The 108215-nt window shown below is 40.3% G+C and overlaps 6 protein-coding genes across 15 annotated transcripts in view; 4 read left to right on the top strand and 2 right to left on the bottom strand.

Annotated features, from left to right (window-relative positions):
* Positions 27398–38539, top strand: LOC109846554 (polypyrimidine tract-binding protein homolog 1-like). Of its 4 annotated transcripts, XR_002248553.1 has the most exons (13): positions 27398–27768; positions 28542–28751; positions 29659–29721; positions 29805–29878; positions 29973–30068; positions 34516–34573; positions 34649–34753; positions 34839–34920; positions 35768–35880; positions 36111–36510; positions 36596–36677; positions 37525–37590; positions 37868–37937. XR_002248553.1 is itself a non-coding variant. In XM_020415799.1 (12 exons), exons 1-11 carry the CDS (start codon positions 27583–27585, stop codon positions 36637–36639), a joined length of 1431 nt encoding a protein of 476 aa, XP_020271388.1. In that variant the 5' UTR covers positions 27398–27582; the 3' UTR covers positions 36640–36677; positions 37525–37637. The 4 variants fall into 4 exon arrangements, 3 of the variants coding, with proteins under 3 accessions (XP_020271388.1, XP_020271390.1, XP_020271389.1); XM_020415799.1 differs by lacking the exon at positions 37868–37937 and having other exon boundaries at positions 37525–37637; XM_020415801.1 differs by lacking the exons at positions 36111–36510; positions 36596–36677; positions 37525–37590 and having other exon boundaries at positions 37868–38539.
* Positions 39792–42445, top strand: LOC109849101 (soluble inorganic pyrophosphatase 1). The gene is made up of 9 exons (XM_020418896.1): positions 39792–39817; positions 40309–40438; positions 40533–40561; positions 40711–40776; positions 40908–41015; positions 41149–41214; positions 41489–41609; positions 41708–41789; positions 42166–42445. The coding sequence occupies exons 2-9, from the start codon at positions 40315–40317 to the stop codon at positions 42206–42208; spliced, it is 639 nt and encodes a 212-aa protein (XP_020274485.1). The 5' UTR covers positions 39792–39817; positions 40309–40314; the 3' UTR covers positions 42209–42445.
* LOC109850713 lies at positions 42992–46397 on the bottom strand. Of its 3 annotated transcripts, none has more exons than XM_020420776.1 (5): positions 46278–46397; positions 45326–45486; positions 45013–45224; positions 44318–44466; positions 42992–43459 (listed from the first exon to the last, which is right to left on the bottom strand). In XM_020420776.1, the coding sequence occupies exons 2-5, from the start codon at positions 45478–45480 to the stop codon at positions 43211–43213; spliced, it is 765 nt and encodes a 254-aa protein (XP_020276365.1). In that variant the 5' UTR covers positions 45481–45486; positions 46278–46397; the 3' UTR covers positions 42992–43210. The 3 variants fall into 3 exon arrangements, with proteins under 3 accessions (XP_020276365.1, XP_020276364.1, XP_020276363.1); XM_020420775.1 differs by having other exon boundaries at positions 45326–45482; positions 46277–46396; XM_020420774.1 differs by lacking the exon at positions 46278–46397 and having other exon boundaries at positions 45326–45519.
* Positions 48348–49128, bottom strand: LOC109849177 (probable calcium-binding protein CML30). The gene has a single exon (XM_020418990.1). The coding sequence runs from the start codon at positions 49005–49007 to the stop codon at positions 48495–48497; it is 513 nt and encodes a 170-aa protein (XP_020274579.1). The 5' UTR covers positions 49008–49128; the 3' UTR covers positions 48348–48494.
* On the top strand, positions 51646–68492 carry LOC109849097. 3 transcript variants are annotated; one of them, XR_002248990.1, is made up of 6 exons: positions 51646–52073; positions 62801–62839; positions 64923–65007; positions 65086–65178; positions 67886–67938; positions 68126–68492. XR_002248990.1 is itself a non-coding variant. In XM_020418890.1 (5 exons), the coding sequence occupies exons 1-4, from the start codon at positions 51714–51716 to the stop codon at positions 65166–65168; spliced, it is 567 nt and encodes a 188-aa protein (XP_020274479.1). In that variant the 5' UTR covers positions 51646–51713; the 3' UTR covers positions 65169–65178; positions 66364–66676. The 3 variants fall into 3 exon arrangements, 2 of the variants coding, with proteins under 2 accessions (XP_020274479.1, XP_020274478.1); XM_020418890.1 differs by lacking the exons at positions 67886–67938; positions 68126–68492 and adding an exon at positions 66364–66676; XM_020418889.1 differs by lacking the exons at positions 67886–67938; positions 68126–68492 and having other exon boundaries at positions 51648–52073; positions 65086–65322.
* The window catches only part of LOC109847171, a 21701-nt gene continuing 14834 nt past the window's right edge, over positions 101349–108215 (top strand). Inside the window, exons 1-7 of one of the 3 annotated variants that reach the window (XM_020416414.1) lie at positions 101349–101553; positions 102681–102765; positions 103177–103228; positions 103362–103437; positions 103533–103615; positions 104294–104390; positions 104515–104560. In XM_020416414.1, coding sequence (XP_020272003.1) covers positions 101505–101553; positions 102681–102765; positions 103177–103228; positions 103362–103437; positions 103533–103615; positions 104294–104390; positions 104515–104560 — 488 coding nt within the window. In that variant the 5' untranslated portion in view covers positions 101349–101504. Of the gene's footprint in view, positions 101554–102680; positions 102766–103176; positions 103233–103344; positions 103438–103532; positions 103616–104293; positions 104391–104514; positions 104561–108215 lie in introns of all 3 variants that reach the window. The other 2 variants (XM_020416413.1, XM_020416415.1) reach the window with 2 other exon arrangements.

The following is a 108215-nucleotide window of genomic DNA, read 5'->3' as shown; positions in this document are numbered from 1 at the left end:
TATGTACAATATATATATATATATATAGGGAGAGGTTCAAATAAAAACCTCACTATCCTAAAAACTAAAAACCAATCCTCTCCATTGGATCTAGATTCATCCAATGGCTGAGATTAAAGCTGCATAAGGGTAATTAGGTAAAATAAACAGCCCACTAAAGAGAGGTAATTAATGCTTCTCTGTTGAGTTCTCCATTTCCCCATTTCTCTCTCTAACTCACTTCCTGCTCTCTGTAACTCACTTCCATCTTCTATCAAGCTTTGATCTTCCATCTTCGCATGAAGAACACAACAACAATTCATTAAAAATGATCCTAACCATCCAAGCTTTCGCTGGAGTGAATCTGGATTCACTCCATTGAATCTGGATTCACTCCATTGAATCTGGATTCACTCCATTGAATCTGGATTATATTGAAGCTCGATTCATTGGAGTGAATCCAGATTCACTGAATTGAATCCAGATTCAGTGAACTGAAACTCGTTATCAAACAATAGCAAATCTGCAAAAATAAAAATCAAAAAGAATAAGAAACTTATGGTAAAAAACAAGCTATAAAATTTTAAACTATGATAAGATTTCACATTTTACAGCAAAAAGTTACGATTTTTATGGTAAAAAACAAACACCTCACATAACTGAATCTGACTTCACTGTAGTGAATCTAGATTCACTCATGCGTTTATTTCTTCGAAATTACAGCACATGCATTTATTTCTTCAACAATTCATTAAAAACCATCCTAACCATCCAAGCTTTCGCTGGAGTGAATCTGGATTCACTCCATTGAATCTGGATTATATTGCTCCAGTGAATCTGGATTCACTCCATTGAATCTGGATTATATTGAAGAATAAGAAACTTATGGTAAAAACAAGCTATAAAATTTTAAACAAAAAGAATAAGAAACTTAGGGTAAAAAACAAGCTATAAAATTTTAAACTATGAAAAGATTTCACCTTTTACAGCAAAAAAATACGATTTTTATGGTAAAAAACAAACACCTCACATACTGAATCTGGATTCACTACTGTGAATCTAGATTCACTTATGCGTGTCTTCGTTTTTTAACTGGTTTCTTCAAAAAACAAAAAACTTTTCAGACTAAAAGGTAAAATATTTCACCTTTTACAACAAAAAGCTACGATCTTTAAGGTTAAAACTAAACTTTTAGACGAAAAATCAAACAAATTTTATAAACTTACCATTAAAGCGTCAAAATAATTTAACAACGACAAAGGTTGAAGACAGTGGTTGAAGATGAAGGTTGAAGACGAAGGTTGAAGAAGACCGTGGATAGGGAGATGTTGAAGGCAGAGAGAGATTTGCTGTGATTTTGGACGAAAGAGAGAGAGAGTTGCTGTGATTTTGGAGAGAGAGAGAGAGTTTCATGGGGAAATGGAGAACTCAACAAGAAGCATTAATTACCTCTCTTTTAGTGGGCTGTTTATTTTACCTTATTACCCTTATGCAGCTTTAATCTCAGCCATTGGATGAATCTAGATCCAATGGAGATGATTGATTTTTAGTTTTTAGTATAGTGAGGTTTTTATTTGAACCTCTCCCTACACACACACACACACACACACACACACACACACACACCATTCGTTAATGTGGTTTTTTTGTTACAAACTTTAGAACAAATAGATATGCTTTACTTGGAAGCACAATTTCTCCAATAACTTATCAGTTAACAAATACACACACACACACACACATTGTACTAATCACAATTTTTTGTACTTAGTAGTGATATGACTCATTCTCATCCACTCTCAAGTGGGGGATCACATTCGCATCGGTTAGAAAGTGGATAGGAAAGTGACACCTCACTACTAAATTACCAATCATAAAACTTGTGCTTGGTACCAAGTTCTTACATTTTTCTCATATATATGCGTGTGTATACACACACACACATATATATGAGAAAAATGTAGGAACTTGGTACCAAGCACAAGTTTTGTGCATGGTAGGAATCTTGGTACCAAGCACGAAAACTTATGTTCGGTACAACTCTATGATATATACATTTATAATATATTAGGTATTATATAAATAATATATATATATATATTTATATAGTATAATAATATTCATATATTATATTATACTAATATATATATAAATTAGTCATATATATATATATATATTTATACAGAGAGAGAGAGAGAGCGAGACGAGAGAGAATTAATGGGTTCCTTCATAGCGAGGAGGATTTGCCTCTTGGATGCTCTAAGTAACATGATTGAGCGACATTATGGATGATCCGCTCCCGTTGGAATTTGTCTACCATATTCATAAAATCCTACAACACCAGGACTTTGGGGTGAATCCGGTCACGTTTGACCCTCACATCGAGCCATGTGAAAAGTTTATTCAATTCAAAACCGTTAAAATTGATACCGAATGGATGAAGGGGTCAAACGAACGATGGGTTCACCCCAACTTTGGTGTGGTGGGTTGTATAGAATTATTGTAGATCACAGTTCACGGAGCGGATCTCACAATGTCGACTCGAATATGTGATTCTTAAAAGGGGCGTACAAGGAGGAAATCCCTCTCAGACAATGAATAACCCATTAATCTATTACACACACACAACACACACACCAACACCACCACAACACATATATAATATATATATATATATAGTAGTATATATATATATATATGTATATATATATTATATATATATATATATATTATTAATGTATATATATATATAATATATAATATAGTAATATATAGTATATATATATATGAGAATATGGATTATGTTTGGTACGCAAGCATCAAAAAAAGTTGTGTTTGGTAGTGAGGGTGTTCGTATCCCCCTCCACTCATTCAATTTGGAACCGGCACAAATCACCATTTTTGGGTAGGGAGTGTGATGGGGTTGTGGACACATTAGCTACAAGGATGATATGCATATATAGTATATATCATATATATACTTATATATATATATATATTATAGTATGGATATATATACTATTATATAAGTATATATATATATATATAGAGGAGAGGAGAGAAACGAGAGAGAGAGAGAGAGAGAGAGAGAGAGAATAAAAATAAAAAATAAAATAAAATTTTTGTGGGATTGATCATCAACTCAATAATCTCTCTCTTAAATAAAATATTGTCATTATTTCCTTCAACCTAGACCGTGGCCACATGATCTACTGTTTGTGAGTTATAAACACATTGATCTTGTACAACATCTTCGTTTATTAGTATCTTAAAGTCTTCAAAAGATGGGTGATCATTCAATTCACAAAGGAATTTTATATATGAATTTACTTGTAATATATCCATTAAACTTTTAGTTATGGTTTGACTCATATTCACATTAACTTTTAGTTGTAGTTTCACTCATATTTATATTATTTTTAGTCAATTTTATAGCACATTCTCCATATCATAGAAGTAAAACTGAAAATGTGAAGAATTATTTTCTTGTGAAATTAAAGCAGGGAGATTATAATGTATTTCACCATGTGCTCTAGTTATAAAATTTTCTTTTTTCTTTGATGCAATGACCCTATCAAATCTTGCCACAAATAATATGAATAAAAAATGATATTATAACTCATTTGTATAGGGCAAGTGTGTTGTATATAAGATATATAACTCATCTGAAATATCCACATCTGCTAAGTTGATTTTGCTGTTGTGAGGGGAAAATGTTATAGGCTCATGCTCAAACTTTTTGGCTCTATAAAAGACACATGATTTTGAAGTGCATAGCTTATATATCATAAAGAACATACTGGTTCATGAAAAAAAATCCTAGTAATAATATTATTACTATTCAATATTAAATCAATTTTATTATATAAGATTATATGATCCTTTTTAATAAATTTTATATATATATATATATCACAAAATAGGTTAACTTTATATTGTAGTTTGTTATTGGTAGTACTATTGGCAACACCATTATATTTCCTCTTTATCTTATTATTCATGCTTCTGATGTACTAGGTTTTATGCATGTGTAATGCACATAGTTAAATACCATAATTTAGTATATTTGGCTTATTTCCTAAATAAAATTTGTTTCTTAGTTTCATTTTGATGGTTTTTGCTCATTTATGTCTCCAAACTTTAGCATTGTGATTATTTTTTTTAATATTTGTTTAAATAAGCAACATCCAATTTAAATTTTCAGGTGCCTAATGGTAAGCCCTTGAATTCATATTTGTTGTTTACAAGTTTTTAAATTTTAGAAATTTAGGGTGTTTTTTATTATTTAAACTTTGGAGGTGTTTTTATAATTTTTGAAACATTGATGATGTTATTTGCAAATATTAAATTCTTTGGAGGTTGCTGTTAAATTTTAAATTTCATGTTTGTTGTTTTCATTTTTAGAACGTCAGTATGTTTTGTGTAATTTTAAACTTCTGAGGGAATTCTGTATAATTTTTAAAACTTTTTGAGTTTTTTATTATACTTTATACATTATAGTATCTTAGTTCTTTACCTTCACAAACTAATATGGTGGAGCCATTTCATGCATTTTATTAATCTTATTTTTTAAAAACTTATAAGGTATAGACAATTCACATGAGATTAAGATAGTATATAATTATGATTAGGGTAGATTAAGATTTAAATAAAATATTCAATATAATGAAGGGTAATATTGACCATAAAAAGCTTTTTCGTAAGTCATACGTTTAAAGGGAGTATGAAGTTCTCTTTTGCTAATCACTCAATTTGTTATATTTAGTTTTTATAACATCAGATGCTAGAATATTCTCTTCTGGTTAAAAAGTGTTGACATACTTTTCTTAAGAAATATATACACATAGTATCATTAGTATATTTTTCAGTTCAACTCAAAAATATTGACTTGAAGCCATTTAGAGTAAGGTCCTTTCTACGCTAGGATGATGATAATCCAAAAGTCAAAAAAGAAATTTCTAGAAAGGAAAAATAATTTAATATATCAAATTAACAGTAATTTATAAAATATAAATGGGCAGTGCAGATAGCTACATAAAGTAAGGTATATATCTTTACGAAAATTTTATAGTAAGTGACTAACTACAATCATCCTAATTTAAGCATAAATAATTGTTATTTTATTTACTAATTTGATACGCATAACTATGAAAGAAATCTTAAGCAAAAAACAGGAATTGGGATTGTATTATCCTATAGGTAAAGAAATAAACGTTATTAGAGCTTCTATTTATATTAAGTTTGAAAGTAATAATTTAAATTATTAAGCGCCAAATATTAGTTCATATGAGAAAGTAAAGTAATCTACAATCTGTATACCTATATAATCAATCAATTAATCAAACGTATTAAAATTATGATGACCACAATCAAAATTATATGATGGATTCACATTAAGTACAAATTATAAAAAATAGCACACTAAGGTCAAAATCCTTTTAACCACTATATAGATTGTCTGAAATTTTTTACATATATAAATTATAGTGCCTAGGAATAGTGATGTGCATACTTAACTATGGCCTAATACATCTTACGAATAACTTACTTTTCAATATCATCATTAATTGATGTAACCATGTATTACACTGAAAATACAATAAAAATTTAGAAAATTACCAAAAAAACACCCTCAAAAGTTTTTAAAAATGTAAAAAACACCCTAGAATTTTGTAATTTACAAATACACAAAACTATTAAAAATTACATTAAAATCAAGGAATTATAAAAAATCATAAAAAATTTCAAACTTTGGAGGGGTCATTTGCAATGTACTAAACTTTAAGGGTGTTTTCTTAAAAATTTCGAATTTAATATATTTTTAATTAGTTATGTTCTTTTCAAAAAGTTATGGGTAATATTGACCATGAAAAGTTTTTCCTAGACCTATACTTTTGGAAGGACTATAATATTTTTTTTACAAATTTTTAATTTTCTAGGGGTTGTTAGTAATTTGTATATTCATTTTAGTGTCTAAAGGTTAGAAATTCTTATGACATTTTTTTATAAATTGTGAATTTTAGGGGTTTTTTTGCAATTTTTTAAACTTATAGACCTTTTCTACAGTTTATAAATTGTTTGTAGACTGTTTATAATTCCTATATTTTAAATTTACTAATGAGTTTGAAATTCTCAAGGTGTTTTTTTGTAAAAAATAAATTTTGAGTGTTTATTTGTAATTTTTAAAACTTTAAGAGTATTTTTTTATAAATTATGAATTATGTAGGGGTTATTTATAATTCTTATATTTTTAATGTGCTGTTAGGTTGAAAATTATCACGATTTTTGTATATTTTATAATTTTGAGGGTTTTATTTTGCGATTTGTAAAAACTTCAGTGTTTATTGTAATTTCCATAAATTTTTGGGGGTTGTTTGTGTTGTTCGTAGGTTTTTAGTGTGTTTATAGGTTTGAAATTTTCAAGATGATTTTTATAAATTTTGAACTTTTAGGGGTGTTTTTGTAATTTTTAAAACTTACAAAATACTTTCTCCAAAGTCAAAAAACTTTTAGTTTTTAGCTAGCATATGTTTTTCAGATTTCTCACTGAATTGAAATAAGTAAATTTAATAAATTTTAAGATGTTTTTATAAAAATTTTTAATTTGTAGGGGTGTTTTTGCAATATAAAAAATTTGGAGGATGTTTTTTTACAAAGTTCAAAAACTTTTAGGTGCTAGCTAGCATATTTTTTTATATTTTTTCTACGAACTGAAATAAGTAAAGGATTTGAATTATATCAAATGTATCTTCTTTATCCAATTATATGTTAACTCTCATAATGAATATGATAAATCATTTAACTATCAATTCAAAGAAGATATGATAATTCGAATAGATTAGAATAACAATGTAGTTTTCAAAAAAAGTGAACGGTAATATTGACCATAAAAAGATTTTTCTGAACTCGTACTTTAAAAGGGAGCATGAAATACACATACTAAAGTGTAAAATAAATCAATTATCATATCCGTTGTCATCTTTGAGGATGGAAAAAGAATAAACTTTACTTTTACATTTCTGTTTGCGTCAAAAGTTGATCTCGTTGTGGAATTCATTATATCTTCAATCGATTACAACAAATTCAAAAGAAATAGTCTTTTTATAAGACTTCTTTTACACAACAAAATGAAAATTACAACTTCTTAGAAACAAACGCAGGATCGTTGTTTGGATTACTGCTTGCGTGGGATCTTTGCCTGTGCCGGGAGCGCTTTGACTTGTGGACCACCAAATCACAGATTCTGATTGAATCGTGAGGGGTTAAGTGATTCTTCCTTCGTTTATCGAAGTGAGAATTTGAAACGATATCTTATCAAAGTAAGATAGTCGTTCTTCTTGAAATCAAGTCAAAGCTCGAATCTCAAGGAATTGCCAGAAGCTCAGGAACTCTGCTCTGTCTGCTCCAAAGTGCTCAAAAATGATCAGCCCCCCTTCAAAAATCGATCTCAGGGGGTATTTATATCCTCCAGGAACAGTTAGGGGAAAATGGGCTCGCGAGACAGCATTTGCTGTCTCGGCTGCCGAGACAATGTTTGCTGTCTCGGCGGCCGAGACAGAGTTTACTATCTCGGGTTCCGAGACAGTAAACACTGTCTCGGAAAACCCAACTGCACAGTGATTTCTGCAGTAACTGCCTTCCCATGTTTTACAACTCCGTTATTTTGGCAGTTATCAACGTGATTCTCGCCCACGATGTTTCCCACGTTCTTGAACAGTTAGTGGCCACGTGTTGGCGGTTATGCAAAGTAGTTTTGACCCTCTGAGAGCTATCTCACGTGCGAGACAGTAAATTCTGTCTCGCACGGCGAGACAGTAAAGACTGTCTCGCGCGGCGAGACAGTCAAGTCTGTCTCGCACGGCGAGACAGTCAAGACTTGTGTTCTTCTGCCTTTTTTGGATGATTCCCTCTTGAGCTGTATTTGGATATTTTTCAGCATTTTTTGACGCCTACAGATACCCCTTCTAAAGTATTCCAGACTCAATCTTTTATAGAGGAGTTCTGGGATGCTTTGGATAAGATAGGTCTTACTTATGATCCCTTCAATACTTAGTTGAGTAGATCGTATAGAAGAACCTGTAGATGGCTTCAACACTTGATCTCTTTGTCTCTCAGTCTATTCAGTGCTTTGTAGAATAGCTAAGATTCTTTTGGCATGGCGTTCATCGCTTGACCATTGTCGAGATCTTGAATCGAAGCTGGAATTTGTATTTGTGAATTCAGCTTTTGTCATCAAATTGATACCGCATTGTTAATCACTGTATCAGTCTTCATAGGAACACAGTTTATACTCATGTATTTTTTGAGTTCTCGGGAAATAGTTTAACCTCGTATACCCGTTGAGAGGTAGCCAGGTTATTCTTAAGAATATTTTGAGTGATATTCTCCAGAAACTTCCCATCGAATGTAGGAAAACAGTTTAGACTCGTGTACCCATTGGAGTAATATGGTCTCTTTTTTGTTGGTAGAGATGAACCCAATGATGGAGAGGAAGAATTTTACATTCTATCTCCTGGTCTTTTGTTTGTTGGTAAAGATAAACCCGATGATGGAGAGGAAGAATTTTATACTCTATCTCCTGGTCTCTTGTTTGTTGGTAGATATGAACCCGGAATCGGAGAGGAAGAATTTTATATTCTATCTCCTGGTCTCTTGTTTGTTGGTAGAGATGAACCCGATGATGGATAGGAAGAATTTTATATTCTATCTCCTAGGTGCAAAAGAAAACTTGAAGTGGGATCTCCACTTAAAGAATCTGAACTGGTTTGAATAATCCTAACTGTCATAAGGTTTGACTATTCAACTTGAAAATGGACCTCTCGTTCGTGGAATGAATCGAGAAGAGATTTTGGTTATGGTCCTAACTGTAGTAAGGTTTGACCAAGTGGGAGTTTTGAGACGATCCTGACTGTTTAAAGGTTTGATCGTTCAATTTGTGGACCTCTCGTTCATGGAAGGAATCGAGATGGGATTTTGGCTTTGGTCTTAACTATTTAAAGGTTTGACCAAAAGGGAATTTGAGACGATCCTAACTGTTTAAAGGTTTGATCGTTCAATTTGTGGACCTCTCGTTCATGGAACGAATCGAGAGGGGATTTTGGCTTTGGTCCTAACTGTTTAAAGGTTTGACCATGAGAGAATTTTGTGAGGGAAGTTTGTGGACCTCTCGTTCATGGAAGGAATCGAGAGGGGATTTTGGCTTTGGTCCTAACTGTTTAAAGGTTTGACCAAATATGAGTTTTGAAAAATGATTGAATCTCATATTAGCAAAAGAGTATTCGGAAATCACTATGGGGATGTAGTGTTTACCACTTTGTTTGTAATGATCGGGTTATCCCTAAGAAAATTATATTCTTCCGAGAACTTCCCGTTACATGAACCATCCACCCCCAGCTTCCTTCGCGAAACTGGGTCTAACATCATACTGAGTTACATGACCGGGTTATCCTTAAGAATATTACATGTAAAAATTCTCCAGGAACTTCCCGTCAAGAGTGGGAAACAGTTTAGACTCATATACCTATTGGAGTATTGAGGAGCAGTTTATACTCGTATACTCTTTGGAGTGAGGGTAAACAGTTTATACTCGTGCACCCAATGGAGTTCGAGACGTCTTTATTTGGCTTGTTTCGCCGTTATGACGCCGGAGTCAATTAAGGCTTGGATCTTGTTTTTGAGTCCAAAGCAAATCTCAGTGGGATGAAGAACCCTTCTGTGGTACGCACAATAGTTTGGATCTGTAATCCTCTTAGCTAGCTCGATTTTGTCATTGGCGAGGAGGTATTTCAAGATGGCTGGAGCTTCATCATCTTCGAAAGAATACTCCTTTTGAAATCTCAGATCGGGAGTCGCGTTCCCAGTGATTGCAGATGCCATCGGTCGGCTTCTCTCAGCTTTCTTTCTTTTAAGAAAGTGTTCGGCTTGTTCACCGCGTATTTTCAAATCCTTCCAAGTTTTGGATGGTACGACCCCCAGGGCTTCCAGGACATCGATGGAGAGATTATTGTGGCATGTTTGCAAGATGAACTCTTCTGTAACAGGATCTCTGCAATTCATCGCCATGTTACGGAAACGCTTGACAAAATTGTCGACTGACTCTCCGTCTTTTTGCTGCTCATCCAGAAGGGTTCCGATTGACACTTCGGTGTCATCATCGAAGAAATTACTGAGGAATAAACTTTCTATGTCATCCCAGCAATTCGATACCAATCGAAGGCGGGCCCACGAAAGGTGCCAACGAATGACCGGACCATTAAAGCCTCGTTTCCCGAGATCATGCCCAAATGAGACTTGAAATAAATCAAGTGCTGAATAGGCGAGCTCTTCTCATCAAACGATGTGAAGTTAATCAGATTAAATTTTGCCGGGTATGGTATTGAATCTCATTCTCTTGGATAAGGACATGGAATACCCGTCTTTTTCACTTCTTGAGCCGTCATCAAAGCATTGATTTTGTTTTCGAGCTCTTTCATTTTCTCGTCATCGTCTATGTCTTCATTCGAAGGACGTTGAGGAGAATGAGTTGGACCACCCCCTATAAGAGGTGCCATTGAACCACCCCCAATATCGTTATTAGGAGGGTGCGTTAAACCACCCCCAGCGTTATTGCTATTGGGAGGTGTATCAGCCATAATGACTTCATCCACGTCTGGATCACTATCATCTGCCACATTCTGAGTGTGGCGGCTGGATTCAGCTCGCTGACTGGACTCAAGGGGTTGAGGCCGTTGAGCTAGTAATTCTCTCATTTGTTGGATAGCTAACTCCATTTCTGTCTTCACTTCAGCTCTAATTTCTTCACGTTGTTTGGCTAGAGCTTCTTGAAGTATTTGAGCGAACTGATCAGAGGTGATTGTGAGTACTTCTCTGGTTTGCCCTGTGCTAGATACTGTATCATCTGAAGCGATCGCAGAACAAGTGTCCGAGAGTTCATCCTCTGATGACATTCCTTCATGCATTCTCTTATAGTCCCTACGTCTGATAGATCCTAGCTGGAGTCGAGACTTCCGTTGGGTAATTTTTGAATTGACTTTTCCTCCCGGGAAAAAGTCAGGGTTTGATTCACTTGAATGCCACTTAGGTTTTCCTTTATCAGCCATGTTGATGGTGACTTCAGGGAATTCATCCTCTTGAATAGCAAGCTTCTTGTTGGAATGTCTCGGTTTGGGCTTTGACATTTCAGTAGAAAGTCTCTGGAATACAGAAACTTTCGGTGGAATTGCTTTAAAGCAGTTGCACTTAGACAACACTGCTTTGATAAATTTTTTACATACACAATGACGATTCGTTTCTCGAACAGTCCTTTATGTGATTTGTTTCCACCTTTAGTTTGATAGTACAACTCGTTAGCATGGTGACCAGAGTAACATATCTTCTGTTTTTGTGTTTGAACCTTGTTAACATACCCAGGATGACTTGTCGTCGCCTCTGAGCGATCCAAGGTTATGTCAAGAGTCACACGTTTAGAACCATCCCCTTGCGGGTGTGGAGTCTTAACGGGCTCCGAATGCTGATTTTGCATAACTCCAGACTTTGGAATCCAAACTTGGCAGAGTTTTGGTGGTTTTTTGGCCACCGTTTCCTCCTTCTTTTCTTGTCTTTGTTGTAAGAGAGCATGGGCATGAGCAGCGTTTGCGCGACGCTTTTGTATACGTTCTTTGAGGGTCGAACGAACCCTTTTTACAATAGTCCATTCCTCCGTCGTTAATTTAGCAGAGATATGAGTGATTGGTCGTTGGGACAACTGAACCACTCGATGCCTCCTCGACTCTAGGTCCGCGTGATAACGAACCCCGTCGGTTTGTTCCAACACCTTAGCCAATTGACGAGCGCGGCGTTGGCGTCGCCTTTGACGGACCCTCTTCGTCAGTGGCGAACTTCGATCGAACGACCCTTTAATTGGGGAGGAATCATCTTGAGCAGAGCTGTTGCGAGTAAAATCCTCAGCAACAATCGGACGAGAGTCTTCTTTCATAGCATTTGATGACTTCAACGAAGATGAAATCTTCCTGCATTTGCGAAGCGAGGAAGACTTTACAGATGAGGACGACAAATACTCCTCAAACTTCGTTTGGTCGAACTCGTACTCGACCATTGATTCAACCAGGATCTTGATGATTGGCTGCGACACGACGGTCTCAGCAGCGAGACCGTTGGCTCCCACTGTGGTCGCCAGTTTGTTTGCGTCAAAAGTTAATCTCGTTATGGAATTCATTATATCTTCAATCGATTACAACAAATTCAAAAGAAATAGTCTTTTTATAAGACTTCTTTTACACAACAAAATGGAAATTACAACTTCTTAGAAACAAACGCAGGATCGTTGTTTGGATCACTGCTTGCGTGAGATCTTTTCCTGTGTCGGGAGCGCTTTGACTCGTGAACCACCAAATCACAGATTCTGATTGAATCGTGAGGGGTTAAGTGATTCTTCCATTGAATCGAAGTGAGAATTTGAAACGATATCTTATCAAAGTAAGATAGTCGTTCTTTTTGAAATCAAGTCAAAGCTCGAATCTCAAGGAATTGCCAGAAGCTCAGGAACTCTGCTCTGTCTGCTCCAAAGTGCTCAAAAATGATCAGCCCCCCTTCAAAAATCGATCTCAGGGGGTATTTATATCCTCCAGGAACAGTTAGGGGAAAATGGGCTCGCGAGACAGCATTTGCTGTCTCCGCTGCCGGAAAATGAGCTCGCAAGACAGCATTTGTTGTCTTGACTACCGAGACAGTGTTTGCTGTCTCGGCGGCCGAGACAGAGTTTACTGTCTCGGGTTCCGAGACAGTAAACACTGTCTCGGAAAACCCAACTGCACAGTGATTTCTGCAGTAACCGCCTTCCCACGTTTTACAACTCCGTTATTTTGGCAGTTATCAACGTGATTCTCGCCCACGATGCTTCCCACGTTCTTGAACAGTTAGTGGCCACGTGTTGGCGGTTATGCAAAGTAGTTTTGACCCTCTGAGAGTTGTCTCGCGTGCGAGACAGTAAATTCTGTCTCGCACGGCGAGACAGTCAAGTCTGTCTCGCGTGCGAGACAGTAAAGTCTGTCTTGCATGCTAGACAGTCTATACTTGTGCTCCTTTTGACATTTTGGATGACTTCCTTTTGATTTGTGTTTAGATACCTTTCAGCATTTTTTGACGCCTACAATTTCTTTTATTAATTTTTATAAGGGAGAATTGCATCCACCCCACCTTACCTTTGAAAATTTAAGTTTTCCCACTCATTTTCTTAAGGGCTTGTTTGGATTGAGGGGAATGAGGGTGAAAGGAAGTTAGGGGAACCATTCACCTCCATTCACCTTGTTTGGGAACACTTAGTAGGTGAAGTTAATTCACCCTAGTTCCCCTTGGTTCACCCCCTAATAGTATAAAAATTGTTACCCCCCAAATTGGGGTGTAACCAAGGGGAAGGGAACTCCCTTCCCTTCCCTTTCCTTCCCTTCACTCAGTTTTCCTTAACTTTCTTTCACCCCCTACAAATCCAAACAGGCCCTAAAGGTCTGTTCGTTTGCCTTAAAAAATGGGAAATCAAAGAAATAGAAAACTATTTCTAAGAAGAATTGTTTTGGGAGTGTTTGGTTTGCTAAAAAAAGAAGGAAATCAAAGAAATGAAGATAAGATGAGATGAGTTGTCATCTTATTATAGGATGATGTGAGTGTTTTTTTAAGAAAACTGTTTGTGGGAAATTTTGTAATAAAAAGAATATAAGGAAAGAATTGCGTTTGATTTTATTCTCTCTAACTGCTTAGAAAAAGAATGATTACAACTCTCTCAACTCTCGATTACAATTTGGATTCCTGGTTACAAAAGAGAAGAGAATGATCTGGATTCTCCCCTTTGTTTAATTCTGGGTTCTTCACGGTAGCGATGAGATGCCTCCCTCGAATGCTTGCGTCGAGTTTGCTTCTCGTTGACGATCCGAATATCTATACTTCACTGGAACAACTGTCTTGGCCGGTTGATAACTCTTGTCGAGTTTTGTGATTCAGAACAAGTAACAAACTCTAATGATAGAGTTGTTGGAACCGAAAATAATTCGGTTAATAAGCCAAATATCGATGGTTTAGAGATCCTCCGTTTGTTGATTTCCCAGACTGTGTAAGGAGTCAATCCTCCTTTTTCTGATTCTGGAAGATTTGATCGAAAGATCCCCCTCCGATTAATGAAAAGAAATCTCTCTTGATCTGATTATCAAAAATCCGATCTCCCCTCTCAAAAAAGAGATCCCTTACTCTGTTGAGTTTGTTGCTATTTATAGGGGGATTAGGGGTGTAACTGCCCCCATAATCCGCGCCTAAATGGGGGTTTAGTTACCCCATTAGTCGGGTGTAACAACCCACTAAAGCCACTCCTCAAATCGTGGGTGAAGAACAGCTTCGAAGTTGTTAGATCACGTTTGAATGAGTCAGAACCTTAACCTGCGTTCTGGCGGTGATTGAGCTGCGTTTGGCAGCGACTGACGGGCTGCGTTGGGCAGTGATGGATGAGTTGCGTCGGCAGCGGTTGATAAGCTGCGTTGGGCAGCGGTTGATAAGCTGCGTTGGGCAGCGGTTGATAAGCTGCGTTGGGCAGCGGTTGATAAGCTGCGTTGGGCAGCGGTTGATAAGCTGCGTTGGGCAGCGGTTGATAAGCTGCGTTGGGCAGCGGTTGATAAGCTGGCAGCGATTGATAAGCGTCTTTATATATGGACGACACCAATGACCAGTAAAGAAGGTCTTATTCAGGCCATTTGTGACAATTGAGGCATCTTAATAACGCTCTATCAACTGCAGGTCATGATCTCCACTGAGTGTGTCGAATATCATTATACTGCTCATCACTACCTCTAATGGTTGCTAATATAATATTAGTCATGTTGTTGTCGCAGCCATCAAGATCAATCATCTCACATAAGAAGCTGCATTCGTGTTTATAGCTGTTGAAGCGGCGTAGGTGATTGAATCGGTGTAGTGTCTTGATGATGGTACGCGGGGAGGACTTCCACGTCTTGGTTTGAAGAGATCGTCGATTTGTAATCCTTTCTGTCAGAGTATTGCTAAAGACTGTCATTTTGTAATCTTTGCTTTAACTCTTTGACATGTGAAAATCTTCGAATTGTAGCCTTCTGGAAGTCGTCCAATTGTAACTTCCATCATCAGTGTTTGATGAGGAATCAGCTATCTTCTATTATTTTTAGACAGCCTACAGAACCCCCTCCAAAGTTTTCAAAAGTTCGCGGTTGACTGGGACGAATTTTCGAAATACTTTGGAACCCAAAGATTTTGTTAATCAAATGCTCATCATCACAGGTTGAGTGAAGCACCTTCGTTGACCTCTTCATTCTCCAAAATGAATTGGGCTTTATCTTCAAGGAAACTGGACATTTCTGGGCTTATGAAAAATTTGTCATCACAGATGGAGAGACCCACAAGCCTGTATAAGAAGGATTTTATCCCCAGCTTAGTCTGGAGACTGGCTTCAGAGGAATTCGCTTTATCTTCTCTTTTGATCATATCGCCATTACTTGGAATATTAACCCCTTTGAATGGGTTATTTATATGATATGCTGAGGTTGGCAGAACTAACTTAGCTCCAGGCTGATGAGCTCCGCACATTCCGTCATGAGCTTCCTTAAGAGCTTCTTTTGCCTCCTTCCGGGAGAGACATCGAAGCAAAATTCCATCATGTGATCTACGATACAGGGTTTGAGAAACTGCATCGTAATAGAATTGGAGGGCCTTCCGTTTGATAGTGGCCGCTTCCTTGTGGTCATCGGGCAAAATTCCGTATATAGCATAATCGATGTACGGGAATCGCCAATCTCTAGCTTCTAATTCCATCGAGGTTGTACAGACTTCTCTTATTGATGTCTCCTCTGAGCTTTCCTCTGTAGGAATCCTGAAACAGCATAATTCGCGTCCTGCAACTGAGATAGTAGTCTCAGCCCCTGGGGGTAATGCTAATGAGGTTGCTAAAGAGGCTAATGCATCTGCATAAGCATTCTGAGCTCGCGGGATGTACTCAATAAAGAAGCCCTCGAACTTCTTAGCTTGCTCTAGCACTGCGAAGTAGTACGGGATCAAGTCTTCATGGCGTACTTCATATTCCCCCCGGATTTGATTGACGATGAGCTGGGAGTCACCGTAAGCTTCAAGGCGCTGAACATTAAGTCCCTCAGCAAATTGCATTCCTAATAATAGGGCATTATATTCGGCTACATTGTTGGTGCAGGGTTTGATTAGGGAAAATCCTCTTGGTATTATGTGACCATTCGGGGAGACGAGCACTACCCCCACTCCTGCAGTAATTGCTCCATGAGGATTCGCTCTGGATGCCCCGTCGAAGAACAACTTCCACACCTGCGTGGTTTCTTGAGTAACGCAAGTTTCAGCAACTTCATCTGGCAATTCTTCATACAACTTTGATGTTCCCGTCACTGGATGATCGGCTAAGAAGTCTGCCAATGCTTGACCCTTGACTGCCTTTTGCGGCATGAATTGCATATCATATTGTGACAGGAGGATGGCCCATTTTGCAAGCCGGCAATTTAGAGATGATGGTTTGGTCATCAGAACTCTTAAGGGATTCACCTTAGAAATGACATGAATTGTCTGTCCAACTAGGTAATGTCGCATCTTCTGAACTGCGAATACCAAGGCGAGACATTCTTTTTCGACTGGATTGTACCGGTGTTCGGCTCCCATCATAGTCCTGCTTAAATAGTAGATGGCCTGCTCCTGCCCTTGATCGTTATTCTGTGCTAACAAAGCACCAAGAGAGTGTTCCATGGCTCTTACATACAACAGGAATGGTTTCCCTGATATTGGAGCCACGAGAACAGGCGGTTGAGTGAGATATCTCTTAATCTCCTCGAATGCTTTTTGACATTCTCCATCCCAAACAAAGGATATTCCTTTCTTCATGAGTTTAGAGAAAGGTTGGCAACGCCCTGAAAGATTTGATATGAACCTTCGAATGTAGGCCAGTCTGCCTTGCAAACCTCTGAGCTCTTTGAGATTCTTTGGAGGTGGCATGTCTTGGATGGCACGCACTTTCTCTGGATCAAGAGAAATTCCCTTGGAAGTAACGATAAATCCCAGGAATTTTCCACTTGAAACTCCGAGGAACGATTTTGTCGGGTTCATCTTCAGCTGATGTGCTCGCATGATTTCGAACATTGTCTTCAGATCTGCAAGATGATCGTCTTTACATTGACTCTTTACTGCTATGTCATCAACGTAGCACTCGATCTTCTTTCGTAGATGTTCGTGAAAGATCGTGTTCATTGCACGTTGATAAGTTGCACCTGCATTTTTCAGGCCGAAGGGCATCACTGTGTAGCAATACACCCCCAGCGGTGTTCTAAAGGCAGTATGCTTTTCGTCATCTGGGTGCATCTTGATTTGATTATACCCAGAGAATCCGTCCATAAAAGACATCCTTTCGTATCCGCAAGTGTTGTCGATCATGACATCAGTAATAGGAAGAGGAAACTCGTCTTTTGGACAAGCTGCGTTAAGATCGCGGAAATCAATGCATATCCGGACCTTACCGTTTTTCTTGGGAACTGGAACAATGTTGGCTACCCAGTCTGGGTGTTGTTCTTCCCTGACAAAACCTGAGTCTATAAGCTTTTTAACTTCTGACTCGATTGATTCCATGATCTCTGGACGAAACCTGCGTTGTTGTTGTTTAACGGGTTTTACATCCGGATCGATGTTGAGACGATGCATAGCGACCTTTGGGTCAAGGCCGGGCATATCCTCATAATTCCAGGCGAAGACATCTATATACTCTCGGATGAGAGATATAAGATTCTCTTTTTCGGATGATGATAAGTCTTCCGCGATAAAGATAGGTTTGGGGTTGGATTCGTCTCCTATGTTGATCTGGATCACTTTATCTTCAGTGGGTGGTTCGCGTTGTTCAAAACACATGTCCCATAAGATGTTGAGGCGTTTGATCCAAGGATCGTCGGTGAATTCGATTAATTCTTCATCACCCCCTGCGTCTTCATCCGGATGACTGGTTGAAGTCATGTTTACAGTCAGACTCTTAAAGAAGGGTCCAACACTGACGTCAGATTCACAGGAAGATATTCTGGATGAATGATCTTGGCCCAGATAATTACTGATTTCATCTTCTGAGGCGGAGGGAGTTGTGACATAACCTAAACCACTTCTGGTTTTGTGGTAATAATCTTGAGGTTTTCCTTCAGGGGCTAGAGACATTCGGACTGGGGTTCGTCTACCTTTCCCGAAATTCAGACCCTGTTTTTCATTAAAATTATACCCCATTCGTTTCATCAATTGGATGGAATTGGGTTCGTGATAATGAAACTGAGGAACTCCATCGTCTTCCTCTGAACTTCCTCGCTTAAGTTGTTCGGGTTTGACTCTGCCGAACTGGATCGGCTTCTGCCCTTTCCTTTTGGACGGGACTTTGTAGAAAGCCTTTTGTGCGTCTTCCACTTCTTCATTGGAAGCGAAAGATGACTTGATTGGCATTGTTAGACATGCCTCTGTGCACAATGCGTGCCATGAGTGGGTACCTGCATCACGATCATTTACTATTTGTCCAACTTTAAAGGATTCATCAGACAAGTACGCCAAAATAAAATCTTCATTAATGCACCATTCGCCCTCACTCGGTACATTATTATTGTTCTCGACTGAACCAATTACATCAAAGTTTAACTCCCATGGACAATTCCCTTGCGGATCTGGCTCGACATCAGCTTCATTGCCACTGTCAACATCTTCTTTCTCCTGAGATTCCAAGTAGAAAACAGAGTCGGTGTGAAAGTTTTCTACCCCTCGGAAAGGATATTTTTCCGCAATCAGGGTTCGAACTTCTCCCTCATCATTAGCATATTTCATGACCTGATGTAGGGTAGACGGGACAATGCGGTTTGCATGTATCCATGGTCGTCCTAGCAAAAGATTGTAGGACGTGTCCGCATCTATGATGTAGCATGCTACTTCAGACTTAAGATCTCCGATCTGGCACCTGAGTTTGATCTTCCCTAGGGGTCGAGTACTGTTGGCGTTGAAACCAAAGATAGTGGTCTGGGTAGTGTGCAACCGATGCATAGGAATCCCTAAAACCTGCATGACCCTGTAAGGCATAATGCTGAGTGCGGAGCCCGGGTCAACCTGGACACGACTGATTTCAGAAGATCCGATATACCCTGTGTAGTACAGTGGTCGGTCATGTTCGTGTTTGACCTGCATGTCTTCTTGTGTGAATGATATGCAGGGTAGACTTCTCGCCGCTTGCAGGCATTGCAGACAAGTTTGATCATCAGAAGCTTCAGGAACTGGAATGACTTGGGTGATGAAGCTCTCTGTATTCTTCAATGCCTCAATGAGAGCTTCCTTGGTGGTTTTGGACAACCTCAGGAGCTCGTATAGAGTAATCCTGGCCGGTATGTTGGCCAGTTGCGCCATGACATTGAATTGGAATGGATTGCTCGACTCCCCGTGTTCCTGGTGGAGATTCCTGTTGAACCGGAGTTCTTTTTGTTTCCCCTTATCCGCTGGCTTCTTCGGGACAGAACCTCCAGCGTCTTGGGGCTGTTCCTCGACTTCTTGAGCATTCTGGCCGTAGTCTTTCAAGTAAGTCTTTCCAGACCGAGTGCCAGGGTGATCTCCCGGATATGCTGCCAGGGCAATCCTCTCCTCTTCTGAATCTGTAAGGGTTTTGAGGTGGTCATCATTCTCAGTAACGGAGGGGCTAATCATGTTAGAAGACTTAGCCTTGCCTCCTTTCTTCTTGGACCAGGTATTCGTCCACTGTTGGTCCTCCACTAGATCAGGGTGGACCCACATGATTTCTCCTTTGGAAATTGTGAGGGGTACCAACCCCCTGTCCTTCTGATTGTGTAAGTCGGTGTTTTTCAGGTGCATCTCCCCTTTACGGACTGGGATGACACCGTCTGCAGCAGCTACAGGAGGAAAATCACCGAATTGGACCGCAATCAAGTTAGTAGATACAGTCTTCTGCTCCGGCTTCAGAGTAAGTACATTAGCATTCACCAAATTTTGCAAGATGTCCTTGAACACATAGCATTTTCTGGTAGGATGTCCCAAGAACCTGTGATAGCGACAGTAATTGGGGTCATCTATCTTCCCTGCTTCATCTGGCTTTCTGATTTCGGGGAGCTGCAATTTATTGTTCTTCCGAAGTAGTTGGAACAGAGTGTCCACATGCTCTTCTTTGAACGAATACTGCTTGGGTGCTCTTTGCTGATTGGGCGTCTTGCCTTGCTTAGTAGGCGGTGGGACTTGCGTGTAGTCAGCTGCTAAAGTCTCTTTTCCCTTAGACCGCTGGGCATTGTTCTGATTGCGTTGTTGCTGCGGTTTGGGTTGTGGCTCTTCTTCAGCTTTTATCTGAGCGACAATCTCTTCAGCTTGCTCCCCTTGTGAAACTAGTTGTCTCCAAGAGCGACATTCTGCTACTCCCATCTGGGCGAGGAGCTGAGTCTGCAGGTTGTGCCTGCAAGTTTCAACTAGAGTTGATTGGGTCATACCTGATGGGCATCGCAATGCCATGCTACGGAACCTTTCCACATAGGCTTTAATAGATTCTCCCTTCTTTTGCTTTGTGGCGAGAAGAGTAGGAACCGAAACCTCTGTGTCATCTTCGAAGAATCTGGCCAAGAAAAGCCTTTCCAAATCTACCCACTTCTGGATAGATCCAGCAGGCAGTTTCATAAACCATTCAAAGGCCACCCCTTTAAGAGTGCCGATGAACAAGCGCGTCAGAATGGCATCATTGGCTACCACATCTCCTGTTTGAGACTTGAAGTAGTAGATATGCTGATTTGGTGACCCTGTACCGTCGAAAGGTTGTAGCGTTGGAGCCTTAAACTTTGGTGGGTAGGGAGCCGTATCCCATTCTGCAGGGTAGGGTCGTATCACTCCTTCCTCGCGAAGCTCGCTCCTGTTGGCCATTGCGTTAAGGCGGGCTTCTAGCTCGTCTACTTTGGTTGACTGAGGATACAGTTCTTTTTCCATCTCCTTCTCATTGTCAGAAGAAGAATCTAAGTTGTGAGTCTCACGATCTGAGTGTTCGTGCACCTTCTGCTTTCCTTTTGACGTAGTCCTCCGGGAAGACTCGGGTTTTTGCCCTTTTTCAGCGAGAAATTGGACGAACATATCCTTCAATTGGAGAAGTGTCTCCTGTTGTGCCTGGAGCATGGTATGATGTTCATCCACTCTTTTAGCTATGTCCTCGGGATTCGTCGTCATGTAAACAGAAACTTTTTGTGCTCCAACAGAGCTTGAAGATTGAGATTCAGCTATTGCCGAATGTTCATCACTTGTCGTAATCCCTTGGGCTAACCTTTGGTAATTAACCGGGCGGATAGCTCCAGTCCGTGACCGGGTATGTCGATATACCCCTTCGAACTCGTCGCAAATTTCTCGAACGGTCGGGGAATGGCTTCTTTCTGATTCATCGGAACTGGGACACGGGGCTTTTCCTCTACTGGTCATGTTGATGGTAACCTGAGGGTATTCAGCTTCAGAAACTTTCTTCTTTTGACGTCGTCGTTTGGTAGGTCTTGCGACGTCAGTCAATCTGTCGAATACAGATCTGCGAGGTTCAGGAATACAACAGTGACATTCGGAAAGGACTGTTGAAATAAGCCGTTCGCAATGACATGGATGGGCTGCTCGTTGCGTTGGCTTTTCTCTGGAAAGCAACTCTCGCAAATCTGAGACCCGAGGACAGTTCTTCATCGGGGATGAAACTCCCTGTTCTTGAGTGGGTGAAATTGGTTCTTGTTGAACCTGACGGACCCTATTGCATTCGGGCGTCGAAGCGTGAGGGTCGCGTTTTGATTTATAAACACTAGGCCTTGGCCTGCGTTTAGTTGAAGGAACAGACCCTTTAGGGTCTTGTTTTGTTTGGACGCACTCTTGAGGTGCTTGTTTTCCCTTAACAGGGCTGTGCTTTGATTGGACAACGCACCACTGAGGGTCGCGTTTAAGTTGAATCACCCGAGGTTTGTAATTGGATTCATTACCTCGAAGTGTGCGTTCTGGAGTATGGACGCAATGCTTGTGCAGATCTTCGGAGACGCAATCCTTGCGTTGGACTCGGGATTGATTTTCTCGGAGGTGTGCTCGTCGGATGGACCTTCTTCGTCGTCGAGCAGCGTTTTTCTTGGCTTGTTTCAAAGCCTTAGTATCAGCAACACCGGCGTTGATTGTGCTTATCTCTGTCATAGGCCTTTTACAACCAAGTACACGCTGTGTCGACATAGGCGTGTGATCTTCGGTTTGCAGAGCGAGCTTGAGGCTTTGGCCAAAGGAGAGGACTTTCTTTGGCGTCTCAACAGCAGTTAAGACTTCTTTAGAGCTCTTACAAGCATCTCGCCTAGCCTTAGGGCTGAGCGATCCGGAAGAGAGAGCCTCCTCGTATTTGGCTTGGTCAAATTCCACGACCAAGGTTTCCACGGTTGTTCCAGTGAGGTGAACGTCGGATTGCGCCACCACCTCTTCGTCAGAGAAGCTAGTCCCCAGCGGAGTCGCCATCTTTTGTTTGTGGGAAATTTTGTAATAAAAAGAATATAAGGAAAGAATTGCGTTTGATTTTATTCTCTCTAACTGCTTAGAAAAAGAATGATTACAACTCTCTCAACTCTCGATTACAATTTGGATTCCTAGTTACAAAAGAGAAGAGAATGATCTGGATTCTCCCCTTTGTTTAATTCTGGGTTCTTCACGGTAGCGATGAGATGCCTCCCTCGAATGCTTGCGTCGAGTTTGCTTCTCGTTGACGATCCGAATATCTATACTCACTGGAACAACTGTCTTGGCCGGTTGATAACTCTTGTCGAGTTTTGTGATTCAGAACAAGTAACAAACTCTAATGATAGAGTTGTTGGAACCGAAAATAATTCGGTTGATAAGCCAAATATCTATGGTTTAGAGATCCTCCGTTTGTTGATTTCCCAGACTGTGTAAGGAGTCAATCCTCCTTTTTCTGATTCTGGAAGATTTGATCGAAAGATCCCCCTCCGATTAATGAAAAGAAATCTCTCTTGATCTGATTATCAAAAACGTTTGTTGATTTCCCAGACTGTGTAAGGAGTCAATCCTCCTTTTTCTGATTCTGGAAGATTTGATCGAAAGATCCCCCTCCGATTAATGAAAAGAAATCTCTCTTGATCTGATCATCAAAAATCCGATCTCCCCAATCCCTCAAAAGAGATCCTTTACTCTGTTGAGTTTGTTGCTATTTATAGGGGGATTAGGGGTGTAACTGCCCCCATAATCCGCGCCTAAATGGGGGTTTAGTTACCCCATTAGTCGGGTGTAACAACCCACTAAAGCCACTCCTCAAATCGTGGGTGAAGAACAGCTTCGAAGTTGTTACGATCACGTTTGAATGAGTCAGAACCTTGACCTGCGTTCTGGCGGTGATTGAGCTGCGTTTGGCAGCGACTGACGGGCTGCGTTGGGCATCGATTGATAAACTGCGTCGGCAGCGGTTGATAAGCTGCGTTGGGCAGCGGTTGATAAGCTGCGTTGGGCAGCGCGTTCGAGCTGTGCTTGGGAGCGATTGGAGCTGCGTTCGAGCTGTGCTTGGCAGCGATCGGAGCTGCGTCCGAGCTGTGCTTGGCAGCGATCGGAGCTGCGTCCGAGCTGTGCTTGGCAGCGATTGGAGCTGCGTTGGGCAGCGATTGATAAGCTGCGTTGGGCAGCGATGGAGCTGCGTTCGAGCTGTGCTTGGCAGCGATTGGAGCTGCGTTCGAGCTGTGCTTGGCAGCGATTGGAGCTGCGTTCGAGCTGTGCTTGGCAGCGATTGGAGCTGCGTTCGAGCTGTGCTTGGCAGCGATTGGAGCTGCGTTCGAGCTGTTGATTGTTGTAGTATTTAGATTTCTCTGTCTTTATATATGGATGACACCAAAGACCAGTAAAGAAGGTCTTATTCAGGCCATTTGTGACAATTGAGGCATCTCAATAACGCTCTATCAACTGCAGGTCATGATCTCCACTGAGTGTGTCGAATATCATTACACTGCTCATCAGCACCTCTAATGGTTGCTAATATAATATTAGTCATGTTGTTGTCGCAGCCATCAAGATCAATCATCTCACATAAGAAGCTGCATTCGTGTTTATAGCGGCGTAGGTGATTGAATCGGTGTAGTGTCTTGATGATGGTACGCGGGGAGGACTTCCACGTCTTGGTTTGAAGAGATCGTCGATTTGTAATCCTTTCTGTCAGAGTATTGCTAAAGACTGTCATTTTGTAATCTTTGCTTTAACTCTTTGACATGTGAAAATCTTCGAATTGTAGCCTTCTGGAAGTCGTCCAATTGCAACTTCCATCATCAGTGTTTGATGAGGAATCAGCTATCTTCTATTATTTTTAGACAGCCTACAAAAACTTGTTTTGAGATTTCTTGGTTGGCGAAAAAAATAAGAAAATGAATTATAAGAAACCTATTTCTTGTAATAGGTTGTTTTCTTTTGTTTGGTTATTTCTTAAAAATAAGAAAATAGATGAGATGAGATGAGTTGTCATTATATTATTGGATGATGTGACCTACACTTAAGGAAATTGTTTTCCTAGCTTTTTGAGAGGAAAACAAAGAAATGAAATGTTAATGAGATGAGATGAGTTGTCACAATCTTATTGGATGATGTGAGTGATTTTTAAATATAAGATGAGATGAGTTGGGTGATGTTGTGGATGAAAATAATATTTTATTAGATGTGGTGGATGTGATGGATGAGTTGTTGGATGAAAATAATATTTTATTAGATGTGGTGGATGAGTTGTTGGATAAAAATAATATTTTATTAGATGTTGTGGGTGAGTTTTAGGAATGGAAATGCGTGAAATTGTACTTTTTGAGATTTCTTGGTTTTCTTTTCTTTTTTTTGGTTTTTTAGGAAATAACCGAATAGACCCTAAGTCGAATGTCTTTAACCCTCGGCATTTGATTCTCTTTATGCGAGCCCCTTGTCCCCACCGCTCTTTTGTTTTAGCTATAACATGCCCCTCCTTTATTAGCCAATTCCTAACCATCACTCACTTTTAATTCTGTCGTAGATAATGATATCACTTGTTACCCTAGTTTCAAGAATAAGCCCAAACCTCCCATCATAAGCAGCCAAGGTTTGGGATCCTTTCCTTTTCATTTTCATTCCTCCCATAGCATTTAATGTCGGTCGCTAGCGGGATAACAGTAAAGGGCAAGTCTTTACGGTACCGTTTGGTAAAGGGTTAAGTGAGGGGTTAAGGAGACTTAACCCCTTCTTAACCTGCCAAACACAACAAATCTATATAAGGGTTAAAGTGAGTTAACCCTCCATAATTACGGTCAAGATGCAGTAGGAGGTTGCAATTAATGGAAATATCAGATTGCTGATGGGAATGGCATGAACATTGAACCTGTAACTTGAACTTAATTCTCAAACAAAAATCTGAGCAATACTACATATGTTGATATTCTGTTTGTCAATGCTCGTCTATGTGTCTTAGAAAGAAGAGGTCGGGCTAGGACCACAACAAGAAGGCCGGAACCATGAATATCCCGATTCGAACTAGTGCCATAATGTTGAATGCTCCATTCACTCTCAATTTAGATTGAGATTATTACCTATACAACCCCCTTAACATTTAGAGAAAGAATGTGCTTCATGCTCAATGGAGGTGGATGATGGATCCAACGATATTTAGGAAGCAACCAAGAAAGGATAGGAATGACATTTTAGGATTAATAAAAAGTAGAACAAAATGGTCAGATTGGTATATTTTGTAGACATTAGGTGACAGATTGGTATAAACTTTTTAACTTTAGTCAAATTGGTATATTATATAGCCTCCGGCGCCATATACCCCTTAAGTTTGGCCGGATTGATTTTTTCGGCCAGTTTTCTCACGCGACGGCTCACGTGATGCCCAGCTGGCTGGATTTTTTTACACAAAAACCCCTGATCAAATAACTCATCCTGCTCCTACCCCCCTCTTCCTCCTCCTCCTCTCCCTCCCTCCTCCTCCTCCTCTTCAACCTCTCCCCATCACCCATGCCCACCAGCTCACCAAGACCCTCCATCTGATTACCACAGATTCCACATACCTCTTCGTTCCTCCCTATCTGATCCCCAAACACATCTGAGTATGAGTTCTTCTCATTCTCAAGATGTCCCCTTTTGTTCCGGTGATAAGATAAGCTATCCTCGGCAGCTCCGATTCCAAAACTGGTTTCTCATCCAAAGACTTCATAGGGTTTGAATCCAATGCATACCCATCAGAATCATCCAAACCAGTGAATGAAATTATATCCAACGACAATGAATCTCCATTGGACTGAGGTGAGAAAAGCCCAAAAACTGTGACTAAGAAGAGGGTTAGAGATACCATTAAGCTGGCAAAGAAGGGGAGGAGCCATCTTTTGTCACTAAATGGTCTCCCTGAGTGATTTCCCCCATTTCCCCTCATAATTCTTCGATACCCAGATTCAAATAAATCAATTACAACATTACCTCTTGAAAAGCTAACACCAAAAACTAAACACGGAGACCAATTTCGGCTATAATCTTTGAACTCAGACGCCAAAATCTTAACTTTAGCAAGCAGAAATGAACAAAATCACTTCAGATGATAGTTATGCTTCATGGGTCAGACGAAATCAGGGCAAAAACTCAAAAATTCAAGGCGCCCCCTCCTCCACCACCACTGCCGCAAAGTCCACCTCCTCCTTCTCCTTCCCTTTATCCACCCCAAAATTTATCAATCCCCATCGATCCAAGAACCTAAACACCTTCTCTATCGACCCTACATCTCCAATCAGAGATTTCCTCACCTCAGTAAACATCAGTCTTCGAGACGGCTCCTCACGAAATCTATTGATGATGAAGTCTTGGTACTCCTTGTAAACCCTAGGGTTCCTCGAATACGAGCTCCCGTCGAAGAATTTAGGAAGGGATCTGCGCTCTGTCTCATGGATCAAGTCCCAGCTGAACCAACCTAATCGAAATTAGGAAAAAATTAGGAATTCAAAACCCTAACCCTAGGAGGGAGGGAGGGAGGGAGGGAGGGAGAGAGAGAGAGGAGGAGGGGGAGGGGTTAGGAGCAACATGAGTTATTTGATTAGGGGGTTTTGTGCAAAAAACCCCGCCAGCTCGACATCACGTGAGTCGTCACGTGGGAAAACTGGTCGGAAAAATCAATCCGACCAGACTTAAGGGGTATATGACGCCAAAGTCTACAAAATATACGAATTTGTCAAAAGTAAAAAAAATATACCAGTATGTCACCGAGTGTCTACAAAATATATCAATTTAACAATTTTGCCTAAAAAAGTAGTGATAAAAAAAAAGGATATACGATGATGACAAGAAAATAATGCAAATGTTAATCTTTTGGACCCCCTTCTCCATAAATAGCCTTTGCGAGACCTCCAGTAATAAGAAACAATTCCATACCTCCTACTTCCCCGAAACCACGAACCGGGGAAAAAAATAAAAAAAAACCCAATTTGCCCCTCTCTATCGAAACCCTAACCATCAGAATTCAACCCAAACCCTAACCCTAGCCCCTCGACCCGATCTTCTCATCGCACTTGGGCGTAACCCTAACCCTAGATCGACGCTACGATGTCGTCTACGTCAGGGCAGCAGCAGTTTCGCTACACGCAGACGCCATCGAAGGTGCTTCACCTGAGGAATCTGCCATGGGAGTGCACCGATGAGGAGCTCGTCGAGCTCTGCAAGCCATTCGGAAAGATCGTGAACACCAAGTGCAATGTTGGGGCAAATCGCAATCAGGCCTTCGTTGAGTTTGTAAGGGATTACTTGATTTTCATTTCGTAGGTTGCGTTCTGTTTTCTCGGATGAATTTAATTAAAAAATTAGGTGTCTTTGTTGCGCTGCAAAATCGAAGAATTGTTATTATTATTGACACTGCTGCTTGCTTGAATTAATTGGCGATGGTTCTTGGGCCTGGAGAAGTTTTTATGCTTCTTCTTGATTTAACCCTGGGTATTAAAAATTTAGTTTATTATTATATCATTGAAAGTGTAGTTTGATGTTAAGTAAATAGATATAACAACATTGCCCCATTCCTTATTTTTCCAGTCTTAAGATTTCCCCCCCAACCAAACACCATATTTTGCGCACTTGTAAAGGGAAAAAAAGTTCTTTTACTCTTCCAGATCAACTTTCAGTTTTCCAAACACCCTATTAACCAAGCAATCTGAGTGGTTTTGTATTATTCTTCAGTACCGGTTGGTATGAAAGAAGAAAATTTGATGATTGGGTCTAACTATGTCTGTTTTATGTTTGTGCATAGGTTGCATTTTTAGCAATGCTGTTATAATTTTGATATCTAAATTGATTCCCTCAAATTATTTTTGTGTCCTAATATGAAATTCCCAATCAACAATTTTATGTGGTAATGCGTGACTGATTTCTTGCTTTTAGTTACATCAAGTCGATATTAAGCGCAGCTTAGAAATTAGTTAACTGAGGCTAAAATCTACATTTAAAAAGGAAAAACTTAGATGTGATGATAGATTATTAGTTTTAGTTATTTGATTTTGTTTCATTTGTTCCAGTCCGACCTTAACCAAGCAATCTCAATGGTTTCATACTACGCTTCATCATCTGAGCCTGCACAAGTCCGTGGCAAAACCGTGTATATACAATACTCAAATCGACAAGAGATTGTGAACAATAAGAGTACTGGTGATATTGCTGGGAATGTTTTGCTTATTACTATTGAGGGTGTTGAAGCTGGTGACGTCAGCATAGATGTCATTCATCTGGTAAGCTTGTTCCTTGTTAAATTTGTTTCAACTCATAGTGCTCTATACAAATTTCATATCGAGTAACTGTATTTATTGAGGTCAAATGGCCTTCACAGCTAAGCTGAATAGCATGACGAGATTTTTTGCCAACACAATATTTCTAGATCAGAGCTGATCTTACTTTATACCTCAACATCTTGTAACATGCTCTGCATGGATCAGCAGGTCCATGTTAACTCGGAGAAATTCTCGATGTCAGCATTCTGCATTCGGAGAGATACCATGTGTGTTTTGCTATCTCATACTTTTGATAGCTCAACTTTGAGCTTTTGAACTTTAATCGTGAATAATGGTACCTTCTAACCATTCTTGACCATCTTACTTAATTTAAGTTGTAGGATACCATCCTTGTGTGGGAGCTATTTTTGAGGTTAAACTTCTAATCCTTAGGTTATGTAAGCTTTGTTGATTCAATTTTTGTTTCTGATGCAACTATTTTTTTAAAGTCAGTGTAGGATCTATTTCGTGTTTCATTATATTTACTTTTTTCTTCTCCTAAATTTAAATTCATTCTTTCAATTGTTATTTTGGTCTTCAGACACCATTTTTTGTTTTTTTAAAGCAATGAATTTTGTATGCTTGTTCTGTTCTTTTACTTCTCAATGTTCTCATTAAAATCTGCTTTGTTGAAGGCGGTGAGTAAATATGCTCCTGTGAATCATGTCATTTTTGTAACTATATATTGCACCATCTGTCATGGTGCTACCGGAGTTTAGATGATTGCAATGCTCTTATCTTCAGGTGCCATCTTGCACTTATAGAGAATTCTGTTAAAGTTCCAGGAGTTTGATGTTAGCTACGGGTTACCACACTATTTAGTTTCATTAATTATTTCATGAATACCTAACTCCCAACTTTCTTTCAGGTTTTCTCTGCATTTGGATTTGTTCACAAAATTGCAACCTTCGAAAAGGCTGCGGGATTTCAGGTTATTCACATTTATATGTTCTAAGAAAATTTATTGTAGCAATTGTAAAAGGCTAACTCATTTTAAACTATGTAAATATACAGGCATTAATCCAGTTCACTGACGCAGCGACTGCACAATCGGCCAGAGATGCCCTAGACGGAAGAAGTATACCGAGGTTACTTTTTCTATTGTTGAAGGCATAAATCTTAATGTTTTTATTGAAAAATTTTCACTCATTTTGTTGTTGTTTTTTATTTAAAAAATACCAGATACTTGCTTCCTGAGCATGTTACCTCGTGCCATTTGCGAATTTCATACTCTGCTCACACTGATTTAAACATAAAGTTTCAGTCGCATCGCAGCAGGTATGTATTTAATGATTCTACTAGCATCTATAAAGGTCTGAATTTCTTTTTCGCTTTTCACCTCATTTTTCTGTTTAGCCTATCAAAACACAATTTTAACCTAGATGTCATATCTTTAGCTGATTATTTTCACGCTTTCTCATATAGGAATTAGAGAGCAAGCTGCAAAGATTACCGATATCTTTTATGTAGTGTAAATTCCCTCATCTCATGATACTGATTGGTCATATTTGTTGAGTGCAATGTTAGATGAAAAGTAGACCTTTTTACATAATTAGAGAACATTAATATTGAAAGATACTTCTGCGTTTACAATAGCTTGTTTAATCTACTTGAGGTGATGATATGTAGTTATGACTAAATAATCCCAAAGTGTGCAATTGTATCTATTTTTTTAATAAGAGTATATTTTTCAAGTCTGAAACACTGAAAATATTGTGTTTTATTGGCTCCATGTTTTTTTTCCCTTTCTTGTCTGTACTTGAAGCTCACTGGACTTCTGCCTCTGGTTGCGTGATAACTCAATTTAAATTATATATTCTTAGTGCGGTTTCTGGTGTATGTACTGAAGGAAATCGTGCTATGTCTACATGCATAATACACAGCGGAAGACATGTATGTACAAAAATACTAAGCATGTAGAGAGCATGAAATATTCATATGGATCGTCTAATTAAATCTAACATGATCCTTATTATTAAGTGAGCATACAAGAGTTAGAAAATCATACTTTCGTAGCGTGATTCGATGGAAGATCGAATAACCCCTAGCTCTTGCTCCTTGTAGTAGAAAATCTCCTTGTAGTGGATCTCCAAGTCTTCAAGTGAGCTTGATAAAATGGGAGTCTTCTTAAGACACAAGGCAAGATATCCACCCCGGGGTTCTTAAAATCCTACTACTTCCTCTTGCTCAAAGATTGCTAAAGTTTAGTAAGACGAGAGCTCTCTTTTATTCTCTTATGAAAAAAACACTTAGCCAATTTTTCATTAACCTTTCCATAAGAAAAAAGAGCTCATATTTATAGAGTGAAATGTGTTCATGATATGAATGACTCATCCTATGAGTCATGCAATGAATCATCAAAAATTAATGATTAATCAAGTGAGTCATGCAATGAATCATCTTATGAATCATTATATTTCAAAACCATGTGCTAATAAACCATGTGCTCAAACCATACCACTAAGTGACTCATCTCATGACTCATTATACATGGTATGTGTATTTCATAAATGAGAATACCAAATTATTATCACTAATACAGTATTTCATAAATACGGTATATAGTATTATTCCAATCTTTAACTAATTAGTCACTATATGACCAAATAAATCAAGAGTTGACCAAAAGTCAACTGTTGACCAAAAAGTCAACTAGTTGACTAAAAGTTAACTTTATGGGAAAAATACTGGAATTCATTTCCTAAGCACATAGCATTCCGATTTTACCGATATACATAACCGTTTATGTGTATCCGGAAGAAATCATATATGCGTATCAATCATACGCATCACTCCATAAATTGTGTTTCATAGGATTCAAGTACGCGCTTGGTGTGACTCTAGGGCCCAACTTAAAAAACTCGGTAGTGGATCATATCCATAAGTACAACAGAGGTGCTAGCTACACATGAAGACCACCCGGGTATAAGTTGTGATAAAGGTCTGCAAGATGCTTATCCAATTTTATCAGGACCACTCAATGATAATACCGTACAGTCCGGTCTCTTCGTCAAACCATGTCAAACTATTGAGCCTAGGGTATGGCAAACTGTCAAACCCTAATAGCTTGATTAGTGTTTATTGATATTAAACTCATAACCTATAAGATCAAACTGACACTCAGTTTATCTTATTCACCTTGGCCAAGGATTTCCAGACTATAGTTATATCAAACAATCTTATGACATCAACCCCTATACTGGGAGAGACGAATCCCTTCTTGGCATCTCAATATCTACTTATGTCTCGGGATGTACCCAACAAGAACCGTTATGCACAATTCAATAAGAACTGTGGTTAGGTAAAAGTCTAAATACATCTTTACTGACATATAAGATATTGCACTCATGCCTCAGGTCAAGAGACTACTATGTACTATATCACTTGAGAACTTCTATTTGACAGTTAAGTATATTACCAACTAGATGTTCTCGACGAGTCGTTCAGTCAACTCATTCACTAATGAGTCACCTGTATACTGTATCTTGATGTCTCACATCAATGATCTAAGAGATTGATCATCTCCTTCAAAAGGAGAAATAAAGTATACACTAGTCTAAACAAAAGTGATGATGTCCTATCTCAACACTTCATCAACTAGGAACATTTTAGAATATACGTTACCGACTAATCAGATCTCTTCATTACGATCACTATCCGAAATGTCTGATAGTCTAGTATTTATTCTAAGGACATTATCTGTATATTTAGAACATCAGATAAATCTGACCAAAATAGCATACTATCATTTCGAACAAGGATGTTATATACATATAGGTCCTGTTACAATATACAATAATTGCCTGCAGGGCACCTATATCTAACATGTACTCCTGAAATGAGACTCATTATTGTCTTTTATGTAGTGTTACTTCTATTTGCTCAAATTCTCTGACTCTTATGACTTGTGTAGTGTTGAAGGACCTGATGTACCTGAATTGTTAGTTTTATTTTTATATTTTTATATTTTTTATTTTTGCCGAGCATGCCCACTGCTATGCCATGGAGGATTATGCTTATATACCCTTTGCATGTTATCCACTTTCCACTTGTCTCCCTTATCATCGCATTATTCGTGCTTATTAACATGGATGGGGAGAGGGGTATACTGAGAATTTGGATTGTGTATAACCTAAAAGATATCATGTCATCGAAGAAGGCTCTGTTTTTTTTTCCATCATCATGTTAGTTGAAGTCATTAAGCATCGGTTTGCCAAATTAAGTGGGTCATTTATGGAGCACAGGACTCCATGAAAAACCAAACCAAATTTATTAACCGTACTGACCAGAAGACTATAAAAGATCAACCAAATCTACGGACCACTCTCAACCTATCATCAATCTTCTAAATTAGCGCGTAGGCATGAAAATTGTTAATCTAGGTTACCCGCCCACTTCATCTAGGTTCCGGCATCCAGTCTGAGATTTCCCATAGCCGTGTCCCGTGTTCAACACTCCTTGGACACTTCTTGAATATATACATACATTTATCCAGACTTGTACTTAATTATATAACCTTGTAGTTTAAAAAACTTGTGGGACGCACTTCTTCGAAATATATGTTCACCTCAAATTTATGCAACTCGTTGAGTTGTTGGAGCGCTTGTTTTAGCATATACCTAGTTCATAAGTATTAAAGGGTCATTGGAGTATCTAGTTAAAAAAAAAGCTGTTTTTCAATTTGTAAATTGTAATCTACTCAATAAGAGATATATGAAAATTGTAGAGGGATTTTAGTTTTCATAACATGTGAACAAAAAATATTATCAATCTCATATAGATTAGCTTAATTTATTATTTATCTATATAGCTGTCTCCCTGTATCCCACCTTCTACAATTTTCTGTGTCCCATATTCGCACTCGTGTCCATGTCCTCACCCTCACCCGTAGCCATGCAACATAGTTGTGAACAAAGATGGGGTGTTATATTATTCTGTTACAATTTTAATGGCTGTTGGTCTGTAGGAGAAGCTACATGCACACATGCTACTAATAAGAAGCAACACTTTGAATTTCTGCCATGTTTTTTGTCTATTGCTCTAAAAATTTGTGAATGGTAGAACTAGTTCTGTGCTTCCCTCCATTTCTGGTTTAATTTACTCAAACGTTCCTTTGTGTTTGTTTTTCTCTGAACTCTGAAGTCTTTATTACTGTATGACGGGGTTCTGATTGTCATGGACACAGTTTCTAAGGAACCTTCAGTAAAATGTGTTCGAACAACAAATTGGCGGTTGCCTGTAATTATGTAAAAACTGCTATCTGTTAGCTGATATAGGGGGAAGGTGATGAATTATGTTTTTTCGGCTAATTTTTTATGCCTTGTGAAATCCTGATCCTCTTTTTTTTAATTCTTCTGCATCTTCTATGCAGGCTTATGCTCTATGTTATTACTGAAAGACATGATTTCTGCTGACCGTTTTATTATACATCTTATTAAAGGATTCCATCACTCAACATGTTCATAACTTGTTATTTGAGTTATAGTTCCTTTTCTTGAGAGGATTAAAGTTCCTTGTTGAAACTTCATTTACTTCAAAGACTCCTAACATGGAATACTCTATTATTTTATTGGTTTTTGTTTTAATGAGCTCTGTTATTTAACTTTTCTTCTGTTCCCTGTGAAATGGTTTCCAAGTAGAATTGATATTACATCATACTTGCGCAAGTATTTGTAAATGGAAATTGTTATGTTTGCAATTAAATGTTTTTTTCATCCTTTTGCAGGGATTACACGAACCCTTACCTTCCCGTAAACCCTTCTGCAATTGAGGGGACCTTGCAGGTTTGATTTTTGGATAACTGAATCATCTTCTCCCTGTTATTTCATCATGGCTTAAATTACTCTTTTTGCTCCCAGCCTACTCTAGGTCCTGATGGAAAGAAAAAAGAGCCTGAGAGTAATGTGCTTCTTGCTTCGATAGAAAATATGCAATATGCTGTAACTGTAGATGTCATCCACACTGTAAGAGTTTTTTTTCCTTCTTTTCTTGGTTCTAGTTTTATCTCTCAAAGCATAGCTGAATGCCTATCATGGCCTTTGATTCCAGGTTTTTTCAGCATTTGGTACTGTCCAGAAAATTGCAATATTTGAGAAGAATGGGGGAATGCAGGCATTGATTCAATATCCTGGTGAGCAAACATTTCTCTTTCACAAATATTTTTCGTTTTCTTCTCCTTTTTTTCCATTGAGATTCACATTGTAAGTAACCATACTTAGTAAGTTTCTCTCTTCTTCTTCTGCCTGGAATTGAGTCATATTTCACATTCATTTCATTTGTTATTGTTTTAGTGTCATTTAATATCGACAGCAGCTGCATGTTGTCCTTGACTGAGAGCATCTCTTCTTTATAATTGTCTCTGCATATTTTTACCTTCTAATCGATTTCTATTTCTTTTGTGTTTAATATGTTTCCCGCTTATATAAAACCATCCCTATTGTATGGGCTTGCCAGCAATTAGATTTATATATCAACTATAATTACAGATCTACTTCCTATTCTGTCTCAACATAATGTATATAGTTTATATACAATGTATATGTGTCTGTAGGCACATATGTACATATGTGTGTATAGTTAGGTATTTATTATGCATGGCCTTCTGCGTTATTGTTCATGTGCAACTCCATATTTCTTCTAACTAGGATCTAGCTATATCTTTTTTTTGTTTATTTAAAGCTACCAAAAACAATTTATTGTGTTTCTTAGTGGTTGGTTTTGTATCTTGTACACTCCATTAGAGCATGTGAATGTATAACTGTTTTGGTGATGATTAACGGTTATACATGTGTAGGAATTCTTTCTGCTATAATTCATTATCAACATAGCTATTATGGTTTTTTAGTGTTCTAATCTGTGTAAGCAACTTTTGTCGGCTTTATTGTTGCGCTTTATGCTTGTAGGATAAAGATTATATATTATGGTGAACAAGTTAATGCTTCCCATGAGCTTACATTTGAAACCTTATGCTATTCCAGATGTGACTACTGCAGCAGTTGCTAAAGAAGCTCTAGAGGGACACTGCATATATGATGGTGGCTACTGTAAGCTTCATCTGTCATACTCTCGTCATACTGATCTCAATGTAAAGGTACAAAAATTAATTTAAATTACCATGAAATAAATACAAGCATAAAATTTTTTAAGCCGGAGATACACCCGTAATAAAAGGGAAAACAATAAAGTTAGGGCACTACTCTTCAATAAATGTAACGATTGACCATCATCATAGATTTCCTCAGATCAATGTATGTTTCTTAACACTGTATATTCACTCTGCATATTACTCTTTCTTGATACACGCGATACGTCTGTTTTCAGGCACATAGCGATAAAAGCAGAGACTATACAATCCCTGACGTGGGTCTTCTCTCAATGCCTCAAGCTCCTGTCATCCCAACAGCTGCCTCTAATTGGCAGGCGAATCCACAATCTTCATCAATGTTCACCGGTAATTTAGGGCAACAATCTCATCCCAATAGCCAAATGCCGGCTTGGGACCCGGGCATGCAAGGTGTTACGCCAGGGTATCCCCCAGCATCAGGTCCATATCCAGGCCAAGCTTATGTGCCACCATCATCATCTATGCATATGTACCCGGTTTCTGGTGCTCCTCCCTCCGCTTTATCTGATCCCCATCAAGCTTCTTCCCAATTTAATGCACGCCCTGCTGGTGGTTCTCCACCGGTTATATGCTGTAACTGTAGATGTCATCCACACTGTAAGAGTTTTTTTTCCTTCTTTTCTTGGTTCTAGTTTTATCTCTCAAAGCATAGCTGAATGCCTATCATGGCCTTTGATTCCAGGTTTTTTCAGCATTTGGTACTGTCCAGAAAATTGCAATATTTGAGAAGAATGGGGGAATGCAGGCATTGATTCAATATCCTGGTGAGCAAACATTTCTCTTTCACAAATATTTTTCGTTTTCTTCTCCTTTTTTTCCATTGAGATTCACATTGTAAGTAACCATACTTAGTAAGTTTCTCTCTTCTTCTTCTGCCTGGAATTGAGTCATATTTCACATTCATTTCATTTGTTATTGTTTTAGTGTCATTTAATATCGACAGCAGCTGCATGTTGTCCTTGACTGAGAGCATCTCTTCTTTATAATTGTCTCTGCATATTTTTACCTTCTAATCGATTTCTATTTCTTTTGTGTTTAATATGTTTCCCGCTTATATAAAACCATCCCTATTGTATGGGCTTGCCAGCAATTAGATTTATATATCAACTATAATTACAGATCTACTTCCTATTCTGTCTCAACATAATGTATATAGTTTATATACAATGTATATGTGTCTGTAGGCACATATGTACATATGTGTGTATAGTTAGGTATTTATTATGCATGGCCTTCTGCGTTATTGTTCATGTGCAACTCCATATTTCTTCTAACTAGGATCTAGCTATATCTTTTTTTTGTTTATTTAAAGCTACCAAAAACAATTTATTGTGTTTCTTAGTGGTTGGTTTTGTATCTTGTACACTCCATTAGAGCATGTGAATGTATAACTGTTTTGGTGATGATTAACGGTTATACATGTGTAGGAATTCTTTCTGCTATAATTCATTATCAACATAGCTATTATGGTTTTTTAGTGTTCTAATCTGTGTAAGCAACTTTTGTCGGCTTTATTGTTGCGCTTTATGCTTGTAGGATAAAGATTATATATTATGGTGAACAAGTTAATGCTTCCCATGAGCTTACATTTGAAACCTTATGCTATTCCAGATGTGACTACTGCAGCAGTTGCTAAAGAAGCTCTAGAGGGACACTGCATATATGATGGTGGCTACTGTAAGCTTCATCTGTCATACTCTCGTCATACTGATCTCAATGTAAAGGTACAAAAATTAATTTAAATTACCATGAAATAAATACAAGCATAAAATTTTTTAAGCCGGAGATACACCCGTAATAAAAGGGAAAACAATAAAGTTAGGGCACTACTCTTCAATAAATGTAACGATTGACCATCATCATAGATTTCCTCAGATCAATGTATGTTTCTTAACACTGTATATTCACTCTGCATATTACTCTTTCTTGATACACGCGATACGTCTGTTTTCAGGCACATAGCGATAAAAGCAGAGACTATACAATCCCTGACGTGGGTCTTCTCTCAATGCCTCAAGCTCCTGTCATCCCAACAGCTGCCTCTAATTGGCAGGCGAATCCACAATCTTCATCAATGTTCACCGGTAATTTAGGGCAACAATCTCATCCCAATAGCCAAATGCCGGCTTGGGACCCGGGCATGCAAGGTGTTACGCCAGGGTATCCCCCAGCATCAGGTCCATATCCAGGCCAAGCTTATGTGCCACCATCATCATCTATGCATATGTACCCGGTTTCTGGTGCTCCTCCCTCCGCTTTATCTGATCCCCATCAAGCTTCTTCCCAATTTAATGCACGCCCTGCTGGTGGTTCTCCACCGGTTATAGGGCAGCCACCGATGTATTATCAGCAGTGAGCTGAGCGTTAAGATTTTGTCTTGATACTCTTGCTGCTTGCAGCTGTTAAGAGAGAAATTTTTACCTTTAATTGTGGATTTGTGTAAGTTGGTATCTTTATGGCTATTTTCATGGAGGCATGCTCAAACAACGCTGCCTTAGTTTCACTTATTTTTTGTTTTGAGTGTTAGCTATCATCACCTCTCGGTGTTTTTTATTATCCTGTTTCCTCTTCTCTTGTAGTACTATTGTTGGATTATTTCCCCCCCCCTTTTGTGGTTATGAAGTTTCTTGATTTGTTCTTCCCCCCTTAATTCTTGATTTTGTCTCTGAGTTGCTCAGGTGCAGCTGCTCAAAAAGCTAGTGAAATCTCTTGTAAAGTGCAATCCTACTCCGGCCTTGTTAATCGATGCTCGATTCTTGTAGTGCTGGTTACTGATGATTCAGGTCGTGATCGGTATCGGGATGTTCCGTTTCCGATCTAAGGGCCATCGGTGTTCATACTGAAGAATTACATGACTTCATAAGGCTTGGAATCCTATGCTTTAAATGCTAGCATTTATGTGGCTATACTCAGAAAGCTGAGCTTGAATTTTCGTATGTACCGATAGTGGGAAATAATTATCATACGAATTGTGCCAGCTACCAATTTGGAGGCCACATTAGTCCCATGTATATTACTTAAGAGACCCCTATTTTCTATTGCGATTGGCTTCACTTTTAAAAAGCAGTGGAGGGACTAATTTTTATTATTTATTTATTACGATCGTCTATTAAATTAACCGATTGTTGTGATTTTTTTATCTCAAAGTAAAAAATATGAATTGAGTATCGGGCACATGGTGAACGTTAAAATTTAGAAAGAATCCCATCGTTTGCGTTTGCTACGTTGTTGGCAGCGTCCGGTGTCCAAACCCAATCGTTTGCTTTTTGGACAAATTTTCAAAACCGACCCATTTGGGTTTTTAATTGCAAAAAACAGCCCATTTTAATTTTAATTATAAAAACCGACCCAGTTGGTTAAAACTGGGTCGGTTTTTGAAATTTTTTTCCTAAACTTCACGGGAGTTGTTATAAGAAAAAACTTCACGGGAGTTCAACTCCCGTGAAGTTTCCCGAAAATTTTTAAAAAAACCAACCTGTTTTCAGCCCCTGGCTGAAAACAGATCGGTTTTTATAAATATTTTCAAAACCGGTCGTTTTTTGCAATTAAAAACCCAAATGGGTCGGTTTTGAAAATTTGTCCTTTGCTTTTTCCTTGAAAATCGTTGGTTTCATGCAATTCTACCCCGTTGCGGTAGCCCATCAAGAAAGGCCTACCTTCTCGACCAAACCCAATAAATATGCCGGATTTGTATCCGGATCTTATCAAGATCCGACCCATTATCGGCTAAAACCGGGTCGTTAAGGCCGTTAACACCAGCGAGCTGTGAGGTCTCCCCTTGTTCCCGCCATTTCTTAAGGATCTCTAACCGTCGGATCCTGATCACTATATAGGTTCTCAACCGAGAGCAAATTCAATAATCTTTTAACTCGGAAGAAAAAGACAGAAGCTCCTCCTTCTGAAGGTGAAAAAGATTTTTTTTTTTTTAAACTCATCTGATTAAGTTGAACTTGTCCATTCTCTTATGGATCTAATTTTTCGTAGTTTTTGTGGCATTATTTGTGTCGATTATCTTTATGTTTATTCAATGTAATCGGATAGCTTGCATCACTATATGATATTGTAACTTTATGGGTTTCCAAGGTTTTATTTAGTAATTTACTGAATTATAGTCGAGTTATTAGTATTTATGTAAGACAAAAGGTTTCCAAGGTTTTATTTAGTAATTTACTGAATTATAGTCGAGTTATTAGTATTTATGTAAGACAAAACCATTTCTCAAAGAAATCCTTCAACATTTTTTGATTTACATGCCTGAAGTTATCCATACTCTGATTTGCTTCTGATATTTTGGACTAAGACCTTGAAAGAGAGAACATTCAAAAGTTTTCTCAGAGTATGAGTTTCTATATTTCCCCCCCTCTATTAAGTAACTTTTTATTACGCGATTCGCAGAAAAAAATGAGTGAAGAAACTGAAGCTAATTCATCTGAGCGACGATCAGCTCCACGTCTCAACCAGAGGATTCTTTCATCGTTATCGAGGAGATCCGTAGCTGCTCATCCTTGGCATGATCTTGAGATAGGTAACTTCCTCAATTCACTTGAAACAATTTCTCATTGAGTTTTTGATCTCAAACAATTTATTGAAAATGGTTTCACATGTAACTCCTTGTGCAGGTCCAGATGCTCCTGCAATTTTTAATGTTGTAAGTATCTTCGGTATATAAGACTGAATTTAAAAAGGAAGTAGTTTTAGGTTGTATATAATGTCATAATAAGAATATCAGATTCATTACTTCTACCTTCATATTTTTTTCCCCTTTCGCTTTATATTTTCTATATCCATTTGGTGTAGGTTGTGGAAATAACGAAAGGGAGTAAGGTTAAATATGAACTTGACAAGAAAACAGGATTGATCAAGGTTTGTGAAATTTATGTCTAACCGGTTTGCTTTAATTTAGACATTATAACTAAGGATTGATCGCTTCAGGTTATTGCAAGTTTTTTGATGATTATTTATTTTCTAAGTCCTAATTTTACAATACTTTGTAGGTTGATCGAGTTTTATATTCATCTGTTGTGTATCCTCATAATTATGGTTTCATTCCTCGTACACTTTGCGAAGACAATGACCCCATGGATGTGTTGGTCCTCATGCAGGTATACATAGTTTTTATTCTTTCCTAGTAAAAAATTATTATGGTAATATATTGCCATTATATTCATGATTTTTCGAGTAGTTTGGTTGACAAATGAAAAGTTTTGATTGTTTTCGAAATTAATCTTATATCAGGAACCAGTTCTTCCAGGCTGCTTCCTTCGAGCAAGAGCCATTGGGCTTATGCCTATGATTGATCAGGTATTTCCTTATTAGCCCTGCAGTTTCATTTTGGCAGATAAGACCTTCGGGGTGAAACTTTTTTGACTCAATAATTTCACTCAAGGGCAATGCCTGCCGAAATTTCACCAAGGGTAAAAGAGTCAAACGACGATGCTATAGGGGGTGTATATGCAATTGACGCTATGTGAAACTTACAAATAAATGTATATCAAGATATGAGCAAAGTCTCCAATTTTTGTTTTTTGGGTTTTAAGGATAATTTGATAGATAATGTTGCTGATTCCGTTAATAGGGGGAAGGAGATGACAAGATTATTGCCGTCTGTGCTGATGATCCTGAGTATCGCCACTTCAACGATATAAAAGAGCTTTCTCCTCATCGTCTTGCTGAGATCAAACGCTTCTTTGAAGATTGTATCCTTCTTCATTTATGTTTATATAAGCTTTTTAAACTATTAGATGTTGCGCATATCGATTATTGGTAAATGTCAGTCCTTAATTTAAATATACAGACAAGAAGAATGAACACAAAGAAGTTGTGTGCAATGACTTCTTACCTGCACCTAAAGCTGTTGATGCCATTCAGTACTCAATGTAAGTTGGTTCCGATTGAAGTCAAATTTTCTCTAAATTTTCCAATATTTCTTTTGCATCATCATCAAATCATCAAGTTATGCATGAAACAGTGGTTAATGCTCTTGCTGTCTCATGTTTATTTCTCTAATGTATAAATTCGTGGAATATTTACGCATCCAAATGATTTCTGATATTGGTCTGAATCTGCACATCTATTGCTGATCCGTTATGGATACATACACAAATACATACGATTACAAATTTGCACCTTCACCACATTGAAAATAGTAAAATCTCTAGTTATTTCTTTTACTATTCTCTCTTCGTATGTACATGATATGCGCATAATCTTTGTTATCTTCTGAACATGTTTCTATTTTCCATGGAATCGCAGGGATCTTTATGCTGAATATATCATGCATACCTTGAGGCAATAGACGAGTTCAGGCTGTTTTCTTTCCCAATAATTTGCTCGATAACCTTCAGGCCAATGCACAGAAACTCATCTTTTGCTATGTATTTTCTTTTTTTTCATTTTTAATCAAATTGTTTACTATATTAACCTGTGACATCAGAGCGCAGAGCTGAATGCTTTAATGCATTTCTGAGTAGTCTGAAAATTTTGTAACTTGTATCGATCCTTTATTTACTAAGATGATATTTAAGTGAGTAAATTCAGAAGTGGCACAGGGATATTTGACAGTATCTCACTCACTCTCTGCATCTGTATCTGTATTTTACATTTAAGAGAAGTCCCCTTCTGGTGTTTTCCCCATATGCGTCATTGAAATACCTCACGCTAGCAAAAACGAACAAAATCCTGCTTGCTCTTGAAAAAAAAATCAAGAGAAATGCCCTTAAAATTTAAATCAATGAAAATGCCCCCACCTTGGAAAAATCAATGGAAATGCCCTCACGTTTGGAACAATTCAACTACCCAACTCCTCCATGTGCTAAATTATATGCTCCCTCAACAATTCAACTACTCCACTCCCCCATGTGTTAAATTATATGCGCACATCGTGTACACCAGAATACTAAGTCTAATAAATCTGAGGCATATCTCAAACTTTGTGAGTTGTGACCACCATTATAAACAGCCTCGGCCAGCTCTTCTAGTTTCCCATCCCTGCTTCTATAAATTCATTGGTCAAGGCCCAAATGCTGATTGGCAGGCAGAATACATGGATAAAGAAACAGGGAGGGCTGCACAGTTTACAGAAGAGCAAAGGCCTGAGGCATCCCAAAATGACATGAAGAAAGAAAACAGTCCCGTTCCTGGAGCACAAACCTTAGGTAAATGATTATATTCAATAAATGGAAACACGTGATAGATTAAGAGTACACAAGCAAATAGTTGACAAGACGTCTGTGCTGAACTTTATTCGAAAAATAATCTCGGTCCTGAATGGTGAGATGCATTGGCGTGTTTAGAGAAATTATCTTGAGACAGCTGATTGACATCTGAAACTTTCAGACTGAGACGAGCATGCATCTTCCAGCTCCTGCTCTGTCAACAGCTTGGTTGTAGGAGAAAACGATGGATCAGATGGATCAAAGATCTCTTCTGCTGAGATTTGTCTAACTGAGAAGTATCTTTCAAGAGAACTAATGGTTCTTTCGATGAAAGTTGATCTGGATGGAAGATATTCCTTCATCCGGCATAAGAATTCAACATGGTCTCTTGCCTGGAAAAATTAGTAACATTCAGGGAAATTAATTCTTCTCTTCAATATAGATCCTAAGAACCACCTTTTGTAAAATCATGGATAAAAAAATATGACAAATAATTCATCTATGCTGCACTTTGTTGAACACTGCAGCAACTAATGTCATATATTTATATGATAAGATGACACCCGATAAAGCAAATTTATTAGAGTCACTTGCGCGAAAGACGAGTTAGTGATTAGATAACGCAGAGTACATTTAGGCACTAAATGGCTTGGTTTAGTTTTTATGATTTAAGTTGAAAGAAGGTTCATCTACTAAATTGGCATTTTGATCTCTCTATTTAAGTGGCTCATAACTACACCCAGCATGTTCAATTTCTACAGCCTCTTATTTTAATCAGTAGCACAACCATTTCCTGTACTGTGAAAAGCTACAAAAGGATTTTCTATTTATCTTCTCTAGTTGCACAGTAATCATCACCCAAATTGTTGCCTCCTAAACTTTCTGCAAATTTAGAATAACAGTTTTCTTCCCTCTCATAAAATTAATATTTTTATCCAAATTTCTTAGCTGCCAACAAACCATCTAGCATTTATGCGAGCCTCATTTTACTGTTCACATCCGCAAAAAAAGGACATGAGACTCCTGCAATTAACCCAAAATAATACAATATCTCTAGTGAATGTGTGTTTAATTGAAACATAATTGTTAAACTAAGTAGATAGCTCAGACTTATAACCTGCTTATTAAGACTTAATGAGAATTGAGATAACAATATCAAGGATATAGTTAAGATAGTGTTTGTGCATGTTTCAGAAGATTCTAAGCTATTCTTTAACAAAACAGCTATTGAAGAAGACAGAGTATCATACCGATCTATATTCTGGTGCCCGCAAGGGTAATTTGAGATAACTCATATTCTTGACATCATAATCCCATAAAAATGACGTATGATGGTCCCATCGATCCTTTGTAATAGATTGGGCGTTCCCAGCGAACTTGCGAGTATCAAACACGTAATCTAAAAATGACAGTCTTGAAGTGTTTCAATTATCAAATGTTATGATTATGACAAAAATAAAGTTTAATGAGTAAAGATAACTAGTATCCACTGGAAGAAGGAAATAGTAGAACACAGCAAATTAAGTTTACACTTGCCGATAGACAATTTAAGCTTTACACAAACAAATATTAAAGTTTGACATGTAGAAACTGAAAGGTTAACTACGAAGTACATTGATGAGCATGGTATGAAAAAATTGCGGTTATATTGCATATGAAAGTCGTGAATGAAACTACTGTGGAGAAGAACACTGGTTTAGATTACTCTCAGATGTAGCATTTCTGCTTTTATGGAATTTTGTCAAGTATAAATTCAATTCTTATTAGAAAAAAATCACACTGAAACATGTAGCACATCACATATACAGTATAAGTTCACTCTATATTAGTTTAACATAGTGACAACATATGTTTAAGCATATAATGGAAATACTTAGAAACTAAAACTATAATCTTTACAAAGAAACAAAATTTTGTATCTTAGAGAAAAATCTATCTCACATACCGTTTTCACGAAGATGGAAATCACCAAATCCACGAAAAACATCGCCATACAACTGGCCTGTCCAAGACATAATAGGGCGAGGATATGGCTGCACCGCAGGAACATCATTCTTATTGCAGATAAGAGCAGTAAAAATTGTTCCACTATCGACAATCACAGTTCCTCCTCCAGNATGAAGCACAGGTTTAAGTTCAACCAGTTCCATGAGCCTCCTGATATTACAGATACCTGCCAACTGTCAATACTTTCTTACAATTTGGATTGCAGTTTGAAAAGAAATAAACAAATGCTGAAATTAAAGATGGAGATGTACCCAGATATGCCCATGACTATGGTAGGAAGAATCATTCCATCATTCACGATAAACCAATTATCTGAAGAAGTTCTGAGCAGCCTTTCCTCCAGTTGAAGAAGTTTTAGAATAGGAGTTGATTTCATGCGCACCACATTCATCAAGGGCAAACCCATATCTTTAACACGCGATATAATCATTGTTAGAATACAAAACAACAACCCTCAACCCTCACCACATTCATCAAGGGCACCCATATCACTTGTCGTACTTACGTAATTTAGGAAGAGTCATGCAGAGGGATAAAGATGAGATGAAATTTTCTCCATATTTCCAATGTCCTAAACAAACTCCCTAAAAACTTCCTTCTTTTGAGGAAAACAAATCGTCTAAAACTTGGTGGTGACATGTGAGTTTGATGTGAGATCAAAGCTACTAAAAATCCAACCTTTTTAGCATCAAGATCATGTAGATAATTGACGAGGAATTTTACAAGTTGATATATTTAGAATAACTGATTTATATGTACACTATAACAAAGTGGGATCACATCATCAAACTACCATACTAAAAGCATCTAAATTGACACTACCTATAAAATTAATAATGAAATATATTCAACTTACACTGAATTAATTTAAGATGGCCCCCAAAGGTTTTTTTTTTTTTTTTTGCCAACATTGATTGCTCCTTATCAAGACGATGCTTTCAGCAACAAATTCAAGAGGCTTTTCCATTTGACTCGAATTATAACGCCGCGTAACCTAATTTTCTTCAAGTAGACATTACACAGGAAATGAATGACTAATAAAGCTAATTTATTTCACACAAAGCTAGCCCTAATTTTGCTCAAAGTGAACCCTAAGCCCAAAGTAAACAGTCGATGAAGTGTTCAATTAAATAATCGATTGCTGGAACTGTGAATATAGAACCAAAATCAGAATACGAAATTAAATTAGAAGCAAAGCTGACCTTTTTTTTTCTAAACAGTTTTTATTCTCTTCGCGATTCTCCGCGGTTTTGTTAACGCCGTCGTCCTCGTCGTCCCGCGCGAGAGACTGCCGATTGTGGGTAGGGGGTTTAAACGCCCAAACCCGCTAAAGTTCATTAGAAACGCGTATTTTTCTCAAACCCGCGAACCCTATACGCTCCTAATGCGAACCCGACCCGGAAGTTACTTGAATTGAAAACCACATTTTTCTTTTGGGGTTTTTCAATATTAGTCCTTTGCATCTTTGATATTTTGTACTGGACCCTCAAATCACTGTTTTAGGTCCTCAAATCAAATATATACGCTGATATTAGTCCCTCTACTCCTCTAGTTACGATTTGTTAGGATGAGATGAAATATTTCATTAACTTTAACAAAACTAGTAGTTGGACTATTGTCCCCTTTCCATTATAAGCCCAAACCCACTAAGCGTATAATTTCAAACCTTTTTACTCCGTAACCCATTTTACTTAAAATACAAACCCAAAGCCATCATACAACATCTTCGTCTCTAAGCATACCGCCACGCCGCGGATGCTGTATGCTAGGGCCTTCAAGTAGGATCTCATTGGGGTTGGTTTTGGTCGCGGGCCTTTGGTTTTTGGTTGTGGGTGCTTGGATTTTGATTATGGGTGCTTGGGCCTTTGGTTTTCGTGTCCAAGTTTGTATTTTGATGGAGTTCTCTTTATGGGGTTGGGTTAATTTTGTTGACGAGCATCATCATGCCCCTGGCCACGGAGAATAGGATGGTTGATGAGATGTTGAGGGTGTCGACGGTTGATGGAGGAGAGGAGGAGCTTGTTCCGCCCAAAATAAATACTGTAGCAGCTAAAACGGGATTACTGTAGCGGGGAAAAAATATCTCATGCTTTACATGGTGTTCACACTACTATATACATATACTAGTGTACAGCCTGTGCAAAGCACGACCCCCTATTTTTTAAGCACTGCATTTGAACTTGTCTCCCTCTAAGTTTTAATACATTTAATTTAATTATTGTTTGCTTAAATTTAGAAATCATATCTACTCCTCTATATTTAAAGAAGGACCCAAGTTTTAATATATTTGATTTAGAAATCATATCTACTCCTCTATGCTTAAAGAAGGATCTAAGTTTTAATATGTTTTATTTGTTTTACTATTTGTACAATAAAACATCGTAGCATAAATAGTACAAGGGTCACTGTAGCAGAGCCAGGGATACTGTAGCAATTCAAAAAATTCAAAAAATATTGTAGCAGTTAAACCGAGATTATTGTAGCAGGGGGGATTATGTCGTGCTTTGCACGATATTCACACTAGTATATACATGTACTAGTGTAGACCCCGTGCAAAGCACGACCCCCTATTTTTTAAGCACTGCGTTTTGAACTTGTCTCCCTCTAAGTTTTAATACATTTGATTTAATTATTGTTTGTTTAAAGTTAAAAATCATATTTGTTTAAAGTTAAAAATCATACATACTCCTCTATATTTAAAGAATGATCCAAGTTTTAATATATTTGATTTAAAAATCATATCTACTCCTCTATGCTTAAAGAAGGATCTAAGTTTTAATATATTTTATTTGTTTTACTATTTATGCAGTAAAACATTGTAGCATAAATAGTAACTTCAAGCATGGAGAATTTTATTTTAATGTTTATACTACATTAAATTAATGCATGATGAACAGTAACATCGGGTGCAGATGATCGAATTTGGTTAACTTTTTATGCTACAATATTTATTGTATTATAAATAATAATTCTTGGAATTCTCCTTCAAGTAGAGAGGAGTAGATTGTTTCAGCGTGTTACGTATCATTTTACAATTATCTCTCGCTTAAGAGTGACAAAAAAATATCAACAAAATATGTGGATTCGGATCATCTCCACTTTCTAAAAAGTAGTAGAGAGACCACTACATAATCACAATCATTGATTATCTAGTTGGTGGTTGTGATTTTTCCTTTTTGGTGCAAATTAGGAATGAGTACAATATACAAGGGTATGATAAGTGTTAGATTTAGATTATATCATAATCGCCTATTAAGTAATCAACGATTGAGCTTAAAAATAGTGGCCTCTCCATTATTTTTTTTTTGTAGTGGAGAGGAACCCAATTCAAAATATATACTCATAGTACGCAAGCAAGGCTTCGTACAAAGACTACTATTAACAACAGACTCCATAAAACGTGGGGTGGGGTGTTGCAATTCAGCAAAAACTGCTCTCTAAAAGCTTGACAAATTCATCAAAATCAATCAACCCATCTCCATTCTCATCATAACCTCCAATAATCCCTTCACATCCTTCTAACCCCAATCCTTGTTTAAACCCCATCAACGCCAAAACCCTCTGCAACTCCCCTGCATCGATAAACCCATCACGGTTCTCATCGAACACAGAGAAAGCCTCTCTAGTTTCCTCCAAACTTGGCTCTCTCTCTTCAAACACCGAGCAAAAATCATCAGTGCCCATCTCCTCCTTTAGCTGCTCCCCACCTTCGCCGCAGAGCAATCCGAGACTCTCAACAACCAACTCAGCTTCTTCTCTGCTTACCCTGACGCCTCCTCCTCTGTTTTGATGCAGCTGATGAGGGTAAGTGCTAACGACCGATGGTTTCTTGAGGAAGGAGATGAAGCGGAGGTAAAAAAAAGATTGGATTTTGATGGCGGCCCAGTTGAGGATTGTGAAGAGGAAGAGGAACCCGACTGGCTCTGCCTCCATTGTTAGAGTCTGGAGATCTGGGCAATGGTGATTTTGTGAGGACAGGGAGAAAGTGAGTTGGTCTTTATACTAGAGGAAGTGGGCTGGTCTTTGTAGAGTCCCGATAGGAGAAGTCTTCAGTGAAAGCGATAGAGGAAGAAGCTGAGCTCTTGCAGGCCTCTGCTTGTCTTTATGCTAACAAATTCTTTGATAAATTAATCATCAATTATGGAGCAGACAGAAGGGTAAATACCAAGAACCCCCTGCCCACCCTCCCCCCTCTCTCTCTCAACATTGGGTGATCATTAAAAAACCACCCTCTAACTTTAAGAATATATAATAAAAAAAAACTTGAAGTGCAACGAGCATCTCAAAACTCCTAAGCAACTTCTTTCAGGTTTTATCAGAAAATCTCTTTTAACTTTGAGATTTTATCAGAAACGCTCCCTAAGTTAGGGGACTTTCTAATAAAATCTCAAACCTAAAAGGGTTTTCTGATAACCCCTAAACTTAAGGAGGGTTTTCTGATAATCGTCCAAAAAGTTAAAAGGGGTTTTTAATGATTAGAAAAATATGCATGACTATCTTTCTATACATCAATTTCTAGTCACAAGTCGGGTCAAATTCTACTTTCACGCCAACTCCAAATTCTACCGGGAGTCCAACATAAAAACATATGGTCGATCTATTCGGTAATCATCTTGTTTTAACCCCTGAGCAACTCTGCCGTCGATCTTTGTTGACTTCTAGTCTAATTAGAATTCCACTCTTTGTACTGTATTTAGTAGCGCAGATGAAAGAAGAATTATGTGATATATATCCTGTCTTCTGCAAAATCTTAGCCGCAAACTGCAAGGCAAGGAGAATGGAGTGCAGGTCCAGTCTACCGAATCTTTTAAGCACTTTAATTTCATATTGATTTCAGCATCTCAAGTAATAAAATCATCATCCTCATCTCAAATAATAACCGGGTTAATTTGAGAACACCCCCCATAACTTCAGTTACAAATAAAAGATCGGGGTTTCATCAAAGAGGTGCGTTATTCATAACTAAACTTACTGAGCAACGCACAAAAAAAAATAAAAAATAAAGATCATGTCTGTTTGTGTTCATGATTATATACGTTCCTCTCGTCGAGGGTGGAAAAAAATAAGAAAAGAACTTTAACCCTAAATTTTTTTTTTACCGTTATGTCAAACAGTAAGAAGTTAGCAACAACTAAAACAAAAATTAGAAAGTAACTTAAGGTGATTGTGCTAATGCTAGTGAAATTTACCTTTTAAACTTAGCAAATTTCAAGGATAGAAAACGAGGCTTTAGGATTTAGGAAGACATCAATCTATTTACTCTTTTCTGTTTTTATACGTAGTTGGATATTAATTACTTATTGTTTCTTTTTAATAAAGTTGTGGCGTTAATAATATATTTTGCATGCTCTTCTTCCACCCCTATATTAAGGACAGCATTCTATGAACTGGTACATTCATGTCATAATATAATAATAATCACCGATCATATATTTGCATATTTAATGATATTAATCAATTTTTGTAGATCTCCACGCAATCTATATTTTAATTCATGTTGTTCCCTAATTTTGCCTAGTGAGCTGCTTCAATATTGGCTCTTACTTGATGCTTTCACTAGTACACACGCTTTTTGTTGAGAGGAAGGCCGCAGTGTAAATTTGTTCATGCTGTCCACTGATATATTCTAATCCTTCATAGTTTGCGCTTAGCAAGTGCAATTGAACTTCACACAAACTTTATTCCATCACTCTAAATTTATAGGAAGCTTCCGGTTTGCTTACAAATTTCCTTTTTCTTTTTAAAAAGTCTTCGTTCTCTTCCTCTTCCTCTCCGTTTCCTTTTTGGGTCACCAATGACTAAGACAATGACAAAGTAAAGGAAGTTTGCCGAGAAGACTAGGCACAAAGAAAAGGCAAGAGTTAAGAGGATGCATAGAAACAAGAAGAAATATGACACGCGTGAGAGATACGTGGGAAGAGAGGTAGAGAAGAGAAGAGAAGATACCCTAGAATATAATAGATTTATAATGAATCATAATCATCTACTGGATAAATCAAGCGGCTGTTAATAAGGTAGCGCAAAGGATCCTCATTCAAAGAAAGAAGAATTCTAAGTAAATTTTTAATTATTATAATTTTTTTTAATTTTTAATTAGTAAACGAAAAAAAGGAAAAGGATAGATTGATCTCGTTATGATGTACAATTAAATTAAAATTTACAAAATATAAATAATATTTTTCAAAATATTAAAAATCTAGACTAGAAATGTAAAATCAAGAAAATAGAAAATATTAGTTAGATAAGTGATATGCCGAGAGAAATAATACGCATGTAATATATCAGTGCAATTTTTTTTTGTCTTTTACAAGTTTTTTTGGTTACCCGCGACAAACGTTTTTCATATAACAGCTATTGGGGGATTTGTGAAATAAATATTTTCTTTTTGTAAAACATACTATATTTGGAGCTAAAAAAATTCGTTCTTAAAATAAAATGACATTTTGTTTTATGTTTTAATTTCCCTTTTGCTAATCTTCAACGTTCCTTACAACCAAATTAATTGCATCATCTGTAATGATAATAATATTGCAAACATTAAACTGGCTTCAATATTTTACCCATATCCGCCTCCCATTAATTCCAACTCTTTATCTATTTCAGATAACCCGAGAAAATTAAAAAAAAAAAACCCCAAAAATGAGGCCCAACAAAAAATCATCATCTTCTTCATCTAAGCGAGCCAATCGAACCCAACCCATAAACCCAAACTCATCCCCTCGCTCCTCTCCTCGAGCCTCCGCCTCTCTCCTCGACTCCCCTCTTTCGGCCTCGGACGACGTTAAGACTCTCGATGATCTGCAGGAACAGTACACCGCCAACCCTCGTAGCTTCCCTTACAGCGTGAAGCAGCAGTGCTGGGGGAAGGCGGAGAGGGTGAAGGGCCGAGATCCCGACCGGTGGCGGCGGGACCCACTTGGGAATCTGGTGTTCAGGAAGCTCGTGGGGTGCGCTGGTTGCCTCTGCCATGATTATGATCACATTGTTCCTTTCTCTAAGGTAATGTAATTGGTCTAAAGTTGCGATTTTGATTGGTGGGTTTTGATTTTTTGGGGTTATTGTGAATTGGGTTTAGTCGCATTTTGATTGGATTGGGATAAAATGCTAGCTTTTTCAATGTTGGATATGTGATGGTGAATTTGATTTTGGTTTGTGGGGTATGCTTTTTTTCTTTTTTGGGTTTTTGTGAAGTGCGTTTATTGTGTTTTGATAGGCGGCGGATTATATTTGTAATTTACTGAAAGTTATTTTGCTAGCTTTAGATTGCAATTCTGCATCTTTAGTTTAACTTAGCCTTATTTTTGGTTAGATGAAGAAAAATGGAGCTATGTCCATGCTGGATTTGAATGAGAAGAAGGGAATTGACAAAGTGGTTTTTGTCATGCATTGAGCCTGCGTGCACGGTGGGGGCGATGTAAGCTTGGGGAGCTACTGAGTACAGCACGTTGTTTTGTTCAAACTATTGCCAAAATGACAAGTCATTCTTACACTTGTTTATCATGGCCCGCTTTATAAATCCATCCATTCTATTGTGAATTCTCGACGTGGGACAAATAAAATGGGATATCACAATCACCCTACCTCAAGTACACATGATGTGCTCATCGCGGCATAACATCAGTTCATCCCAGGATCGCCACTGTGTGATGTGAATTCTGTCCTACAGATTCTAGATGTAGCTCCCACTACTCATAGGATCTATCATTAGTCCCACAAAGCACTTAGTTCCAGACTTCTAACTAGCTAATTGCTATGATACCATTTGTCTTGCCTCAAGTTTGCATGCTCGTTGGAGTAATGCAAGCCTTGGGACCTACTGAGTGCAACATCCATACTTACGTTGATTCCCACTGTGGGAAAAATTAACGGGTTATCACAAATGTGCTTGATATAGGGAATAGCGGGTAGGAAGATGAAAATGAGACGAGAAAGGGAGCATTTCATTTTCTTTTTTCCCCTTGTGATTTGCGGAGTTAAGTATAAGCCAATAAATTCTCTAGTTAAACGTAGTCTTGAGGTTAGATTAACTGCGCTGCAGTTTACCAGCCAACATAGCTTTATAGGTGTTGAAGTATATTTGGGGAGAAAAGGATGGTTTTAATGTGATTTTGGTTTGTTGGGTCATGATTTCGTGGGGGTTTTGAGAAGAGGTTTTAGGGTATTTTAAAAGTGATGTAGGACGCTTAATCTGAGTTGGAGTCTATTTAGATTAGAAAATATAAATTAGGAAATAAATTTAATTTTAGAGTCAAATTAGATTAGGAAACAAAATCAATTTTGATTCATGATTTGTTTCCTCTATTATAAGGAGTCTTTTTTAGGATAGAATTTGACACTTTTTTTTTGTAATTCTAGTCTTACTAGGAGTCTTATTTGATACTTTCTATTTTTGTAATTCTAGTCTTACTAGGAGTCTTATTTGTTTTTCTATTTAAGAAGAGTCATGTAACCCCAAAGAAAAAATAACTTTTCATCAATAAAATTTCTCTTTTTAATATTTTCTTCGTGGATTCGAAGATCGTTCTTTGTGGATTCGGAGAACATCCTTGATGGATTCCCAGGTTATCATTTTCGCGCTGCGTCATTTGGTATCAGAATCTTGTTCCTTCGATCCAATGACAGGTCATAAAGCCCTTATTTTTTGAACTGAGTTCGACGTGCTGAAGACCGGTGTTAATCAGATGAAGACTGTTATAGAGCGACTTGCGTCGGTAGTGGAGCGTCTGAACACGAGAGGAGTTCGAAATCGCGTTGATCGTCGTCAGCGACGTGATTCGATTTCACATGATGAATTCGACAGCGATAATGACCCTAAACAAGACCTTAGAGTTGGGAAGAACACTAAAAAAGCAATAAAGAAAGAAGAATCACCTCGAGAGCACAATATTTTCCACACGAGGTGCACTGTGACGCAAAAGATTTGTGATGTTATTATTGACAATCATAGTAGAAAGAATCTTGTCTCTCGGCGTATGGTGAATAAGTTAGGTTTGAAGACAGAGAAACACCCACCTCTCTACAAGATCGACTGGATTCACAAGGGCAATGATGTGCAGAACGATGAGATGTGTCGTGTACCTTTTTCTATCGGTCACAGGTATTTTGATGATGTGTTGTGTGATGTGGTCGAGATGGATACTTGTCATATGCTTTTAGGTAGGTCATGGCAATTCGATATTGGAGCTACCCACAGAAGTAGAGACAATATTTATATCTTCAAGAAAGATGGACGTCGAATTGTCCTTCTGCCTCTTACAGAAAATAAGCCATCTAAGATAAAAGCTACTAAGGAGAAGAAACATTTGGTGGCAAATGTAGGCGTCAAAAAATGCTTACAGACATCCAAATACTACTCAAGACAAAGAAAAGGCGATAAACGCTATTCTCTTAATCAGGGGGAATCATTCAAAGGAAGTAAGACAACATGTACACACCAACAAACAGCGCTTGGTGTCGCGGCTCAGGCGCGGCAGCTCATGGTGCCGCGGCCATGGTGCGGCAGCATATTGTGCCGCGGCCATGGCGCGGCAGCATATGGTGTCGCGGCTAAGGCGCGGCAGCATATCGTGCCGCGGCTAAGGCGCGACAGCATAAGGTGCAGCGGCTATTATAGGGCGTGCTATGGTGGTTACAAGGCAGTTATATGATGATTATTTGAAGTCCACGTGGCGGCATATCAGAAAGGGAACATGTGCTGACGTGTACAAGCAGTTAAACCACGAAAAAGATGGTTAAAGGTCGTGGGAGAACGGTTTCAAGCACGATGGAACGTGCTGGTAACCGTCTCTTTGGCCGCGGCAGCCCACACTGTCGCGCCAATAGCCGCGGTAATGTCGACTGCAGCGGCCAAAGATGGTTTGTCTGGTCGGTTATTTTGCTTTCATTTCAACTGTTGTGCATTGCTACCCCTATAAATACCCCCCTAGACACGAAATAAAGGAGGGAGAGGATTTTTGGAGCAGAAAAGGTTTGAGTTTTTGGTGAATTAGAGCAAGAAAGAGAGTCTTCCTTCTTCACAAATATCCTCAAGAAGCTTTTGGTGATTCCTAGAGATCTAAGCTCAGACTTGATCTTTGGAAGAGTGAGTATCTTACATCGATAAGATACTCGCTTTAAATTCTTACTTTGATAAACGAAGGAAGAATTCCCAAAACCTTCACGATTCAATCAGAATCTGTGAATCGGTGGTCCACGGGCTAACGCACCCCCGGCACAGGCAAAGATCCCACGCAAGCAGTGATCCAAACAACGATCCTGCGTTTGTTTCTAAAAAATTATAATTTTCCTTTTGTTGTGTAAGAGAAGTCTTATAAAAAGACTATTTCTTTTGAATTTGTTATAATCGACCGAAGATATAATGAATTTCATAATGAAACCAACTTTCGACGAAAACAAACTGGCAACCACAGTGAGAGCCAATGGTCTCGCTGCCGAGACCGTCGTGTCGCAGCCGATCAAGATTCCAGTTGAATCTATGGTCGAATACGAATTCGACCAAACCAAATTTGAGGAATATCTCTCATCATCCTCTTCAAGATCTTCATTGTCTCGCAAGTACAAGAGGATCTCACCATTGAAGAAGACTTCCATGCCAAAGAAGGCACAGAATGAAGACTCTCGCCTGATTGTTGCTGAGGATTTTACTCGCAACACCTCTGCTCACAATGACTCTTATCTAGTTAAAGAGTCATCGAATCAAAGCCCACCGGCACTGACGAAGAGGGCTCGTCAGAGACAACGTCAGCGCCGTGCTCGTCAAATAGCTAAGGCCTTGGAACAAACCGACGGGGTTCGTTATCACGCGGACCTAGAGTCGAGGAGGCATCGAGTGGTTCAGTTGTCTCAACAACCAATTACTCATATCTCTACTAAACCAACGACGGATGAATGGACTTTAGTCAAGAGGGCTCGCTCAACCCTCAAAGAACGTATACAAAAGCGTCGTGCAAACGCTGCTTATGCCCGTGTTCTCTTACAACAAAGACGAGAAAGAAACAAGAAAACGGTGGCCAAAGAACCATCAAAATTCTACAAAGTTTGGATACCGAAGTCTGGAGTTGTGCAAAATCAGCATTTGGAGCCCGTTAAGACTCCGCACCCGCAAGGGAGTGGTTCTAAACGTGTGACTCCTGACATAACCTTGGATCGCTCAAAGGTAACAATAATTTATCCTGAGAATGCCAACAATATTTTACACCCTCAGAAGAAGATGTGTTCGTCAAAAGACATCGTTTTGCCTGGGAGGTCATACCAACAGACGATAGGATTTTCCGACAATCATACCGATGAATCGTACTGTCAAGCTGTGGATTTGAATAAATTTTGAAAGAGAACTATTCGAGAAATAAACTCTCATTGTTCCTGTGCGCGACTCATTAAAGCAGCATTGTTGGAATATAACTACGCCAAACGAGAAGTCATCCCGCAAAGAGTTTCAGTGTTCCAGAGGCTTTTCACCGAAATGTCAAAGCCCAGGCCGAGACGTTTCAGCAAGGAATTTGCTATTCAAGAGGATGAATTCCCTGAAGTCACCATCAATATGGCTGATAAAGAAAAATCTAAGCGGTATTCAAATGAATCAAACCCCGACTTTTCCCCGGGAGAAAAAGTCAATTCAAGAATTGCCCAACGGATGTCTCGACTCCAGTCAGGAGCTATCAGATGTAGAGATTACAAGAGAATGCATGAAGGAATGTCATCAGAGGATGAGCTCTCGGACACTTGTTCTGCGATCGCTTCGGATGATACGGTATCTAGCACAGGACAAACCAGAGAAGTACTCACGATCACCTCTGATCAATTTGCTCAAATACTTCAAGAAGCTCTAGCCAAACAACGTGAAGAAATTAGAGCTGAGATGAAGACAGAGATGGAATTGGCTATCCAACAAATGAGAGAATTGCTAGCTCAACGGTCTTAACCTCCAGAGTTCAGTCAGCGAGCGGAATCTAGCCGTCACACTCAGAATGTGGCAGATGATAGTGATCCAGAAGTGGATGAAGTCATTATGGCTGATACACCTCCCAATAGTAATAACGTTGGGGGTGGTTTAACGCACCCTCCCAATAACGATATTGAGGGTGGTTCAATGACACCTCTTACAGGGGGTGGCCTAACTCATTCTCCTCAACGTCCTTTGAATGAAAACATAGACGATGACGAGAAAATGAAAGAGCTTGAAAACAAAGTCAATGCTTTGATGACGGCTCAAGAAGTGAAAAAGACGGGTATTCCATGTCCCTATCCAAGAGAATGAGATTCAATACCGTACCCGAAAAAATTCAATTTGATTAACTTCACACCGTTTGACGGGAAAAGCTCGCCTACTCAGCACTTGATTTATTTCAAGTCTCATTTGGGCATGATTTCTGGAAACGAGGTTTTAATGGTCCGGTCATTCGTTGGCACCCTTCGTGGGCCCGCCTTCGATTGGTACCGACGTCTCAAGCTAGGGAGCATTAATTGTTGGGATGACATGAAAAGTTTGTTTCTCAACAATTTCTTTGATGATGACACCGAAGTGTCGATTGGAACCCTTCTAGATGAGAAGCAAAAAGACGGAGAGTCAGTTGATAATTTTGTCAAGCGCTTCCGTAACAAGGCAATGAATTGCAGAGATCCTGTTACAGAGGAGTTTATCCTGCAAACATGCCACAATAATCTCTCCATCGATGTCCTGGAAGCTCTGGGGGTCGTACCATCCAAAACTTGGAAAGAGTTAAAACTACGTGGCGAACAAGCTGAGCACTTTTTTAAAAGAAAGAAAGCTGAAAGAAGCCGACCGATGACATCTGCAATTACTGGGAACGCGACTCCCGATCCGAGGTTTCAAAAGGAGTATTCTTTCGAAGATGATGAAACTCCAACCATCTTGAAATACCTCCTCGCCAATGACAAGATCGAGCTACCACCTATTAAAGATCAGGAGGGAGCTAAGAGGATTACGGATCCAAACTACTGTGCGTATCACAGAAGGGTTCTTCATCCCACTGAGATTTGCTTTGGACTCAAAAATAAAATCCAAGCCTTAATTGATTCCGGCGTCATAACAGCGAAACAAGCCAAGTAAAGACGACTCCAACTCCATTGGGTACACGAGTATAAACTGTTTCCCCTCACTCCGAAGAGTATACGAGTATAAACTGCTTCTCAACACTCCGATGAGTATATGGGTATAAACTGCATCTCCTTGAACCTCCCAACGGGTATATGAGGTTAAACTATTTCCCGAATACTCCAATAGGTATATGAGTCTAAAGTGTTTCCCACTCTTGACGGGTAGTTCCTAGAGAATTTTTACATGTAATATTCTTAAGGATAACCCAGTCATATAACTCAGTATGATGATAGACCCAGTTTCACAAAGGAAGCTGGGGGTGGATGGTTCATGTAACGGGAAGTTCTCGAAAGAATACTATATGTAATTTTCTTAGGGATAACCCGATCATTACAAACAAAGTGATAAACACTACATCCCCACGGTGATTTCCGAATACTCAAATAATATGTTTTTGATTATCATAAAGTTCTTTTACAGTTTTGTTGAGATGAGATTCAAATCTGTAAACAGTTAATCTTTCCTCACAAAACCCCTCACCGATCAAATCGATCGACAAAGGGTACACCAAAATCCGTCATGAATTAAAGTTATTTAAATTCCCACAACCCATTTGGTCAAACCTTTGAACAGTTAGGACCAAAGCCAAAATCCCCTCTCGATTCCTTCCATGAACGAGAGGTCCACAAATTGAACAATCAAACCTTTAAACAGTTAGGATCGTCTCACTGCCTATTTGGTCAAACCTTTAAACAGTTAGGACCAAAGCCAAAATCACCTCTCGATTCCTTCAATGAACGAGAGGTTCATAAATCGAGCGATCAAACCTTCCCACAGTTAGGATCACCTCGAAACTCCCACCTGGTCAAACCTTACTATAGTTAGGACCACAGTCAAAATCTCCTTTCGATTCATTTTGCGAACGAAAGGTCCACTTTTGAATTGAATAATCAAACCTTACGACAGTTAGGATTATTCAAACCAGTACAGATTCTTTAAGTGAAGATCCCACTTTGAGTTTCTTTTACACCAGGAGATAGAATATAAAATTCTTCCTCTCCGATTTTAGGTTTATCTCTACCAACAAACAAGAGACCAGGAGATAGAATATAAAATTCTTCCTCTCCAATTTTGGGTTTATCTCTACCAACAAACAAGAGAACAGGAGATAGAATATAAAATTCTTCCTCTCTAATTTTGGGTTTATCTCTACCAACAAACAAGAGACCAGGAGATAGAATATAAAATTATTCCTCTCCGATTTCGGATTCATCTCTACCAACAAAAAAAGACCATATCACTTCAATGGGTGCACAAGTCTAAACTGTTTCTCTACCCTCAATAGGAAGTTTCTGGAGAATATTACTCAAAATATTCTTAAGAATAACCTGATTACCTCCCAACGGGTATATGAGGTTAAACTATTTCCCGAACACTCCGATGAGTATATGAGTATAAACTGCATCTCCTTGAACCTCCCAACGGGTATATGAGGTTAAACTATTTCCCGAACACTCCAATAGAGTATATGAGTATAAACTATTTCTCTATTCTTCGACGGCAGTTCAAATTCAAGACTTCGACAAAGGCCACGCGATAAACGCAGCACCGGAGAAATTTTAGCTATTCTACAAAGCACTGAATAGGCTAAAAGATGAAGAAGTCAAAGATTGAAGCCATTCACAGACCATTCTACGTAATTTCCTCAACAAAGCACTGGAGAAATTGCAAGGAAAGCTTATCATATCCAAAGTGTCCCAGACTCCTCTCTAAAGAAACGATGAGTCTGAGATACTTTGGAGGGGGTATCTGTAGGCGTCAAAAAATGCTTACAGACATCCAAATACTACTCAAGACAAAGAAAATGTGATAAACGTCATTCTCTTAATCAGGGGGAATCATTCAAAGGAAGTAAGACAACATGTACACACCAATAAACAGCGCTTGGTGTCGCGGCTCAGGCGCGGCAGCTCATGGTGCCGCGGCCATGGCGCAGCAACATATTGTGCCGCGGCCATGGCGCGGCAGCATATGGTGTCACGGCTAAAGCGCGGCAGCATATCATGCCGCGGCTAAGGCGCAGCAACATATTGTGCCGCGGCCATGGCGCGGCAGCATATGGTGTCACGGCTAAGGCGCGGCAGCATATCGTGCCGCGGCTAAGGCGCGGCAGCATAATGTGCAGCGACTATTATAGGACGTGCTATGGTGGTTACAAGGCAGTTATATGATGATTATTTAAAGTCCACGTGGCGGCGTATCAAAAAGGGAACGTGTGCTGACGTGTACAAGCAGTTAAACCACGAAAAAGGTGGTTAAAGGTCGTGGGAGAACGGTTTCAAGCATGATGGAACGTGCTGGTAACCGTCTCTTTGGCCGCGGCAGCCCACCCTGCCGCGCCAATAGCCGCGGCAGTGTTGGCTGTCGCGGCCAAAGAGCAGTTATTTGGTCAGTTGTTTCGCCTTCATTTCAACTGTTGTGCACTCATACCCCTATAAATACCTCCCTAGACACGAAATAAAGGGGAAAGGGGTAGATTAGAGCAGAAAAGGCTTGAGCTTTTGGTGATTTGGAGCAAGAGAGAGAGGCTTCCTTCTTCACAAACATCCTCAAGAAGCTTTTAGCGATTCCTAGAGATCTAAGCTCTGACTTGATCTTTGGAAGAGTGAACATCTTACATCGATAAGATATTCGCTTTAAATTCTTACTTCGATAAACGAATGAAGAATTCCCAAAACCTTCACGATTCAATCAGAATCTGTGAATCGGTGGTCCACGGGCTAACGCACACCCGGCACAGACAAAGATCCTACGCAAGCAGTGATCCAAACAACGATCCTGCGTTTGTTTCTAAAAAATTATAATTTTCTTTTTGTTGTGTAAGAGAAGTCTTATAAAAAGACTATTTCTTTTGAATTTGTTGTAATCGACCGAAGATATAATGAATTCCACAATGAAACCAACTTTCGACGAAAACAGCAAACAACGAGGCTTTAGCAGAAAACTTGAAACAATCTGAAGAGGTCTATGACTTAGTTGTAACTAAAAAAAAAGAACATGTCCCTACCGAAATTCCTCCTAAGGTGCAAACAATCGTTATGCATGAGATTCATTATGGTGATATGATAGTGAAGATGGATGATATGCATGATATCCTCAAAGGGGTTGAGAGCGATATTACACATATTGATGTTGTCCCGATGGAGGAGAATGATAAATTAGAGAGTGAGACAATTGATGATATGTGTGAATTACTTGGTGTAGGGCTAGAGATAAAGGAGATGAAAGAATTATATATGGAGTATGGCGCGGGATTTTCTTCCCTAGAAGCAAAGTTGGTGAATAATTTTAAAAAGAATTTGATGATACTTCAAGCACTAGAATACGAGAAGCAACATGTAACATATTTTGAGGAGTTTTTGAAGTCAACTGCACATCCACATGCCGCCAATAAAATACACATGATGTCGGAAAGAATAATATATAAATTTGATTCAGAAGAAGTTTTAGCCGAGAACGTAAAACAACAGATGGAGAAAATCAATACTAAGTACAAGACAGACGCTGATTATTGCAAGAGAAGAAAATTATTTATCAATGAAGTTACTATTCTAACAAATATAAGCTCGGGGTTGAGCTTCTTTCAACAAGGAGAGATTGATGTAGGACGCTTAATCTGAGTTGGAGTCTATTTAGATTAGGAAATATAAATTAGAAAATAAATTTAATTTTAGAGTCAAATTAGATTAGGAAACAAGATCAATTTTGATTCATGATTTGTTTCCTCTATTATAAGGAGTCTTATTTAGAATAGAATTTGACACTTTTTTTTTGTAATTCTAGTCTTACTAGGAAGCTTATTTGATACTTTCTATTTTTGTAATTCTAGTCTTACTAGGTGTCTTATTTGTTTTTCTATTTAAGAAGAGTCATGTAACCCCAAAGGAAAAATAACTTTTCATTAATAAAATTTTTCTTTTCAATATTTTCTTCGTGGATTCGAAGTTCTTCGTGGATTCGAAGAACATTCTTTGTGGATTCAGAGAACACCCTTGGTGGATTCCGAGGTTATCACTTCTGCGCTGCGTCAAAAAGTTCATGAATTATAGCTTTGTAGTTAATATTGAATTTAGTTAGTTTAGAAATGTTTAACTACGGTGCAACATAACTTTATCGTTTGTTAGATACAAAACAGAGTTAAAGGATGAGAAGGAAAGAATGTGCTCGTGAAAGGGAAGAGAAGGGAGCACTTCTCTTATCTCTTGAGATTTATGGAATAAGAAGATCTTGTAAAATATGCAGCTAAACCTAACATTTTCTTGTTGGACAACTGCAATTTACTTGGCTATAAATCTTAGCCAAACGTGCCTTAGTTTTATGTTATGCCTAATCATAGAAAATTGACAGTTTCGAAAATTCAACTCCAAAAAACAAGCAAGGCCTAATACATTATCTTGTGGTTTTTCTGATTGTTATGATGGCAAGGAATTCTATGATTATAGTGTATTTCAGGTAGCGTTTTCTTTTTTGGGGACTACCTTTGTGAGATCTTTCTGATGTCATTCATATACATTTTAAGAAATAATTGAAAAAAAATGCTAGTTGCTTTTATTCAAACCTGTAATATGTTGGTCTCTTTTCATCGTATATGATATTTGCTTGATGCCAGGGCGGAAAGAGCACACTGGAGAACTGCCAGGTTTTGCAGGTACATGTTCTGTATTCTGCAATCCTTCCCTTTATTTGTGTTCAGATTATTAATAATATTTATATCTAGAAATTCAGAATATGAAATTTTGGTGATTTTGGCGACAATTTCAGCTTAACACCTTGTAAATATAACTTGGCTCATCACACCGCTAAGATACCACTATTTACCCAAGTCTTTAAGGATGTATGCAAACTTTGATAATCAATCCACCCTTAACCTAAAGCTTGGTGTTCTTTTCTGATGTTGCTACAGTCAATCAGATTTTGTGTGCTCAATATTAACATATGTATGATTCATCATGTAGATTCCATGTTATAATAGACTAATATGTACCCCGTGCAAAACACGTCAGCTTATTTTTTCTATCATTGTATTTTAAATTTTTGTCTCTCTAAGTTTTAATACATTTAATTTGATTATTGTATACTTAAAATAAAAAATTATAAATCTTATAAAAATATATGTTACCAAAAATATTGTCATCTGATGCTTGTACATTCTTGCTCTAAAGAATATAAGGTCAACTCTAAATTTCCTAGTTTAAGAATATAAATTTTAATATATTACTTAATTAGCTGAATATCTCTTTCCAAAGTTTTGTTAATGGCAAAATTTTGCAGCCAATTACTATTCAAAATATCAATTTATTTTGTATCTCGAGGGAGAGTTGTTTTGAAAAAGTAAATTAGCTTAAATTGGTCTTGATATTATCTAATTCTTCATCTTCTATTTTTCTTGTTGTTCTACAAAAAAAAGTAAATCTTTATATTTACAAATTCTCTTTTAAATTGAAATTCCTATGCAATTTATTAATAGTTATTTGTGAACTTGTCCCTTTCTTTCATTGTTATTATCCACATTTTTCAATATAACACTATTTAGAAGGTTAAAATGAGTATGTGAATTAAATGAGTAGTATGTGAATAAAAATATTGATGGCTACTGGTGTAGTGACATGAATACATTACATACAGGTCTCTTCAGATGAGGATAAAATGAGTAGTATGTGAAGTACATGTTCTGGTATCCCTTTCTTCATTGTTATTATCCACATTTTTCAATATTACACTGTTTAGAAGGTTAAAATGAGTATGTGAATAAAATGAGTAGTATGTGAATAAAAATATTGATGGCTACTGGTGTAGTGACATGAATACATTACATACATGGCTCTTCAGATGAGGATAAAATGAGTAGTATGTGAAGTACATGTTCTGGTATGAGTTCTTTTTGTTTGACCTTAATGACAGATGGCTTTCTTTGGTACTCAATTCTGATATGGGTTCTTTTTGTTTATGTTTATTAGATGGGAAATGATGATGATAACAAATTGAGAATGCATCCTATATTAATTATGTAATGTTTAGACGAGGTAATTTTGTGTGGAATGCAACCTACATTGATATTACAATGTTTGGCTGAGGTAATCCCTCAGAAGAGCAGCCTACATTGCATCATAGTTTTATAGGAGATGCAATCTTTTATGACCAAGTTATTTATATCCTGAGCCCTAGTAAGTATTCATGGATTTCGGTGCTGATTTCGAACTTGTTTAGCCCTAGTAAGTCTTTTCCGATGTTGCTACAGTCAATCAGATTTTGTGTGCACAATATTAACATATGTATGATTCATCATGTAGATTCCATGTTATAATAGATACAAACTTAAAACAATTTTTTAAGGAGTTTATCCGTTTTGATGTTACTTATTGGGAGGACCAGAGAAGAGAGGAATAGATTTATCATTTAAATTGAACAATGACTGACGGGATTTAATGCGAAATTTTGAGAAGTTAATAATTAAACTTCAAAATCTAATATATAAACTGAAACAATGAGACGCTTATATAAGTTCCTTTGTCTAGTAGTGTTTTTTTATTGCTAATGTTAAAAGCATAAATCTTAAAAAGAGATGCCATGTAGATATATGCATGCTTTAGCAGTGTTGATGTTGGAGCGATTTAATGTTACAGTTAAAGATAATTTTACTGTATAGCTTAAAAGTCTAATTAAATTCAGTGCATTTTCTTCCACTTGTTACATAATTAAACATACTACAACCTGAATCTTAATTTCTGCAGGCAACTGTTAACCGAGCCAAGGGGAATAAAACAGAGATATCCAGATCAGACCTTATACAAAAGAGTTCTTACTGTAAAGTGTCAGGTATTTTGATTTACTAAATGCACTTCATCCATGGCTAATTTCTTGCTGCTATAATTTTAAGCTTCTATTAACTTGCAGGAAGAGACATGGATCTTCTAGAAATCTCTGCATACGGAAATGTGCGTCGTGGTCAGGATTCTGGGGGTTGTAATATACAGTAACAACACAGAAGTGCGTGGTATTTCATGTCAAAGGGGAATTATCATGTCCCTGTAATTGAATTCTATTAGCTTTGTTGTTGAATATTCCATACATGCAGTTTAATGATTTTGTTCATAACCGAATTTTTCTTAGAACCCTGGCGAACTTGTGCTCTCTTAGGATCTCTATTCTGGCATGAATAACTGAAAATAACTATTGGAGATATTGATAGTTACAAGTAGTATTTATATAAATTGTTAAAAGATATTGATGGTTACGAGTAGTTACAAGTAGTAGTATGTACATATTATTTTTAGTAGATAATCAACTTGATGACATCTGGTTCATTGGTAAAGCAGAGGGTAGAAATTGTAAGGTCCCTAGTTTAAGATATGACTACAAATTTTTGTAAATATGAAGGGGGGAACACAAGAATCAATTATTATGCAAGTTGTTGATGGTTGGATTATCATTTCCCTTTGTTTGACAAGACAGGTCTCTAGTTTAGCAAACAAGACTCTTTACCTTTGTTTATGCATCTCTTTGGATGGTTCAGCTCCCCTCTAGCATTCATTGGGGAAAGTTAGCCTTCAGCTCTAGTGCACTCATTTTCCTTTTAACGAAGTGGAGCTTCTTTTTGAAATATAATGCCTTCCCTCTTCTTCTGAGAAGCTCTCAATGTTGTTGTAGCTGACTTTCTTGCTGAAGAACCCCTCATTGCTTGACACCTGTTATGCACTGTACCAAACCATTGGCTTTGCTATGATGGGAAAATTGACTTGATTCCAGAGAGGGTTAGTCAGCTTTGGTAAATAAATCAGGAATATGTTCAGGCTTACAAGTGTTCTTGATGTGGAACTACACACAATTATAAAGTAAATAGCACTTTGATAAGAGTCCGAGGGTACTTGGTGCGCACCCATAAGATTTATGTTGTTTGTAGTGCCTAATCTATATGTTGTTTGTAGTGCCTAATCTATATGGCAAATACATATCACTGGACCTAGAATTGGACGCCTACAGAATTGCACCCCAATTTGCGAGAGTCCCGGGCGCTTTAATTCTTCGTTGATTATTAGTGAAACCATGAAAACCGTGACCTGGTTGTGCTCCGAGGATGTAAATAATCACATTGATTGTCATGCCTCGTTAAAATATGTGTCCCTGTGACTGTTTCTTTGCCTTTCATGCTTTCTGTGGTCACTTTGTGCTTAGGTTTGCCGTTGTGCTGCTAGAAGTTTGTTGAACAGGAACTTGGGCAGCCAACTTCTTCCACACAGGCCTGCACAGCACAAACAGAGAATGCAACTGCCGAGGGCTGTATCCTGACAAACATCATCCCTGGCTCTGATGATGCTTAAGTCATTCTCTCTTAACATTGTATGTGTCTATATTATCTGTTTTTGTTCTCGAGGGAGAAATAAGCAGATTATGTATCATCTCGATAACAGTGCAATAAAGAGGGGGAACAGGTTAATCGTTGAGTCAAGAAAAGGAAACTTTAATGCTCCGATTTGTACCAAACTAGAGCTAGACTAATCGTGCATTTTCTTAAATGACAAGAAATTTCGTTGTCACCAAAATTTTCTTTTGTTGATTTCTGAAGTTTTCAAATGATATGAACTGATTGCTGCAGAATTATAAGTCACATGTATTTTCACATGCTTAACTTCAAGTTCCAGCTACCTGCAAGTAGATAGTAAATCAAAGAAATGAAATCTTAAGGACTGAACAGGAACTGACTAGTGTTTTTACCAGCAAAGTGTGCCTCTGATAAATTACTCTGTACACAGCATTTGCCATGCGAAACTGTGAGGCTTGAGATCTTGCATCATCCCCATAATGCTAAATTATCATCATAATCTAATAGTAAAACTGCATATAGAATGCACGATTGAGTGGGGTAAATTTTGTCTGCCATCAGCCTTAATTATCATCATAATCTAATAGTAAAACTGCATATAGAATGCACGATTGAGTGGGGTAAATTTTGTCTGCCATACATCACATTTAGGAAGTCAGTGGAGAGACCACAAGAGCCTTTTAACCAACAAATTCCTTACTCTTTTGACTCTAAACCCTTGCATGAGTCCCAAGTAGTGATTTGTGGCGATCAACATCATCTTTCTAGTATCATGCTCCACTTGAAATATCAAATTATCTTCTCCACTTCCACTAATTAAGCATAGCCCTCATATCTTAATTTCTACAATCTCAATAGCAGGACACCTAATCAACAGCTCACCATCCTAAAGATCTCGTTTGGTTTGATAAACTCTTTAGGATGCCTTCAACTTACCATTTAGCCCTTGCATAAGCTTCGATCTATTGGTTCTTGAGAAGGGTATTATCGGCATATTGAAATACCTTTGTCCTAAGCCTCATTATGAAAGTAGACAAGTGTGTGTTAGGTAGATGTCCATTTACGCAATGACATGTTTTTTTTCGGACCTTTATTGACTCTATTCAGTTTATGAGAGATGTGCCAAGATTTTTATGCAAGTCCAACACAGGGAGGAGATTATATAAAAGGAGACCTCCATTGTTTAAATGAGGATACATGCATATTGAGCTTGGTAAACATGGGAAGGTTCTCACTCTATCAGCTAGTGATTCTATTTGCCTTCTTTCACCTAATTATTTCCTCCAACGGTATATTTAGTCCTTCATCAAGTAATTGTGTTGTTAATCCACTTTTATTGGTTTATTGACCATTTTTGTTACTTTTGTGCTCTAGGGTATCAAAGAATGTTTCAAGGTACTCTAGACCTTCAAGCTTTCAATCCTCAGGTACTTCAGTTGCATTTTCTTAATATTTGATCTCGACATAGTTGCATTTTCTTGGTGGTATCATTTTCTGTTTTCTAAGCAAATGCCAAGAAGTGATTTATGGTGAAATATAGAAGAACCCTATTGATATACTACCGCTAACCATTTCTTTTGTAATTATTTGTTGCATTGTTGTTGATGAACACAGCGCAATTTCGAAGAGGGAACAATGGAAGGGATGTTCAGCGAAAGAATGAATAGGGAGATTGAAAATGACTATCCTGGATCGGGTGCCAATAATCGTCACACACCAAAACCGCCTGGAAGAAAAATGAAGTGATTTCTATTAGAAAACGTCGAAGGAGGAAATACTGTATTATCTAACATAACGTGCTACAAATTTGCAAAATAGCAAAGTAGTTAGTTCTAGTGAAAGTTGAACTGAATGTCAGATTATGATGTAGTGATGCAACTATTTATGCTTCTGTCTGAAATCCGAATGTTTTTAAAATTTCAAGCTTAAGTATGACTTTTCAGTATGAATATCCAATATTGTGGACTTTCTTCTTCAGCCACACCTAATCACTGCAGACAAAGTTTTTTTTTTTTTTTGGTAAAGCATGTACGTTGAGTTGTTAAGGTTTGGCTCCTAAGTTTGGCATTTTTTATCATAACGATAATGTCGATGATGTTGCCATTGTCGATTTCAACTATGTTCACATAGGATGCAACGAAACTTTTCTCGCAATATGTAACTGAAAGCATATCATTTCAAGGTGGTAAATGTGTTATTGACTTCTTAAAGGAGATCAATGTATTGATTAATATGTCACTCGGTTATTCCATTAGCAATCCTATTTTGAATGCTCAGGCACGGCTTAGTTTTTTCATGTTTGAAAAAATTCATGGTCTAAAGTGTAACTCATTCCTAGAGAAAAGTGTTTCTTCGGTTCAAAACAGCGAACCAAACACGCCCTAACTCCAAAAACTACTGTGAGTCTGTAAAGAGCACATTTGTGGGCTGTTTGTTTTGCGGGAGAAAAAGGAAGAAGATTTCCATGACCTAACACACCCATCCTGGAAAATAAAGTGCCAAAATATTTTTCTTTTCTGGTGTTCGGTTCAATAAAAAATTTATAGAAAACGAGTGAAGAAACCAAGTGGCACGTCATGAAAACAGGAAAACCTCATTTCCGAGCTTTGAGCTCAGGATTGAGTTGGAAATCTATCGTTAAGCATTAAAATAATAGTGACGTTGGAGGTCGCATAAAAACAGGAAATCTCCATTTCCGAGCTTTGAGCTCAGGATTGAGTTGGAAATCTATCGTTAAGCATTAAAATAATAGTGACGTTGGAGGACGATGCGACAAGTGGTTTTAAAAGTTTGGATTTCCTTTTTTTTTGTTATCAACCAAATAATGGATTGAAATGAAACTAGGGGCAAAACAATGTTGCGCGCAGCGGAAATTTCGGCGGCACAACAAGAGAGTTAGGTCGCAATAGGAATTCCTGTTTCACCAAAGAAACAAGAACTTTAAGTAAAATATCTCAACCAAGTGAGATATCAGCTCTTCCTCTCATCAGTTCTAGGACTGACCTGTCGAGGGAACCTAAATAAGCTATTACAAATCACATAAATAGCGAGACAACCAATTTTACGTGGTTCGAAAAATTACCTACGTCCACGGGGCAAGGAGGGGGGGAGATCTACTATTAGAGGGAGAAAAAACAACTAGAGTTTACAATCACACAACTTAAACCCTCAAACAAACTCTCAAATCCCTCACAATCTCTCTTTACAAAAGGACAGCTGCCAAAACACGCCCTTGCATGAAAAAGCCGATTTTTCTCTACCTGCGGTTTTCTCCTGCAGCCGCACACCACAAAAAACTTGCACGAAGCTCCTTTGCCAATTTGCCTCCTTGCGCACTAAACCCTAGAAGCCACTGCGTTATATCACTTTAGGATCGGTCCTTTGCCAATTTGCCTCCTTGCGCACTAAACCCTAGAAGCCACTGCGTTATATCACTTTAGGATCGGGTGGGCCAGAGTTCACGCGAAAACGAAACCGCGTTAACGCGAAAACGAAACCGCGTTCACGCGCTTGCCTCCGGTTGCAATCGCGTGGGACATGCTCACGTGGGTGGCCCCCACGTCTTCACAATTCTCCACCTCGGTGAAGTTTTCCCAAAACTGAGCCGACACCAAAGCAAATAAATGTCCCACTTGTTGTGTCCAATACGTCGTGAAACAATTTGTTAGACCCTAAAGGGGGGGGGGGATGATTAGGGTCTTATGCTAATCTAATCTGATTTTATACCAATTAAAATCTAATTAACAAATTATTCTTGCAAGAGAGATATACAATATGTTACAAGCAAGAATAAGCAATATGAACAAAGGTAAATATCCTAGCAATGAGATATACTATAAGATATATGCAAGGATATATAATTAATACAAGGGTAAATAATCTAAACTAGATAGTGGGCAATATAATCAACAAGCAATAAACAAAGACGATATAAGATATGAACATAAAAATAAGTGCGTCAATGCAATCACAAACAAATGATATGATTACGGTGTTCGGTCCCCACGACCTACGTCTCCGCTCCTCACCTCGAGGAGATCTCCACTATCACAACCGGGTTTTCTACGTTTACCCGAACAATGTTTACACCTCACAATACGGTTTTCTAGTTTACCGAAAACTCTACAACTCACACACTCTTGTAATCCCACTCTACACCCTCTCAAGTATTGAACTAGACGTGTCTCCCTCAAGTGCTCGGATACAACCTCTCCCTAGGTTCGTCAACCGACGCCATTCCTCTTGGGACGATCCCCGACTCTCGCCACACACTTCTCTCGGTGTACAAGTGTATTACAAAGTGATCTCACAAGATAGGCTCAATACAAAGTGTTTATTCTCTACAATGGATGAGAACGAATTATAAGCTCACTCTCTAAGTTACACAAATTCACAACTCAATTATACTATGAATATAAATACAATAAGCTCAATGGTTGTGTGTGTGTAAGCAAAGAGAAACAAATCAAAACTAAACTCAATATAATTCTAGCATATAGAAATTATGAATAAAACAGTAAATAGCTAGAAATAGAGTTTAGGAAATCTTCTCTAAAAAAACAAGATGGAGAGGAGGATTAAAATGAAGCTCAAACAATGTAGATGATCTTCTCCACTTGTAAAACAATCTTCATAAACCAAACAAATTTTAAACCCAACTAAAACCCTTGTTAAAACTCTTTTTTAACTTCTTTAAAACTTTCCATTGGGTTTCTGAGATAGAAGGGGTTTGGGGGTTTATATAGGAAGAGAAAACAACAACAAAACCCCCCAAAGAAAAAGACCAAAAAGCCAACAGAATCGAAAATTAGATTCTATACAAAATAACCGTTGGAGTGAACGGCGGTCGACCGTGAAAATCTCGCGGTCGACCCTGAGAATTTTCCAGAGACTTTGGCGGTCGACCGTGGGAAAATTCGAGCTGACGATCGACCGTGGCGGTCGATCACGAAAGTTTCTGTTTGACTCTGCAGGTAAAAACTTAGGTGCGGTCGACCGTGGCGGTCAACCGCAAACTGATACATGAACAGAACAGTTTGAAAGTTGATTTTTTGATTTTAAAACCCTATTTAAAAATATCAAATAAATTCAGAAAAATATAAAACTTTAGGAAATGATTGTAGACATGATAATACACATGCTATAAAAATTAGTTTTCAAAAAGGACTTCCCAAATGTAAAATATTATTATTTTGCAAGGAGGTCCAAAACATAGAAATGTAAACATATGAATTTTGATATTTTGCCTAAACCATATTTTGAAACTTTACAAAATGATTTTATAAATTTGAAGAAAGATGTAAACTATTGTTATGAAGTCTATAAACAATGAATGTAGTATTTTATCAAAATACACATATAATGCACTAAAACATGATTTCATTAAACTAAATAAAATTGATATTGATGAAATCATATATATGCATATAAGTATGAAACAAAAATATGTTTTCTAATTATATTAAATTGTTTCATATTAAAACTTGAAAACTATCAAACCAAAACATATATGTATATATATAACTATATATACAAAACCAAAATGTGTATGTGTGTATATGATTGAGCTTAAAGTACTAACACACATAATATAAACTCCTAAACTAAATTACCCAAGCTTGATGAAGGTCTTCAATGAGCTCAACTTGGTACACTTGCGGATGAAGCTTGAACTTGGATCTTCAACTTGAATTTGCATAGCTTCAACCACTATTCCACCAACCTCCATTTGATATGATCATTATGGCGCAATCCATCCATCCTCTAACTTGTTGTTTGCCTAGAATAAATACGAAAAACATAAATACTAGACAAACAACATTAGTCATAAATTATTTGTTAAACATCATCAAAACAAGAAGGCCAACACAATTCACGAAAACGGACTCAATCCACAACAAATCGAGAACCCGAACGAGAATCCAAACAATTTCACCCCCATCAAAACTAACTAATCCAAAATGGTTGCATCGAAAAGACTACCTACGTATCCTCTTGTCCAAAGAATCAAGCCTCACATAGTTCACCCAAATGGCCGCCAACAACCTCAACAATCACGAATATGCAACAACTTTCGACAATGATCAAACTTGTTGCTCGGAACCACCTTTGTGAGCATATCCGCTTGATTATCCTTTGTGTGGACTTTCATAATCTCCACATCACCATCTTCAAGAACATCTCGAACGAAGTGATAACGAACATTAATATGCTTCGTCCTGACTGTTTGGTGGAAAATTTGTAATAAGAAAAATAATGAAAGAATCGTATTTGATTTATTCTCTCTAACTGCTTAGAAAAAGAATGATTACAACCCTCTCAATCTCGATTACAATTGGATTTCCTGATTACAAAAGAGAGGAGAATGATCTGGATTCTTCCCTTTGTTTAATTATGGGTTCTTCACAGTGGCGATGGAGTGCCTCCCTCGAATGCTCGCGTCGACTTTGCTCTCCGTTGACGATCCGAATGTCTTGATTCATCGGAACATGGTCTTCTCCTCACGATTTGACGTTATGGAGAACTTACGTGGCAAGTTTTTGAACTCTGAACGAGTTTAAAACTCTATAAAAGAGTTGATTTAACCAAAATCGGTTAATAAACCAAGGATGAAGAAAGCTCCTGTTGCCGATCTCCAAAGCTCCAGCCGAAGGATGAAGGATCTTCTTTGCTGCCAAGTCTCAGATCCAAAATGTTAGCCCAAACCGAGAGCCAAATCCCCTCTGCTCGAACCCCTGAACTGAATTAATTTTCAGTTATTTATAGAGGATTAAGGGGTGTAACTACCCCTTAAATTACTCCTAAGTGGGGTGTAACCGCCCCAAATCGTGGGAAACGGTTTTAGAACTGTTCAAGGGTTTAAGGGGTGTAACCCCCCCTAAAATCTTTCTATAATGGGATATAACCGACCCTATTAAGTGGAGATATGGTTTTTTTAAAACCGTTCAGGTTCTGTTAGAACCAGTCAAACGCAAAAAACGCGGGTCTGACCCCCGCGTTTTGATGTTGCAACGCAGGTTCGACTCCGGCATTTTGATATTGCAACGCAGGGATGAATTCTGCATTTTGTTGCTGACACACGGGGAGGACCTCCGCATTTTAGTGTGGCAACGCAGGGAGGACCTATGTGTTTTGTTCCGGGAACACAGCCACGAGCTATGCGTTTTGAATCTGGGACGCACAGGTGAGCTCTGCATCTGGATTTGAAGAGACCGTCAATTTGTAGTCTCTTTTGCTAGAATATTATAAAGACCGTCATCTTGTAATCTTCGTCTTGGCTCCTTAAAAATATGAGAGTCATCAGATTATAACTCCCGATGTTGATCGTGAAGGCTGTTGATTAGAGTTTTCATTAGTTGTTATGAAGGTCATCAGATTGTAACATTCATCGATCTACGTAAAAGTCTTTAAATTATAGCCTTCTGGAAGTCGTCAGATTGTAACTTCCATCACCGGTATTTGATGGGGGATCAGCTATCTATTATGATTTTTAGACAGCCTACACTCACATGAAAAACCTAATTCTTCGCCAAATAGATAGCACTCATGCTATCACAATGAATAGTGACGGACCGCTGCGATATACCAAGTTCCTCCAAAAGTCCTCGAAACCAAATAGCCTCATTCACAGCCTCCGTAATCGTCATATACTCTGCCTCCATCGTAGACAAAGCCACTGTAGACTGTAAGGTGCATCTCCAACACACCGGCACATGGGTCAAAGTGAACACATACCTTATCGCAGACCGGCTATTATCCAAATCCCCGGCATAATCCAAATCAACGTAATCAATGCATAACTGCCCACCTGTAGTATCCCACTCATAAACTAAACCTACATTGAGCGTACCTCGAATGTACCTCAAAATCCATCTCACGGCGTCCCAATGACCCACTCCTGGATCGTGCATGTATCTCGAAACCATGCTCATCTCCTGTGATAAATCTGGCCTCGTACATACCATTGCATACATCAAGCTCCCAACCGTGCTCGCATATGAAGTCTTCAACATTAATTATTGATCTTCAACTGTCTTCGGTGAAAGATCAGCTGAAAACTTCAAATAGGCTCCCAATGGTACACTAACTGGCTTCGTATCCATGCTAATATGATGTAGAACCTTCTTCAAATAAGCCACCCGTGTCAAACAAATTCTGCCCTTCTTCTTATCTCTGTCGATCTCCATCCCTAAAATACGCTTCGCCTCACCCAAATCCTTCATCTCAAACTCCTTTGAAAGCTGTGCCTTCAACTCATCTATAGCAGATCTGGAAATAGAGGCAACCAACATGTCATCGATATAAAGTAATAAATAGATGTACGTACCTCCTTTCAACTTGCGAAAATATACGCAAGGATTAAACTGGCTTCGAGTGTACGAATGACCAATCATAAAACCATCGAATCGCCTATACCACTGTCGAGGAGACTGTTTCAAATCGTATAGCAATTTCTTCAATCTGCAAACTAATTTTTCCTTCCCTGCAGCTCGGAATCCCAATGGCTGAGTCATATATGTTTCTTCATTAAGATCACCATGAAAAAATATCGTCTTCACATCCAACTGATCTAATTCCAATCCATACTGTGCCACCAAAGCTAGCAAAACCCGAATCGAAGAGTGCTTTACCACCAGAGAGAAAACCTCATTATAATCAATACCTTCCTTCTGTGCATAGCCCTTCACAACCAATCTAGCTTTGAACCTCAATGGAGTGCCCTTAATGCCCTTCTTCTTTGTGTATACCCACTTACAACCAATTGCCTTCCTCCCCTTTGGAAGCTCAACCAGCTCCCATGTATCGTTCTTATGAAGAGACTCCATCTCCTCCTGCATAGCTACCTGCCACGAATCAGCCTCCGAACTCAGCTTGGCCTCTCTGAATGTAGTAGGCACCATCTCATCGATACTCTCCATCGGAAGTGCGTACGCAACTGTGTCGGCAATACCGTGCTGGTAACCGTATATCTCTCTTCTGTCTCTGGACCATAATAGAATCCTGAACCTGAGCCGTCGGTCTCTGATCCTGCATATCAATACCCGTATCCTTCGTGTCACCATCGTGCTCACCTAGCATCACCTCAGTCGGCACTCTAATGGATATTGTACCATCTGGACAATGTGGAGCTGCATCGAACTCCACCACCTGCGATATCTCCTCCGTCGGGTCACTCTCCACCTGATGAGAGCTGGGAAGCTTCAAGATAGAAGCCTCATCAAACGTGACGTCTCTACTCAGCACAATCTTCTTATCAACTGGATCCCAAAGCTTGTATCCCTTGACACCGCGCTTGAATTCTACAAATATGGCCTTCCTAGCTCGAGGTTCTAATTTATCTGTTCTCACATGATAAAATACAGGGCACCCAAATACCTTGAGCTGGTCATAATCATGTGCTGACTCTCCCGACCACTTCTCCATAGGGGTTTTCCCCTCAATCGCAGATGAATGCAGCCTATTAATGAGGTGGCTCGCATATGTAAGTGACTCAGCCCAAAAAATCTTCTCCAAACCACTCTGCGACAATAAACATCATACCTTCTCCAGCAAAGACCGATTTAGCCTCTCTGTCACCCCATTCTGCTGTGGTGTATGACTAACCGTGAAGTACCTCTTTATACCCTCGTCTCGACATAGCTGCAGAAAGGGGTCTGATGTGTATTCACCAACGTTGTCGGATCGTAACGTCTTGATCTTTCTCCCAGTCTACAGTTCCAACCTCTTCTTCCACTCCACGAATATATCTAGAACTTCACTCTTCTTTGCCATGATGTACACCCAACATCGTCTAGAATAGTCATCAACGAACGTGACGAACCAATATCGACCACCAAGTGATGCAGTCTTGGTGGGATCCCAAATATCTGTGTGCACGTAGTCCATGATGCCACTCGTCCTATGAATAGCAATCTCGAACTTCACCTTCATTTTTTTGCCAAGAACACGGTGCTCACAGAAATCCACTTTTCCACTCTTGGCTCCTTTTAGTAGTCCCTGCTTGCACAGCACCTGCAGTGTCTTCTCACCTATGTATCCCAACCTATAATGCCAAAGCCTACTCATGTCTGCCTCTGAAATAGCTAAAACAACCTGACCAATCTCGGTGCTCCCCTTCAGATAATATAAGTTCCGACTACAGACTCCCTTTATCACCACTAAAGATCTCTTAGTAACCTTTGCTACAGCATCCTCAAAGGTCACATTGAATCACTTCGCCTCCAAAGTTCCAACTGAGATAAGATTCTTCTTCAGCTGAGGAACAAATCTTACCTCCTTCAATTCACGCCTCCAAAGTTCCAACTGAGATAAGATTCTTCTTCAGCTGAGGAACAAATCTTACCTCCTTCAATTCACGAACTACTCCATCGTGCATCCGTAAGATTCTTCTTCAGCTGAGGAACAAATCTTACCTCCTTCAATTCACGAACTACTCCATCGTGCATCCGAATCCGCACGGTACCTATCCCACAAATGCCACATGATTGATCATTTCTCATGACAACAACACCCTCATCGAATCTCTCGAATGATGCAAACCAATCTCGCCTAGGGGTCACATGATAAGTAGCGTCGGAATCAAGCATCCAATCTGATGCATCTGCATGGTTCACCTCCGAAGTAATCAATAGAGAAAAGCTCGAATCATCGGAATCATCGCCTTTCGTAATATTTACCTCATTGGCCTTCGGGCTAATTTTCTTATTATTTTCCTTCTCCTTGAGCTTCGGGCAGTCTCTCTTCTAATGTCCTTTCTCCTTGCAGAATGCACATTGGTTCTTTGCTAATTGGTGGCGGCTTCTTGACTTTGACCTCCTTCTATTACCACCTTTCGAATATGGGCTTCTGCCTCTCGTCGACAAGGCCTCGCCTGAAGTACTAGCACGAGAAGTCTTCTTATCCTTCCTCCTCAAATCATAATTCATCAATGCATTAGTAATTTTACTATAGCTGATAGAAGATCTTCTGTTCAACAAAGTGAGCACAAATGTGTCATACTCCTCATCCGGTAAGGAGCGCAATAAGATAATAGCCTTGTACACATCTGATATCTTTTCATCAACATTCGCCAAGTTCGACAACAACTTCGTATAGTTGGTCACATGAGCCGCAAGCGAGGTGCCTCTGGACATCTGGAATCTGAATAACCTACGCAACAAATGCAACATGTTCTCAACATTCTTCGTAAGGTACTTATTATTGAGAATTTCCCACATCTTCATCGCAAACGTCACCCTAGTCACATCATACTTCAGCTCCTGTTCTAAACAGGGCCTGATCACCCCACAAGCGTTCCTATTCATCTATTTCCATATCGCCTCTTCATATTTTGGTGGTCTCTCGTGGACCATGATGGTCTGCTCCAAGTTCTGAGCATTAAGAGCATCTTGTACATCGCTCATCCACAAACTAAAGTTGATTTTATCATCATACTTCACCACACTACTTTTGGTGTTCTGAAAACCAACTTGACCCGTACTCACCATCGACTTACTACTTTCACCTTCTTCTCCCATTGCAAACTAACTCCAAGTTGTAGAGAAAGAATCAAAATTTGATAGAAATTAAGAATTGCCTAACTGAACCCTAGATCGGATTCCAAATAGATCTCTTGTCCACACGAGGAAAGCAAAATCTCCAATGGTAACTCATAATGCTATCTCTGCCGAAGCCTAGAACTCCAAGAACCAAGTTTCACACAAAAATTCTTCCTCCATCTAATTCCAAAACCCTAAATCTGAAATATAGGCTCTGATACCACTTGTTGCGCACAACAAAAATTTTGGCAGCACTTTGACAGCACAACAAGAGAGTTGTAGACGGTAAAAAATACCTCTGTAAGCTTGCAAGAAACTCACCTGAATGACCAACTCACCTGCACGAGCCAGAATCAACTGGGATAGCGGAATTTCACCTTTACACAACTCGCCTACCCGAGTCCAAGATCGAATCCACCCGCAAACCTCAAGGCTGTCGGTACAGCTGGGTATCCGCTACCCCACGTGCTGAGATGTGCTTCCCCACCTCTCTCGACCCGAAGGGAGAGGACACAGTACTCCAAGACCGTCAAGCAACCGCTTATAGTACGAAGGACGGGGCAGGTGTCGAGTCGACCTGAGCATTCATAAATGCAACTCACCTCGGACTGTCTGAGTCAAGAGACGAATCCGCCAGCATTCGGCAAGCTGTCCAAATCCACTCGAGTGTCAGGGACACGCTTTCCCACCTCTCTCGACCTGAAGAGAGAAGGCACGACACTCCAGGCCCGCCGAATAGCCGCCCACAGTACAGGTGAGCAGACAGATGTCAAAGCAGCCTGCACTCTCATAAAATGTGACCTCAGTTATCCAAGCAAAGGGCAAGAGCCGCCGGCGCTCGGTGGTTGGTCAGATCCACGCAAGCATCCGACAGCCGTTGTCACGCATACGAGGAGGGGCTTTCCCACTCCCACGTAACGTGATGCGGAGCGCAGCTCTTCGAATGACCACTGGTGGTACGAATGAACAGCAGGATATCTCCGAACAATGTATGGTCACATCCATAATTCAAGGAGTAGCCAATCTGTCCTTCTTCCATTTAAAAGCCTCTTCCAGCAAACTTTGAGAGAGGTCGAAAAACTTGGAGAAAAGCAGTTGAGCTGTTTAGTTCCGAGCTCCGATCGCCGGCGAACTAAGCAGACTCGAACTCTTTCGACTCGAGCTTCTACTGTGTACTGAAGCTCTCCAGCAACCTCGATCGAACGGTCTAAGGGAAGCAGACTCGACACGAGCATCGAGCGAAGCGTCCTATAGCCACCTAAAGTCCCCACACAAAACAAAGAGGGCATTCCCTCTGCTTATGTTGTAAACATTTGATTATTAGTTTGTAATAAGCTTTCTTATCAATACAAACGAAACTCGTTGTTGTTTTTTGGGAAATCAAATTTACACCCTACAGAAGATGGCGACCACAGTGGGAGGAGCTGTTTTATCGAACAAAATGGTGGTGGCTCAATTTGATGAAGTTGCTGTTGGGATGACCGTAGAGTCCCTGGAGATTGAGTTCGACCAGGCCAAGTACGAAGAGTACTTGTCTTCGTCATCCTCTGGTGGCGATGCGTCCCGCAAACGCCACAGAGTCGTACGCCGAAGCCGACCTCAAACGGTCAAAGCCTCCGCGCCTGAAGGTTCCACCCGAGTCTTGTCGGGGGAACCCGCTCCCTCGCAATCGATCAAGGCCAAGTCGGAGATCGAGCGCAAGGGGCAAGGGTCTGCCAAATGGGTCACCAAGCGATCCCCGCAGACACCTGTCCCAAAGGGAACGCCGGTTCACTCCGGCACAAACTGCACTGCCACAGCCCACGGTGACGCTCTCCTCGCTGGGAGAGCTAGCCAACAGCGGTGGCAAACGCTCGTCAGACAGGAGGACCAAACCTCCATTTCTCACAATGGCCTGAATCATTGTACATGCCCAAGAAACGCTAGACGAGAAGGCAAACTGCCCGACGTCGGAAGGCTCTCCAAGTCAAGAGCGCCGACCGAGGAAGGTAGGGCCACCCGCTCAGGAGGACTTCACTTCTCAGGTCACATCCCTGATGCGAATAAGTCACCTCGAACGAGCGAGCCTACCCAAGTAAGTGAATCCTCGAAGGCTGACGAGCCTCGCCATAACCATTTGGCGGATAAACGTAAAGGCAAGAAAATAGGCGACACCTTACAAACCCGCTCGTCCAAACGAAGGGTTGAGACCCGCCTACGTACCCAAAGGGAAGCCCTCAAATTACTTCAACAGGACTAGGAGAGGCTTAGGCTACTCCTCCTTCTCGTTGGATTTGTGTTTTTACGTCAACGAGGATTCCGACTATGCATGTTCGGGGGATCAATCGTCAGCAACCTCGGCTTGGGACTCGGACATCAGCGTGAGGGATCTGTTCGATAGCCTTATAGTCAACATGGCTACGATAGACCCCGCCGAAATGGCGGAGGACGAACAACTTCCACTCTATGACGAGACATGGGATCGCCATGTTAACGCCCAGTGGAACAGCCGCTTTGAACAACGCGGACCGCCAACCGAAGACGAAGTACTCCAGGTGAACATGGGTACTGAGGCGAATCCCAAACCCATATTCATCAGCGGCAGTCTGCCTCCTCAAGAAAAAGAGGATCTCATCGCCCTCATACGGGAATACATTGACGTCTTCGCCTGGAATTACGAGGACATGCCTGGTCTGGATCCGCGGGTCGCCACGCATCGCCTCAACATCAGCCCTGACGCCAAGCCAATCAAACAACAGCAGAGACGGTTTCGCCCCCAAATCATGGAGGCGATCGAAGCTGAAGTAAAGAAGCTGATCGAATCCGGTTTCATCAGAGAGGAACAACACCCCGACTGGGTGGCGAACATTGTTTCGGTCTTGAAGAAGAATGGTAAGATCCGCATCTGCATCGACTTTAGGAACCTCAACGCCGCGTGCCCTAAAGACGAATTTCCTCTGCCCATCACGGATGTCATCATTGACAACACGTGCGGATTTGAGAGGATGTCCTTCATGGATGGCTTCTCGGGGTACAATCAAATCAAAATGCACCCCGAGGACGAGAAGCACACTGCATTCAGAACTCCTATGGGGGTGTACTGCTACACCGTTATGCCTTTCGGACTCAAGAACGCTGGCGCAACCTACCAGCGCGCCATGAGTATGATTTTTCGAGATCATCTGCGAAAAACGGTCGAATGCTATGTAGACGACCTGGTCGTGAAGAGTCGCCACAAGGAGGACCACCTCCAAGACTTGAAGACGATGTTCGAACTCATGAGGACTCATCAACTCAAGATAAATCCTACTAAGTCATTCTTGGGGATGTCTAGCGGTAAATTCCTCGGTTTCGTCATCACGACGAAAGGAATCCGAATTGATCCATATAAGGTGCGAGCTATTCAAGAGCTTCAGCCGCCCCGAAATCTTAAAGAGCTAAGAGGCCTTCAGGGACGATTGACTTACATCCGAAAGTTCATCTCAAATCTTTCGGGCAAATGTCAACCCTTCTCTAAACTGATGAAGAAAGGTACTTCCTTCGTCTGGGACGAGCCATGCCAAAAGGCCTTTGAAGAGATCAAAGCTTATCTCTCAAACTCGCCTGTCCTTGTGGCGCCAATCTCAGGGAGGCCGTTCCTCATATATATACGGGCCATGGAACATTCTCTAGGCGCCCTCTTGGCACAAAACGACGATGCAGGCCACGAGCAAGGCATCTACTACCTGAGCAGAACCTTGCAGGGCGCCGAACAGCGATATCCAATGGTCGAGAAGGAATGCTGGTTGGCCAAACGATCCATGTCATTTCCCGGATGAACCCCATTCGGGTCTTCATGACACAACCTGCAGCGTTAAACTGGCGCCTGACCAGGTGGGCACTTCTGCTCTCTCAATACGACATCCACTTCATGCCGCAGAAATCAGTCAAGGGACAAGCCATCTGCGATCTCATGGCTAGTCACCCACTGGGGGTGAAGACATTTCCTAGATGAACCCCATTCGGGTCTTCATGACACAACCTGCAGCGTTAAACTGGCGCCTGGCCCGATGGGCACTTCTGCTCTCTCAATACGACATACACTTCATGCCACAAAAATCAGTCAAGGGACAGGCCATCTGCGATCTCATGGTTCAACGCCACAGGGACTCGGCCACTCGGCAAAATCCGCCTGAAATGTCGGATAGGCGACATGAAGACGGAGGTGACGTGCTACGTTATCGATGCTGAACCCTCCTACAACATACTCCTGGGGCGTCCGTGGATTCATGGCAACCGGATCGTTCCATCCACGCTACACCAGTGTTTGAAGTACGTGGACGGCTACGAGCGGGTAAGAACGGTAGTAGCTGACAAACACCCCTTTAAGGGCGTCGAGAACTACTTCGCGGATTCTCTGCTATACCAGGACCCCGACCAGCCACCGGTGGAAGAACTGGAAAGTGGCAATGAGGCGGATAGCGAACCTGAATACGGTGACAGCTTAATTCTGAACGACTTTGAGTCGATTGTAATTGGTTATGAGAGTCACCATGTAACTAACGCCGTTCAGGCAGAGAAGCTTATCATGAATGAGAAATCCGACCTTGCTTATTTGTCGTCTTGCTCCTCGTCCGAAGACGACGCACCTAATAACTCATGGTCGACACTCTACAGTGAGTCTTCTCTACACTTGCCGGTATGTTCGTCATACGTCTTCAAGACGCGACTGATCGAGCCATCGCGAGCTGTATTCGTCGTGCCAGCACGGAAGAGGTATCGAAAAGACATCATCTTCGGTCGAATCGATCGTCCCCTACGTACGCTATGGGACGAATCTGAGGACGAAGACCCAGCGCCCCAGTTCTCGCAATACAGTCGAGTGGCGAAACGCATAATGAGCAACATGGGGTACGACCTCACTCGCTTGGAGGGCCTGAATTACGGCCGAGGACGCAAGACGGTCATCAAACCCGCCTACGTCCCCAAAGGGAAGCCCTCAAATTACTTCAACAGGACTAGGAGAGGCTTAGGCTACTCCTCCTCCTCATCAGAATGTTGTTTTTACGTCGATGAGGATTCCGATTACGCATGTTCAGGAGATCAGTCGTCAACAACCTCGGCCTGGGACTCCGACGTCAGCATAAGGGATCTGTTCGATGGCCTTACAGTCAACATGGCTACAGTAGACCCCGCCGGAATGGCAGAGGACGAACGACTTCCACTTTACGACGAGACATGGGATCGCCATGTTAGCGCCCAGTGGAACAGTCGCTTCGAACAGCGCGAACCACCAACTGAAGACGAAGTCCTCCAGGTGAACATGGGTACCGAGGCGAATCCCAAACCCATATTCATCAGCGGCAGTCTGCCTCCTCAAGAAAAAGAGGATCTCATCGCCCTCGTACGGGAATACATTGACGTCTTCGCCTGGAATTACGAGGATATGCCTGGCCTGGATCCGCGGGTCGCCACGCATCGCCTCAACATCAGCCCTGACGCCAAGCCAGTCAAACAACAGCAGAGGCGGTTTCGCCCCCAAATCATGGAGGCGATCGAATCTGAAGTAAAGAAGCTGATCGAATCCGGCTTCATCAGAGAGGAGCAACACCCCGACTGGGTGGCGAATATTGTTCCGGTCTTGAAGAAGAATGGCAAGATCCGCATCTGCATCGACTTTAGGAACCTCAACGCCGCGTGCCCTAAAGACGAATTCCCTCTGCCCATCACGGATGTCATCATTGACAACACGTGCGGATTTGAGAGGATGTCCTTCATGGATGGCTTCTCGGGGTACAATCAAATCAAAATGCACCCCGAGGACGAGAAGCACACTGCATTCAGAACTCCTATGGGGGTGTACTGCTACACCGTTATGCCTTTCGGGCTCAAGAACGCCGGCGCAACCGTTATGCCTTTCGGACTCAAGAACGCTGGCGCAACCTACCAGCGCGCCATGAGTATGATTTTTCGAGATCATCTGCGAAAAACGGTCGAATGCTATGTAGACGACCTGGTCGTGAAGAGTCGCCACAAGGAGGACCACCTCCAAGACTTGAAGACGATGTTCGATTGGGGATGTCTAGCGGTAAATTCCTCGGTTTCGTCGTCACGACGAAAGGAATCCGGATTGATCCAGACAAGGTGCGAGCTATTCAAGAGCTCCAACCACCCCGAAATCTTAAAGAGCTGAGAGGCCTTCAAGGACGACTGGCTTATATCCGAAGATTCATCTCGAATCTCTTGGGCAAATGTCAACCCTTCTCTAAGCTGATGAAGAAAGGTACCTCCTTCGTCTGGGATGAGCCATGCCAAAAGGCCTTTGAAGAGATCAAAGCTTATCTCTCAAACTCGCCTGTCCTTGTGGCGCCAATCTCAGGGAGGCCGTTCCTCATATATATACGGGCCATGGAACATTCTCTAGGCGCCCTCTTGGCACAAAACGACGATGCAGGCCATGAGCAAGGCATCTACTACCTGAGCAGAATCTTGCAGGGTGCCGAACAGCGGTACCCAATGGTCGAGAAGGAATGCCTAGCCTTGGTGTTCGCCATCCAAAAAATGCGGCACTACTTGGTTGGCCAAACGATCCATGTCATTTCCCGGATGAACCCCATTCGGGTCTTCATGACACAACCTGCAGCGTTAAACTGGCGCCTGACCAGGTGGGCACTTCTGCTCTCTCAATACGACATCCACTTCATGCCATAAAAATCAGTCAAGGGACAAGCCATCTGCGATCTCATGGCTAGTCACCTGCTGAGGGCGAAGACCGATCTATTTGAAGACCTGCCAGATGAGCCTCCCGAAGCCAATGTGACTTCGTCACCAGAGGTGTGGCAGATGTTCTTCGACGGCGCGTCTCGTGCAGGCAAGAGCGGCTCTATCGCTGTAGGAGTGGGGGTGGTCCTCACCTCTCCGCATGACCACGTGTTACCCCGGGCCTTTTCCTTGACGGAACCGTGCACCAACAACGTGGCTGAGTACAACGCGTTGCTCATAGGGCTCGAGTTGGCCAGGGAGTTAGGGATCAAGCATCTGGAAGCTTACGGCGATTCCCAACTCATCGTTAAGCAAATGACCGGCGAGTATGAAGTCAGGAACGACGATCTCATCCCGCTCCACAAAGCGGATATCAGACTAGTGGAGTCGCTTGAGAGTTTCCGCATCGAGCACGTGCTCCGTTCCAGGAACACGCATGCAGACGCTCTCGCTTCCTTGGCGGCTAACTTGGCCCAGCCTTTGGGAACGACCCAACGAGTCACGGTCGCTAGCCGAAAACTCTTTCGACTAAAAGAGATCCCAGAGGCGAATGCCACCCATCAAACACCAGATCAGCCTGATCAGGAAGACTGGCGTCTCCCGATCATCGATTACGTCCTATACGGCATATTGCCCAAAGACTCGAAGAAACGAGAGTCTATCCGACGGCGTGCCTCGTGGTTCTACTACGATTCAACCACTAAAACGCTGTATCGGAGGTCATACGACGGCTTGTTGCTTCGCTGTCTTTCAAAGGCAGAGGCGCAAGAGGCCCTACGCGAAGCCCATGATGGCGCGTGCGGGGCTCATCAGCCTGGACCCAAACTTTGGGATCGCCTGCGGAGAATAGGCTACTTTTGGCCTGGGATGGTTACTGACGCAGTCGCTTATGCGAAGCGATGCTACGAATGCCAGATCCACGCTAACTACATACACCAGCCTCCTGAGGATCTGCACCCGACGAGGGCGTCTTGGCCCTTCGAAGCATGGGGGATGGACATAGTCGGGCCAATATCTCCACCATCGGCGAAAGACCATCGCTTCATCCTCGCGATCACCGATTACTTCTCTAAGTGGGCCGAAGCCATCCCCTTAAGAGAGGTCAAAACTAATGACGTGATCAAATTCATCAAGCACCATGTCATATACCGATACGGCGTACCCCGACGTATTATTCATGACAATGGCACGCAATTCGTTAGCCATGCATTCACCAGGTTCTGTGACAAATTCCAAATACAGAACCTCTCTTCCACGGCCTATAACCCTTCAGCGAATGGTTTGGCCGAAGCCTTCAACAAAACGATCATCAAGATCTTAACCAAGCTGACTTCCACTAGCAAACGTGATTGGAACGAAAAGCTAGGTGAGAGCCTGTGGGCATATCGCACAACGGTTCGCACACCGACTGGCACCACGCCCTACTCATTGGTATACGGTTGTGAAGCCGTATTGCCATTAGAGATTCAAATTCCATCCCTCCGCGTCGCCTTAGCAACATGGATGACGGCCAAGGAAAATCACCAACTGCGACTCGCAGAGCTCGAAGCATTGGATGACAAACGACTGGAAGCTCAATAGCACATTGAGTTTTATCAAGCTCGAATGGCCAAGAATTTCGACAAGAAAGTCAAACGCTGAGCCTTTAAAGAGGGAGAGCTGGTGCTCTCCATTCGCCGACCAATGATCCTCACTTCCAAGAAGAAGGGGAAATTCCAATCCAAATGGGAAGGACCGTTCGTAGTAGAGACAGTCTACTCGAACGGCGCCTATCGCCTCGTCAAGCCGAATGGTGATAAGATCATGATGCCCATCAATGGCAAGTATCTGAAGAAGTACTACCCTTAGTTCTTCTTCATTAACTCCCATGAGTGCATGAGTTTAAACTGGCCCTCAAACCCTCCAACTGGTATAAGAGGTAAAACTATTCCTGCACTTCCTTTCTTGAGCCAGGGTACCAGTACAGGCAAACCGCCCAGTACAGGCAAACCGCTTAGTACAGGCGAATCGCTCAAATCAGGCGAATTGCTCAGATCAGGCGAATCGCTCAGTACAGGCAAACCGCTCAGTACAGGCGAATCGCTCAGATCAAGCGAATCAATCATATCAAGCAAGCCTACCAGTCTAGGCGAAATCTACTTCTTGAGCTAGGCTTCCTGTCTTGGCGAACCACTCAAAACAGGCGAGATTAGCATCTCAGGTGGGCGGCATCAAACGCCCACTTGATCAAACCTTCAGATAGTTAGGACCAGAGCCACAGTCCCCCGCCAATCCTCTTCTAAAGGATGGTGGGTCCTCAAAGTCGTTCCAATCACGACAGTCCCTGTCACGTTAACATTAAACCTCTGACAAAATCAACTTATCAATCCTCTTCTAAAGGATGGTGGGTCCTCAAAGTCGTTCCAATCACGACAGCTCCTGTCACGTTAACATTAAACCTCTGGCAAAATCCACTTATCAATCCTCTTCTGGAGAATGGTAGGTCACCACAGTTGCTCTAATCGCGACAAGACCCCATCAGGTTAATGATCACCTCTGATGATTGGCGCCGTTATTCCTATGAATAGCACAGCCTAAGTAATAGCCTACCACGCAACGTGCTATTACTTCTGTCAATAGTCACACTCCTACGTCCCTGAACTATTTGACCTATTCCAGATATTCTAACATTCCCTTAGGATAACTGATGGGTAGCAGTCTACCACGCGATGGCTCCTACAACAATCAATTGTCATGTTCCCAAACGACGACAATTGTCCAAGGCGGTTCGGCAAACAACCTGTCTGTCGGTTCCCCAGGCAACAACTCGCCGAATGGTGAATCGCAGTTGGGCTCTTCAGTTGGCCGCATGAGTGAACGATTGTCCTTCGCTGCAAGCCAAGTGTGGCTCTCTCGATCCCATGTGAGCTACAACGCGAAGATCGGAGTTAACCCGATCCCACGCTGTGAGCAACCGAAGGCAGAATAAGAGCCTAAAACGACTAAGTCCAAAACGAGATAGTCAGAGGCTCGCCAAAATTCAACTCAAATGCCAAACAGCGCAGATAAAAAAAAGAAAGATGTGAAGATGTGCATGCAAAGCAAGGATAAGCAAAGCAAAAGAGCCACTACGGGCCAAAATTTACATAAGTTTTTAGTTTAGTCATGATGCGCATGGCACCAGCTAAGTTATAAACAAAAAAAAAGAGAGCAGAGAGGAGGCGAGCCTCAGAGGAGCTTCAATAGGCTGAAGGCAGCAACCTCGGCTTTGACCGCCGCCAGGGCCGCCGCACGCCGGGCCTTCGCCGCCTCTGCCTGCTTCTGCCGCATCTTGGCAAGGGTGGCTTCGTCTTCCTCTTCCTCCTGGCGGAGGAGCTGAAGCGAGCGATCCACCTCCTCAGCAGCACGGCAGATGGCCCTGTTCTCCTGCTCGAGCTCCAACAGCATCGCCTCACCACGAAGGGACCCGGCGTCTTTGAAGAAAGCGGTGTCCAGATAAGCATCCATCCGGTCCCGCACCGCCTTGCACTGCTTGCGTAGGCACCCGAGCTCAGCCAAGGCACCACCCTCGCGGCGGACCACCTTCAGACCCGACTCCACGAGGGGGAGCGCATCGTAATACCTCCCGTCACCTATGCCGACCGAGATGCCGATGTCGTGCACCAATCCCTCCAACTTCTGGAGAGCTTCGAAGGCAGGGTGAGCTGTGGGGTCTGGGGCAGAAGACCCCTGCACCGAATTCGCGGGGGAAGCAGGCGGAGCACCGACATCGACGACGGTGGCGGAAGACCCGACGCCCTCAGAAACGCTGTGGTCGGAGTCGGAAGCCATGAGTCAGGGAGAAGTCCTGCAGCAGTTCTCTTCCTTTGGCGAATTATCTCGAAAGAAAGAGGATTGTACCGAAAAGACGGCAAGTACATTCTATGTATATAGCAGAAGATTCGACGGTCGTGATCTTTCCCTCAAACGATCGAGCGGTCCAGGTGTCCTGCGACGCTTCGAGCTCAGCGATAATAATGAGCGACCACTTTTCTCGGGACCCCAAACCGACCGATCGGATTGGACGCGAGAGGCGAAGCGTCCTGTCGCCTCACCATTAATGAGCGTTAATGCGCCCGCAGGGCCTTAGCTGACAAACACTTAGGCTCGCAGACAGACGTGTGGCAGAAGTTTCGCCCACGGTTGGATCTCCGACTGTGGGACGAATTCGACACCTCTAAGGTTTCACCGGTCGTGTGAACTCGCCATCACAAGAGTTTCACCGGTAGCCCGAGTTCGCCAACAGTCGAAGTTAGCCTTCCAACGAACTCGCCGTCAAGATAGCTTCACTTTCAGTAGACGCTCACCAGCGTTCCCGAAGTTAGCCTTCCAACGAACTCGCCGTCAAGATAGCTTCACTTTCAGTAGACGCTCACCAGCGTTCCCGAAGGAGGTTTGCAGTACTAATCCACGATCACTCGAACCGGCCTGCAGTATAAACTCACCACTATTCGAGGAATTTCGCCTGCAATGTTAAGTCGTCGTCGGCTATGCAAACAAAACACTGAACGACGACATACCGAAAAGAGGCATGCGTAACAAGGATGCACAAACTTCCTTAGATGCTTCTAGACAGTACATTTGAACAAAGATATGATTTTTGCAACTACGAAAGTCATAATATTACGTTCGAAAAAGCAAAACATGCACCCAGTTTTTTAAGACAATACATTTGAACAAAGTTATGACTCCATAAGCAAACGAGTCATAAGCAAAATGTCTTAACACAATCATAAGGCCGAGATCTCAGTCGAACACGCTAAAAGTGGAGAGCTCTTCTTTAGCCGTCGCCACCTTTCTCGCGTGGTCTTCCCGAGCTTTGTCTTCGGCAGCCTTCCGAACCCGGGCTTCAGAGCTTGACCTGGTGGCAGCGTCTGCCTGGCGCAAGGCTAGGAGGCGTCGAGTTTCCGCCTCAGCGTTCTTTCTGACCTTTGCAACGTCGTACTGGAGCCCCTTCAAGTTCGCCTCCGCCTGTCCTAATTCGGCCCTCAGGCGAGCTATAGTGCGATTGAGGTCGATAATGTGCTCCTCCAGCGAATGTTGTTGACCCGCCCAGAAATTGGCGATCGACTCCAAATCCGTTATTTCTTTGGAACGGACCTCCTGTTCCCAAGCTTCCTGACGCCTGATCTGAACCAGGCAAGACTCCATGTCGGCTTCCGGACCTTCCCATAGCAATGTCTCTAACCTTATCATGCGTGACTCCAAGAGACGCAACTCCTGCATGCAACGGGTAGCGAGCCGGTTTTCGCCCGATCGTCGAAAGTCGACCACGCGATCCAGTAGGGATTGTCTGAAGCCGTCAAAGCTGCCCAGGCCAAGGTTGACGAGGGAAATCACCTGTCTCACAGCGCCCTCAAACTCTTCGACGCGAGCCTGCCAGGGCAAGGATTTGGAGGAAGCATGCTCCTAACCCGGAGCGAGCGTCGTAATGGGTTGAATCTCGAGACAGGGTTCGGCTCCCGGCTGGGGAGCAGAGCCTGAGGCGGCGGAGGTCGCAGGACCTTCAGATTCGTCGTCCGAAATCAGAATAGGCTCGGTCGCATGCTCCTCGGCAGTCGGCGCCTCCTCTCGACCTGTAAAGCACAACAAAAACACAGGGAAGAGTCGGAGGAAGAATACCTACTCAACCCACGAAGGCCAAGGCAAAAAGATACTTTCGGCCACGGCGGCCTCAGCAGTGCCTGAAGAAGACGGTTCTTTCCTTTTCTTAGAAGTGACCCTCTTCACCCTCGGTGTCATCAGGGGTATGAGGAAGGGAAAATTTGGGTTTACTCTGGGGGAAGACGATGAAAGGAGCTGTAGATCCTCTTAACAGAGGGTAAGGGCGTTAAATACCCTAAGAATCCTAGATGGTTACTCAGTACTCGATTGGACCGTTCAATGCTAAAACAGTTGAAGGGTAAGGCCGAACGAATCGGATCTCACCTAGAAGGACAAGATCTGACGGTTCTTGAACACGATCTTCAACAACGGCCCGAATCGGGCGCGAGGGACGAAGAGCCCCACCACGGCCACAATTCAAACGGGGAGCACGAAGCTTGCATCAGAACGCGACGTGACAGAACCACGCCGTCTTAGCTGGAAAGCACGAAGCCCACCAGCGGACGCGTGGCTCACCCACACCGAACCGAGTTTCGCCCGAAAAGAAAGGTCTCGCCTGTGAAAATTCAACCCAAATCCGCAAGTCGAACAGAATTTCGCCTCCAAAGCCGAACTTCGCCTGAACGGCCTATTCGCTCCTGGAGATAAACGACAAGTAACACGACTTGTCCTAAGCTTTAAAAACGCCAAAGAGATGACCTAGCTTAAAACCACGCCTCGAACGGCTAAGGTTAGAATAGAAATCTTAGCATCAAGTCTAAGAGAAACTACTCGACAACTCATCATACTGAGGGGAATAGTATGACTAGCCCGATTCAAACGGTAATTGGTAAAGGCATATCAAACCGGCCCGTTGATAGCTGAGGGTTTGCTAAAAATCCTAAAAGAAACCAAGTGCGCTTACTTCACTAAAAAACTTCTTCATTCAAAGTATTCCAGACCACACGCAAGCCGGTTTAGGTCTGAAAACTTTGAAGGGGGTCTTGTAGACGGTAAAAATACCTCTGTAAGCTTGCAAGAAACTCACCTGAATGACCAACTCACCTGCACGAGCCAGAATCAACTGGGATAGCGGAATTTCGCCTTTACACAACTCGCCTACTGTTTGTTGGAAATTTGCAGTAAAAGAAATAATGAAAGAAAAATTTGACTTGTATTCCTCTCAAAATCGATTACAATTTGGATTCCGATTACAAAAGAGAGGAGAATGAATTTGATTCTCCCCTTTGTTTAATTCTGGGTTCTTCACGGTGGCGATGAGATGCCTCCCTCGAATGCTCGCGTCGAGTTTGCTTCTCGTTGACGATCCGAACGTCTTGATTCACTGGAACGATGTCTTCTCCTCACGATTTGACGCTGTGGAGAACTTGCGTGGCAAGTTTTGAAATAACTCTTGACGAGTTGATAACTCTGAACGAGTTTTAGAAGAACTTGCAGAGCAAGTTTTGAACTCTGATCGAGTTGATAACTCTGAACGAGTTTGAACTCTTGAAAAAGAGTTGATTTGAACCGAAAGTTCGGTTAATAAGCCAAGGAAGAAGCTCCTGTTGCTGGTCTCCAAAACTCCTTGTTGCTGCAGAACGCGGCAAGATGCTCGATCAAGGATCCCCAAAAAGTCAGCTCCCCCCCTCCAAAAAAAAGAGGATCCGAACTCAGTTGAGTTTTGAGGTATTTATAGGGGATTAAGGGTATAACCGCCCCCTTAAATATCTCCTTAATGAGGGTTTAATGGGGTCTAACTGCTCTCCATAAATCTCTCCATGATAGGGTAGTGATCCCCTAAAATCTTGGGGAGAAAACGGTTGTGGAACCGTTCAAATCGTGCTTGAACGAGTTAAACGCTGAAAACAGCGTTCTGGGCTTGAACTGTGCGTTTCTGGACCTGAAACGCACAGTTGAGGTTGAAAAACGCACAGCTGGGGCTGAAAACGCCCCTAAAATCTTGGGGAGAAAACGGTTCTGGAACCGTTCAAATCGTGCTTGAACGAGTTAAACGCTGAAAACAGCGTTCTGGGCTCGAACTGTGCGTTTCTGGACCTGAAACGCACAGTTGAGGTTGAAAAACGCACAGCTGGGGCTGAAAACGCACAGCTGGAGCTGAAAAACGCACAGCTGGGCTGAAAACGCACAGTTGAGGCTGAAAACGCACAGCTGAGGCTGAAAACGCACAGCTGGGCCTGTAAACGCACAGTTGGCCTGTTTCAGGCTAAAAACGCACAGTTGAGCCCATAAACGCACAGTTGAGCCGTAAACGCACAGTTGGCCTGTAAACGCACAGTTGGCCTGTTTAAAGGCTGAAAACGCACAGTTGTGCTGTTTTAAAGATTAACTCTGCGTTTCTAGATTGAAAACGCAGAGTTGAGCCTGTTTAAAGGCTGAAAACGCACAGTTGTGCTGTTTTAGCGATTAACTCTGCGTTTTGATGTTGAAAACGCAGATGCGTTTCTAGATTGAAAACGCAGAGTTGAGCCTGTTTAAAGGCTGAAAACGCACAGTTGTGCTGTTTTAGCGATTAACTCTGCGTTTTGATGTTGAAAACGCAGAGTTGAGCATGTGCGCTTTGACTCTGTAATGCAGAGGCGAACCTTAGGCGGGCTTGGCGGGCTTCAGGCTAAGTCCAATGTTCTGATGAAGTCCAGTCTTGCAGACGGACCTCAGAACATAATTTGCTGCGAAGAACAGGTCATAACTTTCAAACCGTAAGTCGGAATTAGACGAATTATATATGAAGAAGAATATTGCTATGGAAGCAATTTTGAGGACTTATCGCTCTATTGAAGAGAGTCGATAAGTGGATTTTTGTCAGAGGTGTAGTGTTAACGTGACAAGAAGAATATTGCTATGGAAGCAATTTTGAGGACTTATCGCTCTATTGAAGAGAGTCGATAAGTGGATTTTTGTCAGAGGTGTAGTGTTAACGTGACAAGAAGAATATTGCTATGGAAGCAATTTTGAGGACTTATCGCTCTATTGAAGAGAGTCGATAAGTGGATTTTTGTCAGAGGTGTAGTGTTAACGTGACAAGAAGAATATTGCTATGGAAGCAATTTTGAGGACTTATCGCTCTATTGAAGAGAGTCGATAAGTGGATTTTTGTCAGAGGTGTAGTGTTAACGTGACAAGAAGAATATTGCTATGGAAGCAATTTTGAGGACTTATCGCTCTATTGAAGAGAGTCGATAAGTGGATTTTTGTCAGAGGTGTAGTGTTAACGTGACAAGAAGAATATTGCTATGGAAGCAATTTTGAGGACTTATCGCTCTATTGAAGAGAGTCGATAAGTGGATTTTTGTCAGAGGTGTAGTGTTAACGTGACAAGAAGAATATTGCTATGGAAGCAATTTTGAGGACTTATCGCTCTATTGAAGAGAGTCGATAAGTGGATTTTTGTCAGAGGTGTAGTGTTAACGTGACAAGAAGAATATTGCTATGGAAGCAATTTTGAGGACTTATCGCTCTATTGAAGAGAGTCGATAAGTGGATTTTTGTCAGAGGTGTAGTGTTAACGTGACAAGAAGAATATTGCTATGGAAGCAATTTTGAGGACTTATCGCTCTATTGAAGAGAGTCGATAAGTGGATTTTTGTCAGAGGTGTAGTGTTAACGTGACAAGAAGAATATTGCTATGGAAGCAATTTTGAGGACTTATCGCTCTATTGAAGAGAGTCGATAAGTGGATTTTTGTCAGAGGTGTAGTGTTAACGTGACAAGAAGAATATTGCTATGGAAGCAATTTTGAGGACTTATCGCTCTATTGAAGAGAGTCGATAAGTGGATTTTTGTCAGAGGTGTAGTGTTAACGTGACAAGAAGAATATTGCTATGGAAGCAATTTTGAGGACTTATCGCTCTATTGAAGAGAGTCGATAAGTGGATTTTTGTCAGAGGTGTAGTGTTAACGTGACAAGAAGAATATTGCTATGGAAGCAATTTTGAGGACTTATCGCTCTATTGAAGAGAGTCGATAAGTGGATTTTTGTCAGAGGTGTAGTGTTAACGTGACAAGAAGAATATTGCTATGGAAGCAATTTTGAGGACTTATCGCTCTATTGAAGAGAGTCGATAAGTGGATTTTTGTCAGAGGTGTAGTGTTAACGTGACAAGAAGAATATTGCTATGGAAGCAATTTTGAGGACTTATCGCTCTATTGAAGAGAGTCGATAAGTGGATTTTTGTCAGAGGTGTAGTGTTAACGTGACAAGAAGAATATTGCTATGGAAGCAATTTTGAGGACTTATCGCTCTATTGAAGAGAGTCGATAAGTGGATTTTTGTCAGAGGTGTAGTGTTAACGTGACAAGAAGAATATTGCTATGGAAGCAATTTTGAGGACTTATCGCTCTATTGAAGAGAGTCGATAAGTGGATTTTTGTCAGAGGTGTAGTGTTAACGTGACAAGAAGAATATTGCTATGGAAGCAATTTTGAGGACTTATCGCCTCTATTGAAGAGAGTCGATAAGTGGATTTTGTCAGAGGTGTAGTGTTAACGTGACAAGAAAGATATTGCTATGGAAGTAATTTTGAGAACTTATCGCTCTATTGGAAAGAGTCGATAAGTTGATTTTGGTCGTCAGAGGTGTGGTGTTATGACAAGAAGAATATTGCTATAATAGCAATTCTGAGGACTTATCGCTCTGTTGAAGAGAGTCGATAAGTGGATTTTTGTCAGAGGTGTAGTGTTAACGTGACAAGAAGAATATTGCTATGGAAGCAATTTTGAGGACTTATCGCTCTATTGAAGAGAGTCGATAAGTTGGGTTTTGTCAGAGGTGTAGTGTTAACGTGACAAGGAGAATATTGCTATGGAAGCAATTTTGAGGACTTATCGCTCTATTGAAGAGAGTCGATAAGTGGATTTTTGTCAGAGGTGTAGTGTTAACGTGACAAGAAAGAACTTATCATCCTATTGACGAGGATTGATAAGTAAATTTGTCAGAGGTGTAGTGTTAACGTGACAAATTAGGAGTGATGCAAACTGAAACTCGACGATGTGAAAGATTCGTTACTCTTAATCCAGTGGATTCCAAGTAACCAACCCCCAGTCTTGATGAAGACTTAGCAGGGGAATAAAAAAGAGGTAGACAAGGCACATCACCTAGTGGGGCACTATCCATGAAGTCGGAATAGAATCACATCACCAGGTAGGCCATTATCTGATGAGTTTGACTATCAGAGGTAACTGTTAATATGATAGTTGTTGGAGGCCCGGCATCCTACTAAAGAGTATTAGCTTCAGTGGCCGTAGTATCTTCCCCTTCTGACTGAGGATAGTGAGCCTGGTCCTGTTGCTCAGGAGATGATTGGGCTTGGTCTGATTGCTCGGGCTGATCATGCCTACTTTGTTCTTCAGCTTTGATCCTGGCAATGATTTTTTGAGCCTGCTCGCCTTGAGAGATTAGTTGTCTCCAAGAATGGCATTCTGCAACTCCTACAATGATTTTTTGAGCCTGCTCGCCTTGAGAGATTAGTTGTCTCCAAGAACGGCATTCTGCAACTCCTATTCGGGCTAGGAGGTCGGTTTGCAAGTTGTGTCGACAGGTCTCTACTAAGGTAGATTGTGTCATACCTGACGAACACCGGAGAGCCATGGATCGGAACCTTTTGACATAGGCTTTGACGGACTCCCTCTTCTTCTGCTTAGTGGCAAGAAGGGTATGGATGGAGACTTCTGTATCCTCTTCGAAGAATCTTGACAGGAAGAGTCTCTCTAGATCCGCCCACTTTTGGATACAGCCCGCAGGCAGTTTCCTGAACCATTCAAAGGCAATTCCCTTGAGGGTGCCAATGAACAATCGAGCCAGTATGGCATCGTTCGATATTATATTTCCAGTCTGTGACTTGAAATGATAAATATGTTGGTTCGGTGATCCCGTGCCGTCAAAAGTTTGTAGCGTCGGGACCTCGAACTTTGGAGGATAAGGGGCTGCATCCCATTCGGCAGGATAGGGTCTGATAACTCCCTCATCTTGGAGCTCGCTTCTGTTAGCAATGGCTTTAAGGCGGGCTTCCAATTCTTCCATTTTGGCAGACTGAAGATTCTGCTCGTTCTCAGTCTCTCTTCCTTCATCAGAGGAAGATTCCAGGCTATGGGCTTCTTGGTCAGAAGCCGCATCATCAACCACTTTTCCCTTCCCTTTGCTTGTGTGAGGTCGGGATGAAGACGCTTTTCCTCTCCGGGAAGATTCTTGCCTAAGCGGCGAATCTGTCTCTTGAGATTTGGCCTTGTCTGCGACGATTTGAGTCAACATGGCCATGAGTTCATTGATGGCCTCCTGCTGAGATTTGAGCATGGCTTCCTGTTCATCAAGTCTCTTTGAAAGGTCTTCCGAATGTTCTGCCATGTGGACGAAGCTCTCATGCCCAACGAAAGAGCTTGATGATTGGGACTCCGCAATGGCTGAGTGTTCGTCATCGGAATTAGTTCCTCTGGCTAAACTCTGATAGTTGATAGGAGGAATGGCTCCTGTTCGAGTCCGAGTACGTTGGTAGATTCCTTCAAACTCGTTAGTGATTTCTCTGACGCTTGGAGAATGATCTGTCTCTGACCCGTCGGAACTAAGGGTTGATGATCTCCCTCTACCAACCATGTTAGAAGTGACTCTAAGGTATTTATCCTCTAAAGTCTTCTTCCTGTGAGGATGTCGTCGATTATTGAGCAAAACGACATTCGTCGGTCGGTTGAACATCGACAGCAATTCCCGCAAGTCAGAGACTTGGGATGAACCTCTCACAGAGCGTGAGGGTAAAGATGGAACCCCCTGTCCATTAAAGGATGAGACTGGCTCCTGGTGAACATGGATCTTGAGTCCACGTTGATCTTTTTGAACACGACAAATCTCATCGTGTTCTGAAGAAGAAACACGAGGGTCGTGTTCTGTTTTACTAACGCTAGACCGAAGTCTGCGTTTTGTTGATGAAACGCACCTTTGCCGGTTGCGTTTTTGTTGGTTAACGCAGTTTGTAAGTCTGCGTTTTGGATCTTGAACGCACTCCTGAGAGTTGCGTTTTGGTTCTGAAACGCACTCCTGAGAGTTGCATTCCGCCAAATCAACGCAGTTTTGAAGGCTGCGTTTTGATTGCACAACGCACCACTGAGGGCTGCGTTTGGCATAAACTGAGCCCACTCCTTTAGAGGTAGGGCTGCTCGAGTAATCTCGGCGACTAAAGGAGAGGGTTTCCTTTGGCATAGGAGCAACCTTTGGAGCTTTAGTCTCCTTGGCACCTCTGATCCGATGTCTTGTTTCACTGGAACGTGGTCTTCTCCTCACGATTTGACGTTGTGGAGAACTCTGAACGAGTTTAAAACTCTATGAAAGAGTTGATTTAACCGAAAGTCGGTTATAAGCCAAGGATGAAGAAGATCTTGTTGCCGATCTCAAAAGCTCCAGAAATGCTCTAAGGATCCTGTTGACGAGCCAAGAAGTTCTAACCGACCGCCCCTCGAAAGATCCAGCCTTGATCTGATTATCAAAAATCCGATCTTTAACTCTGTTGAGTTTGTTGTTATTTATAGGGGATTAAGGGGTGTAACAACCTCCTTAATTCGCTCCTAAGTGGGGCTAATGGGATGTAACCGCCCCTCAAATCACTCCTGAGTGGAGTTGTGATCACCTCAGATCGTGGGAAACGGTTTTGGAACCGTTCAGATCGTGTTTGAACGAGTCAAACGCAAAATCCATGTTCTGATGCGAATTCTGCGTTCAAACGCAGTGTTTGGAAGCTCAGACGCAGCAATTTGGAAGCTGTGTTGGCATCTTGTTGAAAGCTGCGTTTGACAGCTTGGGAGCTGCGTTTGGCGGCAGGTGAAAGCTGCGTGCGGCGCATCTTGATGCTGGTACACGGGGAGGACTTCCACATCTTGATTTGAAGAGACCATTGATTTGTAGTCTCTTTCTGTCGAAGCGTTGCAAAGATCGTCATCTTGTAATCTTTACTTTAGCTCTTTGATATGCAAGAGTCGTCAGATTGTAACTCTCGATGTTGATGGTGAAGGCTGTTAAACTAGAGCTCTCATCAGTTGTCGCGAAGGTCGTCAGATTGTAACCTTTAGCGATCTATGTGAAAGTCTTCAAATTGTAGCCTTCTGGAAGTCGTCAGATTGTAACTTCCATCATCGGTGTTTGATGGGAATCAGCTATCTATTGTGATTTTTAGATAGCCTACAGCACCACTGAGGGCTGCGTTTGGCATAAACTGAGCCCACTCCTTTAGAGGTAGGGCTGCTCGAGTAATCTCGGCGACTAAAGGAGAGGGTTTCCTTTGGCATAGGAGCAACCTTTGGAGCTTTAGTCTCCTTGGCACCTCTCACAGAGCGTGAGGGTAGAGATGGAACCCCCTGTCCGTTAAAGGATGGGACTGGTTCTTGGTAAACATGAATTTTAAATCCATGTTGATCATTTTGAACACGACGAATCACATCGTGTTCCAAAGAAGGAACACGAGGGTCGTGTTTAGCTTGATTAACGCAAGACCAAAGTCTGCGTTTTGCTAGTGAAACGCAGTCCTGCGATCTGCGTTCGGATTCAGAAACGCACTCCTGAGAGTTGCGTTCAGTTTGTGAAACGCACTCCTGAGAGTTGCGTTTTGGTTCTGGGACGCACTCTTGAGAGTTGCGTTCAGCCAGATCAACGCAGGTTTGATGTCTGCGTTTAAATGATAGAACGCACTCCTGAGAGTTGCGTTTGAGTTCTGAAACGCATTCCTGAGAGTTGCGTTTTGGTTCTGGGACGCACTCTTGAGAGTTGCGTTCAGCCAGATCAACGCAGGTTTGATGTCTGCGTTTAAATTTTGGAACGCACTCCTGAGAGTTGCGTTTTAGTTCTAGGACGCACTCCTGAGAGTTGCGTTCAGCCAGATCAACGCAGTTTTGAGGTTTGCATTCTGATGTTGGAACGCGCCTCTGAAGGCTGCGTTCTATCTGGGAAACGCACCCCTAAGGGTTGCGTCTAGCTTGGCCTATGCAGAGCTCATGTTGAGGCTCGCAAACGCAGAGTTCGCGTTGATTGGAGGATCGGCTTTGGAGTTGTGCCGAAGTCGAGCCTTCTCCTTTAGGGAGGGGACTGTATGAACAGTGCAACCCCCATGGGAGATAGTCTTTAGATGATTTGGCTACAACTGGAGGTTTAGTCTCCTCGAAAACTGTGTGGATCTTACGCATAGCCTTGGGGCTAAGGGATCCGGAGGAGATGGCCTCCTCGTACTTGGCTTGATCAAACTCGATAATCAGAGTTTCAACGGTCGTTCCAGTGAGATGAATGTCGGATTGCACCACCACTTCTTCATCAGAGAAGCTAGTCCCCAGCAGAGTCGCCATCTTTTGTTTGTTGGAAATTTGCAGTAAAAGAAATAATGAAAGAAAACAACTAGGATTTACAATCACACAACTTAAACCCTCAAACAAACTCTCAAATCTCTCACGATCTCTCTCTACAAAAGGACAGCCGCCAAAACACGCCATTGCACGAAAAAACCGATTTTTCTCTGCCTGCGGTTTTCTCCTGTAGCCACACACCACAAAAAACTTGCACGAAGCTCCTTTGCCAATTTGCCTCCTTGCGCACTAAACCCTAGGAGCCACTGCGTTTGTTTATATCACTTTGGGATCGGGTGGGCCAGAGATCACGCAGAAACGAAACCGCGTTCACGCGCTTGCCTCCGGTTGCAATCGCGTGGGACCTGCTCATGTGGGTGGCCCCCACGTCTTCACAAACAAAACATAAAAATTAGTTTTCCAAGAAATCATTTGAAAAACACGAAAAAATTCTTTATTTTTTGGATGGAAATCCATCTCCTAACCTCTTAACAGAAATAACATTACACAGGTTTTCTTGCTTTGCTCTAGTTTTTAGCACAATTAGAATATTTATCAGTATAAATGATAATTTAAAGAGGCTAATTACAGAATCGGTATGTTTAGTAAGAAAAACTTTCTGATTTGATACTATTAGTTTCTCTAGCAACATTAAGATATAAATATTGAAATTTTGTTGCCTCTAAGTTACCACATTGGTAATTTTAGCAGGACATACTTTCCAATTTGGTGTTCTTATTGATGTAGAAGTTCAGTACGAATACAGTAATGTTGGTGGAGAAACTAAAAATACCAAATCCGGAAGTATGCCTTTACTAAAATTATTAATTCGGTGATTTAGCCATTTAAAAATGAGTATTTAAAAAATACTCATTTTACCGCTCTGATATTTAGAATCTCTCTGATGACGATTTTAAAAGTTGGTTACTCTAAAATTTGGCCGGAGCGAATTTTTTCGGCGGGAAAATTTCTTCCAACCCCCGACATCTTAAAATCGTTGTATTTTATACCCTTCATTATCTTTTTCTTCCCAAATTCAAATCCTAATCAAAATACGCAAGCAACCCAAAAATTTTAATCTTCGTATCTCTTCTTGGCCAATCTTTAGCTCAACTGATGATGGAATTATAATAACTCAACAAGATTATCAAGGATTGCAGGATTTTAAGTACTCAATTTCAAATCCAAGAGGGGTTTCAAGAAGCTAGAATGACTCTGGCATTAGAGCTTGCTTTGGCGAGTGGGCAGGAATCGAATGTGTTAGTTATGATGGGTTGCCTGTATGAGGAAGAAGAAGGGGAGAGGAGGATGATTAGGATTTGAATTTGGGAAGAATACATACAAATCAACTCGGTTTCTCTAAATAAGATCCCCCATTTACAACAAAATTGTAGATTAGGAGGCGAGAAGAAATTTTCCCGTCAGAAAAGTTAGCTCTGGCTAAATTTTAGAGTTATATGGTAACGGAAACCAACTTTTAATACCCAATTATCATCGAAGATATCTTAAATATTATAGCTGTAAAATTAGTTTTTTTAAATACCTACCTGGTAGTTTAGCCCTAAAGCCCTAAATTATATGGGCATTTTTTGTTCAAAACTTCACTATAAGTAATCGGCACGTGAGAAGCAGCAGCCCCCTATCGTCACCAGAAGACATCTCTTTCTTCCTCTTGCTGTCCCAAAAAAAAAAGAAGAAGAAGAAAACTCACAGAAAACATTAATAATTATTTGATCTAGGGTTTCTCTCTCGTGCAGATCGAAAAACCCTTTGAATAAACCCTAGATCCTATTTATATCCAGTCTATGGCCTCCGATCACTTCGATTTCTTCGAGATCTACGCTAGATTCTGCGGTAACTGCCTCGTTTCCTTTTGGATTTTATCAATCTTTTAATTTCCATTATCTAGCTTGTTTTTCAAATATTTATGAGAAGCAAGTTGGGATTTTGAAGAAAGAACTTAGCTTCTGTCTGCTTTTGGTATCAAGATTGTGTTTTTTGTGCTCAGTTCATGCTTTATTGATGGGTAAAGATGATAAAAATCGAAGTTTTGAGTTTGTCAAGTTGGTTAAGGTGAAAATATGCTACTGTCCCATCTTAGGAGGAACCAATATTTTATTACAATTCAAACTAGCAGACCATTCAAACTGCGTAATTACTAAGGACTGAAACTGAGAAATTTGAGTATGCCAACAAAAAATAACCATAAAATTTACAATTTAGATGTATAAAGGACACCTCATGTTAAGTGCATAGCGGGAAATTTTATTCTTGCCAGTAGAATCTTGGTTTAAGTGGTAATAGAATTATCTATTAATTATTATTAAATGTAATGATATTTTGAAAGAACAGGTTTGATACTTTGAAAGAACAGGTTATCTGTTTCAACCGTCGCGTGTGTGTCTAGGGACATTGTTTCCAGCTTCATGCTTCGCCCTGCTTTGCAGCACATAGTGGAGACAGGACATTCTACGTGGGTAGTCTACAATGAAAATATTATATATTACTTCAGACACAGTGTACTTTGGTCGTTCGTTGACTATGTGTATTATATTTGGGTATATGCTTAAAAGACATGTTAAGTTAAAAATTATGATGAAAGCTTTCATTCATTTTTTATTATCTTCAAAAGAAGCTTTAAGAAAATAAAAAGATTAATTGGCTAACATGACTACAATTCCAATTAACTCTAAGATCAAAAATTTTTACTTGAAGTTTTGAGGCTGATAGAAAAATCTCATAGAGTGCAAATAATTCGAGTAAAAGGCTCAATGTTTGGTCAAGTCAAATTAAGAAAAGTAACTCTGGAGTAGTGAGCATCAACATCATTAACGTAAGTAACATCTGCGCTAGCATATTGAAACATGCTATCATTCTTATGCAGATATATATTTGTGCCATGACTTGTCTAGATACTTCATTTCAGATTATTTTGTATTGACATATATTATTGGAGGTAATTTTCGTGTCAATACATGTAGATATCGCTTCCAGAAGTGACCATACAAGCTCAAAGGATCTGTTGAACATGCTATCAAGATCATTGGAATCTCGAGGAAATATGCGGTAAGATATTTTTCCTAATATTATATCTTTACTACTACAATAGACATTGTGGAAATCTTCTCTTTTTATTTATTTTTTCTGCTTGATTCAAGCTGTAAAAGTAACATGCACGGGTGTTTGGTCATGCAAATACATGCGCTCATAGAAACTATGCTATGATTGATTTCATGAAGCTTAGATGGTTTTTACAACAGTATGAATCACAAGTATATGCTCTGTGTGGAGAAGCACACTTTATGCTTTCATAGAGACGCGTGTATCACTTGGGTTATCGGTTAAGTTATTAGAAACTTCTACTTGGATATTTATTTGATGTCAGGAACATAGAATGAGCTTATGCAATATGTAGGCTGTCACGTTAGGTTCCATATATTCCAAACATCTTCTGCTGACTATCAATTTTTTTTTCAGGGATGCTATTTTTGATGATCTTTCCAAACTCATGTCATGCCTGCGTTTGTCTGTGGGTATTAATTTTCTATGTAACTCTTGTTTCTGATATCTGTCCTACTTTACTCGTCAGTAATTTGGCTACTTTTTAAATCCTTACTCTTGTGCCTGAGAAGTAATTCTTTGTAGCAATTATCATTTTGCAGGTAGATTCTCGTCAATTTAATTGCTTTTATGATTTCGTGTTCTTTGTGTGTCGTGAAAATGGGCAAAAGAACATCAGTAAGATGCTTCACTCAGTTTCTTTCAGCCATTACTCATTACCTATTGTCTCTACAACCCTGACACGTATTGGTGTAATCTCAAACTACTTTCAGCTGTAAGCAAGGCCATTTCTGCATGGAGACTAGTTTTGACCGGAAGATTTCGGTTGCTTAACCAATGGTGTAATTTTGTTGAGGTATGAATAAATTGGTCTTTTCGAATTTGAACATTGTAGAATGTCATCTGTTTGGGTTTTGAATGATGGTTTTTCTTAGCCTGTCATATTCTCTTTTGTAGCCTCTATAGAACTGTCAGAAGACCCATCTTTTTTAAGGCTTAAACCAAGTTTTTAACTTATCTTTAATTATCCCACATATTATAGGTCGTTGCTTTCAGCACCAACCATGTTTGCTTGTATTTGTTTAGATATTGTGGACACTGTTACTGTATATTATTGGACTTCCTTATCTGGGAATTCATTCTTTCCCATTGTTCATGTGCTTTGCACACAAGAAGACAAAGAAAAGAATATTTTAGCTAATAAATATTGTGTTTTTTGTGTGTGGGTGCATGTGTGTGGTACTAGGTGCATGAAAGCATTATCCAAGGCATAAGATCTTGTTGAGTAAATTTATTCCCTAGATTGCTACTTTGTAAAAATTATTAATCTCATTTCTGCTCTCCATGGGCAATGTAACACAATATTCAATACGGTTTTTGTATCTCATACAGCAATGCCTGTCCTTTACTATCGAAGTGTTGCTCCTGCTGTATATGGAACCACCCATTACGTGTTATTAGCTTTGTTTTTTTTCCTAATGTTATTCTCCTAATAATGGATTGTTCTTTTCCTCTCTTTTCCTGTCTAAATTAGAAACACCAAAAGCATAATATATCTGAGGACACATGGCAGCAACTCCTGGCTTTTAGTCGAAGTGTAAATGAAGATCTTGAAGGATATGATCCGAAAGGTAAATAAGATATTGTGCTGTGATCTTAGACATGAAGAACATTTTTGTTCCTCATATCCTATTGTTTTCTACAATTTAGCTTTATTCTTGAGGAGCTGACAACTGACTTCTTTTGTTCCTGCAGGTGCTTGGCCAATTCTCATTGATGATTTTGTTGAACATATGTACAGGTTTTTCCTTAACTACAGAATTGCTTCGATACTGGTCATTTGAATTAGGCTTGTGCACCTTTCTGATCAGTGAAATTTATTAATAGAGAATCTTGTTACCAGTTATTTTTTTATAATATGAGCTTCTTTTCTGATATAGTTATTGAAAGTACCCTAGAGGGGGGGGGGGGAATAGGGGGAATGCTAATCTAATCCAATTATTGAAAGTACCCTAGAGGGGGGGGGGGTAATAGGGTGAATGCTAATCTAATCTGATATTAACACCAATTTAAAACTAATTAACAAATATCCTAGCAAAAATGATATGCAACGAGATATATATGCAAGGATAAGCAATATAAACAAGGGTGAAATAAACAAGATGCAAATTTGATAGGGCAATATAAACAAGGGAAAAATGCTTCCAGCCCCCCAAATCCAAAAAAACGTTCTCCCCCCAGACTTTGTCAACGGGTGCTTTATCCCCAAAAATAAAGATTTTGTTCTCTGAGCCCCAAAAACACAAAACCCAAGAGATTAAAATATGTGAAGACCATAATACTCTTTTCCCTTTCTTTTTTTATCATGATGTTACTGAGATGATAGTTGAAATGATTGATGAGGATTGTTATTTTATTATTTTCGTTGTTGATGAGTGGAACTAACTGTTTTTTGTATTGGGAGATTGTTAAAGTTACGGATTAATTATTAATGTTACGAGTTAATTGTTAATGTTACGGGACAATTGTTAAGGTTATGATCCCTTCTCTCTCTCTATCATGATGTTACTGATAGTTGAAATGATTGATGGAGATAGTTATTTTATTATTTTTGTTTTTTATTATTTTTGTTGTTGATGAGGGGAACTAATTATTTTTGTTTGTATTGGGAGATTGTTAAGGTTACGGGTTAATTGCTAATGTTACGGCTCAGTTGTTAAGATTACGATAGTTATTTTATTATTTTTGTTTTTTTATTATTTTCGTTGTTGATGAGGAGAACTAATTGTTTTTTGTTTGTATTGGGAGATTGTTAAGGTTACGGGTTAATTGCTAAGGTTACGAGTTAATTGTTAAGGTTATCAGTTGTTAAGATTACGGATCGGTGGTTAAGGTTACGGTTCGGTTGTTAAGGTTATACGCGTTGGTTGTTAAGGTTACGCGTTGGTTATTAAGGTTACGGGTTGGTTATTAAGATTATACGTGTTGGTTGTTAAGGTTACGGGTAACACTTAACATTAACAGCCAACACGTAACCTTAACAAGCAACTCGTAATCTTAACAACCAACGCGTATAATCTTAACAAACAACGCTTAATCTTAACTACCAACACGTAATCTTAACAGCAACCCGTAACCTTAACAACCAACACGTATAACCTTAACAACCAAATGATTTCATGAATGCTTACAATTTATTCTAAATGAAGAGTGAAATGAAAATAATTTGTTGTCTAATATTAGTTAGCCATACCAAACTCAAATAATCTTTTGTTACAGTGTGGTTGCTGACACTTGTGTATCCATGAACGAGTGGGTCCAGCACACTTCCGCTCACACCGCTCTCGATGACATCCTTGTGTCGACGTGGCCACTGTCAACGAGTCTTTGATCAGAAGCAGACAAGTCACTCATCAGCTAGTAAATGTCGTGAACCAAGTTATGTAAACTTTTTGTTAAGTTTGGTATGGCTAACTAATATTAAACAACAAATTATTTTCATTTCAACTCTTCATTTAGAATAAATTGTAAGTATTCATGAAATCATTTGGTTGTTAAAGTTATACGTGTTGGTTGTTAAGGTTACAGGTTACTGTTAAGGTTACGCGTTAGTTGTTAAGGTTAAGCGTTGTTTGTTAAGGTTATACGGGTTGGTTGTTAAGGTTACGAGTTGCTTGTTCAGATTACGAGTTGGCTGTTAATGTTAAGCGTTACCTGTAACCTTAACAACCAACACATATAACCTTAATAACCAACCCGTAACCTTAACAACCAACGCGTAACCTTAACAACCAACCCGTATAACCTTAACAACCAACCCGTAAGCTTAACAACTGATCCGTAACCTTAACAACTGATCCATAATCTTAACAATTCACCCGTAACATTAACAATTAACCCGTAACCTTAATAATTAACCCGTAATTTTAACAATCTCCCAATACAAATAAAAACAATTAGTTCTCCTCATCAACAACGAAAATAATAAAAACGAAAATAATAAAATAACAATCATCATCAATCATTTCAACTATCAATAACATCATGATAAAGAGAGAGAAGGGATCCATAACCTTAACCAGTGTTGTAAATAGCGGCCAATAGCGGGGCTATAGCGGGGCTATAGCGGCGCGAATAGCGGTCGCGGCCCTTCAGCGCTACGCGTAGGGGTTTCGCGGCTGGCTTAAGCGGGAAAATCCGCTATTCATTCGAATAGCGCGTAAAAGCGGATTTTAGCGGGTTAAAAGCGGGTTTTCGCGGTTAAAAACGGATTTTCGCGGTTAAAAGCGGATTTTTGTTGTTAAAAGCGGCTAAACCCGCTATCACACATATTATGATGCTATATTTCTTGAATTTCTTCATAGTTTCATTCATACAACAAGCTTATTAATTATTATCTATTGATAATACAAGAAATTTACAACTAATTGAATTTTTAGATTTTTTATGAATTTTCTTATTATTTAGGATATTTAAATATATTTAAATTTGACCGCTATTTGACTGTGCGCTATTTGCCGCGATTTCGCCGCAATAGCCCGATATAGCCTTAGCGGTACCTCGTCGCGACGCGTCGCGATCCGCTATCAGCAACCTTGACCTTAACAATTGTCCCGTAACATTAACAATTAACTCGTAACCTTAACAATTAACCCGTAACTTTAACAATCTCCCAATACAAATAATTAGTTCCACTCATCAACAACAAAAATAATAAAAAAAGAAAATAATAAAATAACAATCCTCATCAGTCATTTTAACTATCATCTCAATAACATCATGATAAAAAGAGAGGGAGAAGGGTATTATGGTCTTCACATATTTTAATCTCTTGGGTTTTGTGTTTTTTGAGGGCTCAAAGAACAAAATCTTTAAGCACCAATTGACAAAGTTTTGGGGGGGAGCACGTTTTCTTAGGTTTTGGAGGCTGGAAGTATTTTTCCTATAAACAATAAGCAATACACAATGACGATATAGAATGAGACAAATGATAAACACAAATAATAACGCCAAGACAAACTCAAACACATAAAAATGATCACAGAGTTTGGTCCTTCCGACCTACGTCTCCGCTTCCTACTCCCGGGGAGAAATCCACTATCACCACAACTGGGTTTTCGACGCTCATCCTAAAAACGCTTACACCTCACAATATCGGTTTTCAACGTTCATTGACTATGTTATCCGGGTACTTCTATAATGAAGCTGTACCTGTACCGGACACGTACCCGACACTTTCCCGTACCCAAACTTCATGGACACTTCTTGAATATATGCATGCATTTATTACAACATGTACTCAATTATACGATATATGTGTTAATTTAAAACACTTGTCAAAGACTTCCTGGACGTAGAGTTTACACTTCACATCCTTCTTTTGAAACAATGAGATACGGGTCGGATTCGTTTCAGTCCATACACAAGTTTAAAACTATATAGTTAATGGGTCGTTT

This window comes from Asparagus officinalis, chromosome 7, assembly GCF_001876935.1.
Source record: "Asparagus officinalis chromosome 7, Aspof.V1, whole genome shotgun sequence".
In the NCBI taxonomy this organism is placed as follows: Eukaryota; Viridiplantae; Streptophyta; class Magnoliopsida; order Asparagales; family Asparagaceae; genus Asparagus; species Asparagus officinalis.
This window is presented reverse-complemented; position numbering and strand designations above follow the sequence as displayed.

Coding starts and splice junctions, on each gene's coding strand:
- LOC109849177 (XM_020418990.1), bottom strand. CDS start 49,007: ATGGAGGCAGAGCCAGTCGGGTTCCTCTTCCTCTTCACAATCCTCAAC.
- LOC109849101 (XM_020418896.1), top strand. CDS start 40,315: ATGAGTGAAGAAACTGAAGCTAATTCATCTGAGCGACGATCAGCTCCA. Junction 40,777..40,907: donor AGAAAACAGGATTGATCAAG/GTTTGTGAAATT, acceptor AATACTTTGTAG/GTTGATCGAGTTTTATATTC. Junction 41,016..41,148: donor ATGTGTTGGTCCTCATGCAG/GTATACATAGTT, acceptor ATCTTATATCAG/GAACCAGTTCTTCCAGGCTG.
- LOC109849097 (XM_020418890.1), top strand. CDS start 51,714: ATGAGGCCCAACAAAAAATCATCATCTTCTTCATCTAAGCGAGCCAAT. Junction 62,840..64,922: donor AGAACTGCCAGGTTTTGCAG/GTACATGTTCTG, acceptor TAATTTCTGCAG/GCAACTGTTAACCGAGCCAA. Junction 65,008..65,085: donor TTCTTACTGTAAAGTGTCAG/GTATTTTGATTT, acceptor ATTAACTTGCAG/GAAGAGACATGGATCTTCTA.
- LOC109846554 (XM_020415799.1), top strand. CDS start 27,583: ATGTCGTCTACGTCAGGGCAGCAGCAGTTTCGCTACACGCAGACGCCA. Junction 29,879..29,972: donor GACGGAAGAAGTATACCGAG/GTTACTTTTTCT, acceptor AAAAAATACCAG/ATACTTGCTTCCTGAGCATG. Junction 35,881..36,110: donor ATACTGATCTCAATGTAAAG/GTACAAAAATTA, acceptor GTCTGTTTTCAG/GCACATAGCGATAAAAGCAG.